The sequence below is a fragment of the Lates calcarifer genome, linkage group LG16_LG22 (assembly GCF_001640805.2).
Source record: "Lates calcarifer isolate ASB-BC8 linkage group LG16_LG22, TLL_Latcal_v3, whole genome shotgun sequence".
NCBI lineage: Eukaryota > Metazoa > Chordata > Actinopteri > Centropomidae > Lates > Lates calcarifer.
In genome coordinates this window covers 7,362,901-7,480,182 of record NC_066848.1, presented here as the reverse complement: position 1 = coordinate 7,480,182, position 117,282 = coordinate 7,362,901, and the positions used below count along the sequence as shown (strand labels likewise).

The following is a 117,282-nucleotide window of genomic DNA, read 5'->3' as shown; positions in this document are numbered from 1 at the left end:
AGCCCTCTATTTAATTGCTAATCACTAAGAAACAAATCCAATGACATTCACATACCCGAGGAGAAGGGACTACTATACTTGCCATCCACACACCAATGACGTGTGCCCAGGGAATGCTGATGTGAACAGATTCTGATAGAAGGCAGGAAATAAAGACAGTCATGCGAGTATTACTTGCCGTGTCATCTCAGATAGGCAGACCAGTTGACTCTCAGTCGCCTAGAGCTTTGAGACTCTGCGTGCTGCACAAGAAAGCATCACATAGTCCCCGGCAGCTGCTGTTATTGGTACTGCTTTACAGAAAAATGCTTTCCCACCGTCTCCCTCATCTGAATTTTTAGTCTGTCTGTCACTCAGGAAGTGAGCTGACTTGATGGAGAAGTGAAAACTGCTGACTTCTGTTTAAAAAACATTACGAGTTTCTGCTTTAAATGTTATCACTGTACGTTTTCTCTGCCCACAAGAGTACAATTCAGTGCTCTGGCTGCTGGTGATTTGCTTATGTAAATCAAAAGGAAAAGCTCTTAAAAGCCTGTTTCTCTGTAGCTACACAATGAGACAAAAGACAAAGTTTTTTAATATGAAAGGCAGATTTAAGTGAGTTTTATTTTTTTAAACAGATTTTTCCTACAGCATAGAAAACACGTCATGGCACATATGAGGTATCATCTTAGAAACCAAAAGAAACTGTCACCAGAGATAAAATACATCAGTACATATAAAATATACTGTGATATCGACAAGTGGCAGCCAGTTAAATACAATAACACTGATCCAGGGATGGGGGAATACAGTAAAAGCACTCATAGGCTTACATGCACTCATCTTAATTACTCCATATGCATAACAGGCGGTAGACACTAAATTATATCACATGACACAGCCACTCACATTGTCCAGCACACCAGCCTCTGAGGGGTGTGGGGAAGATCATCTATAATCTAGAAATATGGTCCTGAGGGACACATAGGAAATGAGTGTGTGTAATTGAAGGCATGAAAAGAGCATGTCCCATTAGCGAGAGCAGAGGAAGTGTCATGGCACAAATGACCGGGAGCAGGTCAGCGAGGTAATGACATTATGTTAGGAACAAAGTCTTTTTCACTGCACCTGTTATTAACCATCATCACTAGCTAATCACAGAACTTGCTAATGTTCTGAGTACAAAAATCTTCATAACCTTGATCTACAGTATGAGTTACACTTTTATTTAAAGCAACAGTAACAATGATGTTTAAAAAAAAAGTATGGAGATAATGTGGAATAGAAAAATACAGCTGTGAATGTGAGTATTCATGTCATCAGTGGTGTTTCCTGCTAAAACACAGTTTTAGAAATATCCAGTACTTCACACAGAACAATGCTGACCAACAAGTTAATCAAAAACACTGTTATCTTAAAAGTGTTCAGTGAGGTCTCTAAAAACTAGATGAACGACTAAACTCTTAGTGGTAGTTATCCTGCTAGCCACATTGTGGACAAATCTACTGTATAGGCTACTGTGTATTAAAATAGAATATTAGGATATGAACAAATTTTACATTCAAGTACAACATGTTATATGGCATTAGAGTTACTGCATCTAAAGAGGACATTATCACAAAGTTGAGTGCACGTCAAAGACTCTGTAAACTGAGAATGTATAGTGAGCAATGATGACAACAGCTGCATACAGGACAGTTTTAAATGTCTATGGCAGTTTTGTCCTCTCTTGTTTGCCCGCTGCCCACCCGTCTTCGACCCTCCAGCAGAAATGACAGCACTATAACCCAGCGCTGCCCTAGTGACCTCTGTCGTGCTGAGTTCTCACACTGTTTGAAGTAGGTGGTCGTTCCCGTGGCGATGGCTTCAAACTGCTCTGTCAGTAGCCACACCTCCCACAAAAGTGTCAGTGCATTCATAACCATCATGACCACAACCCAGAATTCCTCCCCTAACAATGTGAGCCACGGTGACAAGCTGCGGCTGCCTGCGGGCATCTTGTCATACAGGTAACTTGTTGCTGTGGCAACAAAAAGAAGGTGGCCAATCACCATGGAGAGGATGAAGAAGAGGAAGAGACGGTGGTTACCCCGGCCGACACACCGGTTGAGGAAAAGGCAGTGATGGTCATAGTCTTTAATGCACACCTCACACAGCTTGCAGTGTTTAGTGTAGTCAGGCTGAAACAACTATGAGGAAAACAAAGACAAGGGTGGGAAGAACAGTAAGATACTTGTAAGAACTAATCCAGTGTATGATGTAGCCTATGAACTAGAGAAGGTGCATCTTTAACTTTCAACCTTTTTCAAAAGCAAACCAAGGTTACATGTTGTATCTCCTATATTTCCTATACTTCCAGGTTACTGCTTTTTAATTTCACCATGGGATATAACCAGCTTGGCCGCTTTTTTAAAACATACATTACATTGCTGAGATTTATAGCAGGGTTGTATAAAGAATTTTTCTGGGGAAGACCAAGTGAAGGCACACACCAAGAGGAGAAAACCTGTGTGTACATTTCTAGATCTAGACAAAAAGACTGATAACTAGATACATAGGTAGATATGGGGGTTTTGCAAAATATTATTACTCTCTGAACCATGACCAGTGTGAATGTCCTACCTCACAGTATGGACAGAACCGGTGAGGGCTCTGGTTGTTCTCCACCAAGTCAGCGATACAGGAGAATCGAGGATCTGCATCTGCTCTGTCCAGTGTCCCGGGGTCCTGTGTCAGAATCTTACAGAATAAACCGAAGACTAGGGAGAAGTGGACCATAGACACCTGGACCAGAGGACTGTTTGGCCACACGCATTCAACAAGTTAAGGAGGTACCCTTGTCATTTTAATATACAAAAATCCTGTATTACATTTGCTGTACTGTGTATATGTGTGGGTGCAAGACAAGTAGGAGAGCACTGGCCAGTTGATCATTTTGAATAGAAAAAAGCTTGTGGGGTGTCCGAAAATTCACTGAGTACAAGTAGAAACATTGGCTCAGTGGTGGCACATGAGAGGTGATCAACAGACCAACCAACACTGAAATCCTTATGCTGCACTGCAAGCAGGGCTAAAAAAAAGCCAGATGATTCAAAAATATATATGTGCTTCCTTTTATTAAGGATATTAAGCATTATTTTCCCATAGAAGCAGAGCAGAGAATGGAACAAGCCAGCTATGAGGGTTCCTAAGTAGATTGGGTTGGGCAACCTGGAATGAAGATGGATGCAGTCTTAATTATCACAGATGCACTGACTTACTGATAAACACTTCACATGTTCCACAATTTTTGTCAAACCTTTGGTATGTTGTCATGCGGTGGTACTGTGTGAAGATGCTTCTGGCCAGCCAGGGGAAGAGCAAGCCGCAGATTAGACCCCCGTATCCCCCCAACATGGCTGCTATTAGCAGGATGGCAGCTCCACTCATAGTTGGAAAAAACATCGTCCAGTAATATAGAACTGATGAGAAACGACACATAACACAAATGTACCAGCACACATGATATACTCAACATAAAAACACACACACAGCACATTTAATGTTACAGTTCCACTATTATCATCACCATTGTTATCATCATTATCATCACCCTTGTTTTTATCGCTAAGTGAGTGATGAAAACTACAGAGTGATATTTACCATGAGACTCTCTGGGCTTGTGGTGTATTGGCTCATTAATGTGTCGACTCAGTAGTTTAGTGAGTTGCTGATGTCTAGAAAAAAATACACAGTATAGCCATGTATTAATCAGCACTAGGATCCCAAGAGAAAAATGTAATCTGGGAAAGCAAACATACTGTATATTTTAAAGGCTACTAGTGCTAGTCAATGTTTTTCCCAGATATTTCTAGAGGCATCAGATTCACCTAAATGTTTTCCCCTGTTTGCTGAGATCCAGTGGTGTGAGGCCACCATGGTTCTTCTGATGGAGCATCCCGCATCCTGTTCTCTGCAGCAGTGTCCAGCACACCTCCACTACACCCCTCTCTGCTGCAACATGAAGCGCTGTCGCTCCCTGCTGGTCAACCGCATCCACAGCACATCTCTGAGATACAAACAGAGGGTTGAGGCGCACAGGTGATAAAAGATGGTCACATCTGCACTGTGTCCTTATTCACAAAAGCATCTTCAGATTTAACTCATCAGTGTAGCTAATTGTGTACAATGGCAACCCAGTGTACATCAAAACCACATTTTCATTTCTTTAAAGCTGCACTGAGCATTAGGGAGCACAAAGACTAAAATAAGAAACACAGTCTTCATATCCCTTTGGATTATCAAGTTGTTATGGACACACATCCAGCAGACAAGCAACAATAACATCTCAAAAGAGCTGTGTTTTCTGGTACATATGATCCCAGTAAAGCACTAACTTGCTTTTATCTCTGATTTGGGCTGCCAGTCCCTGAGAAAATCTTGGTTTCAGTTTAATAAGTATGTGTTATATTTCACCAGCCAGCTGTTTATTTCAGCTTTTTGGAGCTTCTAAACTGTTAGACAATGCCCCTGTGTAACACATTTAGTCAGCTAGAGCATGTAAATGCGTAGAAAAACTAGACTGTATCATACCTGGTCTCTGAGCAAATACCGGACCACCTCTGTGTTGCCGGTGGATGCAGCCAAGTGTAGGGGTGTCACCTGGTACATGTCTGTGTCTGAGAACCGGAACATTCCTGTCTCCCACAGATAATGAACTGCAACACTGGGAATGATAACATACAATTAGTGTGTGTGTAATATGTCTGTGTGTGACTGTGTAGTAACACAAAGACAAAAACAACTGAGTGATGTGTTGTTTCCTCCACTCACATATTGCCCCCAGTGACTGCATGGTGCAGTGATGTTTTTCCCTGCAGGTCTATGAGGCGTAAATCAGCTCCATACTGCATCATTTGGTGTATAATATAGATGTTCCCTTGCCTAATGGGAGTCAAAAGTACAAACTGTTATTACACAGGATCAAATAAAGAACAAAAAGACATTATCACCTTGAGAATCCAGCCAGGTGTATTTAACACTGGAGACCTAGTTCTCACCTGCAGGCAAAATGAAAGGCTGTCTGTCCTGCATCACATGTCAGGTTAGGGTTAGCTCCATTACTAAGGAAAAGGTCAACCAGGGCACGGTTACCATGGAGGGCAGCGTAGTGGAGTAGGGGTGAAACCACCCCAGCCTGGATGAAGACACACACAAGCATATCGCAGTCAGGTTTGAAGATGCTGACCTTCACATTTTATCTGCTGTCTCTGTGACTAACAATGTAAGCCTGACACAAGTGCACGGTGTGTTAGCCTGCTGATTGTTAAAACCCTTTGGAGTTGGGGTTAGGGTTCCCTTTGGCACAGTGTGACTTTGTGCAGTGTTGTCACAGGATCTGTCCATCTAGATCTGTGCCAGACCATCTCACAGAGAAGCTGCGGTGGGGTTAGGTTTCTCCTCAGCATTTGGACAAAATCACATCAGGAGACACTGAAAACAATATAATGTAAAATTATACTTGTTCAGGACTATAAGTTTCCCACATCATTATTTAGACTAGTCATATGAGTCCAACAGATGTTTATTACAGACATATGACAAAGGTATGACAGGTCTATTCTCTTGGCAAACCACTTGAGCAACTTGAGCAAATCAGGAAATAAAACCACTGACAGACTAAAAACACAGGAACACAGTAGTAGTATAGTGGCCTGCAGTCTCTTACACATGCTGTAAATGAAAGAGCAACACAGACAAAATCAAGAAAGGATCCATTATTATATCTTATTCTACCTTACCTTTTTGCTTGAGGACTGATCGGTCATTTTGAATGATGAGTATACACTGTTCAATATTTCCTCTCTGTATACAGTCAAATATGTCTCCACCGCTGACGGAGCACACGGGCATCGGGTGCATTATGATGAGAGCACAGAGGGCCGCTGATTGTTTCCACAGACTGCAAACTGCAACGGAAACAAAATCAGCTCCTTGGACGAAGCGCTACAACATCACAATGTAAACTGAGAAGGGAGATCATCTTTCGGAGCAAAGTAACGGGGCAGATTTTATTGTGCTAAACAACTGATTGAGGCAAACCACGCCCTGGACACCTCATTGGTTAGAGACGAGCACATGACCCATAACGTCAGGGCGTCAACAACGCACGTGTTCCCTAAAAATACTCCCTCAAATATTACTTAGCAGTTTGACATATTGAGGCAGAACTTCCCCCACACACGCTATTAGCTTAGAGTATTTTTGCAACTTTTTGACGCAACGTAGAGTCATAAATGGCAAAAAAAAAAAAACGTTATTTATCATTTGAAGGAAAAGGCATCATAGTTTGTGAGTATATGCCATGTAATGACCATCCCGTGTAGGTTCGCCAGCGTTTCATTCGTTTCAGGTACGATACAGAGGTAATTGCAGCTGAAGTCCCCACTTTTTAGGCACGAAGGGGATAAACGTCGGTGTATCCATGGCACATGCTGTCATGCAAAGGTTAGTTGACACCGCCGGTGGAAACAATGCGACAGTTTGAGTTTAGCCAAAGTGCTGTGCTGCTGACTGTTGGAGGTAGCTATGTTAATTAGTGTCTACACTCTTTGTGTTCGCTTTTTGTAGTCAAAGTTTGCATGCTCCTTTCACTGTAGATAGTCTGACTTTTAATATTAGGTGGAAGGTATAATAATTCATAAGTAATAAGTTAATTCAGTTTCAGTGCTCAAATACCCACTGGGTTAGCATGCATCATAACAGCGCAGGAAAACCACAGATAACAACCAATATTAATGACGGCTGCGTCATTAATGTCACTGGTTACACTTGTCGTTTTACAGCTAAAATATCTTCAGCCAGTAAACGGGTGAATATCTGGCGTATTTTTACATCATTAAACCCCGCAAGATGACGCTGTTTAGCCATGTTATGTCAGCATTGCTGTGATTCAAATCAAACACAGGTTTGCCAGTCTAAAGCACTCAAACAACACTAACACACTCCTTGTAGTTGAAAGCCCAGTCCGTGAACTAATACGATGGGAAAAAACAAAACTCTAAATCTGACTGTCCTAAATTGATTGGTCTTTTATTGTAAGAAAACAAGATTTAACAGATCTAACTGTTCTCTTCTTTCTTTACAAGACCAATTGAACACTGTTAAACACAGTAAAACAGGCCTGTATTATTTTCCAGCCATTGTCAGTAGACAAAGAAAATTGTCTAGCTGTTCACCTACAAGTTAAAGTCTTCATATTTATCCACATAAACCTGTAATTACAAGGTGGCTTCTTTGGTGAATCATGGTGTCATGCTGCTTTTGGGACTCATATCATGCCAGTCTTAACACGACACATCTATAAAAAGCAAAGCGACTCTTGTTTGAGCTGCAGTGAGCAGCAGTGGGAGGGCCCCATCCAACCAGCTAAACAACAGTTTTTCACTTCTGCTTCTTTAAGGAAGTAAGAAGGCACATGACCTGGGCCAGCTGATGTGAGTTGCTCTGCTTGTTCAAAGTTCAGTCTGCTTGATGCAGATTAGTAAAGGGGCGGGTATTTTTACAGGAGGGTCCACATAGTGGGTGCTAGTCATGTCTTAGCAGGTCTGTGCTTGTCTTTTCCTTCTGACATGGAAACAGAGACAGACCACTCACTCAGTTGGAATAACACAACAGAGATGACAGTGTGCTCCTAGAGAAACTCCCAGATGGCTCTTACACAAGTACAGGTAAGAATATGAGGACTTAAGTGTGTATTGCAACAATTATTTTCCTTTTTAAAAGCATATTGAAGGTGTGAGAAGTGATACTGTTCATGTGATCATGTATACAACTTTAATTTGACATACTCGACTACATGGCACTGTAAAACGCAATAGAGTTATGTGCTGTTTTTCCAGTAAGGAGTTTGACTTTGGATATTTTTGCCCTTTCTTGCTGTCGGTCTCTTACACGCTCTCATTTCACACAGAACAATAATCACATGAGGAAACATCAAAGTATTAATAAATTACTATGGAGTGTGAACTGACTCTCTCTTTACTTACTGTGCCATCATAACTGAGTCTACTTGCTCTGGCTTATCAGTTCAGCAGTTCTCTAAAAAAATCCCCCATTGCCAATCACAGGTGTCTCAAAACAGAAAGTGCCCAAAATAATATCACTGTAATGAGGAAACAATCCACTCAGTTAAGCCTCGGTCTAATAGTAAGATGTCTACTTGAAAGCAGGACTCCTCTTCTACACCTGGTGCGACAGAAGTGTAAAACTCACATTAGCAGACTCCTGGGTGAAGGACTTCAAACTACAGGGACTACAGGGACTTGAACATCCCAGCATCTTATCATTGTCACATTTGTTTGATTTTTGTGAGAACAAAACATCCAGTTTCACTATCTTTTCCATATGTGCACCTCAAATTATCCTGTACTTTCAAATGTTCTATTATTCACATTTCTTTTACTTGATAGTGACAGGACTGTTAAGGTATTACCAAACTGTTGCACAATTACTGTTGGTGGTTAAATACTGTACTGGATGAAAGGAAGTATTATTACTACATGGTATAAAAAAATGAGAGGTAAATTTAGTCCATGCAGTGGAGGATTTGAAGTTTGAAAAGTTTTCAACATGTGAGGTTTCAGCTTTCAAAGATTGCATTTACTGGTATTACATCCCTCCAATTACTGAAAATTGGCCATCCGTTACTGTAGGGATCCCTCACAAAGGGTTGATAACCAGTTAATGACTGAGTGGCACATGACTGCCAGAGGTCAGTTCTTCTGTCTGGTGATTTCTCAATGTAGACAATGTCCTCAGTGGGTAGGGGAAGAGGGTTTGGTGCAAGACAAATTTATCTGAGGAAGTGAGACAGACCAAGGAAATATGATTAAAAGATATTTTGGATATTATGTGGAGTCAGGATTTCTAAAAAAAGATGAAACAGTCTAAGGATTTCTCATCTCTCATTTGACTCTCTTTTTTCCCTCCAGGACCAGACTGCTAAAGGGGAGAGGATCAATAAGGAAACTGGAGAGCTGAGTGCTTCAGGGGAGTTATCTGTCTCTGTGGAGTTAAAGGAGCTGAAAGAGGAGGGCTCATGTATGAACCCCCAACTCTCACAAGTGCTCAGAGAGCAACTACAGGAGCTTGGAATTAACACATATTTGAGCCATGACCACAGAACTGACCGTGTTCTTTTAGGGCAGAGAGAGGAACATCTAGTCAAAGTCCTACCTCTCTACATACAGGTATGGACCACCAGGATGAGAATGTGCGCCTGTTTGTGTGTTATTGTTCACCCATTCATAAGAGTTCTATTTTGCAGTTCATCAATCAATGAAGGGTGTTATTTATTTTCTTTTCTGAATGAAGTGGGAGTTTTTCGTTTGTAAAATTCTTTAATCAAACAAATAGAGGCTATCAACTGGAGAATCATTAATGGATCATGGTCGGAGGATATAAAATGGATTTAAATCCACAGTACTAATTAATGGCCAACCTTGAAAAGGTTAAATGGATACTTCAGGGCACTGTGATTTCAAAAACTGTTCCAGACTGCTTGAATGAACAATTAAAACAACATCAGTTGGCAGTCAGATGTTTAGGCCTCAGCTGATCCCATCACTGCACTGTCCCTGGAATGAATTTGTATGTGCTCTCTCAGTAAATAGGTACAGTTCACTGGATGATCACATGAAATACAAAAGTGCCTCAGAACCATAGCTTCGGGCCTCACTTTGATTAAGTGGAAAAAGAGGAATTTCTCATTCTCAGTGCCTGAATTGCATCACAGTTATGAAGCTACATCCCATCTTTTTTTTACACATGCACACATTCTGTGTAAATTCCATCACTGATCCGTGTGTGTGTATAACACCATTGATCGGGCTTACAGCTGTTGACATAATCGCTCTTAGGTTTGTGTGTTTGTGTGTCTACGTGTGTATGTTTGTGGGTGTGTGGATAAGCCTCATGACCAGAGATTTGACCAGAACACACAGGCCTCGCTTTAGAATAGCAAACTCAGTGAAATGCGATATCCTCTTATGGAACTGAAAAAAGCTTATGGTACGCATTGGCTTCTATTATTTATAGTGTAGTGCATTAGCAAATGACTTGAGATCCACCTATAATGTGGTTGCTTCACTGAATATCATAATGTAGAGATACAGTATATAGTGGGTACGGTCCTCAAAACCTCACAGATGGCCTAACACAGTTAGCAAAAATTTATGCCATTAATTGTATGTCCCTTAATACTCTCAATGAATGGGACGAACAAAAACACCTCAATATAATTCAGATTTGTCATTATATTCACAGATTTTTTTTTTTTACAGATTCTCACATCTGTGTTATTTAAACCTTTCAGAGCAGTTATGTTTTTGCACTTCAGTATCTGTGTATGATGGACACTCTTCCTTCTGATCCCAGGTCTGTGAGGATGGTGGCAGACTTGATGGTTTGGATGTGAAGGGACTTGCAGCTCTCACTGCTGACACTGTTATCTGTAATATCCACAGCAGACTGGCAGAAAGGCCTGCAGGTACAAACAACTGGTCATATCAGTGCATACAGTACAGTTCAGTTACTTTCAGGTAGAGGGACTTTCTACCTCCTATCTGCTTCTGCTTTTTAACTGTGCTGTCAGTGTGTGTCAGTTGTGCTCAGTACATGTTTTTCATTTTGTTCAGAAAAGTTCATAACACCTCATACATAGTTCATTTTTTGAAGCTGGGATGCTTCAAGAGGCTGATGTTCTATCAGTTGTCTGTCTCCCTGTCTCTCACTTGTCTTACTTCTTCTGTTGCTGGCTGTTTATGTATAATAGTATTTTTCTGGAGACTGTAAGGAGAAACTTAGTTTTTAGGGAAGTAGACACTTCTGTTTTGTGATTAAGCTCTGATATAGGTCCAAGTTTGATAAGGTGCTAACATGGAGCATGTAGTAGTTACTTCTTAACTATTTTACAAACAAGAAAAAGAGTGAGTTTTCTTTCTCAATTTGAAGATCAGCTGGTCTTTTTAGGTTCACACTACTGTCATCTTAAAATAATTTACTGTTTAGGAACTGTTTTGTATCCCCATCTCTCACACCTGCCAAAATAAATACAATTTTTCATTTCAGGAAATAGAAGTGAAACCTTTGTGAGAAAACATACCCAACCACAATCTTCTCAGATATGCATATTGATTTTGATTTGAACACTAGTAGAATTGACTGAAATATGGATTTAGATTTTAATTATTTCTGTGACAGTAGATACTGAAGAGAAGCAGCTACAGTATGTAGCAGTCTCTCTGTCTTGTTTGTTTATTACTCTTAGTCTTCTGGGGTCACGGTTCAGTAAATATTGAGTCTTGTATTTTCAGAGGTGGCTCGTGAAGAGGTGGTGCAGTTCTTCCAGAGGCTGGATGAGCACACGAATCGTGAAACAAGAGAAAGTCCAGGATGGCTGCTGTTAAAGTCCCTTTTGCTACTGACAGCCGACACCTCAGTGAGTGATATTAAAAGTTAAAATGAAGTGAATTTTCAATGTTCAAAATTCCAAAAACTAGGACAACATGGGTTATTATTAATAGTAGTATTATGGTTGTAAATTTTTTCTGAAAATAAAGACATTTTTTCTACAGTTTCTTTCGCTAAATCGTTAGTCATTGGGGTCAAATGAATGCTTTTTGTTTTTAGATAATCAAAATGTGAATACTGGTGTGTGTGTTTGTAGGATATATTGTCCAGTATAAACCCAGGGCTCCCTGCTGCTTTGGTGAAATGTCTGTACCTGCTAGTATGCCTTCCAGCTAAAAAGGAGAACATGGCCATAGAAGAGACTTTTCAGGAACCACTAACACAGGTCTGTTGAGGCAATAGCCTCATTTCACATTTTGGTTTACTTGTATAATTTTTCCTCTACATCATGCATGTTCTATTCTGTTCTACTCCAGGTTCTCCTTCAGCTCTGTAGGCAGCCCACCAATGTGGAGAGACTGGTGGAAGCTCAAGAATTGCAGTGTCTTATCATTGGCCTCACATCACTATGGGATCAGACCAGCGCCCCCTGGAGGCACCAGGCCTCCCGCATCCTCAAGGCTGTCTCTGCTGTAGCGACAAACAACACTGTCCCGAACTTGCTAGGTGAGGTAACTCAAAACTGCTAGGATAAGAAACACTTCTGTTAAGCTTATATTCATTTAATAGTCTGCTTCCAATAATAGATTCTGTTCCACCAATGAGATTGTGCAGAAAGTGAATAATTAGATTTTATTAGGGGAAGTTATTTGTGCAGCCAGATATTTTTGCCCCAGTAATGAGTTGATTACACAGAGGCACATGACCTCACCCTAGCAGACAGATGCACTGCAAGTATGTTTCACATGATGCATCTATGAGCACAGATGATTCACTCAGATGTTAGTTTACTTTCATTTGTTTTGGATATCAAGACATTACATTTTATTCTTTATGTACTGATATCACGGAAAACAGTCCTAAGTTAAGTGAACCATTATTTGTTTGTGGTGATTTCTTGAATTGAAAACTGTGTGCTGACTGTGTTTTGATGTGTATCTCAGAGCAATTACAACTTAACTTACCAAGAACACTGCCTTTTCCGCATTAGGCAAGAACTGTGTGCGTATCTGCATCCAAAACCTGTTGCACATCAGTGCTGACGTCTCAGGACCGCTGCTAGCTGAGGTGGCTGTGGCTGTGTTTAGCTTCATTAGAGACACCTATCCCCACAATACAGCCCTCTTCATCGAGTTTGACACCAACAACGGCTACCAGGTCCTTGAGAACATCCTAAAATGGTGAGATAAAAGGACATGAATAGAACAAGAATGAAACGGCTATGAGATTTTAGGACTAGTAGTGAATGAGTCCACCTAGACAGGACATTTGTCTTGTTTAAAGAAATGAAAAGGCATCAAAATAATTAGATTTTTGTCTGATTTTTTTAAGGCAAGAGTAAATAGGCATTCTGAGAAAGTAAGCGGAATGTCATGGTGTAAAAATACAGCCCCTTCAAAGGGTGCAGTAATTCACATAAATGTAATTTGTCTGCTCTTTGTGTCAGTACAAAGAAATCTTTATTTCTCTTTCCTTTTCATTTAACTGTACTTTTTTGTCTCCTATCATTAAACTGCCATAAGCTGTGAGGAAGGTGTGCCCAAGGATCAGTTTCAGCCTGTGGAGGAGTTGCTGGCTCTCATTGCATCTTTCACCCTGCTTGGAAAAACTGAGCTGAAAGTGGCTCTTTGCGTTACCAACCCCCAGCCTCCAAACTTTAAGTTTGATCCACCTCTCACCAAAGGTAGGTCAAGTCTTCAGCATGAATTCTGCTTTGTTATTCTCTGGTCACCACTCCCTAATTATTTCTAACAGTTGATTGTACCATGAGGATAAACTCTGAAACATCCCTTCCAAATGAACACTCAAAACCATCTAATTATTATCACTTGCGTGGCTCAGCAAAGATAGGCGTAGGGAGGGGAATGGGCCCCCCAAATGACCACACAGTTCATCCCTCCTTTGCACTTTTGCCCTCATATAACCCACCCAAAGTGCACCACCCCCTTTCCCCGTTTCCCTGGTTTCCCACACACCCTGACTCTCCACTCCCCCACAGCTACCCTGCTGCAGTGCACAACACCCCTCAGGTTAACGGGAAGCTGAGGTGATTATGTCTGGGATGATGAAGTGGAGGCTTCCCCTCTAACTCTGTTAGGATGCCCCACATCCATTCACCACTGGCCTACAGCAACCAGCCATCTATCATAGATGCACACACACCTCCATCTAACACTCATAAATGGAGTGTCCATAATAAACACACACATACCCATCCAAACATACACACTAGACACACACACTCGGAATCCATCTATCACATCGAGGAGTAGACCTCTTTCCAGCAGAGAGTCCAGGGACTGTTTTGTGCTGATCTTATTTGATTCTGATGCAATTTTGATTAAGTGTGAAAATGAATCCTATTACTAACCAGGTACGTATTTATTCACAACAAACACAAGTGTGTTTTGGCTCCCAAATCTAAAGCCTTCTCTAAATATTTTGACAATACAGCAAACAAACTCTATCAAGGCAGATTATGCTACTTTTCTTTAGCCTTCATGCATGTTATGGTGTTTGTTCAATCTATCTATGTATGTATAACTCAATTGGCTTATGGGATTCAGTGTGTTCTGTGTGTTAAAGGTTGTTTATAATTTATTGGGTTTCCTTTTTCTATGAAATTGACTGACTGACCTTGCCAGAGCACAGTCAGATAAATCAAGCTTTACATTCAAAACATCTTTTGACTAAATTGACCTCAAGGTGATATTGTTTTGCAGCAATGTGTGTGATAGACTAACCATAACACATTCTGTCCCACAACAAAAAGTTAAGATAAACAAATATGCAGACTACATTCTATTCAATTTAACCTGTTTCAAAGGAGTGAAAGCTCATTCTTCTAATGTATCCTTTGTCTCCAGGCTTAGCAGTAAAAAACCTGCAGGCCTTCCACCTGCTTCAGGCCTCCTTGCTTCGTTCCCAGGATTCTCTGCTGTGCTGCCAGCTTCTTCGGACCCTGCAGACAATATGGGAGAGGGATCCAGCCAATTTCTTCCTCTTGGAGTGGACTGTCCAGTCAATGGCCCAAGTTGCTGCCTGTGTGTGGCGGAAACCAGCACCTGTCCAAAAACTATTCTTTTCACTGCTAGAGATGGTATGTTCACGTTAAAGTCCCTGTGCTTGTATTTCTCTTTGATACAACATGCATACAATGTCTGATTAAATGCTGGATTTCCTACAGGTTGTATTTAAGTTGAACTATATCCCCCATGAGACCTTGCGTGCACTGCTGAGTGTGCTGAAGCAGATTTGGGCTGGGACACTGGCTGGAGGGGTGGCAGGGATAGACTTTGGAGTGGTGGCTCTTAAATGTTTTCACAGGTGAGCAGTGCTAGTTCATATATTTTACTCCTTCTGACAACTTCTCTTACAGTTGTCAGAAGTAACTAAAACCTTTTCCCAAATGGTACTGCAACAGCTTGATTAGTCTAATAATTTAGGCAAATGTACACAGGGAAGGTAAGACAGGATAAAGATGCCAATTTTAGGTATAAGTACAGTATGTTTCTATTTGAATTAATAACCATCTCCACAGGTGGTATCTGCTTGAGAGGAGCTTTGTTTTTACATGTTTCTTCCTTGATTCATGCTGAGTAAGGTTTATCTTCTGTGCTCTAGGATGACAGTGCACAGTGGTTTACTAGTTGAGGTGTTGAGTGACTGGGGTCTGTTGGAGCTGCTGCTTGGGGAACTTCGTAGGAGAGCTAAGATCCTCAGGAAGGCCGGGGTTGTCTCTTCCTCTCAAATAAGTATGAACCAACATTTATTTTTCATCTTCTGATGTAACCACAATTATACAAGGGTAGACAAAGAGTCATTGTTTGCAAAACAACACATCATTACTGTGAATTTGGGTTTGAGCAACACCTCTGCCCTTGGCCTGCAACTGCAGCTCAGCCTGCAAATTTGACATGCAACACTGCTACTTGTTATCTGTTTGCTGTGTAATGTGCATCTGAAGTCCTTGTCCTCTTTAGATCCCCACCAGCTGCCTTGTGTGGAAGACAGTGAGAGACTGCTCACTACCTGTATGCTTCAAGTTGTGTCAACTCTTACTTTGCGTTCGATCAAAAACACAGGTATACACATTAATTTCTTTAACATGTCCAATAATTACTAGTTTTGTATATTCCATGCGCTGTCACCATTTGCAAAAATGTTGTGTTTATTTTACGTTAAGGCTAGACACTACTGTTATATAGTGACGTTTTGCATGTATATTTCAGTTTCAGTGCGAGACCTTGGCATGGTTCCCTACATAAAGATCTTCTTGGATGAGGATCGGTATCGAGGTCCAACCCTCAGCATTTTGGAGCAACTAGCTGAGATTAACCCTGAGGAGTTCATGAGTACAGCCATAGGAGCCCTCTGCTCCTCAACACAGCAGGAACTTGGGTTGAAGTGGGACCTTTTGCAGGTACAGCCCACATACACCCAGAAACATTCAAGTATTCAGTGATCTCAGTTGAACTGAGAATGTAGTCTCCACTCTACATCAAATCATAACAAATTGTGATGCACTTAAAACATAATAGGCTAGTGAATTTATTTTCTTAGCATGTGGGACCCTGATTACATTATAGACAAATACAGATTGATTTGCTAAAACAGGTTTAGCTGTTAACTCTGGACCAATTTGATTAGGCCAGCAGCCTTGTGCTGTGGCACTATGAAGATTACCACCTCTATCAGATCAGTGAATGGGGCAGAGATCTGATTAAGCCTAACTAAGTTACACACCTACTGTATGTGTCCGTTTTTATAGATGGCAGCAAGAAGAGCACTTACTTGCACATATTGTGTGTATTCAATGTGTGTGAGCGTTTGAGAGCGTTTGTTTGCGCATACATGCATTTGTGTGTGTGTGTGTGTGTGTGTGTGTGTGTGTGTGTCTGTGTGTCTGTGTCTGTGTCTGTGTGTCTGTGTTCTTGGTGCTAACATGGTTAAAGCAAGTGGCAATCAGATTGGGTACGACCTGGGTTGGCAAGTGTTGAGAGCCATTGTGATTACTCCAGTTTCAGTTAATCACATTTCCCTTCTGCGTTCTGCCTCACACATTACCTACCTGATGGATTAGCTCTTTAAATTGAATAAATCTAATGTAATTTTGTTCACCTCCAAAAACTAGTTACCAGAAATGATTTATGATATATCTATATGTTTCATCTATTTTTCATGACATTATTTTAATTGACTACTGAGCTGCTTTTAAAAGCTGAGACTTTTTGTAAAGGGTAATGACTATCAAAACACATTCTTTCTGAACAGAATCTGCCTGGTCACATGTATAGGCTCAAGTGTGTTTGTTAATTCTACATGCTCATTGTCCAAACGGTCTGTCTTACTCCTCTCTTTTGTATTGCAGTCTGTGCTGAAGGTGCTGGAGAGCCCCAACAGCTGGGACGCCTTCAGGAGAGCTGGAGGCTTCAGCGGCCTCCTGTCTCTGGTGATTGACATGGAAGGAGCTCTGTCTGACCCTCCACAGGGAGAAGTGTGGAAGTGCTTGGGGCATCAACAACTACTGGACCTCCTCCTCCTCGCTCTTCACATCATGGCCTTGGCTGTGCATCTTCACACAGTGAATGCACACCATTTTGAGACTGGTGGCTTTTATGAAAAGCTGGCAGAGGCTCTGCTCCAGCTGGGCTGCTTCCACACTGAAAGTCCTGAGAATGTGATGTGGGATGGAGAGGTGGGCTCCTGTCCTAGGACTGCAGTGGACAACCAGTCTCCTGGAAAGAGCTTCCACCAGTTTGTTGAGTTAGCAGCGGCTGCTGAAACTCCCTCCTCTCCCTCCACCACACTGCAGCCCAATCTGCCTGTCACTCTTCGGACATGTATAAGGCTGCTCTCCTATCTCGACCAGTTCGCCACAGGGACCTACACTCCTCAGGAGTTAAACTTGGGGCAAGAGCCTGAGGATGGGTGTGATGTAGATAAAGAGAAACTAAATGGACCAACAGGACATGAAGGAGTGCATTCTGGGTCCCCTCCTGTCCACATGGGATCAGGCCCACAATCAGTGGCAGACACACAGGGAAGATCCAGAAGCACAGCATCCAGTATTTCTACAGTCTGCACAGAGTCTCAGTACAGGTGGATATTTTTAACCATTTGGAGGTGGTGGAAGACATATTCCCAAAGATAGTAGTAGAAAGTATCAACCTATATTTTTCTTTGTTTTGTGTCTTTGGCCTGCAGTAGGTTCACCTGCGATCATGTTATTCTCCATCCAGGAGCAATCAGAGTTATGATGACTCTCCTTCCAGCAGTGTTTACTCCCAAGGACCCACAGGTGCCTTTCTAGACATATTACAGTCCCTAATGTTACATGCTATTTAATACATGATAGGGCCCCATTAACACAATTTGTTTCCCTCTCTCCCAGCTCTCTATGGAGGTCCAGTTCTCACTGACATACCATGTTCAGGCCATGGTCAAATCAGAGCGAAACCGCCAGATAATGTGTGAGGGGGGGCTGGTCTCTAAACTCCTGGTTCACCATCGGAGTATTTTGCTGGCTCCAAATCACCCGTTACATCTACCTATTACGCGCATCTTGGAAAAGCTCTCCTCCCAGGCCATCACACATTCAGATTTCAGGTCAGAGATAGTCGATCTCTGTGGTCCAGACACATGCATTTCTTGCTGTGCTGGAATGCCAGCATTTAAAATATTTTCTCATGGACTTTGTAAACAAGATGCTATATCTGATGTGCTCTGTTTTTTTCCTCCTCAGAAAGTTCCTGTGTTTAGGAGATCCCCTTATGTGCCTGGCAGACAAAACAGCAATGCAATCACAGCCAGCCGATGTATCAAACGGTATATATATTTGTTTTGTGACAATGACTAACTTAATATTATTTCCCACATAGTTTTTACTAAAAGGTTTTGATTGGTTCCACTTGAACTGTAATTTGGTCCTCAAAACACAAACACGAAAGATACTACATATTGGATTTTGGTTGTGTTATCTTAACCAGGTCACAGTGCAGAGGCAGATGCCTCATCAGGATCTTCAGAAAAGAAACTGAAACGAACCTTCAGCTTGTTAAAGTCTACAACTCGCAGTGAATCCTCTGCTGGTTGTGCGATCCCTGTCCATCAGATTATCAGTCTGGTGTCCATGACGTCACCTCGCACCTTCAGACCACACAGAGTCTCCTCTTCACCTGCTTTTGTAGAGTTTGACATGAGTGAGAGCGGATATGGGTGAGTCCTTGTTTTACTGAGTTTCTGTGTAGTCCAGCAGTCCTATGTCAACTAGTGACTAGATGATTTGATAAAATGGATTATTTTAGTACTAAGTGATAAGAATAAAAAAAAGGAATGTTGAAAAAAAGATGTTGTAGTCCTGTGAAAATCATTTGCTTTTCAATATGATCAAACTCTTATTGGTATGAGTAGATGTATCACATACAACCCAACTGATATTGTTGTGAAACTAAATTAATTATAAATCAGTTTATTCTGGAGGGAGCTGAAACCTCTTTCCTGTGTACATGTGATCTGAGAATATTGAAAATATACACCTGTAACAACAACAGGGACATGTCTGTAGGAGTTTGAAGGGATGTTTAAGATGTTATAATGTATAGGAGAAGAACAATGAGTCTTAAGCCAAGAGAAATTCATCACTAAATTAGTCAAGGTCATCTTAACATTATGTGATTGAAAGCATGTGCATCCTGTAATTACAGTTAGATTGTGTTGTATCCAAATAATATAGGAACTGAGGATTAGACCGCCTCCCCTCAGTCAATATCTGAGCTGTGCTGATGAATGGCTGTTGCTTGCAAGCAATAAAAAGATCAATAGAAAATAAGAATATTGTGTCATCTGGTATTTGAGTATAAACTCTTATCTGCGCTAGACAAGAACTGATTTTCAGTTTCCATGACAGATATTTATTAAAGGAGTATTACTGTGAGTATAAGAACATCAGTCGTCCACTAATTGTTTGGTATGTAATGATATACTTTGCAGCTGCCTTTTCCTGCCCTCTCTGGCTACAGTGAAAGGAGTAACTGCTGATTCAATCTCAACAGGAGGAATTGGAGGAGGTAAGTGAGTCTATAAGTTTGATACTCATATATCTGTTACCAAATCTGAATGAAATGTGTAACAATCCCCCTCTCATGTTTTAGACTGCCGGGGTTTTCCTCCAACAGCTGGTCTTTCATTTTCCTGCTGGTTCCAGATCAACAGGTTCAGTTCAGCCTGTGACTCCCACCCAATTCGCCTATTGTCAGTGGTTCGCCACATGTCCCGGACAGAACAACAGTACATCTGTCTGTCAATCTCCTTCTCAGCCTATGATGGCTGTCTGGTCATCTCCACAGAGGAGGAGGCATTTGCATACCTTGGTATGAGCAATAAAAGTTTGGTCAATATTTGCCCTTAGTGAACTTTACGTAACTTTGATTGATTATAAAGAAATTAAAAGAATTTGTCTTATCACCTATTAACTATTTCTTATCAATTGTGTTTGAACTGTGGGTTTGCACAATAGTTACATCATTAGTTTATACTGCATATTGATTGACAGAATGTCTTTCTCCATATCTGTTCAACAGATATGATGGAGCCAGAAGTTTCCACTCCCACCCCTTTGCCTACATCACTGAGGTTCCGCTGTTCCAGCATGCTGGTCCCAGGTCAGTGGCACCATCTGGCTGTGGTCATGGCCAAAGATGTGAAGAAGAGTTGCCTGACCTCAGCCTTCGTCAACGGCAAAGCAGTGGGGACAGGAAAGGTATGATTAAAAAATGGACTGAGGAGCTGATTATTGAACTGATTCCTGGTCTAATGTGGCATTTATGTACTCATGTATCACGGACACTTTCATTAACAGAAAAATAATGCCTGTGAATTTTCTGTCAGATGAAGTATATTCAGCCATTCCCTGGACAGTATGTCTCCATGGACCCCACAGCAGTGATTGATGTGTACGGACTGATAGGAACCCCGGGTCTCTGGAAGGAGCATGCTGCTCTGGTGTGGCGAGTGGGTCCTTCTTACCTTTTTGAAGAGGCTTTGAGCCCTGAGGCAGTGGGTATCATTTACACACAAGGCACTGCTTACGTAGGCAACTTCCTGGCTCTACGCAACTCAGGTGAGTCACAAGATCTTATGCAAGAATGTTACAAGGTTTCTACCGACTGTCTTTTGTTTACCTGCAGGAAGTAATGCTGGTTAAGAAACTCTGATGCATGCTTAAGCTGTTGTGGTGTGAGGGTTTTGTGTTATCTTTTTTTGTGTCATTTATATGTCTTTCCCTAAGTCAATGGCATGCAGGAATTTATGTTGTCATGGTGCTCATTGCTTGCATGCATGATTTTCTTTGCAGACCAGATAATGTGCTTAGATATGGAAGCACAGTATATACCAGTGCAGAACAAGTACAACAGCTTAATACATTAACTTCACATTTTTACAACTTCTGTGTCTTGGGAAGCCAAATTTATTGATATAGAAGTATTTTCTAATTAATACATTAATTACGTGATTATGGTGACACATTACAGCATAAAGTCAATCTTGTTTAGCCTTATTTGTTTGACTTGTTCTAGTTCTACTTTACTGACTTCTGTTTTTTCACCTCTCTGTTTATGTCCAGACCATAATCCAGATGCGGAGTCTCTCCCTCACAGGCTGGTTCCTGAGGAGAGGATCTCATTTGGCATCAACCCAGCAATTTCTACATTAACAACTGTTGCACAGATCAGAGAGGATTACAATGAGGTAGACTGCAGACTGATTGCTAAAGAGGTAAGGTGAGTCCATGTCAAACCTATGTGTTTGTTATTTTTGTACAGAGTAGCAATCATTGTGTCTAATTACAGATGGGGATAACATCTCGGGATCATTCCACCCCTGTGTTCCTGGCTCAAAACATCAGTCAGCATCTGAGTGGTACAGCACGCACCATAGGAGCTGCACTTGTTGGACATTTTGGTGAATTGAATATTATTTTGAAAACTTTTTTGTTTTAGTTCATTCTAGCAGGCACATTTGCTAAGATCATGGCCTCTTCCCTTTAGGAGTGCGCACATTCACTCCCAACAGTGCATCCAATGGTTTCCTGTATGTTGGTGGGCCTGCAGTTGTTCTCAGTCTAGCTGCGATGGCTCCAGATGATAGCTCTTTGTATGCAGCTGTTAAAGTTCTTCTTTCTGTGCTGGAGACCAACTCTGCCATGCAGCAGGAAATGAACCGCATCAACGGATACAAGGTCTGTAGGATCATGTTTAAAACCACGGAGTAGCTGATGTAGAAACACACATCAAAATCTGCTACCTTACTATTGTGATGTGTTCTTCTATGTAATTTGCTATCCTTGTAGCTGTTGGCTTTCCTGTTGAAGATGAAGAGAAGTCTGGTCAGCTACAGAACCCTTCAATTGGTTCTGTATCTCTCAAGTTCAGTGGAGCTGAGCTCTGGGTCTGGTTGTCTAGAGAACATACCTGCTTTCCAAGCTCTGCTTTGTGACCTGGAGGTAAGCATCCAAATTTTTGCATAAAAGTTCAGCAGATGTAGGGAATGGATCATTTTTTTATGTCCACCCACTATTTATTTGGAAAGTTTTTAATTGCTTCTTGTTTCATTATACCATGTTTTCAGGTATGGCAGAACACATCAGATAATCTGGACCTTTCAGTACTGAACCACTTTGCTGAAATCCTGAAATCCTCAAGGTAATCTCCACAGCTATCAGTGTGTGACCAGACCACAGATGATATGTTGTAGCTTTAATCTAATTTCTTATTAACTCACATGGCCAACAAGTTATGTAACACAATAAAGAGGCTCTTGTTTGTGGTTGACAACAGACTTTATCGGCTGTTCTGTCAACATCTGCAGCAGCCTGTCATAAATATCACAGAAATTTACAACAGAAATAGTCAAGGGAATGTTCAACAGAATCAGTCACAGAGGCTGAAAAGAAGAGCATGACTGAACATGTGCATGGATTGCTGAATTAGATTATCTGTCTGTGGGAACAGATTGTGATTGATATTAATGCCCTCTCTGTTTTTCTCTCTGTGTCCTGAACAGTGATGGCAGGAATGCAGCAGTCATGCACTCTATAGGCCTGCTACCAAGGCTGCTCTTTGAGCTTTCAGATACTGCTGTTACCTTTCAGAAGGTTAAGATCATTTCCTGCGTCATCACATCCCTCCTAAAAGCTCACTTCACCCCTCAGGACATGAGCAGGTACAGTCTGGGAATACATCCTGTGTATGTGCAAGTCCTCCTGTCATACATAAAAATATCAGATCAATTACATTTTTATGAATAGCTCTGAAAAAATATGTTAAAATATGTTATTTTGTTCTGTCAGACTTGGACTCTTTCTGGTCTACACACTCCCTCCTCTTACCAACATGTCTGAAGGCAAAGAGATATCTGACAGTGATCTTTCACAGGTATGCACAAGGTACACCACATAACTCCCAACTTATACAGTACATTACATGTCTCAATGATGACACACATTTTTACTGATACTGACCAATATATGTCCTCTCTGTGCTGTAGCTCAGAGTTCTGGTCCAGCCAGCCTCATCTGGATCCGAAACCAGCTGTTACTAGCACTTTGTGAAATCCTCAATTCAGACAGCTTTCTAGTCAAAGAGTGAGTAGCATCTGCTACTATGTAGTGAAACCAAAACTGTAATGAAAACATATTTTCTCAGTATTTCGTGTGCCATAATGTCATGGCAGAAACCTTAACTGAATTAGTCTGTCATGTTCTTATTCCTTGCTAGTCAGCAGAAGGCAGTGTTTGATTCCCTGGGCAGTGATTGGTTCCTGCTCTTCCTTCAGCCCCACCTTCATCCTTCTACCTTGAAACTGGGTCTTGTCCTGCTCACACACTTTCTGTCCAGTCCGGACCAGCAGAGCTGCTTCAGGGACGGGGTGATCCCAGGAACACTCATTGAAGGCATGGCAGAACCCACTGCTGTCATGGGTACATAAAGTTGAATAATTTCTTATTGTGAGATAATTCAATGTTGTTATTTTGCTTCTTTCAATGGATCAAATTGTGATGATAGGAGGTTAATTTTATATTTTGATACAGAGTTGTAGTGCGAATTTTGATTGATTTAGATAAAATAAAATATATGAATATTTAGGATTTTTGTTTCAAATCTCAATTGTGTAATGACCACTAGTATTACTGTACATGAATTTGCATACATATTCCACATTGTGACTTATATGTATTTTGAAATTCTAGTTATAGTGGTTGATTTTACACTTACTGAACACTGTAAATTTAAGACTATTAGAATATTGTCACTGTCTTACTTTATTCCCAGAACTTCTCCCATTGTTTTCTTTCCTTGTCACCAGACAACCTTCGAGCCCATTCTTGGTCTCATGAGTGTGTCACCACCACATGTCCAGGCTTTGATGTTCTACAGGGGCTGCTGATCAGACACTCTCACCTGCCAGAGGTGTATGAAGCACTGGCTGCTCTGCTGCTGGGGAAAACAAACAGTCATAATGCAGAGGGAAAAGTAGGTAATTTAAAATTTTTCTAAATCATCCACTGTATCACCCCAGTCATAATACTCATATGTGTCATCTACAGGTGCTTTTGGATGATGTTCTACAGTCACTAATTGACAGCCAAGCAAACACTCCTGCTCAACAACTCTGTGTTGAAGCCGCCACAATACTGCTGGAATTAGTCAAAGTTGTCATTACTCAGGTAAGAATGTAATAATCTTGCATCTTCTAAGTATTTTTCACCACAGATTGGTAATGTGTAACACATATCTTTTGTGTTTTAGCAGCCTGTTCCTCCAGCAAAGCACATGTCAAGCACTGATGCCTCATGGGAGTTGCAGCTCCCAGCAAGTGTGATGCAGTTCCTTTGTCTTCTCCATAGCCTCCGACCAAGAGACCCACTGTGGGCATCTCTGGAGTTCCTCCATGCACTTGCTGGAGTTGTTTACCCTCTGGACAGTTCAGAAGTTTGTGTGTTACTTTGAATTCACGAAACCCTCACAGTTCTGACAGCTTTGGTTTTATTCACTGATTTATTCACTTCTTTTAGGGTGTTAGTGAGGCTTGTGTAATGAGTGAAGGTGAGGACACATTCAGGAGTTATCAAACCAGGAAACCAGTGTGCGACTTCATCCGGATACTTCTAATGGACAGTCTTCTAAATGTGTCTGCCAACACCAGCACATATCCTCTTGCTCTGCTGCTAGAGGTGCATGCACACACACAGACAAGCAATAATTTGTGTTGTATAGCTCAGAGAACTCACTCACATATATCTGCATATGTATATACACACACAAATGCTTTAGATATTATTGCCAATAGTGCATGCCCACTGACATGGCACTTCAATATACTATAATACTGCAAAACTCTCATTTCTCCAGAAGGTGCCACTCTTTGCTCAGTTACAGAATAAAGCAGAGCCAAGGTGCTGTTGATGAAATTATTCACCATTAGGATAGAGAGAAAACCAATAGGCCAAGAACGACAGATCTCTGTAATGGTCTTTTTTCAGCTAGCCAAGCCTAAGCTGAACACACACCACCACCAACACCCACACGTGTTAATTTTCATGCATTTGTTATTCATCATTTCCAAATCAGCAGTGCATTATGCTTGCTAACTAATAAACTGTATAAATGTCGCAGTTTTCCCCTGATGGTGCATCGCTGCAACAAAGGCAGAGTTTCCAGACTGAGCTGCTGGAGTTGATGATGGACATCATCCACATGCTCAGCCATGAAGAAGAAAACAACACTCATCTCAACTCACAAGGTAGAATTACCATGCATGGATTCCTCATAGCTCAAACTGGCCTGAACATGTCCATGCAGAAAATTCTCTCATCTGAATGGATGACGTTTTTTTTTTTCTCTCAGATTCAAATCAGAGGCCTGAAGGACAGATGGGCACGTTGATGGAGAATGTGGTGCTCTTTTGTAAGACGCTGCTGCAAAAACTTTACAGTGGAACATTCTTGGGAGACTCTGAGAGTGTGCTCAACTTCCTCGCTGATCAGATTGTGGTGGTGAGACAAACACAGAGATACCTCAAATAGATACTTAGTATATAAATGCTTAATATGAAAAAATAAATCACCTAAAACCTCACAATCACAAATTTATATTAATTGTTGAATTAAAAGTAGTCTGTTAATTGTCAGTTTGTTCCTTTTAACCACCCAGAGCTCTGGATTCCGAAAATATAAAATCTATCTACAGGTCGCTAATAATTAATTTCAACTTTATACTAATTGATAACAGATACACTGCTGTATATTTTTAGGCTCTGGAGAAAGGCCAAACTCAGAGAGAGAAGACCTTGTCAGCCCTCTACTCGTGCACCAATAAAGCCCTCCTTTATTTCCTGTCTCAACCACGTCATTCCCAAGAGGAAAAAGAAGGGGTCATCAGGTCGTTACAGACTTTCATGGAACGCTGGGATGTTGTCATGGCAACTTACAATGCAAACGTGAACTTCATCACTTGCCTTCTTCATTGTCTGTTACTGATACGATCTGGCAGGTAATAGCGAAACCAAACCCACATGCGGACACACAAACGTGGCTGAGACCAGGATTCACTTTTAATTTATACAATCATACTGTTTTTTGTAGTTATCCTGAAGGTTTTGGATGTCTGCCACAAAAAGTGCAAAAGAGGACAGCTTCACCCCACCTGTTTGCTACAAAAGCCAGACATTCTGCATGCCTCAGCACCAGAGCAGACAGTACCGCAGGTATAAGGGCCAGTGTGTGAGAGTTTATTTAGTTTATGTCATCCTGCCATTTTTGTAGATTTTCTAACACTGTGGAGGTTTACTGGGTCACTGGAGAGTTCAGTCTACATGTGCATGTGTTTCAGATGACAGAGAAGTGCTAGTGTCCTTAGCGGAGGCCTGCTGGTCAAAGGTCATGGTGGAGAGGCAACACACGCTTGAAGAAACCTATAAGATCGAGATTTCAGCAACACAAACAACAGAGACGAGGTCTGTCAGCATGACTGACATCAGCCCTCTCTGGGAGGAGACAGCAAATAAAACCTGGCTGCTACACATAGGTTAGCTCTCATTATACTAACAACTACAAAAGGAGAAGATGCCTGAATGTTAGGCCCATGATCTTGACATTATAATTTTGTTTGTCTTTAAAATGTCTTCTTAGAGTCACAGAAGAAGAAGGTAGCCAGCAGCTCTCATAAGAAGTTGGATATGATCAGCAGTGCTGTTCGCTCAGCTTTGGGAAAACTAGGCAAAGAGTCAGTAACAGTAGAGGTAAATACAATACTCATGTTACTTCAGTGTTTGGTTCTTTTGTACAGGACATGACACAGCAATATATCAATACTTGTGATTGTTGTTCCCCAGAAAGCGTAGTGTGGGGTCACCTTTTCCCAGGTGCCCGTGCATCCCAGAGTGCTGAGCCCAAACACTCATCCCAAAGTCACTGCTGTGTTTGTGCCGTGGGCCATCCAGCCCTGTGGGGGTGTTTGATTATTTCTTTAAATGGATTTGGATTATCACAGCTGATTGCCCCTGAGTGGGCATTGTAATTGATATCTGTTAGGCCTATCCATGGGAACACTCGCTACAACACACTGTTTGATGCTGAAGGTTAAAGACGCGTTTATTGTTGTTTTTCCCCTCGAAACACGTGGCCCACATCATTAGTTCCCCCACAACGCTTAAGACGTTGAGCCATCTGGAGCAGGGAGCGGGGACATATTACTCAGGCACACAGGCATGAAATTACCGCGTCTGTGTGTCTGTCTCACCCCCACAAAAAGTGTGTGTGTGTTCTTGTTTGTGCACGTCTCTTGCCCACAGAAATCGGGTTGGCAATTATAGTAGTACCAATCTGATGAAAACATTATTCATTTGATGTTATTCTTTATCATATCAGTCTTTGACAGGCTATCAGAGAGGGTGATGAATTGTTTTTCCATCTGAGAGGTAGGGAAGAAGAGGGAGGGACATTTGCCTTCTCCCTCTCTGCAGTGTGTTGCACCACTTTGCTCTCAGTAGGTTGCAGCATGCAGCGAGTGTTCAAAAAATATTATTCAAATCTTCAGTAATGGTCAGCCAGTCTGCTCATTTTTCCATTCATCCTCATGAAGAAACAAGTGAGTCATTAATTAATTTCTGGATCATCAACTTATGACCTTTATTTGGCAAGTCATGAGCTTATGGGGAGTCCCTTTTCAGTCACTGGATCCATAGTAATGCATTTCTACACAGCACTGAGTACAGTTTCCCGGTCTAAGATATCTACTTTTACTGAACAAAAAAATAATTTTAAAGCCTTCTGTAGGTAATGAATGAGAATATAGAGACTGATAGGCAGACTGTGTCCTTAGTCAAGCTTCAGTGCAATCCTTCTAGAGATTTATTTCATCAGCGAATGCAGTTTCCATAATCATATCTGTGTCCTCATATTAGAAAGATAATTAACAGCACTAATGATCACGTTAAGTTCATTACACATTCACTGCCAGCCCAGAATGAAGTTGACATTATGTTGCCTTATCATCAAAGGTGGCGTATTGTTGGGAAGTCATTAAAATGGAAATGAGTGTGATGTTCTGATGTTAATTGCAGAGGGAAGAGATGAGTTATGTATTTAATGCAACATTTAAAAAGCCAATGAGGTTCCTATCTGCTAAATAGGGTAATTAATGCTATATATTACTTATGTTTGTCCAAATGAAGGAATGAAATTAGGAGATGATGACGACGACTTGCTGTTTATCTGTCACAACATGGCTCTAGTTTGCAAACTTCATTATTACTCTCTTTTCTGTCTGTAATATTTCTATAATCTCCCCTCAAATTACTCCTTTATTTCGTTCTCTGCCCAACTTCTCATTTGGATAGGCAGTCAGTCATTTAGAGAAACAGTTTTCGTTCTCCAGAGGGCTTGTCAAAGTTTGTTGTCAACTTGTATGCATGGGTTTACTCTGAAATCATGTCAATTTTTTGCATCTCTTTTATGATAGAAGTAGTTGTTTTCTTTTTATTGCACTTGAAATCAATTATTGCATTCAGGGGATTATACTGCAAAACCCAGAATTAACATCTGTAAATAAGACTTGATATAAAGAGTTACTGCATGTTCATTCAGTCAATTAAATGGCTTTCCTGGGTCAGCTGTGAGGATGGACACATGTTGTTTCACTAGTCTCTCAGCGAGCACTGCTGTGATGATGGGCTTAATGAAGCAGTTAACAGTCAGAATATGATCCCAGTGTGTCTGCTGAACATGAGCATCCTGCAGTGTCAACACAGCTCTGTTTTGGGTTTTTCTATTTTTTCCTCTCTTTTCTCTTTTAATCGATGCATACACACTCACTCACACACAATAAAGGCACACACACTCTTACCTTGCCCTTGACTGTGGTGTGGCTCAGTGATATTAATGTTTATGTTAATCAGATCACACCAACAAATGATTACATTTCCAGACAGGGTTATTGTAACACTGTAGCCACTAGCTTATTTTGCCCAGTGAATGCAATTTAGAACAGATGTAATTGTATGAATGCATTGTAATTGCATGAGGAAACAACAATACCATTATGAATATACAATCTCTGTGAACATAATGTGTGTTGTGTGTGTACAATATGAGCTAGAGGAAGAGCGATTGTGCAACCTGCTCTTTTCATTTGCACCCATCAGGTTACTCTCTTTTCTTTGTAGGAGTTTCTGTCCTGCATGGAGTCACATCGACACAGAGGCCACAGCATGTTTGAGAATATGAGGACAAACCACTTACAGGTTTGACAGAAATGTTATGGTGAATGTACTGAGATAAATGTTATTAAAAAGCCAAAATTAGATGTGTAATAATGTTTATCTCTGTCTTATCTATTCCCTCCATCCTGGGTCTCTTTCTGTGTCCCAGATACAAGCCAGTGAGTGGGAGCGAGTGACCACCAAGTGGCTGCATGTGGAGGCCGAGCTGCTGAGGGAGAGAGCTGTGTTCGGCCCTGGCCCAGGGGTGCTGCTAAGCCAAGACTGGGTGCAAGATTCTGCTGAAGGACCCAACCGGACCAGATCACGCATCCGCAGAAAGGCTCTAAGACGATCCAGAAGGGTATAGCCTTTCAGTTTTGAGCAGGATCCTTTTTAGTGTTTATGTAATATGTAGTTTAACCTTTAACAGCGCCATATGTTGTTCCAACAGGTGCTTGGATCGCTGTGTCTGGGTTTTAGGACTGGCATGTCTGAGGAGAACAAAAATAGAACAGAAGGTGATGCAGGTTACGGTTTTTTTTTTTTTTTTTGTTTTGTTTTTTTTTTTCTTTCTTTTTTTTTTTAAAGATTCTAATTCTTACCAGAATGTGAATGTTGGATGTAAGCTCAGTGGAAAAATGTGTTTCCCTTTGTAACAGAACCCAAGATTCTGTGCGAAGTTGGTGCAGAGGCTAAAGAGGATGAAGAGGAGGGTAGGGCAGGATTGTGATCGTCTGACCTTCTTCCCAGTCCTGAATGAGGCACCTGCTGCCACTGAGGATCCACCCGACCCCTTCACTCCTGAACCCTGCTCCCACACACGAGACTGCCCCGACATACGCATCATCCTGCAGGAGCTTCACCCCAGGGAGGAGGTACTGTAGCATGGGAGGGTTTGTTGTTATGCTGGGCTAAAAGCAACATGCCTAAATACAAGCACAACTCCTTCCCACCCTACTAATATTCACAATCATAATTATCTGATGTAGACTGAGGGATTCCAGTAGCCCAGCGCTGCTATCAGAATTTCATCTTTCCTCATTAGTGTAATGTTTTAATGTTGAGGCCCAGCTCAGCTCTTCTCATTCTTCCAGTGAGTTAGAAACCAAAGCACATGTTGACAGGGACTCTCATCACTCCGGCAACCAGCCGCGGCTTTTAATGTTTCTGACAGAAGTATTAATAAAAACAGTAGGAGGTGATGCAAGCTGTCTTACATCCGCTTAGTAAGTGTGTGATGTGTGCATGTGTGTCCTGTTGTCTTGCAGTGGTTCATTGTGTGAGTCCTGCTGAGCTTCCTGTCAAATGAACACAGTCATTAGCTCTGAAAAATGCACACACGCACGGACTAACACACACACACATAGTTACACACAAAGGGAGACCCACTCATAATTAGCTTGCCAGCGCCAATAGTGTGATTATGACAGTAATGTGTATGGGGAGAAATCAATGGTCTGACATTAGGCTCTCAGTCAATAAAAGTCCTCCTTTTCTCTCCTTATTCCCATCATCAGCTAAATCACCCTCAGACTGATAACGCGTATCTGTCCAGAGCACAGTAAGGAGATAAGGAAACAAGTTTATTGTTATGTATTTAATCTTTGATAACAATAAATTTAACTAGTTTTTTTCTGAAATCTAGTCATTGTTAGGGACAGCAGGCCTGATGCCAGTTTATGTCCACTGATGGGTACTGCCACAAAATCTGACCACAGTGTAGCTCAGCGTAAGATTTCTGTGCTGTGTGGCTGAGACTCACTCACCTTGACTCCTCCTAAACGCTTTCACATGACAGGTGATATTATCCATCATAGTGCGTCTCTGTGTGCATTCAGACAAGAGGTTCTGATCACTTAGCAGGTTTCCTATTGTGTGTGTGGCAGTGATTAATTCTCCTAATAATGGCCAGGCAGGGCCTCCTCCTCCTCCACCAAGTGTGTGACTCCCTGTCTGGGGGTAGGGAGTCTGATTTGATTAGTATAAATTGTGAGGGGCCTGCGGGTATGTTGGGGCCCCATATGGTTTTTGGGCGCTGTGTCCCGGAGGGCCTGAAGAGGGGCCAACACCGGGAGACAGCCAGGTGCACACACTCACTGTGAAATGAGGGGAGACAATAGAATTAGCCACACATTATCACAATGCAGTTAGCATTAGCTACAACCAGCGCTGAAAGCAGCATGTGGGTCCACTTTGGCGCTGGATGAAACACACAGTCACACTGCCTGAAAAAGGGGCCGGGTCTTCTCCTCCCCATCAATCAGCTCTGATAATGAAGTGTTCAACTGTGTCTTTTTAATAATGATTAAAATATGTGATTAAAATGATCAATCAAGTAAAGCCTGAAGTGCCTGCGTTGCTGCCATGTCATGTCCCGGGAGAGAAATGTGCTGATGTGTATTGTGCCGCTCACATGGGGTTTAATGTATCTCTCTCTCTTTTTCTCTTTCCTCTCTCTCCCCTTTGTCCCTCTCTCTGTAGGTAAAGGCTAAGACGTGTGTAGTGATGGTGAGTGGCCTCAGAGTCACAGAGGGGGTGCTGCTGTTTGGGATGGAGAGCCTGCTCTTGTGTGAGGGATTCACTCTCAGTCCTGCTGGAGATGTTTGTTGCAGGAAACACCATCCCAGCAGGTACACCTGTGTGTGTTTTACAGTTGTGTGCAGTTACAGTTAAATATATGATAAAGATAGCCACTCATTTGGATCAGTTTGTCATCTGTCATTCTTAATGTCCTTTTCTTTCTCTGCCAGTGTGAGGGATTCCTTCATTTCCACTATGCTGAGTAAAGAGCCAACTGCCAGCTGCAGATGCTGGCTCTATGAGGATATCAAGGATGCCCGCTTCATGCGTTTCCTCTTGGAGGTCAGATATTCAAATGCTCCCACAGATCCCTTGAATTAACATGCATCTTATATATAGATTGTGTTTATACAGGACTTAGTTTGAGTACATTCACGTTCAATTTTAAAATTTCTATCTTTGTAGTACAAATAGAAGTCAGATTTGTTGAGCATTTTACTTGCTCCTGCAGTTGTTTTCCATTAATCAAGAATAAGTCAAGATGCGTGTTAAGTTGAGGTTTAAAGGGGATCTATTAGATACAAATATCTACTACCCACAAATGTTATTGCATTTGAATAACTATACCCACTGTGCCTGTTAGGACAATGCTATTGAAGTCTTTATGAAAAATGGACACTCAGCCTTCCTGGTATTCTTGAATAAAGACCATGTCTCTGCTTATAAAAGGTACCACATTTATATAAACTGGATATTTAAAACATTTTTATTTTTTCTGTCTTCTTGATGATCCTTATGCAGTCCTCTCTCTCTCTCCTTGCAGGTTGTGCACTGTGGTGTCAGCCTTAAAAGGCAGAGGGGTTGCTGAGGTCATTGCAAATGCCAGGTAGGAGTCAATCTGAGTCATCCAACAGCAATATTTCAAGAGGGTTACATGTAATCACTCTTTTTATTTCATGTATTGAAATGGAAATTACATCAAAAAATAGTTGTGACTTATAGCTAGATTTTATGCACAGATAATTAAAATTTGTTTGGCTGCCTAAAAATTTAAAATGTGTTCCTTTTGTTTTATAATTTAAGAGATCATGAGCAGCTCTTTGGTCATTTGAGTGTCTCATGTTCCACTTTTCTTATTCTCCACACATCCTGATTTATTGTAGCCACTGAGTTTGGCACTATCAGTCCTGGATAAGTCCTTATCCTTTTCTCCTCAAACATATGACTACCCCTTCCTCCTCCTCCCCTTCTCCCTTCTCCCCCTCCTCCTCCACCTCCTCCTCCCCCTCCTCTTGCAAGCCTTTCCCTCTGATCTTTACATCTTTTAAGGCATGTCCTACACAGGCTGCTCTCATGTACCAGGTACCCATTCTCCTCTGGTTCTGATTTCTCCTTCAGCATCCCCTCACCATCCCCTTGAGCGTACATTAGAGGATTTCTTTTCATGTTCACCATAGTTAGATTTGTCAGGGCATTCAGAAACTCTGGTAGGTTGATGAAGAGATTATCAAACAGGCCTAACTCTTGGAGACTGTCTAGAGACACCATAGTGGAAGGCAGAGTGTCCAGCTGGTTCATCCCCAGATTTAGACTTTTCAGGCTAGTGAGAAAACCCAATGTGGAGGGTAAACCCACAGAGGTCAGGCGGTTGTTAGAGAGGTTGAGGTATGTCAGTCCCACCAGGTTGCCGATGGACTCTGGCACAGACTCCAGCTTGTTGCTGTGTAGATCTAGCCATCTGAGTGACGAAAAGTTCCCAATGTTATCTGGAAGTTTCTGTATCTGGTTGCGACTGAGGTCCAACTCATCCACATTGGTCAGTTTGAGGAGACACTTTGGGAAGATGGTTATACCCATGTTGCTAAGGGTGAGTCTACGCCGTCCATCTGGTGTCATACGTATTGCCTTTTTGGCAATCTTGAGGGTCACCTTTGTCCCTTTTGCTCCCTTTCCTTTGGGCATGGTACTGCAACACACAGACATTGCAGCTCTGTTTCACTTTTGTCATAGTTGCTCCCAAGAGGCTGATTTCCAATAATTTATCTAATCTACACCACTACACAGTACTATGGCAAATAAATGTGATGTGTCTATGTTTACGTGTAAGTATGTGTGTGTAAGGCTGATGTGATTTATTCAGATACAAGGGCTTATGTATGGCCTAGGGCAGTAGGGAAAGCATGCTCTCTGAGGAATGAGAGCCTGAGCGGGGTGTGTGTGTGTGTGTCTCTGTGAGTTTGTGTGTGTGTCGCAGTGTTATGTCTGCACTAGTGCGTGCTCACCCAGTGTTGCCCATGGGGGTATTTAAGAGCACGACTCTCTAATTAAGGCTAATGCTGGGGAACAATAGGAGAGAGGCGACACTGGATAATACAGCAAAAACAAATGAGTGCTGATCCTCCCTCACCATTCAACTGATTGAGCTGTTTGGCTCTTTTCAGGCAAAGATGGTGTGTGTTTATGTGTGTGTGTATGTGTGTAGGCCATCCACATGCAAGTTGGCTGACAGACATGTACTATACTAGAGTACATGTGCACAAAGAGTCAAATCAGGACTTTGATAAATGATAGTTAAGGAGTGTTGGGAGTGTGATGTGGGCTTCGCTTTTCTTCCCTCCCTGTCTAAAAGAGCAAGGTGTGTGTCTGTTTGTGTCTGTGTTACACCCCAAGGCCCTCTCTCGCCTCATTCATCATCCTCAGGATGAGAGAGGTTATCCACTGGTGCTTGTTCCCATTATAACCTCCTATAGAAAACTATTGCATGAAATTATTGCCTGCAATTAGATAACACATACTGGGCCAAATGCAATGATTGATTTAGTGTAGTTTTACTAAATAATTTGGTCAGGAGATATTGAACAAGGGGAGGAGTTATTGGTCTTAGAAACTGGATACACTTCAAGTAGCCCTTTGCCCTCTAAAACCTTGTATGCATCTCAATTTAATTTTCTCTTCACTTGTTCAAAACTTTTATCAACATTTTCAACATAAAATATGTACTCACCATATTTTATCTTCTTTTTTTCTGATTTGGCATTAATCAAGTGATGAGATTGTCCTCAGTTGTAGAAACAGACCAATAGCTTTAGCTCCTGTCAACTGGCCACTCAGCTTGAAGCCTCTCACTCCTGTAGCAAAAACACTCCGTAACTGTAGTCATAATATTATAACACAGTAACAGAATATAAAACACCTTAAAATGACATTTCCAATATTACCAGATAATCCTGACTCACAAAATGTGGTAGTAAAGTTGAGAGGAAAGGTCAGAAATGCATCGTTTGTGTATATGAACATTTCCCTAGCCTCCCTACCTCCCACCAAACAGGGAGAGTCAAGGTTCTTCTTGTTTAATAGCGTTACTTAGCAACTGGGGTGCTTGGCGCCAGGACTTTATTGCCATGTTACTGGCCCACAGAGGGAAAAGAGATTTCAGGAGCAGTTGCCAATTTAGATTAAACAAGTTTGGATAGGTGTTCCTGAGTAAAATACTTAATGAAATGTTCAGCAACATTGTCATTTAGTATAGATGTTTTGTTTATCCAAACACACACTCTGGTAGATTAATTGGAAATAAGGTATTTTGAATGAGTAGTTTTTGTACTCAGCAGTTTGTTAAAGAGTTACTTATAAGCCTCTATTTAAGTGGATGTCTATTAAAATATTGCCTTACAATATTCTTTGAACAAACAAAATGGAAAAAAACAGCTGGAGAACAATCTATTGTTTGTATCAGCTATGAAGCAGGAAATCATTTATTTTTCTTGGAAATCAGTTAACTGTTCTGTGACAGAAATGTGGAAGAATGTTATTGGTCCTGTTTGACCAGTAATCCTTAATCATTTAATCAGAACTCACGGTACAAGGAAAAATATTACTTCCTCTTTTGAATAGCTCACTTAGCTGATGGAGACTAGTCACACAAGTTACAGTCTTACCCAGCATGTATTTCCTCACAGCCTACAGATGGCACCATGTGCTACATCCTCCACAGCTCTACTCACTATTTATGCTACATACTGTAGCTCACCTCAGTCCCCTAACTGCTCCTACAGCTGTGTACACACAATTTCTGTTTCCTGAATCACTCACTCACCTCCACTCTGCTGCTTCCGAACTCTGCTGTGTTACATTTCAACACTGGTTGCTAGGCAACAGAGCATGCAAAAAAAAAAAAAAACTTTGTGTTGGTAGGCACTGCTCAGTGATCAGCCTCTGATGCTAATTCAAGGTATTTGTTTTTATTGTGTTTTAGAAAGACTCCTGTGGTTGACAAGACAACCCTTGTTAAATGGCAGGTAATGTAATAAACACGGCTCTACATCCATTTAGTTTTGTCTCACAGATTCAGTTCCTACTCACTTGACATCAGTAATGAATGACTTCCAGAATATGGAATAAATATAAGAGCAATCCACTTCTAGTTTTGTTTACAGTTTTATTGTTGTGTTTAGGGAGATCCTCATATGATTCTTGTCTGTGCTCTAGAAAGGGGAGATGAGTAACTTTGAGTACTTGATGCATCTGAACACCATTGCTGGGAGGACATACAATGACCTGATGCAGTATCCAGTGTTCCCCTGGGTCCTAGCTGACTACCAATCTGAGGTAGGATCTCACACAACATCTTTGTCCTGAACTAAGGAGATACCCTTATATTGTAGCAAGTCATCAAAGTCTATCAAATATTATATACCATTTGTATATTTTCTTTTCACCCTTATCCTATCCTATTTTATCCTCAAAAGACACTTGATCTGTTAAATCCTGCAACTTTCCGTGATCTGTCTAAGCCAATGGGAGCTCAGACAGAGAAAAGGAAACAGATGTTTATCGAGAGATATGAAGAAGTGGAAAACAGCGGTGGTGAAGGTATCACTTTCTTTTTCTCACCTTTCCTATTTAATGTACTTTTTACTCAATGCACTATGTATCCCTTTAAAATGTGTCACTCTGTAGGAGACTTGTCAGCACGGTGCCACTACTGTACACACTACTCCTCAGCCATCATTGTGGCCTCCTTCCTTGTCCGGATAGAACCATTTTCACACACCTTCCAGGCACTGCAGGTGAGGCCTATGACACCAGGAAATGTAACAATATGTACAACATAAGGCTGGGGAGGTTGAGAGAAAAGGAGCTGAACAGTCAGTTGCTTGACTTCCATTGCTTTGTTTCAAATAGCACTAAATAGAAAATGTAAGATTTTTTTCTCTGTGATTTTTCTCTGTGTGGATTCACTTTATTGGTTTGTACCCTAAAAATACATACATCCATCACATGCAAAAGTATAATAAACCCTATACTCCTGTCCATTATGGTGTGTACACTCACAAACACTTTGTCAGCACATAAGAAGGTCAATAATAAAAGTTTTGAATGATAGAAATTAATATGATGAGTTTACTGAATGATGGGATAGGACAGGATTAAGTATTTCTGTGCCTTTGACAGCTCAAGATTTTCAGCGCCATTGTTACTTTTTTGCATGGATTAAAGGCTCATCTTACAGTTTGAAGATCTACAGACATCTTGACTGTCACACACATGAATACAAATCTACATGCAAACACATGTTACAGTAAATGATAAGTGTATAACAATATATAAAATTATAATGGAGGTCACTTTCTGCTAGTCACTGTAGGTTTTGTCTTGATTTTTCTGAGGAAATGAAAGTGTATCAGTCTGTTCATCATCTGTTCACTAACCCACAGGCCCTTCTGTAAAACCCAGTGCTCCAGATGCCCATTGACATTCATCACTTTGTCATTTTTTATTTTTCGAACATAATCTTGCTAAAAATATGACTCTAATGTGAACTATTTTCAGCACTCCAGATCCTGTTTCAGTGCTGCTTTTGGTTTGAAAACAGATTATAGGGAGATTTCAATATATATGCAAATAATTACAGAAAGCACCTAAAAGAAGCCAATACAGATAGCCACAGATGTTACCACGATTTACAATGCAGCATCCAATTGATTAGAATGAAGAGGCATGCATTTGATAGTCAGAATAAAGCAATAAAGATGTTAGTCTGGTAAATTACACTGCTTTTTTGTCTTCTGAAGCATGTAACGGGTGTGTGGTAATATCCATAACTGGATTTACATCTCTAACCGAGTTTACCAGTATATATGCTATTTTCATTCATTGAGGTAATTGTTTTACTCTAAATTACATTCTCTCTCATGAGATTTCCATCATAGATTATGGAATTTTACAGAAAGATGAAAAGCTTCCTTCAAACAGTAGCAAATATTTCTTGCTTGCATAATACAATGAAGAATATAAAATATGGTTCACTACATTGAATCAGGCAGAGTACTTTATTAATATGCCTGTTGCAAAGTTTGGTTCAACAGTGTACCAGGGATCTGATGGTGTTGTTGTCTCTTCTCCCTGTAGGGAGGGTTTGATATCCCAGAGCGGATGTTTTACAGTTTGAAGAAGGAGTGGGAGTCAGCGTCCAGAGACAACATGGGAGATGTCAGAGAGCTGATCCCAGAGTTCTTCTACCTGCCTGACTTCCTGCTTAACTCCAACCACATCCAGCTGGGTCAGGCTTAAAAAATCATCCTTTGTGTATCTAAATGAATGACTGAAAATTTGAATTTCCTTTTAAGATATTTGCCTCGTACAAACAGTTTTATTAGTTATGTGCTGAAGGGATAAGGCTAACATTATTATATATTTTTCTTATTGTCAACAAGACCAAAGCCAGCAAGTCTGTCTCTCAGTACTTTTTGACTTTCTTACCTTGTCTGTGGCTCTCAGCCCCAAGCCCACTTAGGCTGTAGTTTTTAGCAAATATTACTCATATGACACAAGAGGAAGTAGTGATGTTGTTGGATTATTTTAATTATTTTTCAATTAAGATGTGGTCTAATGAGTATTAATAAACACTGCTCCATAGCTCCACCAGTGATAAAAAAAAACTCCTTTAAACAATGACATCTGATGTTACCCAGAATGCTACATGTGCTGCATGTACTGTATGTCCATATCTCTATAGGCTGTATGGAGAATGGTACTACTCTGGGAGATGTGGAGCTGCCTCCATGGGCAAAAGGTGACCCGCAAGAGTTCATTAGAATCCATCGAGAGGTCAGTGACCCCCAACCTCACCATGCCTGTCTGTTACAATTGGCCAGTTTGGCTTGTTACATGCAGGGACCTTTCCCATAAGACCTAATAATGTTTGTCAATACCAGCTGATGTATGTACACAGAAAATGCACTGTTTTAGTATCTAAAACAAGTATCCACTGTAACCGTGGCACTGTGTTAGTATTGGTTACTGACATTTTGTTTGTTTTCATTCTTTCTAACACAGTATAAGAGACAGATCTTATTCATAACAGCCACTGCTGTATTTTTATATTTTCTAAAGGCCATCTTGTCCAATTGAGTTTGGTTCAGTTAAATTCTTTTAGTACTGACTGTTTCCAAATATAAGGAGCAGTTGTTTTTCTTATCAAGAAAATGCAAGAAGAGGCAAATAAGTTTAGATGACAGATGTTGAAGAACAACAAGCCTATTTAACACTGTTCAGGGCAGGCACCAGACATTCTCTCTTTCATAATGCTGTTGTTTCTGCCAGCTGTTTATAGGCTGAATATTCTCTCTCTTTTCTCAGCTCTTTCCCTGTGTGGAGTGACTGTTCAATTCTTTCTTTTTGTTGGTCTGATTTCTTCAGAGTGTGACCCTCCCTTTTTTCATTCCTGGGGCAACTATGATGGTTATCACTCTGTAATCTACTGAACTACTCATATTGCCTAGCATTCTCATAAAATTAGTGACTTTAGAAGATTGTTTTTTTCTTCCATAGACAAATTAACTCAGGACAATATATCCTTGTTATGATGGGAGTGTTTTTTTTTGTTTTGTTTTTTTTTCCAGTTTTAGGTTATTCCAGGATGGGTTTATTAAAATTGGGTGCAAGGATGTGGCTGGTCATAATGCCCACTTTTCCTTATTAACTCTTCAAAACCAATCTCTGGGTAATTCTACTAAAATCATACTTTAATTCTAACATGAAGATGCTCTCATAACACAGCTGTGCAGCTTTCTGCTGTTCTAGACTTCTAAATTGACTTTTGGAGGAAATCATACAGTACCTGAATAATTTGATTGGTTGTGCATTCTCCTGTAAGTTTTTTGTTTTTAAACTCTCATATTAACAGTTTGACTGATGGTTTTGGTCTCACTGTAATAACCATGAGCATTGGATGCCGCTCTATTGCTTCATTGTGCTGCTGAATGATGCATCTGTACTAGTTCTGTGATGTTACTTGACTAGGAGGTCTTAGTTTGTGCAACAATCTCCTCTACTGTTTGCTTTAGGCCTTGGAAAGTGACCATGTGAGTTCTCACCTCCACCTGTGGATCGACCTCATTTTTGGGTATCGGCAACAAGGTCCAGCTGCTGTAGAAAGTGTCAACACATTCCATCCATACTTCTATGCCCAGAGAGGCAGGCAGAATGAGAAGGACCCCCTCATAAGGAGCACAATCTTGGGATACGTCAGCAACTTTGGCCAGGTTCCCAAACAGGTAAAAAGAATAAACGTGGTGGAAACAAGTACATGACCTGTCCAGTGTAAATAATCCTCCTTTATGCATCTTCTACTTCTTTTCCATAGCTCTTCACCAAACCACATCCACCTCGCAGTGGCTCTAAGAAAGAAGGATCATCACCACCCCATCCAACTCCATTTTTCTTCAAACTAGATAAACTGAAGACCACTACGCAGCCGTTCAGAGGTACAGCTAGATAATAAGAGCAGCTCAGCCATTACCATTTTCATGTCTATGCACTAAATATGAAGCTACAGCCTGAAGCAGGGTTTTTGTTTTGTTTTGTTTTTTAACCTTTAGACAGAGCCAGGATATCTGTTTCCAGCTAATCGGCTGCTGGCTGTAGCTTTGTATTTAGCATACTCTCCAAAATGTCAAACATGTCAAACATTCCTTTATATTCCTATATATATATATATATATATATATATATATATATATATACACACACTGTAAGATTTAAGTATCATAATCTATAACCTAATAACCTAAACAGAAGGTATTTCCAAACAACTGAATCAACAAAGCAATTTTCTGCTGAGTAAACTAAATTCAATCAATTATAGGCTTCTGCATTTGGCACTGTAGTGTATTGTTCCTCCTTTATTTTATTTCACAATTATTATTTTATGTCACTTATTATATACAAGATGCGCCAAGGTCTCAAGGGAATCATTGAAACAGAGCGAGAATGTCCATAGATTAATTTACACTATGGAAGGGTAGAAGGAGCTATCTGTTAGAGCTACAATATGGAGATGACTCTTCCGCTGAGCCCTACTTAATAATCTGAATATCCCTACAGGCCCACTGAGGGAGAGGAGATGAATCTGTGAATGCTCAGGGAGAGATTCCTGCATATTACATTTCATATTAAATCTTAGAGTGTCTGATCTGATCAATAAGCAGATAGAGATGAATAGGAGGAGGAATGCTAAGACTAATGCAGACACAAGTTCTTTCTGGGGATTTTAGAGGCAGAACTGGTGAAAGGATATAATGATTTCTGCCTGTTCCTGCATGTACAGATCAATTACAGGCACAATTACAGCCTCTCTCTCAATGCCTCACCCACACGCGCACGCATGCACGCATGCACGTACAACTTATACTATCTAGGATGCAGGTGTCCCCCTAGGACAGAGGCTTGCTCAGCTTGTTGTAACCTGGGAATAGCTGTTTTAATTGCCCAGCTTTCTGTGGTCAATTTAATGAAATTCTGAAGTTTACTGAGCCACCAAACTCTTTAATGTGATGGTTTTGAACAGCCATTACCTTTATTTGGCCAGGCAAGTTTATTCAGGTACACAAATGGCAGAATGAGGTCACTTTTTATATTTTTTACACCATTACTTTTTTATGGGTACATATGGTTTAACTGACACATTTTTTTTAAAAAGCACCCCCTTACTTTCTTTCACAACTTTTTGTTCATGGCACCCCACTCTCAGTAAAACTGTACACCCTTCTGCAGAGCTGCCAAGAGGCCCAGTAGGTCAAATCCTATGTCTGGAAAAAGAGGTCCTGGTCATGGAGAGAAACCGACTCCTCCTGTCACCTCTGTCGACCTGCTTCTTCAGCTGGGGCTTCCCTGACAACAGCTGTGCCTTTGGAAACTATGCCACAGAGAAGGTATGCATGTGGGATTATACAGTAGATCAGTTTCAGACAACCCCCCTGGTCTATCCAGTTGCATGAATCAAATTGAAATAAGACAACTGCAAATATCTTATGCAGGCTCACAGTGCACGGCCATGACGCACAGGCTTGTTTTTAAATGAAAATTGGATTGATAAATGAATTCTATTTTAATAATATACAGCTTTTACTACCTTTTATGAATTAGATATTGTTCAGTGTCAGTCTTTCACACATTTACTGAATTTTACCAATGTAATCAAATACATATGAAGCACGTCATTGAGTCTGGGTCGAGCTACACACACCAGCTTATCTGTATCATATCCATTCTCATTCACTCCATGATATATACTTAATATAAAGATACATAATCTGTGTCATGATGGTCTGATCATGTATGTCCATCTCTAGACCTTTGCTGTGTGTGAGAGTTTATGTGACTGGGGCACAACGTTGTGTGCAGTCTGTCCCAACGCGACCACCATCATCACTGGAGGAACCAGCACTGTGGTATGTGTGTGGGATGTAGCAGTCAACAAGGACAAACTCACTCACATGAAACTCAGACAGGTCAGTGTGTTTGCATGTTTGTTTGCCCCAGAGATTTAACAGTAACATGCCAAGTGTTAGGGTACACACGTATTTAAGCAATCAGAATAACACAGACCCAACTTTCCTTCACAGCCATTATACGGTCACACAGATTCAGTGACATGCCTGGCGGTGTCAGAGGTCCACAGCATGATTGTAAGTGGCTCTCGGGACCTCACCTGTATCCTGTGGGATATGGAGGAGCTAAGCTACATCACCCAGTTAGCAGGACACACAACCAGCATCTCTGCACTGGCTATCAATGAACTCTCTGTAAGTCCCCCCTTTTGATCATCTCAGTAATTTGCTACCACCCCTCTTCTCACAATCTCTTTCTTCTGTTCTTTGAAATTTTTGGCACACTGTTATCATGTTGTTCCCCTTCATCCAGCTGACAGCATGAGGAAGGGAGGATTCTTTTTGTTGACAGCATGCATATCCTCTTTGTGTGTGTTTAGCCTTTTTTGTGCATCTCTGTGTATATTTGTGCGCACACGGGTGTCAACACCATATTGCTCTGTCCAAGGGTGAGATTACGTCATGTGCGGGACCTCTGCTGTACCTGTGGACCATGAAGGGCCAGCTGTTAACCTGCACTGACACTTCCTGCGGGCCTCGGGCAGACATCCTGTGTGTAAGCTTCACACAGCGACACGAGTGGGATACCAGGAATGTCATTGTCACTGGCTGTGCAGATGGAATCATACAGGTGAGATTTTGTTACTGTAATGAGAATGTCTGTCCTGTAAGTCACTGTCTGGCAGCTCTTTGAAGGACTAATAGATCAGCAAGAGAGGCTGTTTTGTACTTATACAGTATACTGTACAGTATTCAACTGTGGCAGTGGCTACTTTGGCATTAGCCTTGCAGGTAGCAGCTTGGATGTCCATCAAGGTATTAATAACAGCATATGGGTTGTGTATATGACTGTTTTGCCTAGGATTAATAAAAGCATATGCTGCCTCTCTGCAATCAAAGCTGCAAACTCTAAATTAGGCTTCACTTGGGGGTGGGTGTCCATGCCACATGCACAACACACACACACACACACACAATTGGTATTATTACTTTATTATTACCTTGAGTTATGGGGTGTGTGCACGTGCTGGTGCGTATGTGAGTGTGTTTTCTTATTATGTTGAATTATGTCTGATTTTGCTACTCGTTATGTGTCTCTCATACAGATATGGAAGACAGAGTACACCAGAACACAATTACCTGGCCCTCCAGAAGAGCCTGTGTCCCCAGGGCAAGACCGAGCAGAGAGAGACGGTAATGTTACTGGCAGTAGGATCGGATATGCATGAAGGTGTTGTATTTATAACAACACAGATTATGGGAGTGGCTGACAGCAGTACAACTCTGAGACTGACTAAGATGCAACGGCACAAAGAGTTCAGTGTCTCAAAAAGAAACCCATCACTATCTAATTAGATAAATCCTGAAGTGTGAGATGATTATTTTTAACCGCTCATCTCAGAGCTAGACGATGTGGTTTCCAGTTGAGAGATTGTAATGCTTACCCCATCCCTCACTAGCGTTAGGGCTAGCTGGAATTATGTTGTTATAAAGTTATTAAACATAGAGGCAGTAAACACTGATGAGTAATTCTGCTGACGTGTGTGTGCGTGTATAATTTAGAAAGCAATAATACCCAGATCCAATTTGGCATACGTTGGTTACAGCCTCGCGTCACCTCATAGGAGTATTATGCTTTGCAAATTACATTGAGACAAGTCTTTACGTAACACTGAAGCATTTATATTCAAGGGATTTTTTCCCCTTTAACAGCCCGCTGACCGCAGATAAACACAGTGTTAATGTACAGGTACTTTTTTTGTTTTTTTTGTGGGGACCACTGGGTCAGAGTTACAGACAGAGCGGACACCCGCCCTGTGATAAATGGAAGTTTATGTGTTCTCATGATGTTTCCACAGTGAATAGCTCGTGTAAGGTTAAAGGCTGGGAGAGACGTCTGGTGTTGTGTCAAGAGCTGAACAGAAGTCAGGCTGCGTCACAACGCCGCTACAAGAATAATCCGTCCATCACAGCTCTGGCCATGTCCAGGTACAGTAAATATTATGCACCCGCTCTCAGCAAAGGGAGTCTCTCTTCAGTCACTTCAAACTGTGTTTTAAGTTTTACAAATACTTTACACTTCAGGAGCTAACTGAAATTTAACTGAATTCTCACCATGCACTGCATGTGTGTATTATTGCATGCTTTATAACAGAATACATTTGCATTACTCTCTCCTGTGTAGGAGCCATGCTACTCTGTTGGCAGGTGATGCCTGGGGCAGAGTTTTCACCTGGACCTGTGAGTGAGAGGTGGCTATGTTTAAGCACAATCATGCCTCCAGCTACCATTTCTGTTATACCCTTTATCCTCTCAGAGAAACTTTGACACAGAAAATTCATCAGTGTCTCAGGTCTGACACCAGCTGAGAACAAGAGCTGCTGTATATCAGCTGTCTTGTGTGTGCATTCAGGGAGAATAATGTTACAATATTTGATATATTACAGTCTCAGACCATAGAGAATATTTTACCTCCTACATAACTATTTAATTCTATGTTTTTCTGTGTAAATACTGAATTTGAACAAATTTGAATAAATCTGTTGTTGGGCATTTGCCTAAATCTTCTCATGTGAGTCTGTGATTTTGATTATGACTGAAATCATAATTTTATTCAATTTTATTTTATTTTACTTCTTCTGGGACACATAAAGGTGAAACTGGAAGGACAAACTGGTGGGTGATTTTGGATGAGGGAAATAATGGAAAATACTCTGTCATTCCTTAAAACAATGATTTAAATTAACCCTTGCTGCTCCAGCATAGCTAACTAGGGGCACGTAGCAGAAGCCTGTGATTGAACTGGGCAGCTTTAAGCTGGAAGCAAGAGGAATTGTGTAAATGATGAACAAAAGCACAGCGCTTCCTGAGAAATGCAGCTTTCTAATTGTCTAATGTTTGTGGAGCTGGAGCCGTTCCTTTTCTCACAAATCGCACATCAAGCGTCCAATAGTAATAAAAAAAACTATGCTATGCACATGTCAGCATTTTATACTGAGGGTTATAGTGATTTGCTTTGGTGAATGTTTGTGGTATGAACAATTCAGGATGTTTATTTAATTGCAAATAGTTTCCTGTGCTTTCTTTGCTGGTTTTCCACATGTTTTCAATTTTCTTTGTAATGTGACATTTAATAGTATTTGACTTGACCATGATTTTTGTTTTTTAATCTCCTTATACCATTATCCTCCACACGTTAACTGTGATTCTATCAAGTGCATATGTTGTGGATGATGTAAAATGTGTTTGGGTCTTGTTGAGGTATCCCTTCTGCTAGTCACAGCTTTTCGTTTGTATGTTTATGGTTAACCAAGGACAGATTTGCCTTTTTAGCCACATCAGACTGTTCAATCTCTGTAATCACTGCTGAGCCTCGACAACACTCTCTTGGGTAAATCTGACCCATTTGAAGAGAGACAGCATGAAACTAAACATTGATTTTCATCTGTCAGTGGAAAAGTACAACACTGACACTCAGTGCACTGATGTTCCAATAAATAAGTTACCATCTTAAATGATGTTAGCTTGTCGAGATTGTGGAGACTTGTTCTCTCTCTGTGTCTCTCACTTGCACCCTCCTGCACATGCACCATTGTTCTCTATCATAAAGGAAGGTCTCTCTCTTTAACCTTTGTGTGTGTGGCTAATTGTGCTAAGTGGAGTAGCTTAATAGAGTGGAAAATAGTCCTCATAATTTTCCCAGAGAGCGAGCAATGACCTTCTCTAAAGACAACGGCCATCTCCATTCTCTCTACACCACTGGTTTTATGATATGAAATGTCAAACCACTGGGTTCCTCAGAATAATTAAATCAAATAAATTATTGCACTTAGGCAGAACCATCTTGTAGCCTAACCCAATTATAATGCACTGTAAAGCTAATTATTAACCATGATTACAATTAGTCTAATTTGAATAAATGTAGTCATTAGCGGGTTCATCCTAGTCAGTGAGTCTGAACTGTGGGGGATGATGGTCTCTCTTTTGATCTCTCCCACTCACAGAGAGAAGGGTGTGGATGTGCATCATTCTCTTTCTCCATGCACCTCCATCTTCACCCCATTTTTTTCACACACTGACCTTCAGAAAATGGCCCACACCCTTCACCTTTCCTGGGTACTTGAGCGTAATGCCTGCTGCTTTCAGGATTCATATTTGCTGTTTATGTCTATGAGACTTCAGAAGTCAGAAGCAGAAGAGACTGTGCTGTTTCTGTTCCTTTCTGTATTGTCAGTAAGAGGAAGAAACTTGTGTGGCACACAACCCCTGTAAAAACAGTTATACACTTTCATTTGTACATGGATGAGATATAACATGTTCATTTGTGAGCTTTAAAGGTGCTGGTTGAAGCACTTTGTTACCTTCAGGTAGAACCAGGCTAGCTTCTTCTCTTCATTTTCAGTCTTTATGCTAAGCTAAGCTAACTGCAGCTGGCTGTAACCTTAACATAAATCAGATAGATTTGAGTTATCTTCTCATCCAATTCTCAGCCAAAGAGGGAAAGTGTTTTTTTTTTTTTTTTTTTTTACAAAACATTTAACTGTTCCTGATTACAGAATTCACTCATTGCTTATGTCAGATGCTGAAATCACTGCAGCTGTTAGTAATATTGTGTTGTTTTTGTTTTGACATCTAAAACAGATCTTGCTTGTGACCCCAGTCAAATTATAGAAAAATCTTGACAATCCACTTTAAAGAGATAATTAAAAACAGCATTTATATGAATCAAAGCCTGCACTCTGTGAATGTCAGACCCAGGCATGTATTTATTCATTTTGTGTATTAGTACTGTAATTATAAATGCATTTAAAAAGCTGAGTGTTACAGTGCCCTATGACGCTGCAGTAAGAAAGCCTGGACAGTTTCTTTCCACACAGTCTCCTGAGTTTATACAGAATAGTTACCAGTAAGAGTATTCTTATAAACATCTGGCTTGCAGGCCAGCGATGCCAACAAACTAAACAACAGAATTATAAGACCCAAAAACTGCTGTGCTCGAATGGAGCTGTGCTGAGGAAACACAAAAGCCTCATTTACTAACAGCTGTAGCGTACTTACAGCCAAAAAACAAATGCTAAATGCCATACTGATAGTTCATAAATATAGTCCTTTTTGATACCACGCAATTGAGTTTTGAGAGCTGAATCTCTGCCTTCACTATAGGAGGTACCAAGCCTCTGTGTTTACAGCTGTTTCTCCTGGAAGAGAATCTGAGCATACACAGTGTCCGGGCTTGAAGGTGTGGGGTCCGGACTGGAGGAGGCTTGGGGCTCCGGCCTCGGTCTGACCAGCTCCAGTTCTGCATATGTCAGACTGTCCTCCTGTGATACTCGAGGCTGAAGGGGGGAGGGAAAAGATGAGAAAAACTTGAAGGAATTTTGCTCAGAGATAGAGTATTAGATAAATATATAGGGAATATAAACAGTTCGTATTTTCCCACAGGAGAAACTGTGTGTGCAGGGAGCGTATGCATCTTGTCTGCATTTAATCTTTCTCAGCAAACAGTAGTATCATTCCACTTCCTGTGGTAATATCTCTCTCATTGCGCTTCTCAGCTACAGAAAGTATGTGTTTACAGGGTTTGCAGGACCTCTTGGAACATTCAGTTTACTCAAAAAACATGTGGTACAATAGGAGTTCTATCCAACATCCTCAGATCATTCTAGTTGCACTAATTCAATCAGTATGTTTGTGCAAAAGAAATGCTCACATCTCCGGAGCTTCATTTCACTGCAAAATCACAAGAACAGCATCGGTAGAAGTACTGATGATCCTTAGTTTGAGTAGTTTTCTTGTGTATATACTTGTTTGACACTTTTATTGTAGATATAAAACCAATGAAGCACTCTAAATAAATAATTGTGTTTGAGAAGCAATAAAGCTAAATAGAATTATCAAGCTCATAACTGAATGAAGAGACGGCAATAAACTCCTGTAGACAATCATGCAGCCATGAGACAAATTCCCTCTTGTACCTATCTCAATAACAACTCTGCATGAAAAAAATCATCATGTTAATAAATACATTTTAACAAATATATTAAATGCATACATATGTTTCATACATGGTGTCATGGCAGTAGTGAGCACAGGAATAAGTGAGCTTGTATGATGAGTGACAGAGAGGAGACTTACAGCAGCAGATCTCCTTGGCTGATTCTTTAACCTTCTGGGCTTTTGAGGTCTCTTTGCAGCAACAGGCACTGAAAAACAGAGACAACCTTAATTGACTCAAAACAACAGCCAGGAGGAATGAATTCACGAGTATTGCTGTGTGATTGAAGACAAAATCATCCTTCACAACCACTTTATATTAAACCTAGTCAAGGTGTAGCTTATAACAGAGGTAAGAGCTTTATTCTGCCATTTTCAGTGTCAGTGTTGAATTAACCTCACAGAATACACTCAGCAGGAATTTACCCAAATAGTATAAAGTTTCAGTCTGTTTTCTGTTAGTCTCCTAGTCTCTCTGCTGCCATTTTTGTCACATAAACTGAATTATGCTGGAGATATCATTTTCTGCTTTTGTACTCACTGGATACCTTCATGTAATGTTGTTGTTGTGGGTTTTTTTTTACCCGCTAATTCTTCTCAGCATCACAGCCCCCTGGGACTCTTGATGCCTCCAGTGTTTTTGGAATTTGAGAGGAAACCCAAAACTTCACAAAAATGCAAAGACTGGGGCTTGCACTAGACTCCTCCACACTGCGGGGTGACACTATAACCATGGAGCCACTGTATCCCCCCTTGAACCAAAAGATTAGACTGTGAACACCTCTAAATCACATTAGAACCTAATCCATTTTAGTTTGCTGCGTAGAATATTTTTGGTAAAAACTTTGGTATGTTTTTTCTCAAATTTTTGCTTTTTTTGTGAAATACTGGACACTTTTGTCTCTCTGGGCCAATGTAACACTCTAAAATGCTTTAAAAAAAACACTCCATACTTCTCATAACTCATGTCCATACTGAGACAGTAGCATGTGATGAGCCTTTAAAGAATTAAAAAGTCACGTCCTCCTTGCTAAATTTCTCTTTACCTTTGGCTGGTATGTGTGGTGGTGGCTCTTCAGGTGGTTTGGGTGGTGTTATTGTTACTCTTCTGTCAGTTTTCTGTCTTATGTCTTTTCTCTGTGCCTTAGGGGAGGAACTGGAGAAACTGCTAGAGCTGGTTACAGTCTCTCCTGAGCTGTATGGAGCAGAGGCGGGTAAGTTTTAATGAGAGCTGCAACCAATGCTGTCATTATCAGTTAATTTCAATCAAAGAAAAGTAAACTGTCACATTTGTATCATCAAAATTGATTATGATTGATATTCTATTCATTGTCTGAGGGGCTAATCATTGTTAATGAATTGTTTCATTGCTATTTTTAACAAAACAGCATACAGTACCTGCTTTCTGGACACTTGACCAGAAGGTAACTGGCTGTAGAGAAAGCAAAAGGAAAAAAAACCTAAGTTAACAGCAAAGATGTCCAGGTATTGATTTGAATAGGAAGCATTAAGTTATATATGTCCAGTTACTTTAAGAAAACATATGATGGTTTTACCTTTGAGCCTGTGTCTTCTGTGAAAGTACTGGCAAGTGAGGACCAGAGTGAACAGGAAGATGGACAACAGGCCCAGTGAGCAGATCAGCACAGCATACAGATACACATCTTCAAGACACAGACACATGATAATCTTAGAAAAAGGAAATCAGAGCAGTGGCATTGTTAAACTTAAGTAGGGCCAATGATGAAAACCGTACCTGCAAATAAACGCCATCAGTCCTTCACTGCTACCATCCTCGAGAGTAAAGTGCACTGAGGAAACAATTGTTAAAAAAAGGAAGAAAAAAAAAGTCAGCAGTTGAGGACAGAAAACTGTGCCCAGACAAAAAATCTTTGCAAATTGCTGTTGTCTGAGGGCACTGACCCAATACAGCAGACAGCTTCAGTGGTTTCTAGAAATATCAAAACCACTGTCATGAAGGGAGAGTCTGCTGCACCATCGGCCAAACCCACCACACACACACACACACACACACACACACACACACACGCACACAGTCACATAACACACACAAAGAAAAGCCTGGCTACATTGCTGTTCTTGGACAGAGTTTGGGGGGTTCCCTATTGCTCTGCATCTCCACTTCCTGGTGTTGGCCACTGCACAATTGTTTAATGTTGCAGTTTTCTTTGTCAGTGTGAGAGGAGAATGGATAAGGAGGTCGTCAGCGTGTCCAAATGAATGATGGGCAGTGTACAGGTCAGGGGGTGTTTAACAAGGAGAGTGAACAGAGGCTATGTACATAAATTACTTAGTCTCTCTGCGCCACATAATGAGATTTTAATATGTCTTTAAACACAGGTTGATAAACATACTAATAAGAAAAGATATTAACTTTGATTGACTTCTAGCTTGTTTGCAGACCACCGTTCAATCTGAATATCACGTTAATTAATGTCAGGAAGCAACATAATGGGTTTTGTGTTAACACCAAACACCGCCCTTTTTTCTAAAATATGTATTCAGTACCCAGAAATGTGACTTAAAAAACAAGTTTGATCATAAACATAATATGGGAGGCTTTACGACTGCAAATCTTAAATGAAATAATTTTTGTTGAGCTGTGTTAATTCAATGCTACAATAATGATAGAAGGCTAGTCTGTGGTGTTTTATTATTTCGTCCACCCACAGTTTACCATGAAAGGAAAAGTAATGTCAGCCTGAGAAAAACTTGTAAAGTAGACAAATTGCAGGAGAGTCCCACTCATTTGATGAGGTGACAGGATACATGTAACAGGCATCTCTTGACAATGTGAGCTGTTAACAGTTAATGCAACTAAACCACATATCTGACATTCACAGTGTTGTTAAACCCCACATCTCCTCAGTGCACGCAGTCCGAGGTTAACGGGTCGAGAGTTTATGAGGAAAAAACAACTCTTCATGAAAACAGTTTTCATGAAGAGCCAGAAACCATAAGGTACAGATTTAGGCTCATCTGCCTCCCCCAGTCCAGCTGTGAAGACAGGGTGCAAAAAAGTAAACCCTCCACTGAAAGTAGCAGGGGTTAGAAACCTGAAGCCAGAGAGCAGTGAGCTTGAATTTAACAGTGCAGCTTATTTTACCAGTTTAAAAGCAGCACAAAGGTCTGAGGTTGGGATATAGAGATGTGGGAGAAGACAAACCACCTCCCCTCTGTGCAAAATCTTTTAAAGTAAGAGTAGTCCAATGATCTCAGTGGGGTGTAGCCTTTGCTTCTAAGATCTGCAGACTGAGGGGTTCCCTGGAGTACAGTTACAGTACAGCTTAGTTTTCTCTTTGTTTACCCTTATAATGTCAGCTCTTGTGTTTCTGGCTCTGTGGTCAATGCATGTCGGAGATGCCTGAGGTTGTGTGGCTTCCTTAGTGGGACATTGCCTTGAATATAGGGCAGGGCGTTGTCAGATGGCTCTGTCTGACTTAAACTTCCAGGCATACGGCTGTGCAACTGAGGCAGGTGTGGCCTCACCTATAGCAAGGTATAGCAGCTTCTTAAATTAATATTGAACCTCAGTGCTTCCCACAGTGACAGATAGCTTCCCTGCAATCAGGCCAGTTGAGTCAGATAAAATATTGTACTGCATAAAGAAATAGTTATTGCTGCATGTGATTCAAATTAGTTCTTAACCACATTTGTTCCGGTTGTTTATTGTTGATTTCTGCAGGAACCTTGGCATAGACTAAATAAGTTCCACTGCAACTGAATTCTCCAGTAAATTTTCTCCTGAGGCTTGCATAAAAGTGAACCCAGAGTGCTGACGTCATGTATTTTAGAGTTTTTGAACATAGCCAGCTCAGCAACACTCTACCTTTTACTCCTCATGCTCATACACAGAGAGTGATATTGTTGAGTGTGGTTTGGCTGTGTGAGCTCATTGTTTTGAGATGGAAATGCCAGAGGATTGGGGTCACACTCAAACACATATAGGCCTTACTTGCAGCAAATAGCACAGCTACACTTCTCTGTTTGCCCTCTGTCCTTTAATAAAAACGGTTGCTCTTCCTTTATTCAGTAATTTCCATTGCCAGATAACACAGACAGCATGCCTCCACTGGATGTGTGTGGCTGCAAGGGAATTCCTTGGAAAGGAGTATTCCATGGAAAACATTTTCAGAGTAATAACACCAGAAATCCTCTTTGCTTTTGATCCTCTCTTGTCAGTGACTAGGGTTGCACAAAAAGTATAAAAAAGTAGAGATGTAGTAAGCAACACAGTGCGCTGTCTTGTTCATAGATTTGTTTTTCTTTACTCGCCGGCCTGAACAGTGAAGTGAAGGTTAAATCGATGTTTAGAAACTCTTGCACTTGATTTGACAAAAGGCTAAAAGGTTACTGCAAGTTTGGATTTCTGCTAGAAATAGTGCAATATAGAAAATGAAATATAGATAAATAACAGCTGACAAATCTTAAACCCTCCATCCCTCAACTTTTGCCCCATCATCAGCTGAAATATGGCCTTGGGTCTTGCCATAGGCAAATGAGACCTGGAGAGCACAGTGTGTTTGAGTACACCTTTAGTTACCTGTGAGCTGTGTGGTGCTGGTGCCATTGGACGATGCTCTCCATGTGTTTCTGTGTTTGCGGATCTCCTGAACTTTACAGGTGTAGAAACCCTGGTCCTTCCCCGTCACGCTGAAAATCCGCAACCGGTACAGCTCCCCCTCTGTTTCCTCGTACAGACGAAACTTTGGCTGGGGGAATTGACGAGTGTAGTTTCCGTAGAGCTTCATTTTCTTTATGCCCATCTTCACAATCAGAAACTGAGAGGGCTCGGGCGTGGGAGGAGAAGGGGATGTAGAGGAGAGAGGAGGTGTGAGAGTAGGAACAGCAAGAGGTGAGAAGAACCAGCGAAGGATGAGGACACTGCTGCTCCTCTTCCTCTGAGATACCAGGCAGGACAGTGTCAAGTTGTCTTTCTCTGTTACCATGATGATGGGTCCAGGGGTCACTGTCACATTCAGGGCGTGACATACCTCTGGTGACAAAAGACACAAACAATAGAGCTTAAGCATTTACATTTTTTAATGTTTATTTTTTTTGCTGTTTGTTTGTTTTCTACTGAGTAGGTCTTCTTTTTGGATTTGTGTGCTTCTTGCTTTGTATGTTAATATATTGCAAGCATGCTGTACTTTACTGCGTGCAATGTTTTATGACTAAATAAAATCAAACCAAACCATTTTTTTAATTGTGTTTTGGTCTTGTAGCTTGAGTGACTCCTCCCTGCTTTTTAAATTAGTAATTAACTAGAATTGGTAATGTGCCCCACATGGAAAAAGTCAGAGTTTATTTTTGCAAGATGTTTGATTTCCTCCCAATTAAACATAATTGTGGCATTTAGACAAAGCAAGTTTATATGCACACCCACTTGGAATTTATGGTGTTAGAGCTCACACTATCACTGGTTCTGCTTATACATGTCATTCCATCAGCTGGGTGGGAATTCAGCCCGATAATAGCTCGAAAGCATAAGAGGACTTAGAATGATAAAACTAGAACACCCTGGAGGTGTTTTACTCTGACTGCCAGCTGGGTCAGGTCTGTCTTGAAGAGACACTGGGTCTGGACACAATATGTGTGATCAGACGGGCAAAGAGAATCTACAGGTGGGAAACATTCATCTTCAGTACGGCACACTCTGAAACAGGCAAGGAGAAACACGACAAGATAACAGGGACCATCTGGGCTGCCTTTGTGTGTGTGTGTGTGAGAGAGAGAGAGAGAAAGAGAGAGAGAGAGAGAGAGAGAGAGTTGGGTAATCTCCCTCAGGATCTGTCCTACACTATTTAATGTGACAACAAAAGCAGCAACAATGACTCAAACCAACCAATACAAAACTGAACATAACCAAAAGATTATAGGGCAGGAAATACGGGCTGTAAGTCTACATTATGGCAGTTTATAGGATGCAAATTATACTGAGGTTTCCTCTGATCACAGAGAAAGAACTAGCTTAACTTTACAACAGGCTTCATTTTAAACAAAGCCATATTTGCCAAGTTTGCAAAAGACCTTTTTTGCTATGTCAGTATTGCCAGTAATGTAATAATGATTAATGCAATTGCAAGCTTTGTTTGTTGTAGAGACAGAGACTATTAAGAGGTGTTTTTCTTGTATGTTTGACATTATTTTACATGGCAAAGTTTCACAATAAACTCTAACTTAATGCGTTCACAGTTGCATATGTTAGATCACAGATCAAGTTAGTACTTTAGATACTTTCTTGCTGGCTTGCTGGGGTTAGGGTTAGGGTTAGGGATATTGCTGTAAACAAGGTAAACTTACCTGTGACCAAAGCCTTAGTCAGGACAAGGACCACTATAGAGAAGTACATTTTCCACAGTCAGCGAATCCATAAACCCAGACAACTGCACAGAACTTACACAAGCAGCTACATTCAAAACAGAACCAGATTACACGACCCACCAGAGCCCTTACCCACCATTAACTCTTCTCCTCTTTCTCCTCTTTTCTGTGTAATATGAAACAGTAAATGTTCTGTTCCCACTTAGAAACTCCCACTCACTCTCCCAGTACCCGCTCTCTCACTCTCTCTCTCTGACTATCTCTCCCTGCCTCTCTCCCTCTTTCTCTCTCTCTTTCTCTGTGTGTCCTGCAAAACGTAGGAAATGTCATTTCCTGTGTTTCTGTGAGGAGTCTTGGACCATAGCCCAAAACCCCAGAACTCTAAGGCGATGGTCAAGTCTTGTGGTTTGTGTGTGTGCATGCGCCTGTCACACTGTGTCATTTTGAGAAGCACAATTAATAAAGCGCTGAACATGCATTTCCATTACCCAAGTTACTCTCAACTTGAAGGTATTAATGCTCATCTTGCATCTCCCTATAAATTTTACAAAAGAGGAAATGTTGATGTTCATGTATGTGAACTCTTTTTGAGCCTGTTTATGCATTTATGTGGATGTACGTGTGTGTGCTGGGGACCTCTCCCTGTCTGGCTGCTGGACAGAGTGGCATGGGCTTGTCTCTGGCTGTGGTTGTCAGGCTGTCCCAGTGGTATGAAGCCTGCTGCTTTATTGGGCAGGCTAAACTGCTGAGGCAGGGCTTCTGCTGGCGCATTGAGCTCTGCCAAAGCCAAATGGAATTACACAACAGATTTAACCCTTCATACATATGACCTATGTAGGATTCTCTAGATGGATGGATTCAGTGGAAAATGTACTGGCTGGGTGGAGGAGGTGGTTCAGTCTTTTGAGGCTAAATTCATTCAGTGGTGCTAAGGTATGGTAGAACTTTGGCTTTTATATCTTCCTGTGTTTGTGGATGGAATGAATTGGAATTGTGAATGTCTAAATCAACTGTCCTTCATCCAATCTAATTGATAACAACTAATTTGAGGTTTATTTATTTTTTTGATTGCCTTCAGCCTTTAGCCAATATCTAAAATTCATTAAAAACACAAAGTATTGCTTCTGTTATTATTGTCATGACCTGGTTCATGAGCCATGACAAAGAGAGACACTGTTTTTAAACTGAAAAATGCACAAAGTCCTTACTGAAACAATAACCAAAAAACATTACCTAATGTTAATAGGTGTGATAGTCAGTGTTATCAGTGTGTCAGTGGATGGATGAGTGTTTGAGTAATGAATGGAGAGTGCTGTAAAGTGTACATATATTTTTTGTTGTCAGAATCACTTTTGCCTTTAGCAATAGCCTAAGATACTGGCTAGTGGCTACACTTATTAATACAGTTCATTTACCTTGTCGATTATGTAGCATCTCACTTGTGTCCTCTGGTTCTGAATTTTCAGCTGACTCACAAAGATCCAGCAAAGCCTCTGCACCATCTGTGTGTCTTTGTTGATCATCTCTGGACTTCATCCTCTCCTCTTTATGCCATGCATCCAACTTGGGCTTACCTCTCTGATAGCAGAGGCTCACTACAGGAGCCCAGTCTACAGACACAACATTGTTTAAAGCACTAAGGCAGCCTAAAGAGAACAACAAACTGTAATTGTTTGTAGGTTGTGTTGCACCCACAAATCAGGATCACTCACACTTATTCTGAAAGAATAATGGAAAACAGAAAAATAATTTTGAGAATTATGAAATAATTTGGCCGGAAATCCGAATTCAAATAAACTTGGTATTAATTAATAACGTGAAGAGCTCCGGTAGTTGACGTCACGCAATCCCGGCATGCAACGGTCGAACAAAACACCGCCAAAATGGCAGACTATTGGAGAGGAGGCCTGCAGGTAGACTCTATTGGGGTAGGGGTGGGGAGGCGCGCTATTCAAATAACTGCCAGGCATACTGCTGCTGACATCTAACTTGTCTCTTTGCCAGCTGTATTTAGAAAGAAAAATTAACATGGTGGATAGCTGCTGTGCCCCGGGATGTCAGTAACCGGAGAGCATTTTATCGGATTTCGAACGACCCTGAAAGACGACAGAAATGGATTACTACCAAACAACGTCCTCGAATTGAGCAGAGGAAAACGGAGCGACCGGCATCATGATCATATCAGGTACAGAATCCAACGCGTCCTAACTTTAATACCTCGTTTATTTCACATATGTTTTTGCAATTTCTTACTGTTTTGATAAAAGGCATTTTAGACGTGTACTTTTATCGCGGATTTTGGGGGGCTAACTTTGAACGAGGGAAAGTAGATTGTAGACGTCTGGATACTGCAAGTCTTGAACATTGTTCGCCCCAATATACAACAAACAATATAAGGCGGCACAACAGAAACAATGCAAACAAATCAACAAGGAGAAATACTACAAGTGAAGGGACAAAAAGCAGATTTTTCCATTAAAATGTTAATGAAGGATGCTGTAAAATACAGTAGAAAGAGATGTGTCTTAGTTGTCAGGTCAAATACTAAACAGCATTAGTTTGGAGTCACTGGACATGGAGGCTGTTTGAAAGAAGGCAGATATGTTTTCCATGAAAGTATTAAGAACAAACTATAACGTTAAGTAGACTAAGTTAGCTACATAAATAGTCACATTAGTTATACCACAGGTGCTCACTGCTCCGACAAAACCATTTTTGAGAGCATTTTTGATCACTTTCTTGCTTTTCCTCCTTAACAACAACTTTCGGTTTTCAATAAAGCTTCTCGTGATTTTTCGATTTGAACAACTGTAAACAATGTCAACCATAAGCATTTTGAGAGCTTTTGTTAGTGTTTCCCAGAGAATCACCTCCTTCCCTGCAGCGTCCGACTTGGAATCTGTCCAGTCACAAACGAGAAGTTTTGTCCCACCCTTTCTGTAATCTGAAATGTTGTTGTTTTGTAGTTGTGTTTCCTGAAATGTTAGTTTTCCATAATATTGTAGTGTTTTCTGAACTTTGTTTGTGTTTTGTGAAATGTTGTTATCCTTTAACCTTTAGGGGCACAAAAAATGCCACAGTTCTGGTGACTGTATGTCCTTTTAACTACAACTTTATCTTTTTCTTTGGGTTTCCCTCAAGTTTTCCTTAAGCTTTGAGGTCAAGTCTTTGCTCCAGTGGAGGTATCACTCTCCTCTGCCCTGCAGTGGTCAAAGCAGGTTACTGCTTCTCAGAGGTACGACAGTACTTGAGGTTACTTTTAAACTGGGGATTATATGCAGGCATTCTCACCACAGCCTTGAGAATCAAGGGAAATCAAAGAAAAAACATTTCACCCTGTATTATTCCTATGATCGGATCCCACAGGTATAGTAGGCAAGGATTTAAGCATTTGGATTGATTCATACAGCAAATAAAGGACACATACACGCAAATGTTATCAACAAAATGTTATTTTCTCTTTTTGTTTCTATGAACTCTCTCAGGACATATTATTGTGCTCTCTCAATAACCCTTTGTAATTGTCTTATGCACTCAGTAAAAAGACTCTTCATTTTGAATCATTCAGACCTAGGGTACATTTCAAGAGTCAGAGCAGCATTCCAGTGGCAATTATTGTTATTACAGTCTTTTGAGTAGTAAAATGAAATCAACCTGCAGCAACAATCTTTTATATTTCCTTTTTGTTTAGTCATTATGGTGAGAAATTATTTAGTTGAATGAAGTGTGTCTTTATTGCCAGAGCAAGTCCATGTCACACTACTCTGTTTCACAGCAACACAGAAACATTCTCACAAACTTCCAAATTTAAAAATGGACTACTGTATGAAATTAAACCTTAAAAACAGCAACAATCACATCACCATATTTTGACCTTGACACAGTGGTTGAATTTGCAAACTATGCTCTATACCATCTGCAGATCTCTGATTGACGCTGTGGCTTTAACAATATTTCATGCATCACAAAATGCCAAAAGTAGGATTTCTCCAACAAGAAAAAAATGTTCAACTTAGCAGGCCTGCCAGTGTTCATAGTAGAGACCAAAATTTCTCCAAGCTACTATACACTATTGACATATTGCTGCTGTTTAATGTATGATAACATACTTCTAAGTTTAGGAGGCAATGGTAAACTAATCACACTCTATACACTTAGCTTCTCACATTTAAAAGTCAAATGGAATGGTGAACTTCTCTGTAACACAATAAATAGCTCAACAGTGAGTTTCCAAAATCAGCAACAGCAATTTAACAGTATCTTGAATGGACTTTTTAAAACTACAATCTGAAAACATTCTGAGACTATTTTCACTGGAAAAAATCATTTACAAATGCTTCAAATACTGCATATGATGATCCATTCGTACTGTGCTTGTGGATATATTTATTTTATCAAATACTTTATTTAGCTACTTGGCTGAATTAATGCTTTTGAGTCAAAGCTATCAGTCTTTATTCTCACCAGTCAGATACCTCCATAAAGTCCTCCAGTTCACTCATAGTTATTATATCACGGGGCCGATATCGTGAGTGGGCTGAGTTATCATTTTCACAAACTGAGCTTCCTGCAAGCTGGCTGTTTGTGTCACACTCTGGGAACGCCTCATATGAGCCATGTGTGTTGTAAACCCTGTTATATGTTTTCTCTGTATCATTAACTGTGTCCATGTATGGTGTCTTCTCTGGGCTGTAGCGATGCCCTTCAGAGTTCTGTCTTATTTCAGGGGCTGGGTATCCGTAGCTGTGGTTCTCTCTGACAGGCTGTTGGTCCTGTTGGAGAGTCACAGGGGCTGAGGACCTGTGGGGGGGCACAGAGTTGATAGCTGCAGGTTGGTAGCCTTGGGAATAACCATGGTAGCCTTTATAAAGCGCAAAGTGCTTGCCAGCTGGAGAGGCCTGAGAGACGGGCTGTTGTTGTGGCTTGACCTGTGTTTGGGATTGGAGCTGAGGCTGTGGGTATGTTTGCTTGGGCTGGGGTCGGGAGGTGCTCTGGCCAGACTCACGCACATTCAGCTGAACATACTTTCCCGTCTCTGGGTCAAAGAAAGTCTTTGTTTTCACTTGAACAGGCACGTCCACTACGAAATACTGACCAGAGCCAAGGTCTTGCAGCACCTTGCGCTGGGTCAGTGGGTAGGACTGGGGATAGCTTGACTCTACATGGTACTGTGTCACTGGAGCTGGATGGTTGGCAGGATGGAGAGTGGGAGAAGAGGGAACATGAACAACTGTTTTAGGAGGAGCACCATGGGAAGCAGGGCCAGAAGCATGAGGCGAGGCAACAGGGAGGGTAACAGGGGCAGTAGCATGAGGCGAAGCAGCTGGGAGGGAGATGGGACCAGTGACATGAGGAGAAGCATGGACAGGGCAGTGAGACAATTGCTCTGTGTAGGAAGAAGGTAAGCTGGACCCCAATGCTGGAGCATGAGCAAGGGAGACGGGTGAGGAAAAATGAGGGGAAGCCACAGCATGGGAGTTGGAGGAGCATACCTCAATGGAGGAGGAGGGCAGAATACTGGAGACTTCTTGAAGAGTTTTCTCAACTCCAGCAGGGTTGTCTGTTGCAGCTTTGCCCAACTCCTTCTTTATTCTCCGAGTAGTCAACCTTTTGGCCCTGCGCAAGGCTTTCTCACTCTTTGGAGGAACAGCTGGAGGCTTGCCCAAAGAACGGGACACATCACTGCTGAAGCTACAGGCTGACTCTGGCCTCTCGTAGTCATACAGGCCTCGTAAATCTGCCAGGTCTGCTGCACTGGTAGCAAAACTCTCTACATCCTCTGAGATGTTGCTGATGACAGAGCGGGAGTCATCCTCATCCAGAGCAATGCTCCTCCTGGAGTAAGGCCTGTGCTGTGGGAGATGGGCTGAGTAATCCTGTGATGAAGATGCTGGCTGAAGAGTTGAGAATTCTTTGATTGCAGCAAGTCTGTTGTCCGGATGAACAGCACTGTGTCTCATTATCTCCTGCTCCTCCTCTCCTCTTATTGACCCTCTTTCCATGGGTGAACCAACTCGGAAATCCTCTCCAAAGTTCTTATGGAAGCGTGGTTTGACTGATTTGGTTAAAGAAGAACCTCTGGTGGTGTTATCTTTCACCCTGAACATTAAAGGCTTGGCTCCCAGGGCAGGAGAGGAGGTGTTGGAGCGGGGCAGAGATGGAGCTGGAGATGCAGTGCCATGTGGCCTATAATGTTTAGTTTGGGATCCTGAATCCTCAGCTGAATCGAGCCCTGATGGATTGTTTCTTTGTTGGGAAGGTAAAGGGGAGCGTAGTTGTCTGTCTTTGGATTTCCTCTCTGATTCTGTTGACGTAATGGCATAGTACTCTCTCTCCTTTTCTGTCTGAGCTGCTAACTTTTCTTCTTCTCTTTTTTTAGCCTTGATCTCATCCTCTCTTTGAGCTAGTATCTGTTCTCGTGCTTTTTTCTTTTCCTCTTTCAGTGCTGCTTGGCTCTCCTCAAGTAGTCTAGTCCTCTCCTCTTTGACTTGTTTTTCAGCAGCTTTCCTCTTCTCCTCTTCTCTCTGAGGTCTTTTCTTTTCCTCCTCAATTTCAGCAAGTATCTTCTCTTCAACCCGTTTAGCTTCGACTTTGCTCCTCAATCAGAGCTCTCCTCTGCTGCTCCTCTAGTGCAGCCCTTCTTTGCTTCTCCTTTAGTGCAGCCCTTTGCTGCTCCTCTAGTGCAGCCCTTCTTTGTTTCTCCTCTTCTGCAGCTCTACGTTGCTGCTCTTCTGCAGCCCTTCTTTGCTGCTCCTCCTGTGCAGCTCTACGCTGCTGCTCCTCTGCTGCAGCCCTTCTTTGCTCCTCTTGTGCAGCTCTTCTTTGTTGCTCCTCTTGCGCAGCTCTTCTTTTCTGCTCCTCTTGTGCAGCTTTTCTTTTCTGCTCCTCCTGTGCAGCTCGTCTTTGGTGCTCCTCCTGTGCAGCTTTTCTTTGTTGCTCCTGTAGTGCATCTCTTCTTTGCTGCTCCTCCTGTGCAGCTTTTCTTTGTTGCTCCTGTAGTGCATCTCTTCTTTGCTGCTCCTCCTGTGCAGCTTTTCTTTGTTGCTCCTGTAGTGCATCTCTTCTTTGCTGCTCCTCCTGTGCAGCTTTTCTTTGCTGCTCCTCATGAGCAGCTCTCTCCTCCTCTTGCTGTTTCAGTCTCCTCTGCTCCTCTTCTCTCAACTTTATTCTCTTAATTTCTTTCACTCTTTCCTCTTCTCTTTTCTTTGCTCTCATCTCCTCTTCTTTTTGAGCAGCTCTGTCTTCCTCTATCTGTTTTGCTTTTCTTTCCTCATCTGCTCTTCTTTCTGCTTCTCTCTGTTTTTCCCGCCTCTCCTTGATCTTAATAGCTATGGCCTCCCTCTCTTTTGCTCTCCTATCCTCTTCTCTCTGAGTGGCTCTCCTCTCTTCTTCAGCCAGAGAAGCTCTACTCTCCTCAATAATGTGTTTTATTCTCATGTCTTCTGCTATTTTCTCTTCTTCTGTCCTACACACTTGTTCTTCCCCTGACTGTTTTGCTGTTTTGCTTTCTTCAAGCTGAGTTGCAAGCCTTTCTTGTCTCAGTTTTTCTTTTCTCTCTTCCCCAGTCTTAGCCTGTTTTTCAATCTTTTCATCTTTTTTGTTATCTATGTTATGTGCTTGCCTTGAAGTGAGTTGTGGGTGAGAGCTTTTATCCAAATATGGTATTCTTACAGTTTTTGAGGAAAATTCTTCAGGTTTTTCATGTGGATTGGAGTTATGTGACACAGTCACATTCCTTTGCCTGTTGACTGCAGAAGATGAGATTGTGGCTTGCAAGGGAGGATTGTCCTGCTGATGAATGCTTTGATCTACTTGACAAAGTCTTTGAGTATTCATTCCAGCCACTTGTTCTTCATTTCCCTGGTTCTTGAGATGAGTTGTTGGCGACTTGTGCCTTTCTTTGAGCTGTTGTGCCTCTCTTTCCCCAGGATTTAATACACCTGTGGCACCTAAAACCGTTTTCTCTTGTCTTTCTTTATCTCCCAGTTTGAACATCCCCGTCCTTTGGTGTTCCTTCTCTGTAATGGGAAATACTAATGCTTTGGGCTCTTTGTTCACTTTGGCACTTGCCTCTGTCTTATTTGGCAAACTTTTCTCTTTCACAGAGACATCTTTTGGGTCAGCAGTGAACACTGGACGTCTGCTATGACGAGTCTGTATTAGTGGAAAGAATCCTTCCTTTTTGTTGGGAGGGAATTCCTCAATTGTGTTTGCTCGTTCTTCTGAAACGATTACTTTTAATCTGGCATAGTCTGCAATTGCAGATATTTCAGGTATTGTGGATACCCTTTCTTTTGGTTTAACCTCAGGTTCCTCCTTTGCTGCATTTTCCCCTGGATGTGAATTTCGTGAGCTCTGTCTTTCCCTTGCTGATAAACTGGATTGGCTCACTGTGTGATGTTTTCTAATGTGATTAGCTTGACCTGTTTCCATCTTTTCATTATTACTCTGTCCCTGTGTGAGACCATGACTCTGTTTTGAGGCCAGCTTATCTTCTGTTTCCCAGTTTTTCTTTCCCATGTTCTCATTTTCAGTGCTTACTGAACTTAATTCCACTGTTTTCCTTTTACTTTGATCCAACTCAAAGACTTCATTTTTCTCATCCTTGTTTGATTTATTGCTGACAGCAGCCTTGTTTGGTAGTAACTGTGGAAGTTCCCTTCCCTTTGAAACCCCATCTAATGTCTCTCCAACATGTGCACTATTGTGTGTTTCATTGTTTCTTTCTGCTACTCCTTGCACTTGAAAGTAATCTCCCTCCATTGATTGTATCTTTGATTCATCTTCTGATTTCCCTTTTTCTTGTACTTTTTCAGTTTTTGTATTCTCAGTAGTTGCATTTATGCTGCTCTGTTGATTGCTGCTTTTCAGTGACTCAGACAGTTTTTTCACACTGGACAACACATATTGTACTCCTGATTTGTCTTCCAAATTGTCTTTTATCTGCTTCTCATTGGGTCTGTCTTCCTTGTTTGAAGTGTTCCCTTTTTCTTCACAACTAGATGATACAAGTTGTTTAGGTTCATTTGCTACAACCACATCAGAAGGGACAGTTGTGACATGATGTTTTCCTGCCATTTTCAGATCATCCATCTCAGTGACCGCTGGCACAACTCTGATGGCAATGCTGTCTATATGCACACCATCATCTATTTGATTATATTCTCTAATGTGTGTTTCCTCATACTGAAGTTTTGGAGATACATGTCTGTTTTGATTCTCAGTCAAATGTTGAGTTGGACTGGTTTTGTTGAATGGCTTTAGTGACTTTGAGTCATGTCTCTTTTCCTCCTGTAGGGGTGCACTCTTGTCATCTGTGCTCCTACTTTTGGAAGGATTTATGACAGCTGTCTTATCATCTGTCACTGACAGCTGGACATCATGTTTTATCAGAGCTTCAGTGTCAGCTCTGTTAGAATCATTCTTGTGGCTGATTCCTGTGTTTTCCACTTTGGCCATGTTGTTTTCATTGGTGTGTGCTGTTTGTGTTTTTTGTGAATTTTTCTCTTCTTTATTCCTCTGTTCTTCATCTTTCCTCATACTCTTTGATGTGATCTCTTTTAGCATTTTATTTGAGCAGTCTTTCTTTTCTCTTTCCATTATGTCCTGTTCGTAGAGAGGGGGTTGAGTTTCAGCCAACACTTTATTTTTAGCAGGTACAGTAACTGTGGATGGCACACCTTTTTCAGCCAGTGGTTCTTGGAGTTGTGTCTCCCTGTGGGGTCTTGCATTCATAGAGGAGCTCTGCTGGAGATTAGTCCTTTTCTCCGTGACATTCTCATACACTTTGTTCTTCCTGTTTTCAGGACGATTATTCATGTCAACTTTAGTTTGATCTTCTTTCACTGTGGGATAAGGAACTCTTTCTTTTGCATTTGTTATGCTAACTTCCTTTGAAGATTTATCTCTATTACTTATTTCTGGACCTGAGCTAGGATGACATTTGTCCAGCTCTGAATTACTACACTCTTTCTCTTTCGTATTTATTTGTTCTTGGGCGCTGATGTCCCCCTGATCGTTGTTCTCAGATGGCTTTCTTTCTCGCACAGTTACCATTATTCCCATAATGTGCAAGCTGTCATCAGCTGCAGGGGTCTTGGTCTGACTAAAGACAATATTTAGCGAAGGTGCAGAGTCCTCACAAACTGCTTCATGTTCACTTTCAGGCTTTTCTGTTGTATGTTTGGAGCTTTCGCCTTTGAACAAAGCTGTAGTTTGTGATGGATCCTCTTTCTTCTTATTCAGATGGTCAGTGCTTATGGCAGGATTGTCTTTAAGTCCCTCTTTCTGTCTCCCAGCATTGCCTTCATGATTTGCTTCCTGTTTTCCTTGGTTGTTTGTGAGTGCCTGCTCTTTACTTTGCACTGGTGATTTAATCCCTGATTGATTCTCTTTCTTTTGATTTTCTACCAAGCCCTCCTGTGTGCTTGTGATATAATTTCCAGTTTGTTTTGCATCTCTCTGTGGTTCTAGCACATTGTCATTGTTCTTCGCTGGTTCTTTGGGAACTCGTTTCTGTGAATGGTCAACTGAATGACCAGTGGTTGCAGCAGACTTAACTGGTATTATAGCAGAACTGAGGGTTGACACAGACTTGACTGGTTCCATCTGTATCCCTGAAGGCTCCATCTGGTGCTTTGGTGTAATATGTGTGCTTTCAGGCTTTTTAGACACCTCCTGTGATGGTGGTTTCTGTCGTATATTAATACTCTGATTACCCGTTAATTGCTTGGTAGGATTTTTGGACATAAACCCATCTCTTATAGCAAAACCCTTTTCTTTAATTGCTGAAATCTCTTTTTCAGCATGAGCTTTTATCTTGGAAGTCAGAATCTCCTGCTTGGTCTGTGCTCTCTCTTTATGGGACAATGCTCTCGGAGGGGCTAAATGCATATCTTTACCCAGACCTACACTGTGCTCATTTGATTTATGTTTTCTCTCAACGGGGAGAGGTTTAGTCGAATCAGAACCCCTTTGCTGTGAAACATCAGTTTGTTTCAGTGGGTCACATTTTTCCAACTTTTCAACACTGTTATCCTTCATTTTATCAGAAACAGTGTCACACTTTGCTCTGTTATCTATATTGGTAGGTGAATAAATAGCAGTGGATAATTTGAATTCTTTGGATGACTCACTATAAACATAGTGACTTTCTGTCACCTCTTTGGAATGAAAGCTGCCTATGTCTTCCTTATTTTCTGTGTTAGCTGTTGCAAATCCAGTTTTTGGACTATGTTCATCTTTTAATTTACTGCTTTTCACTGTCTCTACTTTGTCAAAAGTTAAAGTTGGTGTTTCATAGGCATCATTTGAGGAATCATTTCCTGCAGCAGACACTTTGTCTCTGTTTGTTGAAACTTCATTAGTCAAACCATATTTCTCTCTTAGACTGTCATAATTATCAGGCCCTCTATCTTGACCCCTGGCAACTGAGTCCTGTTGATGCATTTGTGTTGCCTGATCCTGCTTTTGGTAATCCTCACATTTATTCATATTTACTGTCGCAAGAACATCTTTCTTTGTAATGTCATCTTCCTTTATGATGATAGTATTTTTGATTTTCTCTTTTTGCTCTCCTCTCATTTTCTCCTTTATTTTGGCCAGTTCTGCTTTAGCTTTAGCTAATTCTGTCTTAACTTGTTCAACTTTATCTGGCTCACATTTAACCTGATGCTTTACTGCAGGTTTGGCGAACCATTCCTGCAGCTTCTCTGTTTTTGTTAGTTCTGCTTTATCTAGCTCTACTTTGGTTTGCTCCAACTTTGTCTGCTCTGTTTTTCTCTCCTCAACTTTTGCCTCTTTGGCTTTATTTATCTGTGTTGTTGGTTGCTCTGCATTTATTTGACCCACTTGAATTAAATCTTCTTTAGCTTTCTCATGTCCATCATCCTTAACTTTAATGTGGTCTGCTGTGACTTTTCCCATTTCAACTACCTTCTTTTTCTCTTGTTTTGTTGTAGTCTGATCCTCTTCTGTCAGCTCTTGTTTAGCTTGTTTTGGTTTTCTACACTCGGTTTCTACCTGTTCTGCTTCAGTCTTTTCTGTTCTGATTTGTTTTGCCTCTCTCTGCTCTCTTTCAATTTGTTCTGCTCTCACCTGCTCTTCCTCAACTTGCTCTACTCCGATTCCTTCTTTTCTGGCCTGTATATCTTGCTGTACTCTCGTCTGCCTGGTTTTTGCCAGTTCAGTTTTTATGTGTTCTTCTTTTAGCCTTTCTGCTTCAGCTTGTTCAGCTTTGACCTGCTCACCCTGCTCCTCTTTCATGTACATGGCTCCTACTTCCTCTGTAATATTTCTTGGCTCTTTTATTACCCTCTGTGCTCTGGTTTGCTCTGCTTTTGTCTGTTCCTCTCTGGCATGCTCTGGTTGTTTTTCTATAGACCCTTCGGTGTGCTCTTCCTTTCTCATCTCCTCTTTGGTATGTTCTGCTCTAACCTGTTTTACTTTTTCATGTTGAGTTAGTTCTGCTCTGGCCAGTTCTGCTTTGACTTTCTCTGAACCAGTCTGCCCTGCTAAAATTAACCTAGCCGACTCTGCTTTGGGCTGCTCCACTTGAGCCCAGTGCTGAACTTTTGCCAACTCTGCTTGGGCGTGTTGTGCTTTTATATGTTCTGCTGTGGCCTGTTCAGCCTTGACCTCAACAAACTGTCTGTCCTTCACCTGGTTTGCAATTGTGATGGCAGCTGCATGGTCAGGATTAGATAATGAATTTTTCTGCATGTTATGTTCAAACTGTGCTCTGGCATGCACTGGCTGTAGACTTTGTATTTCATATCCCTTTGGAATTGGGGTATATTGTCTTCTCTGACCTTTTTCTTGCATTAGCATAGTCTTATCATTATTAGAATAGAAGGTGTGTTGGTTTCCGTATTCTTGATTAGTATATCTATTAGAATTCTGTATCAAATCATTTTCTTTCATTTCATTTTCCTCATTGTGTCCATAATACTTTTGAGGTACATATTTGTCCCTAATTGCTCCAGGTTGCTGTTGTCCATAATATGCTTGATTTTCTACAGTATCATTCTTAAGTGAAGCATATTGTGGCACTTGGTTGGAAATGTTAGAATTGACCAACCCAGTATTTTTATGAGACGTTCCAACACCAAAATTCTGCCTCACCTCATTTCTTTCAAGCTCTTTATTTATACTTTGCTGATTTTCTCCTCTATAGTTGCCTCTGGGTAAATTTAATTCCTCCTTTATCATGTCTGCTCTTTGGTAAGCCTGCGCATATTGGTCTTTTTCTATTAAAGTAGTTGTCTCTTGTTTCCATGGAGAGATATCTGCCTTTAAACTGAGCCTTTCTGTATCTTGGCTGTTTGTCTGTCTCCACCTATCCTGTGAGAACACATTACTGTAATCATGTTTGTTCTCTTTGAGCTGCTGATATCTATCCATCTTTGTGAATTCCCTTCCCACTGTTTCATTAAAATGTTGCTCAGCATTTGCCTTACTTATGAAATATTCTCTGGTTGGATTGTTGTCAGCATTTAGTCTTGGCATTTCTGTAGCTGGATAAGATGGTTTAAGCCTGTATACATCCCCTCCCAGAGTTTCTACATGATCTATCATTCCTTGCCTATAGGGAGTAAATGACGATAAGTCTTCATGGAGATTCTGTCCATTAGCCAGCTGATTGGTAGTGTAATTTTCAGGTATGAAGCCAGTGAACCTGGAGTGATGAACCATCTCACCTTGCATCTGAGTTGTCTGGTAATCACTTAAAGCGTATTCTGAATATTGTCCTGCATGTGCTGTTGCAAAGCTGTTGCTTTGATACTGGTTTACATATTGATGTGAGGCAGCATTCATCCTGCTGGACTCCTCTACCTGGCTAAACTGAATGCCTGGATCTGGAAAATCAGGGATATCTATCACAGTGTCTCTAGGCTCCTGGATAGAGGGCTGTTTATTTTTCTCCATTGTTTCCAAGCCTTTAAATTTGGTAGGACTGTAGGTGTTTTTTACTCTTTTCCTGTTGTCTTTGAGATTGAAGAGTAGGCTCGTAGCTCTGGATTTGTAGCTGGACATACGAACATCAGGAGTAGCTCCCCTGCTTTCAGCTCGCACTGGAGGATGTTCCACAGGTTGGGGGGAAACTGCATATTGCTGGACCCCTGATATCTCTGTTTGATGTGCATGGACAGAAGGTGTGAGAAGCTGACTGATGTTGAAGGGAGTTGTGCTCATGTTATTTCTGACATTTGGTTCCACTGTTACTGCATTGTTGCCATAGGGAATTAAATTATCATTGCTACAAAGTACTCCTTGTTGATTTGCTGTCATCTCTGTTGCCATGTTTTGCTCTGTCATCATTTTGATCTTTTGCTGGAGGGCTTTCACGGAGCTAATGGTGTCCCGGACCCGTCGAGACATCTCGATGGTAGGTGATGCAGTTGATGGGCGCTGGGATGGGAGTCTGTTAGCTCCCAGGCTCTGTGTCCGCTTCCTGTGGGGGTAATGACCTGCCAACTCTGACTCACAGCGTTTCTCCACGGCCGAAGCTTTCTGCAGCACTGTGGATGTTGACGTGGAGCGCGGAGGAGTGGGAGGAACCACTGGCGCCAAGTTATTCCTCTGGTGTCTAATACTCCTCTCTTCCCACCTATATGGACCCTGTGGTTGGGCCTCCAGTGAAAGCTCCTTGTACATTGGTGTCTCATACCATTTAGGAAACTCTGAGCGGTGCATAAACCCTGAGACTTCTCCTTGTTGAAAAGGAAATCTGTTATGGTCCCTCCATACCTTGAAGGGACTAAACTCACTGTGTATAAAGAAGTTAGAGTTACAGTTGACCTGTGCGGACATGCTGTGTTTACTGTGGGAAGCGCTCATAAAAGAGGATGTAGAATTCATGTGAGCCACTGCAGCTACTTCAGAGGAGTAGAAGCCAGTGTCTGGGGATGAGAATGGGCCAGCTGAGGGGAAATGACCACTGTTAAAGTTTTGCTGGTATGATGTTGAGAATTCAGAAAGTTCCCTTTGGATACTCATCAGAGCTGATTTGTCCCAGCTTGTCTCATCATTCCACTCTCTGAGTTTACCATCCATCCCTGCTCCAACCCTGTTTCCCTCAGAGTTAAAAGCTCTGATGAGGGAGGAAACTCTGGAGCGGCTTCTGCGTTGCTGTGAACTCAGTTCTGCAGCTCCATTGCTGATGAAGGACAGCTGTTCCTCCCTCAGAGATTTCTCCTGTTGAGAGGTTTCCACAAAGGAGTGCTGGAATGTGGCAGAAACCCTCCCCTGTGTGCCTTTCCCCGTAAACCTCCCACTGTGGATCTCTGGGGATCTCAGCCCCGTATATTCCTCCATGGATCCAGTCCTGTCCATACTGCTGCACTCTGAGGGTGAAGCTCTCATGTGCAGCTCTCTTAAGTTCCTCCCTCTCTCTGTCCTCTCTGTCTCTGTCCTGGCCACTATGGCTAAAGGCCAGTTGTCTGTCTCTCTGAATGCAGGGTGAAGATGAACCGAGGTCTGCATCATTATAAACAGCCTCATCTCCAATGCAAAGACTCCTGAAAGCTCGATCTGTCAAATTGCTGACCTCACGGTCAGTCTCATCTAAAAACGATCCACCACTGGAAGTATCACTGTAGCCTCCATCACTGTGCTTTCGATGCCCGCCACTCTTTCGGCTTGAGCGGCGCTTCTCAACTGAGGTCATGTTGCAGGTTCGCTAACAAAGAGCTCTGTCCTCAGTTGCTCAGTCATTCATCCAAACACAGACCTCAAAATTATACAGTAGTACTGTTGGAGCTGCAGGACCCGGAGTTTGGGGCCCCTGGTCAGGATTGTGTACAGCCAGTCGCTCCTAAGGCATTGTGCGTTTTAGTTCGGCCTCAGTCCAAAAAGTCCTGGAACCCATTGTTCTCCTGCAGGAGCAAGGAAAGGAGCATAAGCCTGGATCTGACCATGCACTCAAATAACCATTCACCCTAAAAGAAACAGTTGTATAATAGTGTTTGCATGACTTGTGTGATGTATTTTAATCTTGATTCAAAGCCTAAAATATAGTGTTTTCTCTCATTTAAAAATTGTAACACATTTGCTGCTGTACTTAATTTATGATAGCTGGCCTTGATAAGAAGCTTTTTTTCCTTTGCATTAAGCAGCAATGTACTGTATGTGCTTCTGAAAACAGCCCTGTAAATCCTTTCACTCAATCACTGTGACCTTCAGAGACATGTTGTGAATAAAACCACACTGTTGCTAGGCACAGTAAAGACAGTCTCACGTGAGTTATTTTGGGAAAGCAGAATGCATCCGTACAAACTTGACCACACACACACACACACACACAAATTTCTTATGTGATTAAAAGCTAGATACTGATGCTGGTTTAACAGCAATCTCAGGTTGTAACTAACTAACTCATGATGTCACATTATCAATTTGTTAATGTTGATATGAGGTTAGACAAGCAGTTAGATGAGTTAAACAAACTTCAGTCAAGCTGTTTGACAAATAGAGTTGAAAAGTCTGGTTAGGTCCAGTCAACTGTAACATTACATTGAAAACTAATCTTGTAGTAAAACCGTGTTTTACTACAGTACGGGGAGAACAGGTGGAAAGCGAGTTAAAATATCCTCATGGAGAAGTGCTGCTAAACTGGGATTTCAGAGATAAAATTAGAAAGTTTATTGCTGGTTTAAATACACAATCTGTTATCTGAAATGTTTTAGTGTGACATTTAAGTTATTAAAAACCAACTTTATTCAAATTAGACTACTTAAAAACATTAACATTATTAAAATGACCAATTAACAAAATAATGTATAAAGCATAAAACAATAACAGGAGTTTTAATTAGTTAGAGGTGCCTTATTTGCACATCTTTTTCATAAATAAAATCAGTGTTTTCTGATATAAATCTGAAACAGCCACAGCCATGGGTGAGTGCTGTGACATATTTGTGTCTGTTGACATCATGACTTTTCCTATCTCTCTTCATTCTCCACTGTCTCTTATCACTAGTAAACTGACTGTTGTGCATTGCTTATTGCTTGTAGTGAACTAGATTTAAAATGTAAAAATGATATAATGCAACACACTTTATTTAAACCTCTTATACCCCTCTTATCTCATACTCTCTCTGTTGCACTGTGTTTTTTAAATAAAATGTTTGTACATTTAGAGGCAACAAGGTAACGTCATGGGTATGTTAAATTAACTGCAGCTGCCAGGCAGCCGTCACCTTGCTCAGAATATCCAGTAGTTCATTAATATCTTCTGACCTGGAGGCCATCCATCTCATACGCAACTACAGAACAGCTATACTCCACAATGTTGTACTGCCTGGCTGAGTCAGTATGAAATAAAACTGGTGCAGAAATTAAAGGGGGTTTAAAAATGTCATGCAACGCCTTTTTCCTTAAGTAGAAAACAACTTAGGTAAGGACACTCATTTTAAGCATCTGCCTTCAATTCATTGTAAACATTGAGAAAACATTCAGGATATAAAATCTTTGACTTTTAATTTACATGTCACTCAGACATGTCAACACATTCCTGTTCAGTAGAGGAAGAATTTAAAAAATGATGTAGCTGTCCCTTATCTGAGCTCTCTTTGCAACAATGATCTCATGTCTGTCGGAGTGATTTCTGTTCATTCTTGCATGTGACAGGTTTATTTTTGTCCAGTGACAGGCCCCCAACTCTAAAACTTGACACCAAAGAGGCCTCATTTTCAGAGGATCTGTGGCCCAAATGAAGACTGAACAACAGCAAATCTGTCAGTCGTGAGAGCAGAGAAGATATAGCTAAATATTTATAAATGTCAGTGGAATAAAATCAAATTCTTCTCTGAGTTAAACACTGCATAGAACCTTTAGTAAACGAATGTGCATGTTCTTTTGGAGATTAAAGCAGGGAAATTTGTCATATCATTTCATTTATCTCCATTTATATAATATTATATCTCAAACAAATTGAAAATGCATGCATTTATGCATGTAAGAATGCATGCAAGGTGAACGTATATCTATTGTTTTACTGCTATATACTTATACATACATTTTTCTTTCAACATGGACAAGAATGACATAAGCTCTTGTCTTACCTTTCAGTTTTATAATCCATAGTCAGAACCTTATTATAAACTTCTCAGAAGGCACTGTCCTCCCAAGAAGGCCTTGCTGATCTGATCCTGCCCTGCTGCCTCACACAAGCCCTCACTGGCAGCTCTGGCTCTTCCTATTGACAACAATCCAAGGCAAAAGCCTCTATATAGTCCGCAGTCAGGTCTTTGAGCATCTGACTAGAAGCAGGCAGCAGGGACTCGGGGCTGGAGACCAGACAGAAATAGAGGACTTGTCCCAGAGAGAGTGTCCACCACAGGGGGACAGAATGAGGGCTTCAGCTAGCATGCGGGTCTGCGAGATCCTTTGGTGTCAAGTGTCAGACGGATGAAACAAACAGCCTCTCACCTATTTATAAATCTAGACAGCTAACTTTTTCATTAGCAGCTCGAGCTAACTGGCAGTAAACTGGCAAAATGTTACAACTGGCTGAGGTGGTTGTGGGGTCTAAACCAGGAGGGAAAAACCTAATTTCCTGAAGATGTGTTGTTATTATTGTGTGGGTGCGTAAGTGGGGGCGGAGGGGGTGGTATAGCTTGGGTGCCCCTGTGGGAGACATAAATAACTCTGTTGCCTCACACTGGAGTGCCACCCTCTTCACTGAACAGAATGACAAGCACTATATAGAGTGTCAACAAGTAACTCTTGGTCACCACCCACCTGCTGTCATCGCCATAGACTTGAATGAAGCTTTGTATTAACAGTAAGACCATAGGACAGAAATATTTTAAACAGATTTATCATATTTTATTTCATTTTATTCCATGTATCTGACAGGTTCCTTTCAAAATAGATTTTACACTCACTTTTTACAGTACAGAAACTATGGAAGTCCAATGCCAGTGGCAACAGCCTTACTCACCCCCCAGCAGAAAAGGCCATAAGGCAGAGGAAGGGGAGGAACTGTACCTCCCCCTTTCACCCCTCCCCTCCTACAGCCTGCTGCTATAATAGGAGATTGCTGCAGCAGATAGTTTCCTGGGGTTCTTGGCTGGTGCAGGGCCACCCTGGCGGGTTGACGGACACACACACATGGACCTTAATGGAGACGCACTCCTCCGCATACGCCCACACAAACACACACACACACACACACACACACACAGATGGCTTTACACACAGCTCACCAAACTTTGGGAAAGGCTGAGGTAATCCCTTTTTTAACTAATCTCTTTCCTCCCCTCCATCTCTCCACCTACACGCCCTTCTCGTCCACCATCTTTCTCTACACACTGGACTCAGAATGTCAGTAACATCCATCTCTGGATTTCTTTCATGAGATAATCAGCTTCGCAGATCTCAAGCACCATCAACCAGAATTTGCAACTTGCTGATATATCATCTTGTTTTGCTACTTACTTTTGGGCCCTCAATACTCAGCACTTGTTAAAAAATGGCTTTGATTAATAAAATTTAATTTACAAAGACTTCCCTCAGCAAAAATTACACAGTGTGTGTGTTTATCCAAAGTGTTCAATTTCCCCACTGAGGTTTGAGAGAAAGCAGGTTGTGGGAAGGCCGGACAAGTTTCCTGCTCACTAAGTCCCTCTAGTGGACAAACTAAGGAAACACATCCAATTCCATTTGCTCTGAATTAAAATTTTGGTTAAAATATATATAGATAGTATATGTGTGTGGGTGTGTGTGTGTGTGTCTTTTAGTTTTTTAACACAGTTCAGCTTTCCAACTTTGCTTCAACATAGTCGTATTGTGATGCTACTGAGGACTGTAAGCATTGATCACAAACGCTGAGGATGCTCTTCCCTGTGCTGAGTAAGGAGGAGCAGAGCTGTGGTTATGTGGCAGACAGCAGACAGGCACATTACTTGCTGCATTAAGATATGCTTTGTTTGTATTATCTCCATTCAGAGATGAGCTTAATTGATTCTAATTGATTGGGTTATTGATCAGTTCTGTTGCAGGAATTAAAAGCAGAGATGATACAGTAGTGGTGTGTGTTTTGGTCCTTCAGTGGACCGGGCCTGAATGCACTTTATGTCTGACTTTGGAAGCTGAGCCCTTGAATAGTAAAATTTAGGTGTTGCACCCAATGTCAAGCAAAAAAAAGGAAATGTATGTGCCAGTCTCTCTTTAGCATACTGCCTTTTTCTGTGTCCCTTATATTGTCTGTGTGTGTCTGTGAACGGGTGCATGTGCACAACGTCTCCCTGTTTCAGGACATATTTCCCCACATCCCTGCAAAATATTTCATTACTGCAACAAAAGAAGCCCATTAACTGCACTGTAAGAACAGAGTTCAACTGCTGTCCCCCATATTCACCATGTTTGTCTGCTTTTCTGGCCGCTCTCCAGCTAATTTGATATAACAATGCTCCACAAAACCGCCTCAGGACTTTTTTTAGGTGACAGAAAATTATCAATGATGCCACATGCACAGCTGAATGTCAACACCAACTTGACTTGTTTATGAAATATTAAAGCAGTGAATTATGGGCACCATGCCAGAACTTAATGATGATCGGAGTCATTATAACTTCAGCATCCTTTGTTTTGGCTAATGATTAAATTCCACAACTACTGTATTCAATTTTGTAGAGATTGAATGTGTTTTTCACGTCTTTTGTATGAGTTGGCTGGATTCCGTTGTCCATATTGGTACATTTTAGGAAAAGGAGCTGATTTTGTATGAGGATATTGTGTTATCATTAGCTGCCATGTCACGGGGCTTAACATCTTTGCTCTGGAGCTCTCTCATGCACTTAAAGCAAAATCATTATATTAGGACATGATGATTTTGGTAATATTATTTGGGCCATAAATAGATAGAGCACCTGCTATAAAACAGGCCTAAAATATTATACCAAATGTATAAAAATAGGCCATAATAGGTTCTAATTTTAAAACTTTATTTTGAACATTTTTGCCTCAAAAGTGCCAATTTTATTTTTTATGTTGTGTTTTTGTAGATAAATATAGTTTTCTAATACAAAAAAACTCTTGAAAACTGTTTGAATATTAAAAATTATTAAAAGTGTCACAAGTGGGTGACTCATAGTCAGTGAAAGCGTCACTTTATTGGAATATTTGTAGGGTATTTACAACATGCATATAATGGCGTGAAAAAGAGGCTGTGAGTGCTCGGTACTCTGTACAACCTGGCACGACTTCTGACATTATCTCTCTCTTCTCTGTCACCAGGGTGTCGCCTCATCAATTATTGAACCAGTACTTCATGGTAATACATAATTTCTTATCAATTATTCATGATAATGTGTGTGTAGTTTACTTAATTGTGTTATTGACTATCAAAAGTAATTTCCTGAAAATCCTCAAGGACGCAAATTGAATCAGCCCAACTACTGGTCGTGTGCTCTGCGGTTAAGTATTCTCAGTCTGATCAGCTGATCCTTTATTCAAGAGTCATTCTAGTGAGAAGAGATATTTAGGAATAATGAATCAACAAATGTATTGCCTGTGATAAACTACTGTGTGAGGAGCCCTGAGGTGATGAGAGATGATATTTTTTAAAATGTAAATTCAACATTAATAAATAGCATATATCATGTTTAATGCGGTTTATTAAAAACTGCTCAGAGAGAGGGGAAGAGAGGAAGAGAGAGGGCAAGCGTTCCTAAAAGTAAATAAATAATAAGCATCACGAATGCTCTCCTCTCCCGGCTTTAAGGGAAGCTGATAAATAATGTATCAGAACAGATGGCTGGAGCGAGAGGCAACAGGAGAGGAACATGAGCGACTACATCTTTAATTGTTTTAAAGAACATGTCACAACAGGACTGGTGTGTTCCCTGTCTGCTGGCGCTACAGATGTGCTAACAGAGTGGGAGAAGGGACAACCGCCGCTCTGTCACTACTGAGTCTGCTTCAGCCTGCCTGGGGTTCACACACGAACATACTGTATTCTGGCACATGTACACATTTACACTGAAAATGGCTGATTAATATTAAAGTGCACTTTCACTTTAAAATCAAAGAATGAGAGACGATTGTTTGAGCCCATTACTGACCCGATGGCATAAACATTATATTGCCAAACTCCTGTGAAGTCCTCACTGTCCTGCCATTAGTTCTACACTCACAGTTTACATGCATTAACATTCACAATGTAAGCATCTGTCCTCTTTATGAAAACAAGAGGAACTGTATCAGGATTACTTAAATTCACATTATCAAATAGGTCTTTGTTGCACACATGTTGTATCTATGTTAGTCCATCAAATAGAGTCCAAGAGTGCATGAAGACAGACTATAGATCCAAAACCACACTTGTGCTTTAATGGGGATAACAAGGCCCCAGATATTCAGCATTTCTCACAAACAATAATAATTTACCGTGAAATAAATATTTATTGTTTGCATCCATACATTGTGTCATCAGCAAAGTCTTTTCCTGGCTGTTTCTGGAGTCAGTCAGTAGTTGTGCTTAGTTGCTCATAGGACCAGAGTAGAGTAGAGTAGAGTAGTAATAACAGGCACAATCACACAGATTTAGAGTATCCATGTTTAGGTCCAGCGGCTCACTTTTTCTCCAGTCTGATTCCTTGGAGCAGTGAGGGTGTTTGTCAGGACTGCTGGCCAGGGCCGGGACCTTAGCGGCCGGGCTGGGACTGGAGCTGTCCCCCGCTCTTCCCACGGCACCGTGCACATCAATGGCGGGACCAACCGTGGGCCTCGCCACCCCGGCTGCGCTGATGCCGACCCCAGACAGGACTCCCACGCTGGTGCCAGGCCCAGTCGCCGCGCCGAGCAGGTTGGCAGACTGCAGCACAGCCTCCGAGTGCTCGCGGGCCTTCATGCGCAGGGCGGCCACGCTGGCTGTGCGGTTGCCCTGACAACCGTAGGGCGGCAGGAAGGACAGGCCCATGGGGTCAGAAACACAGCAGGAGCACAAGCCATTACCTGGAAGACAACAAAAGTGGGACTCGTGGTGGGACTACTGAAAACCAAATAATCATAATCACCATCTGTGTTCACCAGTTAATGAGAGTCATATTTACCTTTCAGTGTGGCGACCTGTGAGAGGGCCTGGGCGTAGGTGGCAGAATTGAGCAGGGTCCCGGGTATACAAGATGGGAAGAAGGGACCACCAGGACCCACTGTCCTGTTGATACTGGGGAGAACAGAGACATTGTATCTAATTATCTAGTGAGAAGTAAAACTTGAAAAATTGTTCCACTGATACTATTACATTTCTAGAAATATCTACAACTATTTTATAACTTTTTTTCTAATGACCTGTACGCTGCAGAGCTGATTACTAAGTTGTTTTATAATAAGTTTTAAAGGAAACACATCTTAAGAACAAAGTGTAATCTACAGAAATGACCCAGATGGCTGTCAGAGTTTTGCTTTGGCAGTTACTGACAGAAAGGATATTGCTTCTTCCATCATTCAGATTTACCAGTCTGGAGCAGCAACTTTTTTGTCTCCTTCCAGAAGGATACTGTTTCACAACAATAGCTTCAACAGTCATCTGTCTGTTTTGTTCTCACCTCTGCTGCATCTCCAGCGGTTCTTTCTGTTTCCTGCTCTGGTCCACTGGGGACTGAGAGTTGATGCTGCGAGATGGAGGAGTTCCCTCACTCATCTGCTCTTTCCCTCCTTCAGGGTCTGTGCTCCCTCGCTCAGTCTTCCTCCACTTTGCTCTGCGATTCTGAAACCAAACCTGCATTTAAAAAAAAAAGAAAAGAAAGGAAAGCAAAATGATTCAATTAAATTACTAATTAAAACTGGGATATCGCTGCATTTCCTGACACATTAGCAGTTTGCATCCATTAATTTTATTTATTGAATGTAGCTTTATATCCATGCCAAAGTTTTTCACACAGAGTTCTTAATTTCCCTTGCATATTCTTTTGGCCTATCACACCACATATTCACTTATATCTCTGTATTTTTTTCTACCATATTATCAGGTCAGGCTGAGTTTAAACAAATGTTCTATTTGCTCTGTGCTGTCTTGTATATCAAGAGGTGTTTGAATGTGTCACACCAACACTCTAATTTTCCCACAGCCCCCCCTCGACTTATCTCCAAAACTTCACCGTCCACACAGCTGAGAAGATATAGCCAAGTTCTGGTATCTTAATCGAATGAAGGTCACTGCCTATAACAACATTTAATTGAGCAATTTTTCATTATCATATTTTAATGACTTCCCGCTGACAGTTGTGCTGCCCGAGAGAGAGGCAGCTATGATGAAGTCGTTTATTTCCCTATTTAGTGATTGTTTGACAACATCAGATTCGATTAGGACTTGGTTCTAGCAGGCATTAATCATGATGTGTGAATGGAGGTTAGAGTCGGTGTGCATGTGCTCTGCATCTCTCCCTATTGTATGGGAGGTATAAATGATGTCAACAGCCAAACAAAACACATGCATTCATTCGGCATAAAGAAAGGACAACATTTTGGTGGCAGGACAACAATACAACCAATGGACTTATCTCACCCCTGCACCTTCCAGCTAGAAGTCGCGCCCCCCCACACACACCCGTCTCTGAATGGGCTATAATTGCTCCATTAATCTCAATTTGCGGCGTGCTCTTAATGCGGGGGAGGCCCATTGACACTTTACAAAAAGGGGGGCAACAACACTACAACAGAGAGGAAATTTATTTTCTAATAATAATGTAAGTTTAATATCCCTGCATACTGCGGTGGATTCATGTTCAGATTTAATAATAGGAATGTGGTAATCGGATTAGGAGGGGAATAATTTGTTTACAATCCCTAATTTACAGCGCCGGATTCCATTATCAACCCCGCCATTGGGTTTAAGCGATAGTAAGATGACCCTGGGGAACAAAAGGCAAACTATTATATTTCCCACAATTAGATCTGCGCGCACAACAAAACCCAAAAGCAAATCTGGAATGCAGGAAATTACATACAGGACACATAACTTAATTACATCTGGCCAAGTTTATAACCGCGCATATGTGCAGGGCAGGAGCAGAATATAAATTGCCAAATTTAAGTTGTTTTTTTTTCCTTCTTTTTTCATTGTTTGTGTGTGTGTTTGAAGTGTGTGTGTGTGTGTGTGTGTGTGTGTGTGTGTGTGACAGAGTCAGAGAGAGAGAGTTTTGGAGGCTGCAGACTTCTCCCCCCCTTCTTTTAAAGCACATATATCCTTTTCTGTCTGCGTTACGGGAAAGGGGATCTTGCATGGATGGATGATGTATTCCTACCTTTGAGACGCGGACAAATTAGTGAGGACCATTATCGCTGGTTAATTATGAATGACCGATTAATCAAGCTAATCTAATATTCACCATTATGTTGATGTTATTAAAGTGCATCGCCGGAATGACAGAGTGGCTTAATTTACCCTCTCTCGCATGGTCAAACGTGCCCAGGACACATTACGCTGCTGCAGCCTTTACCTGCACCCTGGCCTCGGTCAGGTTGATCTTCATGGCCAACTCCTCGCGGGTGAACACGTCCGGGTAGTGAGTCTGGGCGAAGACAGCCTCCAAAGCCTCCAACTGCATGGACACAAAACACCAGTTATACTTTAAATACCTTTATTTTCTATTGATTGGTTGATTTGAACTTTTCTGTTTATTTAGTCTTTCTTTCTTTCTTTCTTTCTCTGTCTTCATTAGGTCCATGCTGTTCAAAAATGTTAATAATTCGTTCACACATTTGACAGTTATAAGACAACATTACATAAAAAAGTAAAGTAGCCTAATATAGTCTTAATATTGGCCTTTAATATTGGCCTAATGTCAAAACTGCCTTCACACACAGGGAGGACAGTTTACAGTTATGCCCACGCATGATCTTCCAAAGCACGTATATTAATTTCTGAGGGCTTCTTAGCCTTGTATTTTATATTTTCACATGTGTGAAGCAACGATGTTATTTTTCTTTTGAGCTCTTATCATATCAAACCAATTATAAAGGCCTTATTTTTTTGGTCAGTGACAGAGAACTAGAAAGCTAAAGTCTCTGCTGAAGTGCTTCATTTTGAAAACTTTGCCAAACGTTTTATTCATTTCCTACTTTTAATCCAGTGCCCCATGTCTGTTTAGTTTGAGTTAAGTTTCAGATATTTTTTTCTTTTTCTGTATATTTTTGTCCTGAAAAATAATTACCTGTTGCAAAGTAAAAGTTGTTCTGTTTCGGCGCTGTTTTCTGCGTAGGAATCCATCATCAAAATCAGCCGGGGCGTGGTTGCCAAAACCCGCTTGAATTCACTGGAAAAGAAAAAGTTTATTAGAGAGAATTTGGTCACTTGATAAAATGAGGTTTGCATTAAATAAATTCAAGAGATGCGTTAAAAATAAACCTTGGATTCCATGTCTATATATAAATACTGGCCGAAGAGACAGGGAATTTATTCCCTGGCACAGTTTGTTTATCCATTAGTTGCGTGAGACACTGATGTTGGGTGTCTGAGGGGAACCATGACGGACTAAGAGCCATGACACCCAACATCTGTGCCCGGGACGAAACGCCCCCTCTGCCCCGGGGCCAAACCACCAGCGCTTTTCACCAAAACAGGCAGCAGATTGACATGGCAGAGGGGAAGTCAGACTTAACCCTTTATATTTGTGGGGAAAAGAAGAGGACACGAATGTTTATGGCGATACATTAAGCATCCAACCTATTTAAACTTCAGTTTTTAAAAAATAGAAAATATCGGCTTTCAGTTCCGTTATTGTTATTGACGATCACTGACTGCAGATTAGAGTATGAAAATCTTTTGAATTTGACACCGCATAAAAATAAGATTTCCTTCTATAGGACGGTGTCATTTTCGTTATTAATGGAAGATAATCATATACATTATTTTTTTTAAGTAAACGTGTTCGGGCCTGTTCTCGGTTCTCCAACAACGACACACACACTTTGTGCGCGCAAGTACGCAGCGCAAATGCCACCAAACTTTACAGACTCCGGCTTCAAGAGAGACCTTAAAATAACTCGCTGCTGTAAAAATATCAACCCTAATTCATGTTTTAATTTGCAGAAGAGAAGACTTACATGTGTTGGAGCGACAGCACTCTCCATCCAGCTGAGGCGGACAGTGGAAGTAGAACATCCTGGCGCCTCTCTGAGCTGCAAAACTGAACCTGGAACAGAGACAAAAAGTTTCAGCTCGGCGCCTTCAGATCGGCTACAGCAGCGGTTCAGATTCTGTGGTGGAAAAAAATTATGACATTAAATCGTCCTATAAGAAGAAGAAGAAGAAGAAGTGGCACTGCGCGAGACTTCGGAAGTTGGAGATGGAGCGCATCCTACCTGCAATGAGGATGCTGATGTGGGTGAGTTCCCGCTCTGGAGAGAAGTGGCTGCTGCACTTCCACTGACTCTCTGTCTCTGTCTGGGAGTGTCCAGATCTCTCTCTCTCTTCCTCTCTCTCTCGCTCCCCCTACACACATACACACACACCACTCACATCTCTCTCTCTGTCTCTCTCTGGGAGTGTCCAGATGTCTCTATAACTGTATAACTGTCTACAGAGTGTTAAGGCTTTCAGCTAGTGTCGCAGAATCTCACGCCTAATTGGTCCTAATCGGATTATCACAGCTTTGTCTCTCTCACCCCAACTCCTGGTGTGTGTGTGTGTGTGTGTGTGTGTGTGTGTGTGTGTGTGTGTGTGTGTGTGTGTGTGTGTGTCAGAGAAACAGATAGAAAGAGGGGGAGAGGGGAGATAGGCTATACCCAGGTTGGCAAACGGCAGCTCTGCTCTGGTGCCAAAAAAATTCATCACAAGTGATTGTTATTCCAGAGTCAAGCATATTCCCTAACCATAAACATGCACACATACCCGCTGCACTTTTTATTTGGTTCTTTCATATATTAAAAAAAGGAGGATGACTGCTTTTGGGTTTTAGATTGACTGTCGGGTGGGTTAATTGCTCGTCAGGGTGTGTTAGGGGGTCCACTTTACAAGGGGTTGCGCATGTAGAACACTCACAAGGCCAAATTTTTGATTTTGTTCACAGCAAGGGGTCCTGCGATTTATTACGCTTCCTCAGATAAATGATCTGCTGCGGGACCCTTTCAATTAGTTTTAAAGCGCATCTGGGACGGCAGAGCGCAGACGCCATGCGTCTCTGAGGTGGAGGCAAAATGAGGCTTCGAGAAGCAGCTGAAATTTAGAAGAGGAGTGCGGGATTGGACTAAACCACATAAAGTGCAGAAAATCCCTTCTAATGGCGCGTAATTGGTTCTGTAATATCATTACAGGCGGATAATGGCCAGTTACAGGGCCCCGCGCTATTAAGGGTTTCCCTGGCGTGCAGCGTTTATGTTATTAAAGGGGGAATATAATGATATTTTAGTTATTAAATGCGCGTAATTAATTTATGCACCACTGAAAATAAAGTTGTTATTATGACCTCGGCGAGGTGCGTGGAGAAAATTGAAATCAAATAACGGTTGATAACTTTATCCCAATATTTGGTCTAGACAACTCTGACAAGAGTGCAGGCCTGAAGTGTGTGTATATGCTTCCTGTCAGCGCCTTTCCTCTCCATCCTCTGATGATTGCTTAAATGACTAAATGAAATTACACTCTCATCTCCGATGGCTACAATTTTACAAGTAAACTTTAAGTAGGTTTAGCAGATTTTGGGTCCCATCTTTAAATGATTACAGCAATTATCTACCGGATTCATTTCAGGACCTTGGTCAGCACCACACCTCCACACTGAAGTGAAACTCTGAAATCTCTAGAAGAGCTTAATTTCTATCAAATTTTGATATACAAAATTCAATCACAATTTCCGTATTTGCCACTATCAATGTGGAGAATATGGACATTTACCCCAAACTGGGAAAATAGGTCCACAACTGTCCAGTTTTTGCTCAGTAACTTTTATTTACAGGCTTATCATTTACTTTCAAATACAATTATTATTATTCGTTTACATTTTTCCCAAGTAATTCAATAGGTCTTCTTTTATTTTAATCTTGTGTACGTTTTCAAATAACCAAACAAGGTTTATTGCACACAACTGCAAGCCTGCTGCTTTTTATTATCATTATTATTGTTTTTTAATTTGTTTCCATGTAAACATGGCAACTGCAACTTAGTTTCTCACAAATAACTGGAGGTAGGTCATCTAAATAAAACTTTGGCCCCCACCTTACAAAATCTACTAAAATCTATGACCGGTTTGGTCACATTTATAAAATGACACTCTTCTCCACTAATATATTTTACAAAGCATATCAGAAAATCTGACACGCATGAGGCCGCTGAGGTTCAAATTATGAAAGTCAAGTCAACACATATTAAGGTTGTACAGTTTTAACTTTCAGGCAAATACAAAACAAGTGAATTCAAGTATTAAGCAGGTACAAACAACAAAGAACAGAAACAGAAGCAATTGCAATATTGCTTGATCATGAGAAAACTCAAACCAACTGATACTGCAGCTGAAATAAATTAGACATTACAAGGGACTTTCTTCAAGACTTAGTTAAGTGGGAATTAACTGATAATCACATGTTTATCAGCTAACCCAACAGTCTATTGTCCTGTAAAAAGGCTTTCCCACAATATGGTCCTTCCATAATATACTATAATAAAGTGAAGTTACCCATTTCAACCCACTGTGACTGACGTATTCTTGCATTCTGACAGACATCTGCATTTGACACAAGTTAGCAAAAAGATATTGTACGCTTTAATTCTACTAACTCATATCTGACAAGTAAATATGCATCACAGCTCAGTCTTTCCTCTGCTCTCATCTGTGTTTCACTCAGTGGAAGTGCTCCTTCAGTCTCCATATGCCCTCCTGACCAGAGGTCCTATGGAAGTCACAGATTCTCCTTAGCAGTTCTCTGAAGACAGGCGCCTGTTCCTGGGTTAGCCTTGGTTTGAAATACTCAAGCACTTCCTGGGTGGTGGCCTGTCCGTCCACATTTGCCTGGAAGGCTACGAAGTTGCGCAGATCCACCAACAGCTCGTCATGCTCAGTGGGCGGAGCTGGGGGAGAGCTCCTTTGTAGAGGAGCTCCAGAGCCGTCCTCCTCATCCTCTGCTTCTTCTCTTTGGCTAGAGGGAATGCTGAGGTGATTACGGGCTTTCATCTTGGCCAGCAGGGAGGAGGAAGAGAGTGGGGCGGAGTTTGACTCACTTTCTGCCACCTCCCCACTAAAATGAGCTCCAGAGCCAGGCTTCTTTGACACAGATTTCTTAACAATAGCAGCATCCTAAAGAGAGATACAGATGGATTTACACAACATGGCATCACAAATGCAAAATAACTGCCAACCAGCCAACTCTATATCTTTTCACAATAACACTGTTGTTACCTTGCATTTGCTCGGAGTAGGGACAGACTGAACTGAAGGTGCAACCAAGAGAGAATTCTTTTTTTGTCCAAAACGCTTCCTGAGTGAGCAAACAAGCAAAAAACTAAGATATGTTTGTTTTAAGTGAGATTAGTGAAGCTCTAAATAAGCCCTGTGTGTCAGTGAGACTGTGTACCTTGCTGGTGGAGGAGGGGGTCTGTTGTAGGGCAGTCTGCACTGCTGGCGAGAAACCTTAAGGGCTTTCAGGGCATCTTTGGCCACCCTGTTAGCTTCTGCCTCCACAAGAACATAGTCAGGATTGGAGGACTCCATGATGGTGTCATGCTGCATCACACTGTGGATACCTGAAGCAGAGCAGGGATGACAACATAAAAACAAAGAAGCTATAAACCATATCTGATATGAAAGATGAGGTTGGTGTGAAAAAAGCCTACCAGATTTCTTGAAGAGCTTTGCCAAGACATAATCGTCCGATTGCTTCTGGTCCTCTCTCTCATTGTCTGCATTATCCTCTTTCTTATAAGTCCTTTTCTTCACCAAGTGAGAAATGCGGCGGCCTTCAAACCGAGCATCTTTGGAGTGTTTGCGTTTCTTGCGTTTGTTTTTGTCCAAGTCAGCTGAGTCGCAATGCTTCCTCTTTTCTCTGTGTTTCTGTGGGCTAGTCAGGGCAGAGTCTTTGTCTCTGTGTTGGTGAGAGCTAGGTGAGTGTGAGTTTTTGACTGCTGGCTTGGCTGCATCCCAGTCTCTGTTATTTTGTCCTGTATGCTGCACATTTGTTAAAATATGTGGTTCTACATCCACGCCATTTTGGTTGGTCTTTTGACTGTCCGTCGGGACATTTGGCGTACCCTGAGAGTTTTTACTGCACGGTGAGGTATTTCCCTGTCTTAATACAGGAATGTTTGTTGAGGAGTGTTTGCTGTCTGTACCAGTTTCATTTTGGTTTGCTGAGGAGTGTTTATGTGCATGGGTACCGTGGTTTACCGTGTGTGATGAGCTTGGCCTCGCAGGTTTCTTGGGTGCTTTGACATCAGAGCCTGTACCTGTTTGAGGGTAAAATCAAAAATTTCCATGTGAGCGATATTAACGTAATCTCATAATTTAGCAATAAAATGTTTCTCTGGTAAGAACAAAATCGACAAACAAAAAGAGAAACATACATACCTGCAAATATGGCACTGGTCTCTGTTCCCTGACCTCCATCAGGGTCAGACAGGGTGAAGAGCTCATAGATGTCATTTGATTTAAAGAATCGTCTTTGTTTTGGGTCCTTCAGGACACGATTGGTCAGAAACTGTTTGAAGATTTGCCTGATTTAAAACAGATAAAATGCAGAAATAGATACCATTTTTACCATACCAATTTGCCATTTTACCTCAGCAGGCAAAACCAATCCTCTATCACCACAGAGTAGTTTGGCTGATGGATGAGAAAATTAGTTAACCGCACTACTGTAGGTATCAAAATAGAATCCCTGCAGTTCTTCCAACATGCTTTTTGAAAGCACTTTACAGGCACAAACCAACCAGAGCAACGGTTTAGAAGTCCTAGATTGGCCATTTAATAATGCAGGAAAGCTTTTCAATTACTGAGAACTGGGATACTGCAAGTAGTAATACAGCAGTGATGTGAGCAATTAGTCATGTCATTACCAATATTCATGAATGTGTGAAGTCAATAGAAAAACAACTAAAATGGAAGGCTGGGTGAGAGAGAGAACAAAAGCTAGCACAGGATTTTTTAAATCTCTTTTTTATTAAGTTCTGTGATTAAATATCATGCGTACGGAAGTGTATAAATCGAAACATAAAAACACTGCTGTCTCACCTGTGGTAGATTTTTTCCTCAATGGTCCCTGCAGTTAGCAGTCTGTAAACCGTCACTTGCTGCTTCTGACCAATCCTCCATGCTCGTTCCCTTGCCTGTGAATAAAAATACATTCATATAAATGATTAAGGTAGAAAGTCACAGTAAAAAAGGAAAAAATATACTGTTAAAGTATTTCAAGCTTATTGAGCAGTGAGTAAACAAAGAGGCAAAAACTGAAATTTAACTGGAAAAAAATAGGTAATTTAATCTTATAAATAACGCTTCCCCTTAAGTAACATTAGAAAAACTCCTGAGAAATTATGGACTCAGTAAATGTTTTATTTTGATTACTGTGTGTGTGTGTGTGTGTGTGTGTGTGTGTGTGTGTGTGTGTGTGTGTGTGTGTCTAACCTGTGTGTCTGTACTGGGATTCCAGTCTGGATCATAGATGATGACTCTGTTGGCTCCAGTCAGATTGACTCCCAGGCCTCCAACTTTAGTGGTCAACAAGAAGATAAAAATGGATTTGTCCTGTAAGAACAAAAAGCAATGGAGAAAAAAATGTCAGTGATTCATGAACATCATGTCATGTTTTTTAAATTCCTTTTGATAATAACTTTGGAATAGAATCATATAAAAAATTTAATTAGTGAATTATTAGCTTAAACATTGTCAAAGTAATGTGACAGTATCCTCTTCCCTCAAATGAAAGCCTCCTTGAAGAGAATCAAATAGCTTAAATCTAAACTACAGAGGAAAAAACTATGAATTTTGATCATATTTTACATTAGATAATAAAATAAATTCTAAAATACTAAAATTCTGATGGCAAGTTTTTGCATTTGTATGGAATCACAGGGTTTAATCAGTTTATTAGTTATAATTTAAAAATCTTTCTTCTGAAGATATGCATACCTTGTTATAATGCTGGGTGATATTTCCACATAAAGAGACAATAAGGAAGACTCGCTTTGAACAACAGATTGTCGTTAATTAGTGTCTCCACCTCAGGGTGAGGAGGGTTCCACTGAAACATTTTTGTCCCTAAGGACAGGATTTTCATGGGAAACACTCAGAGCCATTAGGGATGACTAATCCTTACCTCGTTGTAGCGAGCGATGAGCGGCTGTCGGGAAGCTATTGTGGTAGTGCCGTCCATTTTCAGGTACGAATAGTTATTCTCCCTCACAAACACCTCCAAGATGTCCAACATCTGGAAAGGAGGGAGACAATGAAGACAGCAGAGAGGCGGTGAGCAAAGGAAGATGGGGAGAGAAACACAGACAGGGAAAGAGGGGCTGAGGTTTGGATTATCTCTAAAAGGATTAGAGCAGATTAATATTACATGGACAGAGATACCGACAGGGAGGGTCTCAGGTTCCCTCTGAGGTATAATCTCATTGGTATTGACTGCAACAGCTGGGGCCTCTCTCACTCACACTCACACTCACACAGCAGTTTTACAGGCACATGGGCTGTAGGTAGCCAGCAGCAAATACACAGACACCATTTACATTAAGTAACATAAGATATTAATTTGAAGCGGGGAAAGAAATAACGTGTCTTGCCTGTACAAAAATCCATCTGAGGGAATTAATACAAACAATTCTAAAAATGTATCATATACATTTTTAGAATTTCATATTTATTATACATATATTAACTGCTGTTTTAGTAGTTGAAGTGATTCATAGTTGAATCAGTGCAACGTGTTCCTGACCTGTCTAGACTGAGTGAAAAGCAGGACTCTGTGGCCCTGTTTGAACCAGAGACGCAGCAGCGACTCCACCACTATCAGCTTGCCCGAGCGTTTCCAAAAGCCAAAGTGTTCCTCCTCAGTTAGCTGGTCCTCCGGGATTCCCCTCAGCAGCCGGGGGCCGCCCGAGAAAAGGTCAGGGTGGTTACAGATCTTACGTAGTGCTATCAAACCTGAGAATACCTAAACAGCACAAAAAGAGGAAAAGAAACGAGGGTCTTTAGAAAGACTGCTTCTTTCGTGAACACAAAATTGGTGACAGGTGACAAAAGTGGTGTAAGAGGTTGGCAGATTTCACTGCATTTTACAGCATTGCACCTTTAAACAAATAAACACATTTACTTGAGTCTACAGGAAAGTGTTACATAATTTATTTACGGACAATAAAGGCTGTGTTTCTTGATGAAGGCCCAACGGTCACTGCATTAGTAATGGTGGTTAATGGACTGAGAGTGACCACTGAATATGTCTACAAGAGCATGTGTGTGTGTATGCACAATCTGCTGTGGTCACCCCTGACTCGCAAACCGCTTCCATTTGGTCAGTGGTGATAAATGGTCAAGTCTCTCTCTCCAGGGTCTGGCTAATGTGAGAAGACCAACTATACAACTTAAAGTGAGCAGCTTAAAGAACACTAAACTCAAGCTATTAGGAGTTTAACAAAATTAACGTGGGAAAAAAATGTAAATTGCACTGATGATCTTAAAAAGAGTGCATAAATATACACACAAATGCCTGTGAGTGAAGAGAGCGAACTGAGTTGAGGACTGAAATAAGTCAGTTAGTGGAGTAAATAATGAATAAGGAAAATCTTGTTCCTGGAAGTCCTCTTGACCAACAGTTTTGCACTCCTAGTCCTTGCAATGTAGTGTTGGTCAACACAAAGAGGCTAAATGGATGAAACACAAAGCAAAACACTGTGAACCAGCTTTAACTATATCAGAGAGACTTACCTGCATGTCCCCGTTAAGTATCTGGTAGACCTCTTTGGAATCTAAGAAGCTCTGATACACCTGCCGCTGGTCCTCTGTTAATCTGCAAAACAGAACCTATACACACATAGATGTGCGCGCGCACACACACACACACACACACACACACAAGGCAGTGTAAGGGTGCGTAATGAGCGGTGAACATCCGTTTTAAAGCCCCTTGATGAAGTGCAGCGTGCAAGCAGAGAAATTAGAGGGAAGCAATGTGTTTTTTGGAGCCACTGTTGTCCTGAGGGACTGACATAATGAGCTGAAGTGGACTGAGGAGTCAACCAGCGTCAGCCGCGAGGACAGACCAGAGACCAGCCACCTTAATGAATACCTGCTCCTTTTACTTTACTAGGACTTTATTAGCTGGCTTCACCTGACAAGGGCCATGCACATTCATCAAATACTCCTTAGACGTGGCACATACAGTCACATCCAATCAGATAAACACCTCCCCAGTTAAGACATCCAGGCATGAGAGGTTGTTCAATGCTTAGACAGAACAGGGTCAAATGTCTTAGAGTATGATGAATACCTGTTCGTTTTTGTCAGGTAAGGAGAGGTTGGCCTTGACGTCTGCCTTCATTCTTCTGAGTAGGTAAGGATTTATGGTGTCCCTCAGCACACATGCGCACTTAAACGCCGTCTGGACCTGAAAATCAACAACAGTTTAACCTTTTAGCACAAACAAACTGCCTTAAAACAGAAGCAGCATTCAGTTCAGTGTGTCAAACAAACACACGCACCCAGCATTGTGCATGTTTCCTGAGGTGTGACTGTCATTTAGCCCCTCTTCCGCCTTCTATCATCACCCCCCTCATGTTACTGTCCCTCTCAGCAGTACAACCCATTAAACATTGATCAGACCACTGTTGGTCTCAAGGGACAGAGCCCTCCTCTTTCATCAGTACTACTGGCCAGCTCCATTGGAAACAGAAGGGGAGCTTTAGAACCACTCCGCCCCACCCCTCACTAGGAGCCCCACTGCAAATGGCCTGCTACACTTTATCCAGAGTCAGTGCTAAAGGCCAGTTAGCCTTTTAAACATTAACTCACTGGGGGTCCACAGAGGGATCAAAGACACCCTCGGCAAAGCTGGAGGGGACAATAACATGCTGGGATTTAGGGCTCAATGGAGGTTAGAGTGGAAAGGAAGAAGAGGAGGACAGCAGATGATCCAGGTATCCTTGCACAAGCTGCTGAGTGGATTCACATGGGTGTACAGATGCATGCTTCAGTAATTGATCCCACATCCACATGCTCACCCAGACCTACCCCAAACACAGGTTTTAACATACATCTACCACTACATACACAAGAACATTAGCCAAGGGCCTGCTTGCTGCTCTGAGAATTTCAAGAAGAGGATAAGGCAGCAGAGCTTAGCCCTCTCTGACCATTTAATAACATTAATAATTAGTAAAGGTTTTTATTATCGACAGCGGAAGAAGCATCAATAGCCGGCTTAAATAATTAAATCCATACAGTCAGTGGGTTATTAACGATTGAACACTAATGACAAAGGGCTACAATTTAGCTCACTGGCTCTCCACTTTAGCTTCTCCCCCTCTCTCTCACACACTAGGGATGTACTGAAGTTCCTTTGCATGGACCTACATTATCCTGCACTGCACTTAATGGCTCTGTTGTTCCTCTATCCCTCCTTCTGACCTGCTTCCATCTAGCTCTCCAAAACTATGCGTACGTGTATGTGTCTGACTAGTGTTGTCAAGTGACACTTGAGCCCATCATGGCTCCCTCCCTATGCTGTAGTTACAGGTTTATTTATAGGGTTGATGTATTAATTGATGACTTGTTGTATGTATGCTATGCATTGCTTTTCTCCACTGTAGCTTTTTGTTCTGTTTTTATAGTAATTTTGTTACTCTAAAAACATATATTCTTCAAACTTTAGATGAAAATGATCATGTTTAATCAAATTGTACAATTCAAAAACCAATATAAAGCAAAATAACACTATCAATAACCACTGGCTTTATACCTAGTTTTACTTTATCTTCTCAAAATAGATTCCCAGTCTCAGAAGGGGTGATATTCCTTTTTGTAACCCTACCCTTCATAGTTCAAAAGTGAGGAGTATTAACAGGCAAATCCTAATTGTGCATGTGTGTTTATTTTGGTACCTGTACAGGTGAGGCATTGCTGTATCCACCCATGGTGATTGGCACAGAGAACTGCTCCATGAAGACAGGTAATGTCCCGAGTTTGCCGGGAAAGACAAAGTCAAACAGAGACCACAGCTCCTTCAAATTGTTCTGCATGGGAGAGCCTGACAGGATGAACCTGTGGGGAGTACGAAACTAGAGAGAGGTAAGAGACAATGTTACTCATACACTCCTAAAATATGATGTGATGTTGCAGCACATTTATGTTGTAGATGTTGTAATATAAGGATGAATGACAGTAAACAACTTCTTCTACCAAAAGTAAGAGAATAAACTCCAAATGATGACAACTGCAAAATGCATGATGCAATGTTAGAACTACAATTCAACTGCAATTTAAAAAGCAGGTATAACTCCTTAAACTCAGCACAGCGTGCGTTTATTACTAAGCAACAGTCTCTGCCACTGACTGGACCCAGGTGCAGTGGTTAAAATTTGTGTGTTCATGAACATGTGTGAACAATACCTGTTTACAGGCAGTAGTAACTCCAGCATTTGGATTCCTGATCTTATGGCCCTCATCCAGTATAATGTAGTGCCAATCGTATCGCTGTAAGGCATCTTGCATATTCCTCACAGCCGAATATGAGGTTATCAGGATACCATGACAAGCAGCGATCTCTGGAATGAGCCTTTCCTGCAACAACAACAAAAAACAGACACACACTTCATCAGGTTATTGTCAGTGCAAATCCTAATCATCTCTAGTATCCTGTACTTTAAAGAGTGTTCAAGTAAGGCATCTCACTCAATGTGGTTTGAGCAGAGAGGGGAAAAGGGGAGAAGGTTAGGAGGGAGTGCTGCATAAACAGACCTCTAGTGCCCCCCAGAGGAAAAAGAGACCTCATAGAAAAACTTCCTAGCTAAATTATCAATATGAAAATCTGACACACACAAACACACATTTACCTTGCTGCTGGTGAAGGAACCAGTTTCATGTAGAACAGCTACTCTGAAAAGAGGCCACCAGGTGTGAAACTCCTTCACCCACTGGTGCATGACTGTAGCTGGGCACACAATGACTGTAGGACCCAGACCAACATACCTAAAACCAAACAGGAGGCAGAGATATGTTTAATCCCAAACCTGCGATTAAGATGGGTAAACAAAAGAACTCAGGGTTCATATACGTTTCAATAACCTCAGCAAAAATTTCATTAGCAAATTACAGTCATCATTCCTGTGCAACATTATAGAAAATAAAGGCTTTTACCTGATAATTAAAAGTATAAAAATGTGCTTAACTGAGTGTCCAACTACAAAGTCTACCTCTGCTGCTCTATTCACTCTCTGTCCCTTATAAATGAATCAAAGAAGGTGCATGACCACATGCTCAGCTCCTCTGTGAGGATTTACAAGAGCTTTGTCAAACAAACACACACACACAAACACAAAGAGACACTAATGGGCTGGTATGAACCTCTGCCTGGTGGAAGCTATTGATACTGGGCCATAATTGAGTTTGCAAGCAATCAATTTGTGGGCGTCTATAGCAGACAGAGTATTGACCATCAGGGAAGCTCCACCTACTAAGTGCATGAGTGTTGTTCGTGCAGTAAAACCACATTACTGCCTCATGTGATTTGTTGTCCCACACCTGCTCCACTCCCACTCCATGAATCCAAAATTCATTTTAAGTGTTCATGAAGACACTGACTCTACAGTAACACACTCTTTCTCCACCCACACCCACACACACACACACACACACACACACACACACACACAGAGTGTCAGAGTTTTCTCTGATGTCTGCAGTAAGAAAGTGAGGAGTCTGATAATTGAAACATGTTTAATAATTCAGATGAACACTCTCAAGCAGAAATCCCCCTAATCAAATATTCATACCATACAGACACACAGTCTCTGGCCACAGTTTGTTTGTGTGTATGTGTGTGTACCTGTAGTTGGATCCTCTGGTCCTCAGTTTGCTGTAGCTCAGTCCGGCCAGAAAGCTGATAACCTGGATGGTTTTACCCAATCCCATCTCATCTCCCAGGATGCCACCTGCCTGCTGACAGTGGAGTTCCCACATCCACCGCACACCTGTCTGCTGGTACCTGACAATGTGATATACATGTATGCCCAAGCTTAAAACACATGTGCATAACAGCAACTATAGACATCAAAATTCTTGTACATGACATGGTGGCCTGGTAATTAGACTGTGTTTCAACCGAAATCTGCTTCACGCCTCCTGGTTAGGGTTAGGGTTAGGCGAGCTACCCTAATCCCTACCAGGAAATTTCACACAGGGATTAGCATTCTAAGACAGGGTCAGGTAATGTCCATAAAAGTTGTGATGAAAACTGCAATTAGAGTTTGGGATTTCTTGCTAGACAAACCTATATTTATCAAGGTAAACTACAAGTGACGTCATTTATGGTGTCCTAATCAAATGATCTTTAGTTAATCAGTGTCATCTCAGTGTAAAGGTTTATAAGAGGAAAGGGTGCAATGGTAGAGCAATATACCAGAAAAAGCATACAAAGTACACAGATAATCTTTATAACTATTAGTCACCTCCTCAGCTCACAACAATAATTTAAGAACATTTCAAACTGACTGTAGAGATATCTGACATAATGCTAAATTCTTCACATCAAACTTACTTGTAAAGTTTTTTCCAGAGGAAACCAGGCACTTTGAAGCCTTCATCAAACTCTGCATCACTGTCATCTGAAAGCTCCTCACCTCTTTCTCTCTTCTCTTCCCTTTCTCGAAGACGTTGTCGCTTCCATCTCCTAGTAAGACAATGATTATATATATCTGGTTCTAGCATAATTAAATCAACATTAGTACAGGCAACTTGCTACGTCCAAGAACAAAGACCTGCTTAATCTTTCGGTGTAGATTTTAAACACTAAAATATTGTCAAGCAACAATGAAGAACTGACAGCTTCCACTGTCAGTTCAAACTGAAAATCAAAGCCCAAAAAATGAGATATTTTAAGTGAATTCTGTTTCATGTTGTATTTCTTTCTCTATAGGGAGAAGCCCTGTGACACATTACTGACCTGTCCAGGGTATAAACTACCCTGTCACCTTATGTATTCTGGGATAGATCCAGCTACATGTAACCCTAAACAGATGAGGGTAGACAGATATAGTGAATGGATGGATGGATGTTCCATTTGCACCTACTGCACTCAGTGATTTATTTTAAGAGTTGCCTACACAGGTGTATGGACAGCAAATGTTTTTGAGTTGTGGGTTTTTCCCTTGAGTGGTGGAACAACTACAGCTAAAAGGGAAATGTAAAGGAGAACAGTTTTAATAGTGCAGGAGAGAGGGCAGTTAGAGGCACAGTCGTCGCGCAGCAAATGAAGATTGATACAGACAATTAGTAGTGCGAGTTCCCCAGAAAGGTGTGAGGTGCAGAGGATAAGAATCCATCTTCATTTGGGCCTGGTCCTGTCACCCTGCCACGAAACTGGTCCTTTAGCTGGGCCTGGGAGACCACACTCTCTAATTAAGTCAAGACTAAGCATTGGTTCAGTTAATTACACTTTTCTGCCCCCACTCCACCTCCCCACCCAACTACAGATACCACCCGCTCTAATAATATCATTCCTCATATAAGCTAGCCTCACCATCCATGCCGTGTCTATGCTGTTGAATTGACATTCAATCACTGTAGTGTAGAAAAAGGACACATGCCAACACAATTTATTTGGCAGCTATAAATATGAAATCTCATTAGGGCTGCTCTTCCATTAATTTGAGCATTAGAGTGAGTGAGTGAGTGTATAAAACCATGTGCAGGAGGATAATTAGGCCAGTGTGAGAGCAGAGAGAGAAGAAGAGCAGGGAGTGAATTTGCTTAGTCAAGAAACAGCTGCCAATCTCATCTGGGATTAACTCTCCTTCTGCACTATGGAGCCAGCAGAAAACAACTGCTTTTCTCCTTAACTAAAGGGAATAACAATAGCACATTTGCACCACTGCCATTACAAATGTGATGCAAAGTTAAAGGCTCAATCTGGTGTTTGTTGAGCATGTCATTTTCAGGCAGGAATGTCTGCATTCTCTTTAGAAGAAGATTTACAAATGAAAACTTTTTGCATCTTTGCATCCAACCATAAGTCCATGTATAAATCTGCTCTTTACCAACTGTATATAAATTACAAAATATATAAAGTTGCTTAATTTCTAATAAATTGGGGGCTAAATTTAATTACTAATGCAAGTTTAAAGCATTACGGACAATGATCCTACCTTATTCGTTGTCTGTAGTACTCCACGTCTCCATCATCTTTGCATTTTTTCTCTTTACCCTTCTCATCTTCCTCTTCATCTGAACTCTCAGGGCAGTATTCTTCCTCGCTCTCCTGCCTTTTCTTTACTTTTTTCCTCCCTCTCCCCTCAGTTTTTCTCTTGTATGGTTTCAGCTCATACTTTTCTTCATCACCCTCCCCAAAGCCCTCCTCCATGGCTTCTCTTTCCTCTTTATCAGGATCTATGCCTTCATCAGAGGGGAGGTACTCTGACCCCTCACTGTCTGTCTCCTCTCCCTCAGTGTGATGCTTCCTCCTTGGTTTAGGGAGCTGTGGTTCAGCCTTAGGTCGAGCCTTGGGATGGGCCTTCAGAGCTGTGATCTGGAGCTTTCGGATTCGCTTCCTCATTTTTTTATCCTTGGAGGAAAGAATTCTGCTAGTTTTTCCCCTGGCCTGCTCATCAGGGCTGAGCCCGGAGTGCCCCCTCTTCTTTAGGAGGGGGACTTTCTTCCTCTCAGTAGCTAACTTGGCCTGATCAGCCAAGTACTGGTCAAAGGCTGAATTCTCAGCAAGCATCACTTTCCGAGGCTCCTTCTTCACCTCCTTCTGAGGGATTCGGGTTCCAAAAGGAGTCATGTGACCTTTCCGGATAAGTTCCTCCCATTCAGTCTCCTGAGCTGGCATGAGCATGCTGCCCAGTGTGGACGGCCCGGCTTCTGGTGCAACACAGACAAATGCAGACTTGGAAACAGAACTGTAAAGTATCAGTTTTTGAAAGGTACCCTGTAGAGTTTTTAAACCACTAATAGTGCTATGGAGAAAGTTTTGACCAGCAAGTCCCCATTTTGTTTGCATCTTGTTGGACAAACGTACATGCACACAATTTTTTTTTAAGGATTCAAAAGATTGTTTTTTGAGGAAAGAAATACACTGAACAGGTTTGTGAGGCCTCAAGGATACACACAATGTATCCACAACCAAAAGTAAACATGACCGTGTTTGTTTACGGAAACTCTACAGCAGCGGTCCCCAACCACCGGGCGCAGAGCAGTACCGGGCCGCGGATCATTTGGTACCAGGCCGCACAGAAAGAATAAATTATTTATATTATTTCACTTGTTTGACTATTGGGAGTCTGCGGGGTGTTTTATTTTGAAAAATGGCCGGAAACTGTGTCCATCACATCCGTCTGTGCCTCCTGATATCGCTTGCCAAACACCTGTCTCCGTAATGGCTGTGATGCCCGACAAATTAAACTAGCTAGCTAACTAGCTCAAATGAGTTTAAAAAAAAAAAAAAACTTTCTGTGGAGAGCTTCCTGAAGAGGACCCAATGATTAAACAACAGAAAAGCCTAAGACTGTCAAGATAAACAAAGATGCATTTAGTGGGAAATAGCAGGAGTCCTACATAAAATACGGCCTTATGGCGACAGGTGATTCACGTGCTCCAGGCCCGCTCTACATAATATGTGGCAACAGGCTATCAAATGAGGCAGTGAAGCCTTCTAAACTGCTTCGACACATAGAGACAAAGCACTCTGCGTTAGAAGACAAGCCTGAGCCCAAGTTCTCTGAAGACAAAAACGGGTACAAGAAGGACAGAGTCTCGAAGGCCACCACAGCAAGTGTAGCTGCACTGAGAACACCGTACTTCGTGGCTAATTGTGTCGCTAAGGCTAAGAAGACTAACTGTTGGTGAACAGCTGATGCTGCCTGCTGCTGCGTTATGGTGAGTTATATTTATAATGCTGTTTACGTGTGTTTCTTTTTATGCCGAATCTATATTCCGGTAATTTAACCTGCGGGCAACGGCTGGTCCGTGAAAATATATCTTGCATGAAAGCGGTCCCGTTGTGCAGCAAAGGTTGGGACCGCTTTCATGCAAGATATATTTTCACGGACCAGCCGTGGTACCTCTTACGTGAGCAGGTTCATTCGTATTTGTTTGTTCAGGCTGATTATAAACAACTGGTGTTCAGGAATTTTGGATTATGCAACTTTCAAATATGTTGCCCCAATAACCACAACCCTCAGTGATGTTGAGGTTGCCAAAACACAGCATTAGCGACATGTCAAACAGAACTGGTAATGTATTAGACATCATGTGGTCAAAGGGTTTGTGTAAATTGTTATTACAGCAGCTAATAAATGCAGCTCTGTGTCCTTCTAGAGTAAACTAAAAAAAACTCCATTGACTTGTTTGGAAGGGGGTGATGTTACACATCACAGTTCAGTTGGATTTTCACAATGGATGTATTGGTTTTTGCTTCTGACACAACTGTCAAACAGGAGTTCAAGAGTTCATTGTGGAAATGTTTTCAGTGTCAGTGATGTAATCCACTTAAGATGCAACATATGTGGACACTTTGATATTTCACACAGCCATCACTGTACAATGAGTACACCCAATATATATTAAAGCTTTGGTTTACTATCTTCCAGTTCCTAAAAAGGAATGTTACAAAATAGCCTTATTGGCCACCATAACTGCAACTGGTATTAATTCTGTGCATTGTTTCCATGACTGCTTTGTTTTGCTAGATGTTGGACAGTGCTGAACATGACCCTGGTTTCACATGATCTATAGAGAGCAGGGCACCAGCACTTTATTTACCTCATACACCTCAGCGTTGATTAACCCCAGTGTTAATGAGTGGGTGGTAAAACAATGCTTTTTGGTCAATACAGTGAAAGAAATCACAGGTCAAAAATAAAAACACCTCACCTTCCTCTCCGTCATCCTCTGCCAGAAGCTCAGCTTCAACCCTCTGGATGTCCTCTCCTCCCAGAATGGCCTGAAGTCGCTTCTGTTTGGCTCTAACTTTCTTCAGCTGTTTCTCCTGAATTAAAAGGTGCAATCATCATCATTGCAATAGTTTAAATTGTATTAATGTACTTTAGCGGCTAAGTAGTAGTTTAAGTAGCGTTTTACCTTATTTTCTTTCTGTCGTTTGACAGATTCAATCTTTCGACTGATGTCTTTGCTGGAAGCAGCATAGGGAGACAGCTGCTCAATAATCTTGTTGATATGTTTCAGTGATGCTGTCACAGACCTGGAACAAACATCAACCAAAAACTGAGTTAGATTTATCAGCACCTTTTAAGGTTTGTTTTTTTTTTTTTTTTTTTAATCAAAACCAGTGTCTGTGAACACACTGGAGAAACTAAGTGCACTTGCATTTTTTTAATCTTTGACTTTCTTCATTAAACTTAAACTTAAGCTCTAGAGAGACTGAATGATCATTATACTTGAGCAACTGCCACAATCAGCATGATCTGTCATTTAAAGATAATAGAAAAAAACAGATCCCAAGTATCATTGCAGTTATTGTCCTTCACCTGACATCATCGAGCACAGACTGGTACTCCTTCTCAGCCTCAGCTTTGGCAGCAGCCTGATTGGCCTCATGGATTGCCTCATCCACCTGTCGGAGGACACCTTGCTCGAGAATATCCTGATCATACACAGCCACACCAAGGCCCTGGAGTTCATCTGCTCCAGAACTGGCAGACGCTGCTTGGATACGCTGTCTGTCAATCTGCAGCAGGGTGCCAGACCTCTTTCCAGCTACATGCACCACAGATAACAAAACATTAAGTGGCTTTGTGGTTATCAGGATAATTCCATAGGCATGTCAGGTTTAGGTCTCTATCTTCTCCCTCATCTGTCCAAAGTGTTGCATATCTTACCGCTGTTGCTCTCCCCAGGTCCAGTGTTGGCAGGATAGGCCGCAGCAGCCTCAGAGCCCTGACTGTTTTCAGGGAAAGAGCTGACTGCTGCTGAGCCCCCTGTGGCTCCATCCTCCTCTGTCCCTCCCGGGGTGAGGGCAGCACTGGCCGGGCCGGAGAGAGAGGAGGGCACCTGGTCCTCTGAACCGTCTATAGGCATGATGGTGTGGCTGCAAGTCGAGTCATACAGTGTGTCATCTAGATGTAAACAAATGCTGTGGCCAGTCTAAATCCTGGATCCCAAGATATAATGTTAACTTAATGTAGTTATTGAGGTTTAACTCAGCCTTACACCCAAACAGTTTACGTTAATTGTGAAGTGAATTATTTGACGTTAATGTCACTAACTTGTTACTTCTGCTTTTTAGCCACTGTAACTGATTTAAAGATAGTAATCCTGTGAACGAATGAGCGTACAACTATTTCCCATAACTAAGAATGCCACACAGAAAGCTGTTAGATATATTGTTATGAAATTGACATAAAGTTCATTATAGAAACATTAAACCCTCTCACGGGTCTCCATTGTTTACGTGGCTAGGCTAGCCTGCTAAGCTAACAGTGAACCAAACATCATCAGCTGTTCATCGTTAGCGACCGGTTAAACTATACCGGTAGAGATTCATACGACAGCCGGTGACTGTGTATCGGTGCGGTCTGAATGAAGCTGGGTGCATTAAACCAAGGGTCGAAGCGACAACAACAGAATTTACTTACAAAACGTGCAGTTACACAACATCACTGGCTTGGTTTATGTCACACAGCTCGCCAAGCTCCCTGGTTTCCGGTGCCACAGCAGGCATTGTGCTCACGGTTCAACGATTGTTAGACAGCGCCCTCTGCTGGTTCGCAGCTGCAGGGGCTCTCGTCCTCTAGATGGCGCCACGAAACTACTAATTTCAGTGGAGTCCAATGAAAGGTGTTGCACTAGATTTTGGCATGTAATCTATAGTCTGTCTTTCGTGTAAGGAGCATGGGAACCTGTCAGATGTATGTGTCGAGGACAGGAGCAAGAAAGTCTGGGAGTTTTTGTGTTGCAATCAGGGTGCAGTTCAGCTAGACCTTGCATAGTAGTATTGCTCAGTAAGCCTCTCCAAATCTCAGAACTACTCTCTCTCTGGAAAGCATCACTCCCTCTGTAATGTATTTTATTTCAAAGGTTTGCAAAGCCTGTGCTTCATGGATGTTACAAACGTGAGCAGTGCCAAATACTTGCATCGCAGAGGAAGTTTATTTCCAGTGTCTTGCAATAATAAATGAAGGACTTAATTAAAATATCCTCCTCGCCTTGTACTGTTGTGCCTGAGCAAAGGCCAACAATTTATCCAAACAGTGTTATTTGTCTAAACAGACATATCTATATTGGGAGAGATATTGCTGTTACCCTTTGGTCAGAAAGTGAAGGAAGATGGAGACACTGGTCTATTTTGTTTGCTTAACTACTAAATGTGGGTCACCTCAAGTGGAGCCTCTCCAGAGACACTGGAAGGGATTTGAATTTAAAAAGTACTGAATCAAAAAGAAAGTGTGTCACCATAAGAAATAGGACTTGTAGTTTCATTAGTAGAAGAAGACCTGCAGTGTGCAGAGCTCTGATCAGGTAGCCAATAGACACATGGTTTTCTTTGTTGGTTTTTTGTCTGAGTAGTTTTAACACCCACAGATAGGAGTCAGAAGAATTCAGATAAACTATCAAGCTGCTGATGAATCATGAATGGTGGGAAATAAACTGATACAGCCACACAATGTTGTGACTATAACTTTGAGCTGCAGAGAGGAATGTAAACCTCTTGTCTGTCTTCACTTTCCATCTCCTGTATATTTAAGCAATACTTTGCAACTTTTATCAGGGAGGAGGAGGAGATAACATGTATGTATGTGGTTGCGTTTTCCGCACATCATAATTTGGGTAAGATTAGTAGTATACCACACCAGGCTCACAGGATTCAGTGGGTGGCAAAGCTGTCTATTTTAACTTTATGTGTGTGCATGCATTCATGTATGGAGTTAGAAGATTTATAGGGTGTAGGAGGGTAGAGTGTAAATCCTAGTGGGTGTAGTGGTGTGATGTTAACACTGCTGCTCTGTGCTGCTTCGTATCCTGACAGTAGAATAACAAACTGAGCAAGATTTAAAGAGAGAATATTGTAGGTTTAAGCTTACATGTGCAAAGCATGGTGGGCTTATTTTCAGAGTCTGTATGCAGAGTTACAATTTCACAACATGCTCAGTGTTTGTGTACAAAGAGGTAACTGAAGTAACACAACAGTAGCACACCTCCATAGGTGATACATGCTTTATACTTGATCTTCTCTGTGTGGTGATGGAGTATGAAGCTGTGCTACATCCATTATCTCCTGCACACTGTCCTCCTTGGAGGGGTGTTTTAGACTGTATGGCCTTCATCAGCTGCCTGGAACCTGATGAATGTCCCGAGAATGAAATCATTAGACAAAGAATTTTGTGAGAAAGTAGTTACACTCACAGTTTTCTACAGGGTTTGTTTTGCCTTAGATTAATTTGTTACTTATTAGGTCAGAGATCTTAGTAAGAAACATGATTTCTCCTGTTACTACACTGGATAAGACTGTTTATGGATATATAAACTGTTAAATTTCAGTGTAGACAGGCTCTACTCTGGCCATGTGAACCGTGTTGTTGAATTTTATTTGTACCTTATCCTTGCGTTTTTGCATTTTTAACATTCTAACCAAGACTTTCTTTTTCTTACTGAAGCACCCTTGAGTTTTGTGGTGTGCGCCCTAGTAAAAAAGTGAAATGTGAGGATTTCGTGTGGTAATTTTCTCCCTCAAAATTTAGACGTGCAGTTTGATTCTTTTCAGAGTAGTTGTACTGGATTTGATTTGTTTGTTTTGTGGCACAAACACCACAAAGATTCCACTGCTAAAGGGTATTTCAGATCCATCACACTTAATTTCTCAAGTAAATTTAAAAAATTTGTTACTGAGCCTAGGTTTTCTTCTCAAGGAAGACATTTACACATGCAAAAATGAAAATATGTAAGACCTGACTCAATCAGTCAATTGATTAGTGGATCAAGAGAAAAGTAATCATGTCGATGATTGGTTATTAATTTGGTCAGTTTTCAAGTAGTTTCAAGTATTTGATTTATCTTAACAGATATGAAACTTCACACTTTTTGTCTGTGCATAGGATTGTAAATTAAATATCTTTTTCTCGACAGTTGGTCAGACCAAAAAAGCACTTTGTAGATGTGACTTTGAGCTGTGGGAAATTCTGATGGACCTTTCTTTCACTATTTTCTGTCACAGCACGGACAATGTAATTATAATTCTATTCTTACATTATTGCGTCCAGTGACCCTGTTTCTCTTGCAGCTTGATAGAATTTTGGGTATACAATCATTTGCATGCATGTAGGCCACAGAGAGATGCTGTATATCACACTTCCACGTGTCACTGTAAACACACAAACTGTGAAATCTTTGCATTTCAGCAGGTGAATTCTGCAATATGACATAGTTAAGTGGAACACTTGTTTTAATTTTGGGTTGAGTGAACGCCTCAGGGTCTAAGTGAGAGGACACAAGAACCAAGTTGTTTTCTTAAGCCACAGGCTGGTTCATAAATCAACATGAGTGAGGCATCATCATGTCTAAATTAATGTTATTTGCAAGCCGATATTGTACTTTACACATGTGGCCATGTTGGCAGTGCTAATGCCTCCCATGTGTTCCCCTGTCCCAGTTAGTACATGTCTGTGTGTGTGTCTGATAGTAATTACAGGGGTGGGCTGGGTTCTCATCCGGGTGCATCAGACCACTGCCATGTTACAGTAGATGTCTAATGCATCTGCTTGTGATTTCTCTCAGCAGCAGGTGTGTGATTATATATGTTTGTGCGCACATAACTGCACAGCAACAGTGCACTACAGTGCTCTTAAAAAACATCATGATAAAAATTAGTTTCGGAGGTGAACTGTCCAAAGTGTTGAGCTCAAGGAAATGGCTTCTAATCTTTTTCTCCCTATAAAAGGTTTTAAAGTGATTCCTAGAGTGCACAGGAAAACACCTGCACGCAAACTGGTTCTGACCAGGACTTGAACACATTTTCACATTTGTCTACCTCTTCCAGGTCAGGCTGTGTCAACACATTACTGGGAATTCACACAGAACTGTGTACTTAGCGGACCTTAAACACAGATGGAACAAACCACACCAGACAGAATCAGGACGAGCTCTATGAGGTACAGTGACACGTCACATGAAACCACCAAAACCACACTGTGGGCTCAGTTAACTGTATCTGTACATGCGTGTTTACACATGTGTGTGGAATGTGATTGTGTTTCAGTGTGTGAAAGCTAACTTGGACTATGCATTGCTTTCCAATGATAAATATAGTCCTTTCTTAGATGTGGCTTGGAGGACTCCAGCCAGTGATAGCTGCAGACCACAACAATGAGATCAGGACTGTTTTGGTGATATACAGTGGCAGCAGTGTCTTGACACAGAGCATGGCCTGAAACATGAGCTGACACAAGCAGACAGAACACAGTGCAACAGATGTAGAAATGGCTTGGTTGGCGATTTTACACAACTAAAGTTCATTTTCCATGGGGCCTGTTTTCCAATGTTGGTTCACAATTTGTTAAAACATACATATCCAGTTGCCAAGCTGATGATAGATGCACTCTGGATAGGTGCCATCTTTGGAAAAGCAGTTCATCAGTGCAGTCTTGAAGACAGAGAGCAGATAGGGAGGTTCATTGGGAGAGAAGACAAATGGACATCTAGTTAAATGTTAACTTTCTACAACAGGGATACTTTCAGTCAGAGTCAAAGTTATGACTCTCCCCTGTCCAAGTTACAGTTGGTACTTAAAAATCTTTCTGTGCTCAGGAATCAAAATAGACCCCCAAACACTTCCCTGCTTCCTTTTGCGTGTCTGAATGTGTGTTTGTATTAGGTGAAATTCGCTTGAAGTGTTCTCTAACATTTGTCTGTAAACATAGTAAAGTGAAACATCATTCTCATCCCCTCTACCTCTCATCCTACTTCTCTCCAGGCCTCTCTCTGTCGTTACACTGTATGTAATGTCTTTATTCCTATAATAAACTGTAGTAGTGAGCACAAGGGTCTTTCTTAAACCACACAAGGATCAAGACTCAAGGTAAATTAATTCTGACAAATTCCATCACCCGAGTTTAGACCTATAATATTCACTTATTCTCTGTCACAACTGAAATGTCTCCAAACGTCAAATCTAATAGTACTCCAGTTTCTCTGATGTATTTGGCTGTGAGCTGTGATTTTCCATGCCTGTCAATGCTAACAGTCAGAGTCAGATTCTTCACATTTCTCTGTGCCGCTACCCTGTGGTGCTAGATAGGTTTGATGCTATTTCGCCCACATGGGACACAGCTATAGAGCACATTTGAACAGCTCCATTGTTTGTTGTGTGTTTGTTCTCTCTGTCTAATCAGGAACATGTGTACCATCATTGGAAATGTGTGCTGAACACACAGAACTTTAACAGGGGGACCACTGCACACCAGGGACCTCGCCCACTGGGCAATTAGCTTCATGGGCATGAAAACAGATTTGCAGTAAAACTGAAGTGATAGAGCACAACAACAGGAATAAGTGGTGATGATGTACTGAGCCAAGTAGTACATTGCTGAAGTAATCAGACTTAGGTGCATTAGGGCACAAACAATAATGGGGATAAAATTGTTATTTAAAGTCTGATGTGTCTAATCTTTCTTCTGGGAAAAGGATAAAAAAGATTATGATTTATTCTTTACCAGCGCTGTATCAAAGTTGGGACAAGAAGGTCAAGGCCAAGAGGATCAGTGAATGGGACCAAGCTGAGAGACAAAGGTTATGTCAAGCTCCAAGTTCAAAGCTGTCTCTTCCTGTCAGCATATTGAGACATCTCTGTCTCTGTACTCTGGATGTTGTGGGAACAGGAAGCAGCCCAACACTTTTTGCCAACTATACACTTAAATTATGTGTAGTGGATTTACTCCCCAGAGTATTTAATGATGGTGTCAAGCAAAGTTGGTAAGAAAATGACATACAGTATATAAATCATTTAGAGCAACAAAAATATTTTTTGGCTTTTTCACAGGAATTTGCTATTTCACCACAAATATATTTTAAGAAACCCACTGTAAAAGAATATGTCTTTCATTACAGTTAGGGAACTTGTTACAGTTCAATTCAAAATTGAATTTATCACACCTATTGGGTGAAAACATGCCCAAATTTTTCAGGAGCTTTTTAGTTGTACACAAAAATGAATATCACACGTGTAAGGGTTTATTTAACATTTTGAAAGTGTTTCATACAACCAAAGGTGATTGAATATTCCCAACCCCAAGAAGTAAATGAAAACTTTAAACAGGAAAAGTAAGGTTTTGCATATTTACAGTACATTCATCTGGCAGTCACAACTTCCTGTCCTGCACAAGGACAGCAATTTTCACTTTAAAACAGTGTTTAGAAATATCTGCATTGGTTCATTGAGGAAAAATGACAGGATGACTCATAGCTATTGGACATAAAGAATGTCAGATGTCATGATCTTTTCAGCCTAATAGAAACTGGTATTTTAATTACACTGTCCAGTTGTAAGATGTGGTCTGTGGGCGTGCAGCACGTTTCTGTGTCTGCCAGTATGTCTGCCCAACAAAACTCAACTAAAACTATGCATTGATAAGAGGCAGAGAGTTTTATGTCTCTAAGGACCTTGGCCTCAAGGGAGCCCTTTGTCCATCACTCCCTCCCTGTACATCTCCCTCTCTCTGACGCCCAGCTGATTTATTCCAGGCCTATAAAGTGTAGCGTGGGGACGATAGGCTGCCTGGGCAGCTCTCAGTCTGTCAGGGTTTTGAGTGGTTGATTTACTCCAGGGTAGGATCACAGGGTGTTGAGCCCAGGCAGGGCGCCTCTCATGACCAAGGAGCTGGGACCAGGCCCCCATCTGCTCTGGGAGTCATAAATTAGCCAAAAGCTTTGTTAGCTGCTTACTCCTCTGCTCCTGCCCCTCTGCCACACTTACCCTTTATTGTCATCGATTTGGCCCCTGTCCTCACTCACAATGATTAGAAGCACACTCAATGCCATGCAGCCAGGACAAAACAGAGCCGCAGGGTATTTAGCAGTGGCTGCACTCACGGGGGGATAACAGAAAGGCCCCAGTGGCTGCCCCCAGTGGACTCTTGCTGTGAGTGTAGACAGAGATTAATTCAGTTTAGAATAATACATTTCAGATACCTCTACTTTTAATTAAATCCTTAACACATATGTAATTACTTGTGGATAACCCCATTTTTAATCTACAATCTGATGAGAAAAACTGATCAGGGAAACAAAATGCATGGACAAAATTATCTGATTTCTTTAGTGGACCAAATCAAACATGCTGACGTCTTCTGAGACCCAAATCAACCCAAACTCAGAAGTATTTCCAGCTGCACAAAGATATCAGGGAAGGCAGTGACCGATCTTGTAAAGCAACCCTGTGTATTAGAGGAATATATGAAGTGCTACACCAAATCCTCTTTTAAAGAAATCAATCAAATCCCTGCTCAGCAGTGACTTACTTTGGTGAATAATGAGTATTCTCTGTCACTTTCTTATGAAGTCTGTTTTCTGCCAGGATGTTCTGGTTTCTAGACTTTCAGCAGAGACTTGGCAAATCTACTGCACATCAGGCTCTGATTAGAAATGTTTTATGTGCCCCATCAATGGATAAAAAGTACATTGAATTAGCTGGGTAAGCACAAAGTCTACTGTGTCAAGATTGAGAGGAACTGAGGTTGTGACTATCATGTGACCATTTATTGTAGGGTTTGAGGCAACAGCACACCTCTTGCCAGGAGTGCACTAGACTCTTGCACAGCAGATTTATGTTTATACACCAAAGACACATCCAGATAAATGAGGAGTATCGGTGGGAAAGTGAAACGCCGACTCTGGAATAGATAAAGTGCCATGTCTGAGAGCCAAGAGCGTATTAGCCGCCATGCAGCCCTATCTGATATCAGGTCTGGGCCGAAAAATCAGCAAAGGACTCGTGTCAGTGAGGAAAAATAAATGTGTTCTGTGTATTACAGGTCAGAAGGGAGCATTCAGATCAGGAAGAGAGAAAGGAGACGAACAAATATAGAAGCCATAAAAAGCCTTCTTTTCTTCTCCATCTTATTGTGTCTTTGTGCGTCCTCTTTCCTCCACTACATTGTTTGTACTGCCAGTTCACACTTTAATACATAAAGCATCCAGCATCCAGCCATGGAAAATACATGTCCCCTTCCTCTCCTTTCGCACAAATTTCCTTCCTTCCTGGATCTCCTCACTCAACACTGTTGACTTCCTGTATCAGGGATTGTTAATTGATGAAGTGAAGAGCAGAGCCACCTCAGAATAAATGCAAGAATTACATGTGAAAATTGCAAATCACCTTGCCCATTCAAGTCAGTTAAGACACTTTTTTTTCTAAGCTAAGCAATGACATCACTGTTCAAATGTCCTTCAGTAAGTGAGCATGTTACTCTTGATACTGCTGTGACGTTACCTGCTGATTCTGACTGCCCTCAGTTCAGTAATCATTTCACTGGGTTGTTGGTTCAAGCTGTTACATTCATTTCAGCACAAAAAGGCCTATGCAAGCACTGTTGATAAAAGCTCTGCAGCCTCTGATTGTGACAGAGTAGTCACATCATGATTGTTTCTGTGTTTTCCACAATCTTAAAACTAGTTTTTTTTTACAACAAAGTTGCATACTTTATCACAGCTGAGCTGACAGTTGGTCATTTGATCAGTTCAGTTTGAAGAACTGATGTTAAAGATTTGTTCCTCCATGTACTGACACCTCTGGTACAAAGTTTTGAAGTTTTGGTAGAGGGAATTGCAACCTGATGGCTGTCAAGGGAAAATGTTTAGATCTGGGTTTTTACATGTTGTGAAACAAATACTTTGACTTTTTTGGAAACGTGCTTATTTGCATTCTTGTCAAGAGGTAGGTAAAAAGACTGATACTTTTTTCATATCTATGTGTTAAATATATAGAGCTAGAGCCAGGAGATGGTTATCTTAGCTTAGCATAAATACTGGAAGCATAGGGAAACCCCAAAAACCTACCGACACCTCTAAAACTTACAAATTAATACTGTATGTCAAATCTTTAATCCACACACCAACAGAAATGTAAAACTGACAATTTGTTGTTTTATGGGAAATTAATGTGTTTTTTTCTCAGTGGCTAAAGGATGCAGGTACATACTTAATGCACAAACATGGCAATGGCAGTGGTATTAATCTTCTCATCCAACTCACTTCAAGAAAGTGAATAATCATATGTGATTACAAGACAGTGGAGCATGAAAGCTGCTCCATCATTCATCACAAAAAGAATGCCAGGCTTGCTCTTTCATTGTTGTGCAAAGAATCATTAATAATTCTGTTTTTTAGGTTTTATTTTTTTTTTGTCATCTCTGTTATCTTTAATTTTAGTTTTGGGAGCACTGAACTTTCTCATGTCAGACCTCATGACTCCAGCACCCATTCACTACTCGCCTACAGTCTAAGTTTAGTAGCAAGTGGTTAAGGTCATGCCATTTTTATTGTCACTTTTCAGCACAGGCTATTGTGTTTCCTGTGTCAGGACATTTTTTATTGTCCAGAACGAGTTTTGCCTCGCTCTGTAATATCCTGAGGGGAGCCATGATCCTGGTTAATGGGGGTCTTGTTATCTTGCCACATGTTTGTGATGACCCGGGGTCTGTACAGAGTGGACATGCCGGGGAACTCCTAGCTGAGAACAGCGATAAATGGTATAAAGGAAAAACAGGAAAATTGGGACAAACAGAGGAATGCAACACTTCTTCACATACTGTAAACAAAGTGATTCTCGGAAGAAGCTGGCTGCATCTCTGCTGCATATAAAAATTGTTCTACTGTCTACTATTACATTTCCGTACACATTACTTCTTGCAGATTTTAAAATACATGAGAGGAAGAAAAAGTGGACAACTGCTCTTGGACCCCAGAATCTTCACATTCACAATTTGTCAATTGGTTTTTGGTCATTTGTGTAATTGTGTATTTGCGATTACCTATTTTAATTGAGGAGACTTTGTACAACTAAAGCAAGGCCTGCATTATCACCTTCTCATGTGGTCCTGTGCAAGCCTAAAGATTTGTTTCAACATTGGGAGAGTGCTGCATGCATTTTTGATATTTAAGGCCACATATCTTTTTATTTTCATATTTGACATATATATAACGCAGTAAATTGTAGTTGTTGTGGTTAATGTGCTAATGTGGATGGGTGAAAAAAACACACAGTAAAGGTGACATTGAGAAGAGGAAATGTTCTGGGCATTTTTATTCAGCAAGGTCAGCATTTTTCATGACAAATAAATGGTCCGACGTCATCCAAATGTCCCCCTTGGCATTATAGTACAATCAGGTGCAGAGATTTCCACAGAAGGAAACAGAGAGGAGCAAGCTCACCAAGCTTAAAATGAGAGCATGTTTTAGAGCTTTTATAAATATGAATTCTAAAATTAGACTTTTGTCTTCTTAAGTCCTATAAGCTGGGATTTTATTCAGAAATGTTTATTCAAAATTATGAAATAGTTGTGAAGGTTGGTTAAGACTAGAAACTGACATACAACAATCCTTAGTCTAACAAGAGAGTGGCTATCATTATCTTTATACGTAATAATCACTATTTGATATTTATTTGTCATAATCGTCAATTAGCAATAAAAGTCATGGTTCACTATGTGTTTAACAACATGTTAGTTGTGGCAATTATTCATACAAATCCTTTTATATAAATGATTGTCTTGGAATATGGAGAACAACTGTGACAGCTTAGAAACTCAAATCACATCTAAGATGTTTTCAACAGATTTTATCCCTCTGTTAAAAGATCTGAAAAGTCTGTGCTCACACAGCAAGAGTTAGAGGTGCTTCCAACCAAAATGAACCATTCCAGGAGAAAACTCTGTTGCACTGTAGAAAAATATATCTCTATTTGTTTTTCTTTATCTTCTGGGCCTAATGTTGACATACTGTGGGGGCCAAAATGTGCAACCAGGGAACCATCATCTGTCAGCAGGATGACACAATTTAAAAGTACATTTTTCACATCTTCATTTGTAGATGGCATATGCCAGTGTATGCCAGAGATTTCAAAAGTGATAAATGATTTAAGCATATTCTTATTTTTGTTGCTCAGGAACTGATATGCCATGAGCAATCACGCAAAAATAAAGGTCTCTATATCTGGAAGCCTGTGCATAAACACGAAATGTAACTATTTATTATTACTGCTCAATCTGTTTTATGGACAGTGGCACTACATCAGCATAACTGTGTGAGGTCTCACCTGCTCATCAGCTTTTAAGCTTTGTTTCACATGGAAATGTGTTTGACTGACAATTACCAGCAAAAAGCAGCTGATTTAACACTACTCGCATCTGTTGTTTGGATGCAAAATATTTTTTGTAAAACTGACAACTTTTTGGCTCCCAGAGAAATTAAACACAGATGTTGCTTTTACTTTGTGTGCTTGTCTAGCGTCATCTAACATATCCTTCTCATTCTGTTTGTCAGCTAATAACAAAAAGTTGAAGTAGTTTTCTATGAGTGTTCACACAGTTGTGTTCCCATTGCTTCAGAGAACTGGCACACTGACGTACAATTCTCAGTGATCTTGTCAATCACCTCCCTCCCTTAAGGGAGGTACTGCCACTCTAAATGTTGGATGCCCAATAACCACACCCGAAAACATTTTCTATGAATCTGACTCAGTGCCACTTCAAATAAACTGGATTTTTGCCACTCGGGCTGGGGCTGCAATTAATAATAATGATGAGAAGAGATCCCACTTTTACGTCTGTTTGTTAAATATGAGGCTACAGCAGCCTGTTTGCTGAGCTTAGCGTTAAGACTGGAAACAGGTAGAAACAGCTAGCTTGGCTCTGTCCAGTGGTTACAAAATCCACCTACCAGCACCTCTAAAGCTCACATCCACGCTCACTTAGAACTCTTGTTTTGGCACTTAGATTTTTGTAAAGACTGAATAAACAGGATATAATGGAACAAGGCCTCCAGCCCAAACAATTATACACATCATTTGTCCCTCCCCTCCACTTATAGGAGTGTAACAGCAGCATGATTTAGCAGTGGATTATCCAGACCTTGACATTATGTAATGACACATTGCTGTTAAGTTTTCCAATGTGATTTTTTTTAAGATTACAAATACAATTCCATTCACCTTGATGAACTCTTAAGATATATCTAGATATCCCAAAACCTCTGAGGAGAAAACTAAAATATCTGAAAGGCAAAGTAAAACTGTGCTATTGTTTTGGGTGATTTGTGTGAACTAACCCTTTACATTAAGAAACTCCTCTTGTGGAAAACACTGAACAACTGCAATACAATTTCTCAAGTTAAAATATAGCACCACTGACCTTTATATCAACACTGACATTTATGTATACTAACAGCAGATAAGGATATATGAACTGTATTAGTGACAGTTTCATCCTATTAATGCCTCTCTTTCATGCCCTGTAGGTCATTTCAATAACGCATAAAATACCAAAAAGCATCAGTCTTATCTATGATGAGAAGGAATTTTCACACTTGGAGACACGACAACCTCCTCTTGCTCCTCTCCCCTCCAGGTATTCAGATTTCCCGTGGCCATGTTGTTGACTCAGCTGGGGTCAGTCGAGTGCTGCTGTTAGAAAGAACCTCTCATTTGTCCTGCTGTTATCCACCATCAGCCCCTAAAACCCTCTTAAGCCCTTCTTTATTATCCTTAACACTTACTGAAGGCCACACTCTGCTTTCCTGTCCCGCTCTCTCGTTCCTCTCTACTGCCCTCTCCCTCAGACTCCCGCTGCCTCTCCTTCCCAGCTTCCCCTCATCTCTTCTTCTCTGTTCAAATTTCTCTTTATACTCTTGCTCAAATGCATGAGTGTCCATGTTTTCAGAGCCCCTCTGAGAGGTTAGAGGTCAGTGGGGTTTCAGGGTTCTGCATTACCAGTTCTCCCTGAAGGGTTTGCAGGTCCTGGGACTAAACATCTAAACATCCTCTGTAATGCCAGGCAGCTTGTATCAGCCTCAAGGTCTAAGTGGTGTGTTTGTGTACATTTTTAACAAGGCTCCTCAGGCATAATACTGCTAAGATTGCAATGTAGTGTCATGATACAACACTTCCTTGATAAATTCCTTCTGTGATGGGTTTTATTAACATCCCACATCCCACAGTATATATTGATTCTGCGATTTATCAAGCTAAAATCAACTCTTTTAAAAACCAGATGTGGCAAGACACTTGCCAATATGATTCACTATCAGACCATTGCCACATGGTCTAAAAACAACCTCCAAACCCTGCAATGAAATTCATTTTCAATCTATTCCAGTTTCTTTACACTGAATTGGTGCAGTGGGCCATTCTGCCCTTGTGAGCTGTGAACACAGCAAACAAATTGAATTTAGTCTATGTGGAGAATTTTTGGGACATATGAACTAAATGTTCAGGATTTCATCAAAATGAAGATGATGTGTCACAAATTTGCACAATTGGAAACTGAACTTCAAACTCTACTGATCAAGCCCTGGTCCCCAAGCCCTTGCTCAGTGTGACCCACAGTGATTGCTAGTTATGATTTCACATGGGTGTTTGCTTGGTTATCTTAATGTGATCAGAGTTTGTATTTGTTGAATCAGCATCAGCCAGTGGGACTAACCAGCATGCTGCAGGTGATGTTTTATTGGATTATGATCAGTGGCAGAAAGCTTTTGGTGATTCCTTCAGACTTAAACTTTAGTGATAACTGATAACAGCCTCTGTCAATGAGAAAGACAAATAAACATCCACACCAGCACCCCCGCAGTTACATGTGAAAACAGATCCTCTCTCCCTCCTGGAGCTAAAATAACAAACTCAGTATCTGTTTTAACAGATACTGTGCTTCCCCAGAGAGCTCATCCCTCTGGAGCAACAGTGAGGCCTGCTCCTGTGCACCCTGCAGTCATGACTGCAAACATCATAGGCTGCATGAGGAGTTAGCACAATACAACACATATTGACATGTGGCTTGGTAATAGGTGATAGTGTGCTTTACTTTGAAGTTGTACAGGTCATTTCCAGAGCAGTAATATATGTTTCAATAACCTGTCAGCGTTAATTCTGGCACCTGACTTTGAGTCTCACTGGGTTTAACTTGAGATGAGAAGCTAAAACATTAGCAGCAGTACTATTCCTTTAGTGAACGTCTATGAGGATTTTAGATGGTTAACTGCACTTAACTGATCTCCTACAAACAACTGCACGTAAAGTTAACATTATATTCACATCTACAACACTAGTTAAGTGCTTGTCAGTTGGATTACAAATGAATTTAGTCTCTAAATCTGTTATGTTTTGCTCCAAAAAACAGTAAGGTTTGCTAATTTTACTAGCAGAGACTTTAAAACTTTAAAACAGACATATATATATATATATATATATATATATATATATATATATATATATTTAGGTGGTGGTGGATCTCTTTCACTCAATGTGCTCATGTCAGTCAAGTTTTCATTCAATTAAATTTCATGACCTTACAGACACTCCCCGGTGATGTGTATTGTCTGTCTCTGCTATGTGTAACTAAATAATCTCACTTCATCCACACAAGCTTTTCAAATCTAATGATTTTCTTCAGTGAATGAACCCAACTCAGGTGTCATCACATGACCTGAGGATGTAACTTTGGTCATGTAAATCTGCAGTATTTCTGTTTGTTTCATAATCATGGCTAATTGCTAATTTCCTATGGATCCAGATCATCACCAAAAACGAATCAATTGTTAACTGAATATTCACTTCTGTTGACAAAATAATATCTAATGTCAAAAGAGCAACAATATTCTGTTGACAAAATATAATGTAAATCTGTTGGTTTATGAGATTTACTGCTAATCCATCTGAACAGACAAAGTAAGTAACTGAAACAAAAACATAACCTTTTTGATGGGGGTGAAAACATTTTCCCAGAACATGAGAAACCTGAGCAGGTTCCCATCCCATCCCTTAGAAGTCAGTCTCTGCAATTCTTCCCTGGCACTATCTTCCAAGTCCAATCGCTTCTCTTTTCACGCTGACTGCTTCATTTTCTCCATTGTGGCTTAATCCTCGCTGCCTGTGGTGGCAGGTTTGAGTAGGGGCTGGTGCACCATTGTGAAGTATCTCTGCAAGACCAAATACTGAAGCATTTCCAGATCTCAGGGTCTGTGGTTGTCTGGCCCAACATTGTGTGTGTGGGTGGATATGCGCTGGGTATTTCCAGCACAAAACGAAACAAAAGGACAGTTTCTGAGAAGTCTGCCAAAGATTCGTCCCAAAACAATTTCCAACAACAGTCGTATTTTATTCACAACAACATTCCTTATCAGGTTTTTAATAATACTATCTTCTCTGACACACAATTTTCCCACATGCCCTCATTCAGAAACTACATTTACCCAAGATGGAGATGGACACTATAAAAGGTTTTATAGTCTAATCATCATGAGCAGAAGACCAAGTGAAGACTAGCTTGGACTCAGTTGGAGCAGTACTGCTGATAAAAATTGCCAGAGAGCCAATTAAGCCATGTGTTTATCTGTAAACATTTATTCGAACCGTAAAGTAGTTTTCTGAGATGAAAGTAGCTTAAGTCACATTTATAATGTTGATTTCCTTTGCTTATGTGGATATGTTCATTTTGTTTGGCAGAATCCTAATATTTACCCTTGAATAATGAAATGAGATGGCCATGCTAGTGGCACAGCTCCAGGGATAGTAATTCTGGTCTTCAGTAGAGTTAGATATTTCAACAGCTACTGAGAGATTACCCTGAAATTTGGTTCAGACACATTCATGGTGCCCAGAGGATGAATCCTGTTAATGACTTTGGTGATCCACTGACTTTTCCTCCAGCGCCACCATGAGATTCACATCTGTGGTTTTAATTGACACATTCACATGCTAAACTAAGGCGGTGAACATGTTAATCATACATATTAGTCTTGTTGGTGTCAGAATGTTGAATGCTGAAGTTAGCATTGCTGTTAACTTAGTCATCTTTATTTAGTTCATGCCTCAGCATGCTAATTATTGTGCATTTTTATCACTTGATCAGCAATGCACCCTGAGAACTCTGATTTTCTCTCTGAACTATGTAGGAGATGTCATGCTTTACTGGACACAAAGTGCTGGGAAAAATCCACAACAGTTTTAGTTGGACTTAGAAGTGGTTTACACATGAGTGTACTGAAATAAATTTTTTCGGAACTGAAATGATTTATGATCAACAAGTATCTCGAAAAGGTCCATCCATTAGGGAAGGAATCAGGCATACGTCCCGCATGAAATAGGCCAATCAGAATTTAGGTAAACTGTTGTAGATTTGCTCTGTTTACTGTCTGCTGTTTGTGCAACACCATTTGGATTCAGTTTCACATTCATAAGCACTACACTATATACACTGAGACCCAAAGTAATGAGTTTGTAAGAAATAGCACTGAGAGCAATTTTCTGGTCCATCCCAGGGGCTGGACAGCCAGGATAACATGGATGTAACTTAAAGCATTTTCTGGACCGCAGTGTAATTACTGAACGGGACTGCAATAACTGCTTCAATCTCTGGAGTGAAATTAACAGGCCTGAGAAGGTGTGAGATGCTCTTTCACCTCAGAGGAAATTATACACAATGCAGCCACTCATCACTCTCTCACACGCACACAAACACACACACACAGACACCTTTAGTTGCACAGTATTTTTCATGCACTGTATAACAAAATGAAGATGGATTCTTCCTCTCCTCTGTCACTCTCCTCGTATCTCCAAGTCTCTCTTTTGTGCTTGTTTATTACAATTTTCTTCTGTTTCTTTATTCTTTTTCCTCTCACATTTTTCTCTTCTTCACAGTCTAATTCTGTCTGTCATTTTTGCTGAAAAGAGGAACAGATGCCCTGCCCTTACCCTCCCCCTCATGTGTCGCTCCTTCGTCTTTAAATTGTTACACAAACGTTCTCATTCCTCCTTTTACATTACTAACAATGACATCTTTTAACATGAGGTGCTTCTGTCCAAGAATTCAATCTTCTTTT

At 41.1% G+C, this 117,282-nt stretch overlaps 7 protein-coding genes across 10 annotated transcripts; 1 reads left to right on the top strand and 6 right to left on the bottom strand.

The window, feature by feature from the left end:
- Positions 1 to 587: 587 nt before the first annotated feature.
- si:ch211-223a10.1 (palmitoyltransferase ZDHHC17) lies at positions 588 to 6,065 on the bottom strand. The gene is given in 11 exon segments (XM_018684269.1): positions 588 to 2,171; positions 2,605 to 2,795; positions 3,110 to 3,192; positions 3,281 to 3,443; positions 3,625 to 3,698; positions 3,852 to 4,030; positions 4,555 to 4,687; positions 4,795 to 4,905; positions 5,022 to 5,140; positions 5,142 to 5,158; positions 5,763 to 6,065. Coding segments are annotated over 11 exon segments (1,680 nt in total). The 5' UTR covers positions 5,884 to 6,065; the 3' UTR covers positions 588 to 1,682.
- Positions 6,066 to 7,478: 1,413 nt separating this feature from the next.
- On the top strand, positions 7,479 to 45,332 carry wdfy4 (WDFY family member 4). The gene is given in 66 exon segments (XM_051076482.1): positions 7,479 to 7,691; positions 8,955 to 9,212; positions 10,399 to 10,510; positions 11,337 to 11,461; positions 11,690 to 11,818; positions 11,910 to 12,099; positions 12,584 to 12,773; positions 13,116 to 13,276; positions 14,460 to 14,692; positions 14,780 to 14,919; positions 15,217 to 15,347; positions 15,576 to 15,677; positions 15,825 to 16,015; positions 16,964 to 17,694; positions 17,800 to 17,893; positions 17,987 to 18,201; positions 18,338 to 18,420; positions 18,582 to 18,810; positions 19,585 to 19,661; positions 19,746 to 19,964; positions 20,175 to 20,353; positions 20,482 to 20,713; positions 21,218 to 21,369; positions 21,444 to 21,555; positions 21,642 to 21,832; positions 21,944 to 22,096; positions 22,222 to 22,295; positions 22,657 to 22,815; positions 22,943 to 23,027; positions 23,068 to 23,077; positions 23,140 to 23,236; positions 23,370 to 23,572; positions 23,959 to 24,125; positions 24,200 to 24,319; positions 24,405 to 24,584; positions 24,668 to 24,826; positions 25,269 to 25,395; positions 25,500 to 25,648; positions 25,906 to 26,144; positions 26,237 to 26,358; positions 26,484 to 26,678; positions 26,783 to 26,892; positions 29,317 to 29,394; positions 29,522 to 29,713; positions 29,804 to 29,879; positions 30,012 to 30,073; positions 30,075 to 30,227; positions 31,834 to 31,982; positions 32,103 to 32,214; positions 32,516 to 32,601; positions 32,696 to 32,758; positions 36,128 to 36,170; positions 36,361 to 36,480; positions 36,621 to 36,744; positions 36,832 to 36,941; positions 38,284 to 38,434; positions 38,891 to 38,982; positions 40,221 to 40,430; positions 40,520 to 40,640; positions 41,929 to 42,086; positions 42,507 to 42,665; positions 42,780 to 42,959; positions 43,213 to 43,395; positions 43,871 to 43,958; positions 44,624 to 44,753; positions 44,950 to 45,332. Coding segments are annotated over 66 exon segments (9,750 nt in total). The 5' UTR covers positions 7,479 to 7,670; the 3' UTR covers positions 45,014 to 45,332.
- On the bottom strand, positions 32,765 to 36,121 carry lrrc18a (leucine rich repeat containing 18a). 3 transcript variants are annotated; one of them, XM_051076481.1, is made up of 2 exons: positions 34,877 to 36,121; positions 32,765 to 33,838 (listed from the first exon to the last, which is right to left on the bottom strand). In XM_051076481.1, the coding sequence occupies exon 2, from the start codon at positions 33,832 to 33,834 to the stop codon at positions 32,977 to 32,979; it is 858 nt and encodes a 285-aa protein (XP_050932438.1). In that variant the 5' UTR covers positions 33,835 to 33,838; positions 34,877 to 36,121; the 3' UTR covers positions 32,765 to 32,976. The 3 variants fall into 3 exon arrangements, with proteins under 3 accessions (XP_050932438.1, XP_050932437.1, XP_050932436.1); XM_051076480.1 differs by having other exon boundaries at positions 32,765 to 35,000; positions 35,091 to 36,121; XM_051076479.1 differs by having other exon boundaries at positions 32,765 to 35,000; positions 35,969 to 36,121.
- Positions 45,333 to 47,510: 2,178 nt separating the features above from the next.
- vstm4a (V-set and transmembrane domain containing 4a) lies at positions 47,511 to 55,365 on the bottom strand. The gene is given in 9 exon segments (XM_018684212.2): positions 47,511 to 48,100; positions 48,900 to 48,967; positions 49,805 to 49,953; positions 50,157 to 50,190; positions 50,315 to 50,422; positions 50,515 to 50,530; positions 50,532 to 50,569; positions 53,323 to 53,775; positions 55,083 to 55,365. Coding segments are annotated over 9 exon segments (1,068 nt in total). The 5' UTR covers positions 55,132 to 55,365; the 3' UTR covers positions 47,511 to 47,947.
- A 3,172-nt stretch (positions 55,366 to 58,537) lies between these two features.
- Positions 58,538 to 61,705, bottom strand: LOC127143402 (cardiac-enriched FHL2-interacting protein; the record flags this gene model as incomplete). The annotated part of the gene is made up of 1 exon (XM_051076641.1): positions 58,538 to 61,705. A coding segment is annotated over one exon (2,142 nt), but the record flags the coding sequence as incomplete, so codon positions are not given.
- Positions 61,706 to 76,707: 15,002 nt separating this feature from the next.
- On the bottom strand, positions 76,708 to 82,924 carry drgx (dorsal root ganglia homeobox). Its single transcript, XM_018684191.2, has 7 exons — positions 82,412 to 82,924; positions 82,154 to 82,242; positions 81,262 to 81,359; positions 80,548 to 80,649; positions 78,655 to 78,827; positions 78,160 to 78,272; positions 76,708 to 78,061 (listed from the first exon to the last, which is right to left on the bottom strand). The coding sequence occupies exons 1-7, from the start codon at positions 82,549 to 82,551 to the stop codon at positions 77,586 to 77,588; spliced, it is 1,191 nt and encodes a 396-aa protein (XP_018539707.2). The 5' UTR covers positions 82,552 to 82,924; the 3' UTR covers positions 76,708 to 77,585.
- A 1,488-nt stretch (positions 82,925 to 84,412) lies between these two features.
- Positions 84,413 to 100,914, bottom strand: ercc6 (excision repair cross-complementation group 6). Of its 2 annotated transcripts, none has more exons than XM_018684208.2 (22): positions 100,836 to 100,914; positions 100,080 to 100,288; positions 99,729 to 99,957; positions 99,322 to 99,442; positions 99,115 to 99,229; positions 96,390 to 97,104; positions 94,784 to 94,915; positions 94,073 to 94,231; positions 93,081 to 93,216; positions 92,638 to 92,808; positions 92,130 to 92,306; positions 90,521 to 90,637; positions 89,959 to 90,054; positions 88,970 to 89,188; positions 88,352 to 88,462; positions 87,661 to 87,780; positions 87,268 to 87,362; positions 86,605 to 86,750; positions 85,875 to 86,483; positions 85,616 to 85,784; positions 85,441 to 85,519; positions 84,413 to 85,338 (listed from the first exon to the last, which is right to left on the bottom strand). In XM_018684208.2, the coding sequence occupies exons 2-22, from the start codon at positions 100,276 to 100,278 to the stop codon at positions 84,886 to 84,888; spliced, it is 4,368 nt and encodes a 1,455-aa protein (XP_018539724.1). In that variant the 5' UTR covers positions 100,279 to 100,288; positions 100,836 to 100,914; the 3' UTR covers positions 84,413 to 84,885. The 2 variants fall into 2 exon arrangements, with proteins under 2 accessions (XP_018539724.1, XP_018539725.1); XM_018684209.2 differs by having other exon boundaries at positions 96,390 to 97,101.
- Between the last annotated feature and the right edge of the window lie 16,368 nt (positions 100,915 to 117,282).

Excerpts from the sequence above, each read along its gene's own strand:
- lrrc18a (XM_051076480.1), bottom strand. The coding sequence starts at position 33,855 with ATGTCTGTGTGTTGCAGTACCATGCCCAAAGGAAAGGGAGCAAAAGGG.
- drgx (XM_018684191.2), bottom strand. The coding sequence starts at position 82,551 with ATGTGTGTAGGGGGAGCGAGAGAGAGAGGAAGAGAGAGAGAGATCTGG. Across the intron at positions 78,828-80,547 it reads TGACCGAGGCCAGGGTGCAG|GTTTGGTTTCAGAATCGCAG; the intron begins GTAAAGGCTGCA and ends TTTTAAATGCAG. Across the intron at positions 78,062-78,159 it reads ACAGGTCGCCACACTGAAAG|GTAATGGCTTGTGCTCCTGC; the intron begins GTAAATATGACT and ends GTTGTCTTCCAG.
- ercc6 (XM_018684208.2), bottom strand. The coding sequence starts at position 100,278 with ATGCCTATAGACGGTTCAGAGGACCAGGTGCCCTCCTCTCTCTCCGGC. Across the intron at positions 92,307-92,637 it reads TTACTACTGCCTGTAAACAG|TTTCGTACTCCCCACAGGTT; the intron begins GTATTGTTCACA and ends ACCTCTCTCTAG. Across the intron at positions 90,638-92,129 it reads GCAATGCCTCACCTGTACAG|GTCCAGACGGCGTTTAAGTG; the intron begins GTACCAAAATAA and ends GTTGATTTTCAG.